This window comes from Lampetra fluviatilis, chromosome 27 (assembly GCF_964198595.1).
Source record: "Lampetra fluviatilis chromosome 27, kcLamFluv1.1, whole genome shotgun sequence".
Classification (NCBI taxonomy): domain Eukaryota; kingdom Metazoa; phylum Chordata; class Hyperoartia; order Petromyzontiformes; family Petromyzontidae; genus Lampetra; species Lampetra fluviatilis.
This window is the reverse complement of record NC_136301.1, coordinates 9,538,988-9,648,994: the sequence shown is the minus strand read 5'-3', so window position 1 is coordinate 9,648,994 and position 110,007 is coordinate 9,538,988. Positions and strand designations below refer to the sequence as shown.

Below are 110,007 nucleotides of genomic sequence, written 5' to 3'. Positions count from 1 at the left end.
CACACCCACCCACTCACCCATCCACTGGCCCACTCACCCACTCACCACACTGCAGGTCACAACAAGACACACACCCACCCACTCACTCACCCACTCGCCACACTGCAGGTCACAAAAACACACGCACACTCACCCACCAATCCACTCGCCCACTCACCCACTCACTCGCCACACTGCAGGTCACAACAACACACGATCTCACCCACCCATCCACTCGCCCACTCACCCACCCACTCGCCACACTGCAGGTCACAACAACACATTCACTCACCCACCCATCCACTCCCCCACTCACCCACCCACCCACTCGCCACACTGCAGGTCACAACAACACATTCACTCACCCACCCATCCACTCGCCCACTCACCCACCCACTCGCCACACTGCAGGTCACAACAACACATTCACTCACCCACCCATCCACTCGCCCACTCACCCACCCACTCGCCACACTGCAGGTCACAACAACACATTCACTCACCCACCCATCCACTCGCCCACTCACCCACCGACTCACCACACTGCAGGTCACAACAACTCACCCATCCACTCACTCACCCACCCATTCGCCACAATGCAGGTCACAACACACCCATCCACTCACTCGCCCAATCACCCATCCACTCGCCCACTCACCCACCCACTCGCCCACTGACCCACTCACTCACCACACTGCAGGTCCCCCTCACCTCGCTTTCTACGCCTCTCGTACTGCTCCACTTGAGAATTCTCTCCTCCCACCACCGTCTCTGTAACCCAAGTTAATAACCTCGCTTAATTACAGAAACATTGCTACACTCGTTATCTATTACCACTCCGATAGTGCTGTTTGTTGCTGGCCCTTGGCGTATCAGGCCTATGGGGCCCGTGCTCGGCAACTTTGTTTTAAAAATAATATTCAGTGAACTGCAGCTGAAGATTTCTAGATTTGAAGTTTTCGTGACTGTTTTTTTCGCTAAAGTCACGTAGGTGAAAACAAAATAAAAATAAAACAACTAAATTAAATCACAGTGATTTAATTTAGTTGTTTTATTTATTTTGTTTTCACATCCGTGACTTTACCGAAAAAACCAAAGAGCATGAAGGACCATTTCCCGAAACGTTACCACCTATTACACGTTATTTTCCTTTTAAGTCCCTTCAAGGGTTCACGTTCAGAATCAAAGTCTTTATTTCGACAGCAGGAGGAATCCGATTAGCTATGAAGCTCATTTTTCACAGATCTCCAGTAGGGGTGGGTCAGAATGTGAGAACAAACGATACAAGTGTCGGAAAGGTAAACAAATAAAATCTTACTATTTTGTTTAATCAGGTAAAGGCCACGGAGTATTTGAGCTTTTTCAGAAGTGACCTGGCCACAAATGATAGCTCAACGACATGGCGTATGTACACATTTATAGCAGTCAAATCATCTCAATATTGTCATCCAAACGCACGTTTCTAAATCTAGGGGGAAAAATCGGAGGACCCGGATGAAAAAAAAATCCACGGGACCACAGGGAGAACATGCAAACTCCAGTGTTGGGATCGAACCCACGACCTCCTGCATACCAGTCGATGAATTTAACATCACACCACCATGGCGCCTCTTAAATAAAAAAAAATTGGTTCAATTTGCATTAGTACATCAATTTCCACGCTTAAAAAAGGCAGTAAAACAACAGCAAAAAAAACAGTCCTAGACCACACCAAGACAACACACAGTCCCTCAATAAAATCGCACGTTAACACATTGTCTTGCGGAGGGAGCTGGTAGGAACGTTGGGTTGCTCGGTCAATGGCCAGGGTCAACGGCGGCGTGGTGTATTCCGCAAATATGCCCGACTGTGAGGGCGGGCACAAGCCGGCGTGAGTAGGTTAAAGGTTGAGTTTTATAAGGGCACCAAGGGGTGACCAGCCCCTCCCCACCCAGCCCCTTCCCACCCCTCCCACCCCCCACCCAGCCCCACCCTCCCCACCCAGCCCCTCCCCACCCAGCCCCTCCCCACCCTCCCCACCCAGCCCCTCCCCACCCTCCCCTCCCCACCCAGCCCCTCCCCACCCTCCCCTCCCCACCCAGCCCCTCCCCATCCTCCCCACCCAGCCTCTCCCCACCCTCCCCTCTCCACCCAGCCCCACCCCTCCCATTGTTGGATTCACGACGGACGGACGGACACAATAATCCCCTGTGGGCTGGTGGAACCAGGTGGTTCCTACCAGTATAAAAAATAGGTTCAATTTGTATTAGTACATCAATTTCCACGCTTGAAAAAGACAGTAAAACAACGGCAAAAAACCAGTCCCAGACCACACCAAGACAACACACAGTCCCTCAATAAAATCGCACTTTAAAACTGAACTATCGAGTTGATTCTATGTGACCTGCAGATGAGAGCTTGGAGAGACCAGGATAGAGGAGTCTCTTTCGCAAAAGTGACTCTGGGTCACCAAAATGACAAAAAACAATAAAACATAAAACAAAGTACGTACGTATGTACGTTGACCTTCTTTTGCACCGTACGTAGCCAACCGTGCTAATCGGAGGTGCGAGAATTAATCTCCATATATATAAAAGTCAAAGTTGTGATTATGTGTGTCTGTTCAAAATGTTTAGCGTACTTCCCGACATGCAACAAACTGGAAATTTGCCATGTGGGTACTTTCCAGACTGTACACCATGCAAACATTATAAAAATACACTTTTTGGGGGGGGGGGGAGCTCAATAATGCATAATGTTTTTGCACGGCCAGTGAGCTGTGACGTCACATCTGTCACGTGACCCGCGCACGTGGAAGCGTAACGCATTGTAGTGTCGTGGTTAGCGCGCTGCGCTACGAACCCGGCGACCTGAGTTCGATTCCCGTTCACGGCCACTACCGGTGACGATTATTTCAACCGCTCCTGGGCCTCCCCTAAGTCGACTCAGCCTCAAACGAGTAACTGGTGTGGTGTGTGAACATCGCCACTGGGGAGACAAAGGCGGCCGGATGTGGTGGATCCAAGTCCCGGGCGAAGCCGGGTAGTACAGCTATAGCTAAAAATAAATCAGAACAAAAAAACAACTGTGTGATGAGAAATCAATAATTCTGCATGAACGTAAATGAATGTTATGTCACAAATTCACCCTTCGAAATGTAAGCATTGACACAGTGCAAGGCCATGCTCCAGGGCTGGTTGGGGTGTAGATTAACCTGACCCTGTCATGATAATGTGGAATCTTCCCACCGTAAGCAAACAAAATTATTGTAATTTTTATTTCGATTTAAAGCTTTAGTGACTGCAGGGATTCATATTCTTGGTTCTTTCGGTAAAGTCGCGTAGACGGGAAATAATAAAATAAGAAAAAGAAAACGTCGTGAGAATTGTATTGCTTTCTTTTTTTTCTTTTTTTCTTTCCCTTCTACGTGACTTTACCGAAAGAACCAAGAATATTAAAGACTTGTAATATATTTTTTTTTACTCGTAGGCTTTCGCGACCAATTACACCTAGCACCATCAAGCTGTCTCCTGATGATGCTGGTTGTAGTTACTGGCGAAACCTCGGACTCGAATTGTAAATGCTGTGGGTTTACTCTCCAACACACCAGTGTGCTGTTCAAGTTTCATGTATTAGGTATAGTCCTGTGAGCCATTCGGCTCTTGAATCGGGTGCAACCGCAACAAACAAAAAACAAAAACACGAACAAGAAAACATCTTAAAGTGACTAAGTGACTATGTACAAACAGAAAATCCAAGAAAAGACAGCAAAATATTGCAGAAAAAGCACCGTACACCAACGCTGTGTGCACAAATCCCAGTGGGATGGAAGTCAAACAACAACAACCACAAGGCAACTTAGATTAAGGCCATCAGTCTAACTCCGTACTACAACAAACAAACATGGCAAACCAAAACACTTTTCGAAATCACCAAAATAAAGCCATGAAAGCAATGAAACAGTGATCATAGGAACAATGATGGAATTCATCTTCTTGGTTCTTTCGGTAAAAGTCACGTAGAAGGGAAGTAATAAAATAATAAAAATAAAACATAATAAAATAATTCTCACGACTTTTCGGCCACAACGCAAGCAGCCGTCCTCAGGTGAAACCAATTTTCACAATAAACGACATAAACAACATGTACTACCAAAACCCTGCAGCAGAGTAACGAATTGGCATGTTTTGTTTACGTAACAAACCTTACTAATTGTCTGTGTCGGGTGGTGGCGGCTCTAACGACACATTTATATATTTACGTGATCTAACCCCTAAAAAAAAACTCTAATATGGATATTTGCTTTACTTCTAGATTTGAAGCTTTCGTGACTGCAAGGATTCATATTCTTAGGTTTTTTTCGGTAAAATCACTTGATACAGCTATCGTGCTGTGACGGTTCCACCTGAAGACGGAAGCTTGTGTTGCCTCCGAAACGTCGTGATTTTTATTTTTTATTTTATTTTTATTACTTTACTTTGATTAATTTTAATTTTTTACCTACGTGACTTTACCGAAAAAACCTAAGAATATTTGCTTTACCGTTGGGCGTCGAGTTTGGATAGACCGCGTGGCGCACGTGGTGGCGTCACGTGATCAGACTCGAGAACAATAGGGGTGGGGGGGGTCCAGGGGGGTGGGAGGGGGAGGTTGCAGCCTGGGCGGGGGGTAGGGCGTGGCCGGAAGCTGGGACCACGCCCACTGCGGAGGGAGAGAGACAGCTGAGGCCACACACACACAGAGCGAGAGAGCGAGAATATTAACAATCGCATTGCACTCGTTGCTATTATAACAGTCGAGATTTAAACAAACCGTACCATCGTCAAAAAATAATTATCACAATAATATTCGTATTGCAGAAGGAGTGCGCATCGCCAACAATTAGATTGTTGTTGTTGTCGTCGTTGTGAAATTGGTTGATAATCTCCGGGCGACTGAGGAGGGGCGGTGGGTCGTGCTGGGAGCGGAGACTGCCCGAATACGAGCGAGAGTAAGCAACATCATTATCAGCAACATCGTCATCAGCAACATCGTCATCAGCAACATCGTCATCAGCAACATCGTCATCAGCAACATCGTCATCAGCAACATCATCATCAGCATCATCAACATCATCAACATCATCATCAACATCATCCTCAGCAACATCATCAGCAACATCACCATCAGCAACATCACCATCAGCAACATCATCATCAGCAACATCATCAACAACATCATCATCAGCAACATCATCAACATCATCCTCAGCAACATCATCAGCAACATCACCATCAGCAACATCATCAGCAGCAACGTCATCCTAATCAACATCATCAGCAACATCACCATCAGAAACATCATCATCATCAGCAACATCATCAGCAACATCATCAACATCATCATCAGCAACATCTTCCTCAGCAACATCATCAGCAACATCCCCAGCAACATCATTAGCAACATCATCATCAACATCAGCATCATCAGCAACATCATCATCAGCAACATCAGCAGCAACATCCTTCTCAGCAACATCATCATCAGCAACATCATCATCAGCCGCAACATCATCAGCAACATCATCAGCAACATCATCCTCATCAGTCGCAACATCATCATCAGCAACATCCTCCTCAGCAACAACATCAGCAACATCCTCCTCAGCAACATCATCAGCAACATCATCCTCATCAGTCGCAACATCATCATCAGCAACATCATCATCAACATCATCATCAGCAACATCATCCTCATCAACATCATAACGTCGCATTACAATAACAGCGTATATCACCACCATTAACAGCAGCATCATCATCATACGCATAGCAGCATTTAAACAAAAGGATTAGAAACATCAGCAGCATCGAATAACAATATCATCGGCCGCATCATCAGCCGCATCATCAGCAGCATCACCATCATCATCGGTAATGGCAGCAGTAGCAGCAGCAATAACAAAGGATACTAGCATCAGCGGTACCATTACCTATAATAACATCATCATCAGCAACAATAACATCATTATTATCATCAGCAGCAGCAATATAATTGCCAGCAGCTGTAGCATCATCAGCAATATGATCAGCAACATCATTACCTCTAACAGCGTCATCAGCAATAGCAGCGTCATCAGCTGAAGAATTAACAGCAGTAGCATCAATAAATGGCAACAGCCGGAGATACATTATCATCATCAGCAGCTGTGGCATCATTATAAATACTATCATCAGCCTTATCAGCAATGGCAACACGTAAATAATGTTATCAGCACCGCCGATGTGTATGTTATTGCTGCTGCTGCTGCTGATGATGATGTTGATTGATCATGACGATGTGTATGTTGCTGCTGCTGATGATGGGGGTGTTGTTGCTGATGTTAATATTGCTGATTCATTAGCAGCACCTTTTGAGCACAATCACCAATATCATCGTGATGTAAAATCATCACCGTATATGTATTACCATGTATGATCAGCAGCAGCAGCAGCATCGTCATCATCTAGAATTGCATCAGCAGCAGCATCAACTGAGTCAACACCAGCACGGGCATCCGCATCATCAATACATATTTACTGTATCATCAAATAATTGATCATTACAGCATCAGCATAATCGGCGCCATCGCTGTCGTCACATCGTTTTGTTTGCATTCGGGATAGGTTCGACCTCATCACCACGATCATCATCACCACCACGATCACCATCATCAACACCACGATCACCATCATCACCACCACGATCACCATCATCAACACCACGATCATCATCACCACCACGATCACCATCATCAACACCACGATCACCATCAACACCACGATCACCATCATCAACACCACGATCACCATCATCAACACCACGATCACCATCATCAACACCACGATCACCATCATCACCACCACGATCACCATCATCACCACCACGATCACCATCATCAACACCACGATCACCATCATCACCACCACGATCACCATCATCAACACCACGATCACCATCGTCAACACCACGATCACCATCATCACCACCACGATCACCATCAACACCACGATCACCATCATCAACACCACGATCACCATCATCAACACCACGATCACCATCATCACGATCACCATCATCACCACCACGATCACCATCATCAACACCACGATCACCATCAACACCACGATCACCATCATCACCACCACGATCACCATCAACACCACGATCACCATCATCACCACCACGATCACCATCATCAACACCACGATCACCATCACCACCACGATCACCATCATCACCACCACGATCACCATCAACACCACAATCACCATCATCACCACCACGATCACCATCAACACCACGATCACCATCATCAACACCACGATCACCATCACCACCACGATCACCATCAACACCACGATCACCATCATCAACACCACGATCACCATCATCAACACCACAATCACCATCAACACCACGATCACCATCATCAACACCACGATCACCATCATCAACACCACGATCACCATCATCACCACGATCACCATCATCACCACCACGATCGCCATCAACACCACGATCACCATCATCACCACCACGATCACCATCAACACCACGATCACCATCATCAACACCACGATCACCACCACGATCACCATCATCAACACCACGATCATCATCACCACCACGATCACCATCATCAACACCACGATCACCATCAACACCACGATCACCATCATCAACACCACGATCACCATCATCACCACCACGATCACCATCATCAACACCACGATCACCATCATCACCACCACGATCACCATCATCACCACCACGATCACCATCATCAACACCACGATCACCATCATCACCACCACGATCACCATCATCAACACCACGATCACCATCGTCAACACCACGATCACCATCATCACCACCACGATCACCATCAACACCACGATCACCATCATCAACACCACGATCACCATCATCACCACCACGATCACCATCATCAACACCACGATCACCATCATCAACACCACGATCACCATCATCACGATCACCATCATCACCACCACGATCACCATCATCAACACCACGATCACCATCACCACCACGATCACCATCATCACCACCACGATCACCATCAACACCACGATCACCATCATCAACACCACGATCACCATCATCACCACCACGATCACCATCAACACCACGATCACCATCATCAACACCACGATCACCATCATCAACACCACAATCACCATCAACACCACGATCACCATCATCAACACCACGATCACCATCATCAACACCACGATCACCATCATCACCACGATCACCATCATCACCACCACGATCACCATCAACACCACGATCACCATCATCACCACCACGATCACCATCAACACCACGATCACCATCATCAACACCACGATCACCATCACCACCACGATCACCATCATCAACACCACGATCACCATCACCACCACGATCACCATCATCACCACCACGATCACCATCAACACCACGATCACCATCATCAACACCACGATCACCATCATCACCACCACGATCACCATCAACACCACGATCACCATCATCAACACCACGATCACCATCATCAACACCACAATCACCATCAACACCACGATCACCATCATCAACACCACGATCACCATCATCAACACCACGATCACCATCATCACCACGATCACCATCATCACCACCACGATCGCCATCAACACCACGATCACCATCATCACCACCACGATCACCATCAACACCACGATCACCATCATCAACACCACGATCACCACCACGATCACCATCATCAACACCACGATCATCATCACCACCACGATCACCATCATCAACACCACGATCACCATCAACACCACGATCACCATCATCAACACCACGATCACCATCATCACCACCACGATCACCATCATCAACACCACGATCACCATCATCACCACCACGATCACCATCATCACCACCACGATCACCATCATCAACACCACGATCACCATCATCACCACCACGATCACCATCATCAACACCACGATCACCATCGTCAACACCACGATCACCATCATCACCACCACGATCACCATCAACACCACGATCACCATCATCAACACCACGATCACCATCATCACCACCACGATCACCATCATCAACACCACGATCACCATCATCACGATCACCATCATCACCACCACGATCACCATCATCAACACCACGATCACCATCACCACCACGATCACCATCATCACCACCACGATCACCATCAACACCACGATCACCATCATCAACACCACGATCACCATCATCACCACCACGATCACCATCAACACCACGATCACCATCATCAACACCACGATCACCATCATCAACACCACAATCACCATCAACACCACAATCACCATCATCAACACCACGATCACCATCATCAACACCACGATCACCATCATCACCACGATCACCATCATCACCACCACGATCACCATCAACACCACGATCACCATCATCACCACCACGATCACCATCAACACCACGATCACCATCATCAACACCACGATCACCATCACCACCACGATCACCATCATCAACACCACGATCACCATCACCACCACGATCACCATCATCACCACCACGATCACCATCAACACCACGATCACCATCATCAACACCACGATCACCATCATCACCACCACGATCACCATCAACACCACGATCACCATCATCAACACCACGATCACCATCATCAACACCACGATCACCATCATCACCACCACGATCACCATCAACACCACGATCACCATCATCAACACCACGATCACCATCATCAACACCACGATCACCATCAACACCACGATCACCATCATCAACACCACGATCACCATCATCAACACCACGATCACCATCATCACCACGATCACCATCATCACCACCACGATCACCATCAACACCACGATCACCATCATCACCACCACGATCACCATCAACACCACGATCACCATCATCAACACCACGATCACCATCACCACCACGATCACCATCATCAACACCACGATCACCATCACCACCACGATCACCATCATCACCATCACGATCACCATCAACACCACGATCACCATCATCAACACCACGATCACCATCATCACCACCACGATCACCATCATCAACACCACGATCACCATCACCACCACGATCACCATCATCACCACCACGATCACCATCAACACCACGATCACCATCATCACCACCACGATCACCATCATCAACACCACGATCACCATCATCACCATCACGATCACCATCATCACCACCACGATCACCATCATCAACACCACGATCACCATCACCACCACGATCACCATCATCACCACCACGATCACCATCAACACCACGATCACCATCATCAACACCACGATCACCATCATCACCACCACGATCACCATCAACACCACGATCACCATCATCAACACCACGATCACCATCATCAACACCACGATCACCATCAACACCACGATCACCATCATCAACACCACGATCACCATCATCAACACCACGATCACCATCATCACCACGATCACCATCATCACCACCACGATCACCATCAACACCACGATCACCATCATCACCACCACGATCACCATCAACACCACGATCACCATCATCAACACCACGATCACCATCACCACCACGATCACCATCATCAACACCACGATCACCATCACCACCACGATCACCATCATCACCACCACGATCACCATCAACACCACGATCACCATCATCAACACCACAATCACCATCATCACCACCACGATCACCATCAACACCACGATCACCATCATCAACACCACGATCACCATCATCAACACCACGATCACCATCAACACCACGATCACCATCATCAACACCACGATCACCATCATCAACACCACGATCACCATCAACACCACGATCACCATCATCAACACCACGATCACCATCATCAACACCACGATCACCATCATCACCACGATCACCATCATCAACACCACGATCACCATCAACACCACGATCACCATCATCATCACCACGATCACCATCATCAACACCACGATCACCATCATCAACACCACGATCACCATCATCAACACCACGATCATCATCATCACCACCACGATCACCATCATCAACACCACGATCATCATCATCACCACCACGATCACCATCAACACCACGGTCATCATCAACACCACGATCATCATCATCATCACCACGATCATCATCATCACCACCACGGTCACCATCATCAACACCACAATCATCATCATCATCACCACGATCACCATCATCAACACCACGATCATCATCATCAACACCACGATCATCATCATCATCAACACCACGATCATCATCATCAACACCACGATCACCATCATCAACACCACGATCATCATCATCAACACCACGATCATCATCATCATCATCATCACGATCATCATCATCAACACCACGATCATCATCATCAACACCACGATCATCATCATCAACACCACGATCATCATCATCAACACCACGATCACCATCATCACCACCACGATCACCATCAACACCACGATCACCATCATCAACACCACGATCACCATCATCAACACCACGATCACCATCAACACCACGATCACCATCATCAACACCACGATCACCATCATCAACACCACGATCACCATCAACACCACGATCACCATCATCAACACCACGATCACCATCATCAACACCACGATCACCATCATCACCACGATCACCATCATCACCACGATCACCATCATCAACACCACGATCACCATCAACACCACGATCACCATCATCATCACCACGATCACCATCATCAACACCACGATCACCATCATCAACACCACGATCACCATCATCAACACCACGATCATCATCATCACCACCACGATCACCATCATCAACACCACGATCATCATCATCACCACCACGATCACCATCATCAACACCACGGTCATCATCAACACCACGATCATCATCATCATCACCACGATCATCATCATCACCACCACGATCACCATCATCAACACCACAATCATCATCATCACCACGATCACCATCATCAACACCACGATCATCATCATCAACACCACGATCACCATCATCAACACCACGATCATCATCATCAACACCACGATCATCATCATCAACACCACGATCATCATCATCAACACCACGATCACCATCATCAACACCACGATCATCATCATCAACACCACGATCATCATCATCATCACCACGATCATCATCATCAACACCACGATCATCATCATCAACACCACGATCATCATCATCAACACCACGATCATCATCATCAACACCACGATCATCATCATAAACACCACGATCATCATCATCAACACCACGATCATCATCATCAACACCACGATCATCATCATCAACACCACGATCATCATCATCAACACCACGATCACCATCATCAACACCACGATCATCATCATCAACACCACGATCACCATCATCAACACCACGATCATCATCATCAACACCACGATCATCATCATCATCACCACGAGCACCATCATCAACACCACGATCATCATCATCAACACCACTATCATCATCATCAACACCACGATCATCATCATCAACACCACGATCATCATCATCAACACCACGATCATCATCATCATCACCACGATCATCATCATCACCACCACGATCACCATCATCAACACCACGATCATCATCACCACCACGATCACCATCATCAACACCACGATCATCATCATCAACACCACGATAATCATCATCATCACCACGATCATCATCATCAACATCACGATCATCATCATCACCACGATCATCATCATCAACACCACGATCATCATCATCATCACCACGATCATCATCATCAACACCACGATCATCATCATCAACACCACGATCATCACCAACACAACGATCATCATCATCAACACCACGATCATCATCATCATCACCACGATCATCATCATCAACACCACGATCATCATCATCAACACCACGATCATCATCATCAACACCACGATCATCATCATCATCACCACGATCATCATCATCAACACCACGATCATCATCATCATCACCACGATCATCATCATCAACACCACGATCACCATCATCAACACCACGATCATCATCACCACCACGATCACCATCATCAACACCACGATCATTATCATCAACACCACGATCATCACCAACACGAGCATCATCATCACCACGATCATCATCATCACCACGATCATCATCATCACCACGATCATCATCATCACCACGATCATCATCATCACCACCACGATCATCACCAACACGATCATCATCATCACCAGGATCATCAGCACCACGATCATCAACACCACGATCACCATCACCATCACCACCACGATCATCGTCACCACGATCATCATCATCACCACGATCACCATCATCAACACCACGATCACCATCATCAACACCACGATCATCATCAACAACACCACGATCACCATCATCACCACCACGATCACCATCATCACCACCACGATCACCATCATCAACACCACGATCACCATCATCACCACCACGATCACCATCATCAACACCACGATCATCATCATCACCACCACGATCACCATCATCAACACCACGATCATCATCATCAACACCACGATCATCATCATCAACACCACGATCATCATCATCACCACGATCATCATCATCAACACCACGATCATCATCATCACCACGATCATCATCATCAACACCACGATCATCATCATCAACACCACGATCATCATCATCAACACCATGATCATCATCATCATCACCACGATCATCATCATCATCATCACCACGATCATCATCATCAACACCACGATCATCATCATCATCACCACGATCATCATCATCACCACGATCATCATCAACACCACGATCATCATCACCACCACGATCACCATCATCAACACCACGATCACCACCACGATCACCACCACGATCACCATCATCAACACCACGATCACCATCACCACGATCACCATCACCACCACGATCATCATCACCACGATCATCATCATCACCACCACGATCATCATCACCACGATCATCGTCACCACGATCATCATCATCATCATCACCACGATCACCATCACCACCACGATCATCATCACCACGATCATCATCATCACCACGATCATCATCATCATCACCACGATCACCATCACCACCACGATCATCACCACCACGATCATCATCACCACGATCATCATCATCACCACGATCACCATCACCACCACGATCATCACCACCACGATCATCATCATCACCACGATCACCATCACCACCACGATCATCATCATCACCACCACGATCATCATCACCACGATCATCATCACCAAGATCATCATCAACACCACGATCATCATCAACACCACGATCATCATCATCAACACCACGATCATCATCAACGCCACGATCATCATCAACGCCACGATCATCATCAACGCCACGATCATCATCATCAACACCACGATCATCATCAACGCCACGATCATCATCAACGCCACGATCATCATCAACGCCACGATCATCATCATCAACACCACGATCATCATCAACACCACGATCATCATCACCACCACGATCATCATCAACAACACCACGATCATTATCATCATCAACACCACGATCATCATCATCAACGCCACGATCATCATCAACACGATCATCATAACCACTATTGTCATCAACACCACGACCATCATCACCAGGATCAACACCACCACCACGATTAACAACACCACTATCGTCATCAACACCACGATCATCATTATCATCATCACGATCATCATCACGATCATCATCAACGCCACGTTCCTCATCACCACGATCATCATCAACGACACGAGCATCATCGTCACCATCATCAACAACACGATCATCAACACCACGATCATCATTAATGGCACGAGCATCATTAGTACCACCACGAGCATCATCAACACCACGATCATCATCATCATCATCACCACCACCATCATCACCACGATCATCACCAACACCACGATCATCATCACCACCACGATCATCATCACCACGATCATCATCATCACCACCACGATCATCATCACCACGATCATCGTCACCACGATCATCATCATCATCATCACCACGATCACCATCACCACCACGATCATCATCACCACGATCATCATCATCACCACGATCATCATCATCATCACCACGATCACCATCACCACCACGATCATCACCACCACGATCATCATCACCACGATCATCATCATCACCACGATCACCATCACCACCACGATCATCACCACCACGATCATCATCATCACCACGATCACCATCACCACCACGATCATCATCATCACCACCACGATCATCATCACCACGATCATCATCACCAAGATCATCATCAACACCACGATCATCGTCATCAACACCACGATCATCATCATCAACATCACGATCATCATCAACGCCACGATCATCATCAACGCCACGATCATCATCAACGCCACGATCATCATCATCAACACCACGATCATCATCAACGCCACGATCATCATCAACGCCACGATCATCATCAACGCCACGATCATCATCATCAACACCACGATCATCATCAACACCACGATCATCATCACCACCACGATCATCATCAACAACACCACGATCATTATCATCATCAACACCACGATCATCATCATCAACGCCACGATCATCATCAACACGATCATCATAACCACTATTGTCATCAACACCACGACCATCATCACCAGGATCAACACCACCACCACGATTAACAACACCACTATCGTCATCAACACCACGATCATCATTATCATCATCACGATCATCATCACGATCATCATCAACGCCACGTTCCTCATCACCACGATCATCATCAACGACACGAGCATCATCGTCACCATCATCAACAACACGATCATCAACACCACGATCATCATTAATGGCACGAGCATCATTAGTACCACCACGAGCATCATCAACACCACGATCATCATCATCATCATCACCACCACCATCATCACCACGATCATCACCACCACCACGATCATCATCAAGGCCAGACTGGGATCCGCAACCGAATTCCCTCCCTCACCTCCATCACTCCACTCCCTCCCATCCCCTTCTAACCCCATCACTCCCTCCCTCCCATCACTCCCATCACCTCCTTCACTCTCTTCCTCAATCACCCCCCTCCCTCCATCACCTCTTCACTCCTCCCCTGCCTCCTTCTCTCCTTACCTCCATCACCTCTTCACTCGCAGCCATCACTTCCTTCACTCCCTCCATCACCTTTATTCCATCACTTCAGCTTCACTCCATCCATCACCATCACGTTCACTCCCTCCATCACCATCACTGCGTGGTGATGGGGAGCTGTAGTGTAGTGGTTAGCGCGATGCCTTACGAACCCGGCGACCCGAGTTCGATTCCTGCTCACCACTGACACCAGTGACGATTATCTGAACCGGTTTCTGGGCCTCCCCTAGGTCGACTCAGCTTCAAATGAGTTTCTGGTGCGGTGTGTAAACATCGCCACTGGGGATGTTAAAGCGGCCGGGCGTGGTGCTGGCCTCCCACCCCCTCGTGTGCCGTGCCGGCTAACAGCACTTGCCCCAACAATCTGTTAAGGCTATACGGGGGAACTTCGTCTTTGGTGCTTATGATGATGTTGATGATGATGTTGATGGTGGTGGTGACGATGGTGATGACGATGATGTTGTTGGTGATGAATGTAATGGTGTTGATGATGTTACTGATGTTGATAGTGTTGATGGTGTTGATGGTGAAGCTGGTGGTGATGGTGATGGTGAAGGTGAAGCTGGTATTGATGGTATTGATGCTGTTGACGGTGAAGATGGTGTTGATGGTGAAGCTGGTGGTGATGGTGAAGCTGGTGGTGATGGTGATGGTGAAGCTGGTATTGATGATGTTGATGGTGTTGATGATGTTGATGGTGAAGATGGTGAAGATGGTGTTGATGGTGAAGCTGGTGGTGATGGTGATGGTGAAGCTGGTATTGGTGATGTTGATGGTGTTGATGGTGAAGATGATGTTGATGGTGAAGATGGTGTTGATGGTGAAGATGATGTTGATGGTGAAGATGGTGTTGATGGTGAAGATGGTATTGATGGTATTGATGGTGAAGATGGTGTCGATGGTGAAGTTGGTGGTGATGGTGATGGTGAAGCTGGTATTGATGATGTTGATGGTGTTGATGGTGTTGATGGTGAAGATGGTGTTGATGGTGAAGATAATGTTGATGGTGAAGATGGTGTTGATGGTGTTGATGGTGTTGATGGTGTTGATGGTGTTGATGGTTAAGCTGGTATTGATGATGTTGATGGTGTTGATGGTGAAGATGATGGTGAAGATGATGTTGATGGTGAAGATGGTGTTGATAGTGTTGATGGTGAAGATGGTGTCGATGGTGAAGTTGGTGGTGATGGTGATGGTGAAGCTGGTATTGATGGTGTTGATGGTGAAATTGGTGTTGATGGTGAAGCTGGTGGTGATGGTGAAGATGGTGTTGATGATGAGGCTGGTGTTGATGTTGATGATGTTGTTGACGATGATGGTGATGGTGAAGCTGGTCTTGAAGATGATAATGGTGATGATGTTGACGATGATTTTGATGATGACGACGATGATGATGATGGCGTCGATGGTGATGATGTCAATGGCGTTGAAGATGCAGCTGAGCGTGATGGTGATGCTCATGTTGATGATGATGGCGACGATGTTGACGGCGGTGATGGTGCGGCAGGCGTGATGGCGATGCTCATGTTGATGTTGATGATGTTGACGGCGGTGATGGTGCGGCAGGAGTGATGGCAATGCTCATGTTGATTATGTTGATGGCGGTGATGGTGCGGCAGGCGTGATGGCGATGTTGATGTTGATGATGTTGACGGCGGTGATGGTGCGGCAGGCGTGATGGCGATGCTCATGTTGATGTTGATGATGTTGACGGCGGTGATGGTGCGGCAGGCGTGATGGCGATGCTCATGTTGATGATGATGATGATGTTGACGGCGGTGATGGTGCGGCAGGAGTGATGGCAATGCTCATGTTGATTATGTTGATGGCGGTGATGGTGCGGCAGGAGTGATGGCAATGCTCATGTTGATGATGTTGACGGCGGTGATGGTGCGGCAGGCGTGATGGCGATGCTCATGTTGATGTTGACGATGATGATGACGATGTTGACGGCGGTGATGGTGTGGCAGGCGTGAATGCGATGCTCATGTTGATGTTGACGGCGGCGATGGTGCGGCAGGCGTGATGGCGATGCTCATGTTGATGTTGATGATGATGATGTTGACGGCGGTGATGGTGCGGCAGGAGTGATGGCGATGCTCATGATGTTGATGACGATGTTGACGGCGGTGATGGTGCGGCAGGCGTGATGGCAATGCTCATGTTGATATTGATGATGTTGATGGCGGTGATGGTGCGGCAGGCGTGATGACGATGCTCATGTTGATGTTGACGATGATGGCGGTGATGGTGCGGCAGGCGTGATGGCGATGCTCATGTTGATGTTGATGACGATGTTGACGGTGGTGATGGTGCGGCAGGCGTGATGGCGAGCGGCGCGTCTCCCCCGCCCCCCGGCTCCGAGCTGCCCACGCCGCTGCAGGACAAGATGGCCGCGTCGGCGCGCGAGACCATCTACCTGTGCAACTTCCGCGTGTCGGTGGACGGCGAGTGGCTCTGCCTGCGCGAGCTGAACGACATCTCGCTGGCGCCCGACGGCGCCAGGACCCCCTCCGCCGCGGGGGCCGGGGGCACCGGCGCTGGGGGGGCCATCACCGGGGCAACGGGGGGGACTGCCGGCGGCCCAGGTGGGTGAGGGGAGTGGAGCGACCTCGGCCGCTGCCCCCCTCCCTCCCTGTCGCTCCGGGGGGGGGGCGGCACCTGCCCAGCTGCCCGCCAACGCCCCCCCCCCCTGCCCCCCACTATAGCCCCTCCCCCCTCCCCCGCCGATATCTCCTCTCCAATTTTTAATGAATGTATATCCTTCCTTTCATCTATCTTATTCAGCTCGGCTGCATTCACATGTACCGCTCTGAATTCTATGTCGAGCGCGTTGGTCAAGGCGCTGTCTAAATTGCGTTGAACTTCTTTCGCACCGTACATAGCCGACCATGATGCTAATCCCAGGTGCGGGTGAAGGACAACAAACCAAACACAGAAACGCAGTTCTAAAGAAATTCCTTTGTCCATGTAGATGATGATTTAAAAGTGCACAGCCCCAGTGGCTTCTGAACATCGGAAGGAAGAGCTTTCCAGAATGCCGCAGAAGCCAAAAGCCGCTGCTGCGAGGATGACCGGAGTTTGTGTGATGGTTTATGCTCAGAGGTCGCAATCGGGTACCAGATACCCGTACCCTACCCGATACCCGGCTACCCGTATCCGGGTACCCGTTTGCGACCCTGGTGCGGCCGGGTACGGGTACGGGTAGGCCATGAGTCACTGGGGAGTAACCGTTTGTCACTCATTTCCCAACGTCTTGTCTCTTCTCACAATTCAAGTTCCTAGAATCAACCCACCCGCGCCTGCAACATGGCTTCATCCCAGACGTCGCAATCGGGTGCCCGTACCCTACCCGATACCCGGCCGGGTACGGGTAGCCGGGTATCGAGTAGGGTACGGGTACGGGTACCCGATTGCGACCCTGATGCGGCCGCGTATGGGTAAGGAATCAAAACCCGTTTGCGACCTCTGTTTATGCTCCTTGGCGCGGTGAGCGAGGTGCTGTGGTTCCTTTGTGGCAAGCGCTTTGCGTGTAATGAGTGCGACCTCCATCAGGTAAGCGCCCAGTAAGCTACGTAGCTCTTTTGAAAAAGCGACCGACTACAAATGGTAGCTAAACGAAGTGGCTTGTCATCGCGTTGAAAATTATTGCAGCCTAACACTCTGAACGCGCGGTGTTGATTCTAAACGTCGAGGGGGGAAACGGGAGGAGCCGCAAAAAAATCTACGTGACCACCACGGGGAAGGAGACACCCCAAACTTTATAAATACAGCAGCAGGCGTCAGGGTCGGTGATCGAACCCACGACCTCCTGCATACCAGGCGAGGGAGTTAACATCTCGCTACTGCAATGCCCCTCTCTCTCCTCCTCCTCCTGTCCCGCTCTCCTCGCCGCTCTCCCCTGCTCTGCCACGCGTGTGTGTGGGGAGCGGTGGCGCAGTGGTTAGCACTGCGTTACGAACGAGAGACCCGAGTTCGATTCCTGCTCACGACCACCACTACCACTAGTGGCAGCGATTATTTTAACCGGTCCTGGGCCTCCCCTAGGTCGACTGGCAGATCTACCAGCATTGGCTTACTGAACGAGACCCATAAACTACTCGCACAGAGACCCGTAGACTCATATAGAGACCTATATACTCACACAGAAACCCATAGACTCACACAGAGACCCGTAGATTCATACAGAGACCCAAAGACTCCCGCAGAGACCCACAGACTCACACACAGACCCATATACTCACACAGAGACCCACAGGCTCACACAGAGACCCACAGGCTCACACAGAGACCCATAGACTGACACAGTGACCCACAGACTCATACAGAGACCCACAGACTCACACAGTGACCCACAGACTCACACAGAGACCCACAGACTCACACAGAGACCCACAGACTCATACAGAGACCCACAGACTCACACAGAGACCCACAGACCCACACAGAGGCCCATAGACTCACACAGTGACCTACAGACTCGCACAGTGACCTACAGACTCGCACAGAGACCCACAGATTCACACAGAGACCCACATACTCACACAGAGGTCCACAGACCCACACAGAGACCCATAGACTCACACAGTGACCTACAGACTCGCACAGAGACCCACAGATTCACACAGTGACCTACAGACTCACACAGAGACCCATAGATTCACACAGTGACCTACAAACTCACACAGAGACCCACAGATTCACACAGTGACCTACAGACTCGCACAGAGACCCACAGATTCACACAGTGACCTACAGACTCACACAGAGACCCATAGATTCACACAGAGACCCGTAGATTCATACAGAGACCTATATACTCACACAGAGACCCATAGACTCACACAGTGACCTACAGACTCGCACAGTGACCTACAGACTCGCACAGAGACCCACAGATTCACACAGAGACCCACAGGCTCACACAGAGACCCACATACTCACACAGAGGTCCACAGACCCACACAGAGACCCATAGACTCACACAGAGACCTACAGACTCGCACAGAGACCCACAGATTCACACAGTGACCTACAGACTCACACAGAGACCCATAGATTCACACAGTGACCTACAAACTTACACAGAGACCCACAGATTCACACAGAGACCTACAGACTCACATAGAGACCCACAGACTCACACAGAGACCCACAGACTCACACAGAGACCCACAGATTTACACAGAGACCCACAGACTCACACAGAGACCCACAGACCCACACAGAGACCCATAGACTCACACAGAGACCCACAGACTCACACATAGACCCATAGACTGACACAGTGACCTACAGACTCGCACATAGACCCACAGACTCACACTGACCTACAGACTCGCACAGTGACCTACAGACTCACACAGTGACCCACAGGCTCGCACAGAGACCCATAGACTCCAGTGGCAGCTCGTGACATTGCCACTAGGTGGGGCTGTTGTGAGTGGTGTTATTATTAAGACAAACCTCGTCATGCTATTGGCCTTCCCGTGAAAGTGATATCACTGTCTTATCTACCAACATTAGGCATTCATAAACAATACAAAACAAAACAACAAAGCACTCAAATGCTAAATTCCTCTTGATATGCAAATTCCTTTGTCAACGCGCCCCTCCCCCCTCCAACCCAGCTTAAATATACGCTGCCAAGCATGGTGGTGCTCATTCAGACGCTGTCTTTCCGACAGACCTGTTCTTCACCTGAGGACGGCTGCTTGCGTTGTGGCCGAAACGTCGTGAGAATTATTTTATTATGTTTTATTTTTATTATTTTATTATTTCCCTTCTACGTGACTTTACCGAAAGAACCAAGAAGACACTCAAATGCTATCCCCATGACCCTCAAGTCCACACTACACAAATCCTTTGACACTGCAAAAATCCCAGAGCGTGTAGGCTGTGACCTGCTATTTTTGCACAGTGCCACCTCGCGTTGGGACAACGTCTCATTACAGCCACGGGCCCCTTTTTCACCGCCCTGAATGGTTCTCAAATGACGTGGCTAAATGCTAGAAGCTGATCACAACGAATGAAGGAAAATCTCTCACTTGGACGCCTTCGCAGCCGTCCCTAGACCTCCTAGAGGCACAAATCAGCGGTTTCTAATACGACCAACTTAAAATATTATCTTCATTAGGCAATTCACGTTGAAGTAATCTTTTTTTTCAAACAGGATAAAAAATGTATAGAAAAGTATTTTTTCATGAGAAAAATCATTTTTCATCTCCAGCTGCTTGGTGTGGCAGCCCCCAACGCCCTTAGTGGACGAACCGCGCCTGATGGACTCACACAGAGTCGCACAGACTCACACAGAGACCCATAGACTCACACAGAGACGCACAGACTCACAGAGACCCACAGACTCACACAGAGACCCAAAGACTCACACAGAGACGCACAGACTCACACAGAGACCCTTAGACTCACACAGAGACCCAAAGACTCACACAGAGACGCACAGACTCACACACAGACCCATATACTCACACAGAGACCCACAGGCTCACACAGAGACCCACAGGCTCACACAGAGACGCACAGACTCACACAGAGACACACAGACTCACACAGAGACCCACAGACTCACACAGACTGAACTAGAGGGACAGCACAGGGGCGGCTGGGTACGCGTGGTGCTGGCCTTACTCCCCCATCGCAGCTGCTGTGCCGGCCCTCATAGGTGCTGCTCGGTAACAGCACTTTCCCTAACGATCTGTGTGGACTACACGGGGGAACTTTGTCTGTGTGTGTGTGTGTCTGTGTGTGTGTGTCTGTGTGTGTGTCTGTGTGTGTGTCTGTGTAAGTGTGTGTGTGTCTATGTGTGTGTCTGTGTGTGTGTCTGTGTGTGTGTGTGTGTCTGTGTGTGTGTGTGTCTGTGTGTGTGTATGTCTGTGTGTGTGTGTATGTGTGTGCCCTCAGACCCAGAGGAGCCGAATGCTTCGGGATCACGATACCGCTACTGTGACGGTGAGGCCCCGCCTCCGCTCACCCTCACTCACCCTCACTCACCCTCACTCACCCTCGCTCACCCTCACTCACCCTCGCTCACCCTCACTCACCCTCACTCATCCTCGCTCACCCCCCCCCACTCACCCTCACTCATCCTCGGTCACCGCCCCCCACTCACCCTCGCTCACTATTACACTCGCTCACCCTAGCTCACCCCCCCCACTCACCCTCACTCACCCTCGGTCACTGCCCCCCACTCACTCTAGCTCACCCACCCCCACTCACCCTAACTCACCCTTGCTCACTCTTACTGAAACTTGCTCACCCTAGCTCACCCCCCCCCACTCACCCTAGTTCACACTCGCTCACTGCCCCCCCCACTCTAGCTCACCCACCCCCACTCACCCTCACTCACACTCGCCCACCCTTGCTCACCCCGCGCACCTTCACACTCGCTCACCCGCAGGTGCGGCTACCGCTACGCAGGGCGACTACTCAGGGTGACTTTCGTTACGCAGCGCCACTATCGTTACTTAGGGGCGACTAGCGCGCCCGTGTGCGTGTGAACGGGCGAGCGGGCAAGCGAGCGGGCGGGCGAGCGGGTGAGCGAGCACCGGGGTTGACGCGGGTGGTGGTGGCGGCGCCGCCTCCTCCGCTGCTGCTGCTGCTTGTCCCAGAGCCGCGCGACGCCGTGAGCCAGGAGCGCGTGAGCCTCATGGACATGGCCAAGCTGAGCATCAAGGGGCTCATCGAGTCGGCGCTCAACCTGGGCCGCAGCCTCGACTCGGACTACGCGCCCCTGCAGCAGTTCTTCGTCATCATGGAGCACTGCCTCAAGCACGGCCTCAAGGGTGAGGGGCGGGGGGGAGGTGGGAGAAGGTGAGGGGCGGGGGGGGAGAGGTGGAGGGGGGAGAGGGCGAGGGGCGGGGGGGGAGTGGTGGAGGGGGGAGAGGGCGAGGGGCGGGGGGGGAGTGGTGGAGGGGGGAGAGGGTGAGGGGCGGGGGGGGGGGAGGTGGAGGGGGGAGAGGGCGAGGGGCGGGGGGGGAGTGGTGGAGGGGGGAGAGGGTGAGGGGCGGGGGAGGTGGAGGGGGGAGAGGGCGAGGGGCGGGGGGGGAGTGGTGGAGGGGGGAGAGAGTGAGGGGCGGGGGGGGGAGGTGGAGGGGGGAGAGGGTGAGGGGCGGGGGGGGTGGAGGGGGGAGAGGGTGAGGGGCGGGGCGGGGGGGTTGGAGGGGGGAGAGGGTGAGGCTCGAAATTAGTCACTCGTTTGAGTGTCACGTGCGTGCGTCTTGAGCATGTGTGTGTGTGTGCCACGTGTGTGTGCCACGTGTGTGTGTGTGCCACGTGTGTGTGCCACGTGTGTGTATCACGTTTGTGCCACGTGTGTAGGTGTGTGTGCCGTGCGTGTGTGTGTGCCACGTGTATGTGCCACGTGTGTGTGCGCCACGTGTGTGTGCCACGTGTGTGTATCACGTTTGTGCCACGTGTGTAGGTGTGTGTGCCGTGCGTGTGTGTGTGTGTGCCACGTGTATGTGCCACGTGTGTGTGCCACGTGTGTGTGCCACGTGTGTGTATCACGTTTGTGCCACGTGTGTAGGTGTGTGTGCCGTGCGTGTGTGTGTGTGTGCCACGTGTATGTGCCACGTGTGTGTGCCACGTGTGTGTGTCACGTGTGTGTGCCACGTGTGTGCCACGTGTGTAGGTGTGTGTGCCGTGCGTGTGTGTGTGTGTGCCACGTGTGTGTGCCACGTGTGTGTGCCACGTGTGTGTGCCACGTGTGTGCCACGTGTGTAGGTGTGTGTGCCGTGCGTGTGTGTGTGCCACGTGTGTGTGCCACGTGTGTGTGCCACGTGTGTGTGCCACGTGTGTGTGCCACGTGTGTGTGCCACGTGTGTGTGCCACGTGTGTGTGCCACGTGTGTGTGCCACGTGTGTGTACCACGTGTGTGTGTGTGTGCCGTGCGTGTGTGGGACACATGTGTGTACCACGTGTGTGTGTGTACCACGTGTGTGTGTGTGCCACGTGTGTGTGTGTGTGCCACGTGTGTGTATCACGTGTGTGTCACGTGTGTGTGTGTGTGCCACGTGTGTGTGTGCCACGTGTGTGTACCACGTGTGTGTGTGTGTGCCGTGCGTGTGTGGGACACATGTGTGTACCACGTGTGTGTGTGTACCACGTGTGTGTGTGTGCCGTGCGTGTGTGGGACACATGTGTGTACCACGTGTGTGTGTGTACCACGTGTGTGTGTGTGCCACGTGTGTGTGTGTGTGCCACGTGTGTGTATCACGTGTGTGTGTCACGTGTGTGTGTGTGTGCCACGTGTGTGTGTGCCACGTGAGTGCCACGTGTGTGTGTGAGTGCCACGTGTATCACGCACGTGTGTGTGTGTGCCGCAGTTCGCAAGTCGTTCCTGGGGCAGGCCAAGTCGTTCTGGGCTCCGCTGGAGCTGGTGGAGCGCCTGTGCCCCGAGTCCAGCGAGATCACAGCCAGCGTGCGGGACCTGCCGGGACTCAAGTACAGCCACCACCACCACAACCACCACAACCACCACCATCACAACCACCACCACCACAACCACCACAACCACCACAACCACCACCACCACAGCCAGCGTGCGCGACCTGCCGGAACTCAAGTACACCCACCACCACAACCACAACCACCACCACCACCACCACAACCACCACCACAACCACCACCACCACAGCCAGCGTGCGGGACCTCCCGGGACTCAAGTACACCCACCACCACCACCACAACCACCACAACCACCACAACCACCACCACCACCACAACTACCACCACCATAACCACCACCACCAAAACCACCACCACCAAAACCACCACCACCATAACCACCACCACCATAACCACCACCACCATAACCACCACCACCATAATCACCACCACAACCACCACCACCATAACCACCACCATAACCACCACCACAACCACCACAACCACCACCACCACAACCACCACAACCACCACCACCATAATCACCACCACCATAACCACCACCACCATAACCACCACCACCACAACCACCATAACCATCACCACCATAACCACCACCACCATAATCACCACCACAACCACCACCACCATAACCATCGCCACTATAATCACCACAACTACCACCACCACAACCACTACCGCCACTATAACCGCAACAACCGCCACTACAACCACCACAATCACCACCATAACCAACACCACCATTGCCACCACCACCACCATAACCATCACCACCATAACCATCACCACCATAATCACCACCACCACCACAACCGCTACTGCCACTATAACCGCAACCACCGCCACTACAACCACCACAATCACAATCACCAACACCACCATTGCCACCAACACAACCACCAACCACCACAACCACCACAACCACCACCACCACCATAACCATCACCACCATAATTACCACCACTACCATCACCACAACTGCTACCGCCACTATAACCGCAACTACCGCAACTACAACCACCACAATCACCACCATAACCATCACCACCATTGCCACCATCACCACCACAACCACCACCACCATAATCACCACCACTACTACAACCACTACCGCCACTATAACCACAACCACCGCCACTACAACCACCACAATCACCACCATAACCAACACCACCATAACCATCACCACCACAACCACCACCACCATAATCACCACCACTAACACCACCACAACCACTACTGCCACTATAACCGCAACCACCACCACTATAACCACCACAATCACCACCATAACCATCACCACTATAATCACCACCACTACCACCACCACAACCACTACTGCCACTATAACTGCAACCACCGCCACTACAACCACCACAATCACCACCACAACCACCACCATTGCCACTACCACCACAACCACCACCACCATAACCATCACCACCATAATCACCACCACTACCACCACCACAACCACTACTGCCACTATAACCGCAACCGCCCGCCACTACAACCACCACAATCACCACCATAACCAACACCACCATAACCAACACCACTATAATCACCACCACTACAACCACCACAATCACCACCACCATAACCAATACCACCATAGCCAACACCACCATAGCCACCACCACTACCACCACCACCGCCACTACAAGCGCAACCACCACCACCTCCACTGCAACCACCATCACAACCACCATCACCACCGCAGTGTGACACGGTGCGTTGTGACACGGTGCGGTGTGACACGGTGCGGTGTGACTCTGTGCGGAGTGACACGGTGCGGTGTGACTCTGTGCGGTGTGACTCTGTACGGTGTGACTCTGTGCGGTGTGACATGGTGCGGTGTGACACTGTGTGGTGTGACACTGTGTGGTGTGACACGGTGCGGTGTGACTCTGTGCGGTGTGACTCGGTGCGGTGTGACACGGTGCGTTGTGACACGGTGCGGTGTGACTCTGTGCGGTGTGACTCTGTGCGGTGTGACTCGGTGCGGTGTGACACGGTGCGTTGTGACACGGTGCGGTGTGACACGGTGCGGCGTGACACGGTGCGGTGTGACTCTGTGCGGTGTGACTCTGTACGGTGTGACTCGGTGCGGTGTGACACGGTGCGTTGTGACACGGTGCGGTGTGACACGGTGCGTTGTGACACGGTGCGTTGTGACACGGTGCGGTGTGACACGATGCGGTGTGACACGGTGCGGTGTGACTCTGTGCGGTGTGACACTGTGCGGTGTGACACTGTGCGGTGTGTCTCTGTGCGGTGTGACACGGTGCGGTGTGACTCTGTGCGGTGTGACACGGTGCGGTGTGACACGGTGCGTTGTGACACGGTGCGGTGTGACTCTGTGCGGTGTGACACTGTGCGGTGTGACACTGTGCGGTGTGACTCTGTGCGGTGTGACACTGTGCGGTGTGACTCTGTGCGGTGTGACACGGTGCGGTGTGACACGGTGCGTTGTGACACGGTGCGGTGTGACTCTGTGCGGTGTGACACTGTGCGGTGTGACACTGTGCGGTGTGACTCTGTGCGGTGTGACACTGTGCGGTGTGACTCGGTGCGGTGTGACTCTGTGCGGTGTGACACTGTGCGGTGTGACACTGTGCGGTGTGACACTGTGCGGTGTGACTCTGTGCGGTGTGACACTGTGCGGTGTGACTCTGTGCGGTGTGACACGGTGTGGTGTGACTCTGTGCGGTGTGACTCTGTGCGGTGTGACTCTGTGCGGTGTGACACGGTGTGACTCAGGACGCCCCAGGGACGTGCCCGGGCCTGGCTGCGCCTGGCTCTGATGCAGAAGAAGCTCTCCGACTACATGAAGGCCCTGATCGCCAGGAAAGACCTGCTGAGGTAACAACACCATCAACTTCACCTCCACCGTCAACATCACCATCAACATCACCTCCATCATCATCAACATCACCTCCACCGTCAACATCACCATCAACATCACCATCAACATCGCTATCAACATCACCTCCATCATCATCACCATCACCACCATCATCATCACCATCACCACCATCATCATCTACATCACCACCATCACCATCAACATCACCATCAACATCACCATCAACATCACCTCCATCGTCATCAACATCACCATCAACATCACCGTCAACATCACCATCAACATCACCATCAACATCACCATCAACATCACCTCCATCATCATCAACATCACCATCAACATCACCATCATCATCACCATCATCACCACCAACATCACCATCAACATCACCATCAACATCACCTCCATCATCATCAACATCACCACCAACATGAACACCATCATCAGAAACATCACCACCCTCACCACCCTCACCACTGGTGGTGTAGCGATTGGCGCTGCGCTACGAACCCGGCGACCCGAGTTACATTCCCCCTCAAGGGCACCAACACGAATGAGGATTATCTGAACCGGTCCTGGGCCTGCCCTAGGTCGACTCAGTCTGAAATGAGTACCTGGTGCGATGTGTAAACACGGCCACTAAGGGAGACAAAGGCGGCCGGGCGTGGTGCTGGCCAACCACCCCCTCGTGTGCCGTGCCGGCCTTCATAGGTGCCCCTACAGTCTGTGAAGGCTACACGGGGGGGTCTTTGTCTTCGTTTGAGATGATCAGATAAAGAGGTGTGGGTGATGGTGGAGAGAAAGAGATCATGAGGTGCGGTGGTGGTGGTGGTGGCAATGTGTGGGTGGTGGAAAAGATGAAGATGTATGGGTGGTGGTGATGATGACGAGGTGGTGGTGGTGCAGTGAGTTTTACGAGGTGTGGGTGGTGGTGGTGGTGGTGCAGTGAGTTTTACGAGGTGGGTGGTGGTGGTGGTGGTGCAGTGAGTTTTACGAGGTGGGTGGTGGTGGTGGTGGTGGTGCAGTGAGTTTTACGAGGTGTGGGTGGTGGTGGTGGTGGTGCAGTGAGTTTTACGAGGTGTGGGTGGTGGTGGTGGTGGTGCAGTGAGTTTTACGAGGTGGGTGGTGGTGGTGGTGGTGCAGTGAGTTTTACGAGGTGGGTGGTGGTGGTGGTGGTGCAGTGAGTTTTACGAGGTGGGTGGTGGTGGTGGTGCAGTGAGTTTTACGAGGTGGGTGGTGGTGGTGGTGGTGCAGTGAGTTTTACGAGGTGGTGGTGGTGGTGCAGTGAGTTTTACGAGGTGGGTGGTGGTGGTGGTGGTGCAGTGAGTTTTACGAGGTGTGGGTGGTGGTGGTGGTGGTGGTGCAGTGAGTTTTACGAGGTGGGTGGTGGTGGTGGTGGTGCAGTGAGTTTTACGAGGTGGTGGTGGTGCAGTGAGTTTTACGAGGTGTGGGTGGTGGTGGTGGTGGTGGTGCAGTGAGTTTTACGAGGTGTGGGTGGTGGTGGTGGTGGTGCAGTGAGTTTTACGAGGTGGGTGGTGGTGGTGGTGCAGTGAGTTTTACGAGGTGGGTGGTGGTGGTGGTGGTGGTGCAGTGAGTTTTACGAGGTGTGGGTGGTGGTGGTGGTGCAGTGAGTTTTACGAGGTGGGTGGTGGTGGTGGTGCAGTGAGTTTTACGAGGTGGGTGGTGGTGGTGGTGGTGCAGTGAGTTTTACGAGGTGGGTGGTGGTGGTGGTGCAGTGAGTTTTACGAGGTGGGTGGTGGTGGTGGTGCAGCAGTGAGTTTTACGAGGTGGGTGGTGGTGGTGCAGTGAGTTTTACGAGGTGTGGGTGGTGGTGGTGGTGGTGCAGTGAGTTTTACGAGGTGTGTGGGTGGTGGTGGTGGTGGTGCAGTGAGTTTTACGAGGTGGGTGGTGGTGGTGGTGCAGTGAGTTTTACGAGGTGGGTGGTGGTGGTAGTGGTGGTGGTGCAGTGAGTTTTACGAGGTGGGTGGTGGTGGTGGTGGTGCAGTGAGTTTTACGAGGTGGGAGCGCTCATGCTGGAGGAGGAGGGCCTCCTCATCGCCGGGCTCCTCGTCGGCCTCAACGTCATTGACGCCAACCTCTGCATCAAGGGGGAGGACCTCGACTCCCAGGTGAGTCACGGCAGCCTCAGCATCGTCAACATCATCACTACCACTACCGCCATCATCGTCAACATCATCACCACCATCCACATCATCACCACCGCCATCATCGTCAAGATGATCACAACCAATGTCATCATCACCACCATCATCATCGTCAACATTATCATCATCACCACCATCATCGTCAATATTATCACAACCAGTGTCATCATCAACACCAGCATTGCCATCGGCACCAAACAAAACATCATTATCATCATCGTTGACATCATCAACATCGTCGTCATCGTTAACCCCCCCCCCCCCGACTGCCCTCCCCCACCCCGCCCCAGGTCGGGGTGATTGACTTCTCGCTCTACCTGAAGGAGGGGCAGTCGAGCAAACCGGAGGACAGGTGAGTTCACTCACCACTCACTCACTCACCATCCACCACTCACCAACCACTCACTCACCCACTCACCACTCACCCACTCACGCACTCACTCACTCACCACTCACTCACCCACTCACCCACCAACCACTCACCCACCCACTCACCCACTCACCCACCCACTCACTCACCCACTTACTCACCCACTCACTCACCCACTCACTCACCCACTCACTCACCCACTCACTCACCACTCACTCACCCACTCACTCACTCACCCACCTACTCACCCACACACCCACCCACCCACTCAGCCACCCACTCAGCCACCCACTCACCCACTCACTCACCCACCCACTCACCTACTCACCCACTCACCACTCACCCACTCACCACTCACCCACTCACCACTCACCTACTCACCCACCCACTCACCCACCCACTCACCACCCACTCACCCACCCACTCACCCACCCACTCACTCACCACTCACCAAAACACTCACCACCCACCCACTCACCACCAACCGCTCACCACCACCCACTCACCCACCCACTCACCCCCCACTCACCCACTGATTCACTCACCAACCTTCTCCCTCACCTACTCACTCACTGGCACATGTACGCTGCTGATGCTGCTGCTGATGCTGCTGATGCTGATGCTGCTGATGCTGCTGATGATGATGCTGCTGCTGCTGCTGATGATGATGATGATGCTGCTGCTGCTGCTGATGATGATGATGATGCTGCTGATGATGCTGCTGCTGCTGATGATGCTGATGCTGCTGTTGCTGAGGATGATGCTGATGATGATGCTGCTGCTGTTGCTGATGCTGCTGCTGCTGATGATGCTGATGATGATGATGCTGCTGATGCTGCTGCTGATGTTGTGGCCGACTCCTTCACAGTGGAGCAAACCTCACGGCCATCCTGGACCAGAAGAACTACGTGGAGGAGCTCAACAGGAACCTCACGTAAGGCCCCGGGGACCCCACCGGGACCCCCTAGAGACCCCCTAGAGACCCCTACTGGCCCCACAGGGACTCCCAGGACCCCTAGAGACCCCTGGGACCCGACATGAAGCCCACAGAGACCCTTGAGGGCCCCTTGGACCCTGAGATACCCCCGGGACCCCTCGGGACCCCTTGAGACCTCTGGGAACCCTTGGACCCATGGGGATCCCATTGGATCCATTCTACATTGTAGTGCACGTGCGTGCGTAGGGAGCGGTGGCGCAGTGGTTAGCGCACTGCATTAGGAAATCCGGCGTTCCGAGTTCGAGTCCCGCTCACGGCCGCCAACATCAGTGATGATTATCTAAACCGGCCCTGCGCCTCCCCTAGGTCGACTCGGCCTCGAATGAGTACCTGGTGCGGTGCGTATAAAACATCGCCACCGGGGGGAGACAAAGGCGGCCGGGCGTGGGGCTGGTCACCCACCCCCTCGTGTGCTGTGCCGGCCTTCATAGGTGCTTCTCGCTAACAGCACTTGCCCCTACAGTCTGTTGAGGCTACACGGGGGATCTTTATATGTGTGTGTGTGTGCGTGGTGGTGTAGGCTCACGGTCAACAATCTGCAGTTGAAGGTGGACGCATTGGAGAAACAGAACGCACGGATTTCTGAGGAGGTGAGTGACACTGCTCACCACAAACACTCACCACCCACACATTCACCACGCACTCACCACACACACTCACCACACACACACACCACACACACACATTCACCACGCACTCACCACACCACACACTCACCACACGCACTCACCACACACACATTCACCACGCACTCACCACACACACCATACACTCACCACACACTACACACACTTACCACACACACACAACACACACACTCACCACACACACTCACCACACACACACCACTCACACACATTCAGCACACATACTCACCACACACACACCACTCGCACACATTCACCACGCACTCACCACACACACTCACCACACACACTAACCACACACACACTCACCACACATACTCACCACACACACTCACCACACACACTCACCACACACACACATTCACCACGCATTCACCACACACACCATAGACTCACCACACATCACACACACTCACCACACACACACACCACACATACTCACCCACACACTCCCCACATAGTCTCCATATACACTCACCACACACTCACCACACATACTCACCCACACACTTACCACACACACTCACCACACACTCACCACACATACTCACCCACACACTTACCACACACACTCACCACACACACACTCTCCATATACACACACCACACACACACTCACCCACACACTCACCACACACACTCACCCACACACTCACCACACACTCACCATACACACTCACACCACACACACTCACCACACACACACAGCACACACACACACTACACACACACCACACACACTCACCACACACACTCACCACACACACACACCACACACACTCACCAAACACACTCACCACACACACACACCACACACACACACCACACACACACACCACACACACTCACCCACACACTCACCACACACTCACCACACACTCACCACACACACTCACCACACACACTTACCCACACACTCACCACACACTCACCATACACACTCACCGCACACACTCACCACACACACTCACCACACACAAACTTACCACACACACTCACCACACACCACACACTCACTTACTACACACACTGACCCACACACAGGCACACACACACCACACACTTACCACACACTCACCACAGACACACCACACACTAACCACACACACAACAGACACTAACCCACGCACTCACCACTCACTCACCACACACACTCATCACACACTTACCACACACTCACCACAGACACACCACACATTCACCACACACACAACAGACACTAACCCATGCACTCACCACACACTCCCCACACACACTCACCCACACACTCACCACCTACACCACACGTGTACATACTCAACCAGATGTGTACATGTACGTGTGTACCTGTGTGTGTATATAGTATATACACAGACACACACACACACGTGTCTAAACATGTGTGTGTATGTACATGCGTGTGTGATAAAGGCCCCCTCGTGTGCCATGCTGGCCTTCATAGGTGTTCGCCAACCGCACTTGCTCCAAATGTCTGTTAAGGCTACAGGGGGATCTTTGTCTTTGTGTGTGTTTGTGGGGAGTGGTGGTGAATCAATTAGTGCGCTCCGCTACAAAGCCAGCGACACGAGTTCGATTCCAGCTCACGGTCAACACCAGTGACGATTATCTGAACCAGTCTTGGGCCTCTCCAAGGTCGACTCAGCCTCAAATTAGTACCTGGGGTGTTGCAACAAACAAGAGCAGTAGGCAGACAAAGGTGGCGAGGCGTGGTATTGGCCACCACCCCCTGGAGTGCTATGCCAGTCTTCATCGGGGCTGTTTCTCATCGCACTTGCCCCACCAGCCAGTGAAGGCTACACGGGGGGTATTTGTCTTTGTGTGCGTGCAGCTCTGCTCAGAGAAGATTCGCTCGATTGCTCTGGAGGAAGAGAATGAAGCCATGCGGGCGGAGATCACACAGCACACACAGGCACGCACACACACACACCGCACACACACATAGCACACACACACACAGCACACACACACACAGCACACACACACAGCACACACACACAGCACACACACACAGCACACACACACACAGCACACACACACACCGCACACACACATAGCACACACACACACAGCACACACACACACAGCACACACACACAGCACACACACACAGCACACACACACACAGCACACACACACACAGCACACACACACAGCACACACACACACAGCACACACACACCGCACACACACATAGCACACACACACACAGCACACACACACACAGCACACACACACCGCACACACACACAGCACACACACACACAGCACACACACACACAGCACACACACACAGCACACACACACACAGCACACATACACACAGCATACACACACACAGCACACACACACACACAGGCACGCACACACACAGCGCACACAGGCACGCACACATACACATAGCACACACACACACAGCATACACACAGCACACACACACAGCACACACAGGCACGCACACACACACAGCACACACACAGGCACGCACACACACACAGCACACACAGGCACGCACGCACACACACACAGCACACACACACAGCACACACACACAGCGCACACACAGGCACGCACACACAGCGCACACAGGCACGCACACACAGCGCACACACACAGCACGCACACACACACAGCACACACACAGCACACACACAGCGCACACACACACACAGGCACGCACACACACAGCACACACACACACAGCACACACACAGCACACACACACACAGGCACGCACACACACACACACAGGCACACACACACAGCACACACACAGGCACGCACACACACACAGCACACACACACAGGCACGCACACATACACACAGCACACACACACGGCATACACACACAGCACACACAGCACAGCATACACACACAGCACACACACACACACAGCATACACACACAGGCACGCACACACACAGCACACACAGGCACGCACACAGCACACACAGCACACACAGGCACGCACACACACACACAGCACACATACACACAGCATACACACACAGCACACACAGGCACGCACACAGCTCACACACACACAGGCACGCACACACAGCACACACACACACACAGCACACACAGGCAAACACACACACACACAGCGCATACACAGGCATGCACACACAGCACACACACACAGCACACACACAGGCACGCACACACACACAGGCACGCACACACAGCACACACACAGCACACACAGGCAAGCACACATACACACAGCATACACACAGCACACACACACGCACGCACACACAGCACACACACACGCACACACAGCACACACACACAGGCACGCACACACAGCACACACACACAGGCACGCACACACAGCACACACACAGGTACGCACACACACAGGCATGCACACACAGGCACGCAAAGACAAAGACACAGGAATGCACACACAGACACACGGGCACGCACAGGCACGCACACACACACAGACACGCGCACACAAACACACACACACAGCACACACACAGTACACACACAGGCACGCACACACACAGGCACGCACACACACAGGCACGCACACACACAGGCACGTACACACGGGCACCCACGCACACACACAAACACACGCACGCACGCGCACAGGCACACACGCACACATATTTTATGTATGGTGGTCTTAATGGTGATGGTGATGGTAGTGGTGGTGATGAGAGTGTTGACGATGTGATGTTGATGATGGTTATGATGATGTTGGTGATGGTGGTAATGATGATGATGATGTTGGTGATGATTGGTAATGATCTTGGTGATGGTGGTAATGATGATGATGTTGGTGATGGTAATGATGATTTTGGTGATGGTTGTAATAATGTTGCTGATGGTGGTAATTGTGATGTTGCTGATGGTGGTAATTGTGATGTTGTTGATGGTGGTAATGATGATCTCGATCATGGTGTTGATTCTAGACTGGGAAGTCTGATTCTGATGGGGAACATCGGAAGCACGGGGTGAGGACACGCACAACCCACCTACACACACACGCGCACACATACACAGACGCACACCTCCAGATACACACACACACTCCCACCTACACACACGCGCGCGCACATACACAGACGCACACCTACAGATACACACACGCCCCCACCTACACACACACACACACAAAAGGTAAAAGAGAGAGACCGCCCATATAGCATTAACAGGCTGTTGGGGCAAGTTCTGTTTGGAAGCAGCACCTATGAAAGCTGGCAAAGCTCACGAGCGGGTGGGGGGCCAGCACCACGCCCGGCCGCCTTTGTTTCCCCAGTGTTGATGTTTACACACCGCTACACCAGGTACTCATTTGAGTCGAGCTAGGGGAGGCCCAAGACCTGGTCAAACATTCGCCACTGATGTTGGTCGTGAGCGGGAATCGACCTTGGGTCACCGGGTTCTTAGAGCGGTTCGCTAACCACTGCGCTACCGCTCCCCACACGCACACACAGGCACAAAGACAAAGATCCCCCGTATAGCCTTAACAGACTGTAGGGGCAAGTGCTGTTAGCGATCACCTATGAAGGCCGCAACGGTACACGAGGGGGTGGGTGGCCAGCACCACGCCCGACCGCCTTTTGTCTCCCTAGTGGCGATGTTTACACACCGCACCAGATACTCATTTGAGGCTGAGTCGACCTAGGGGAGGCCCAGGACCGGTTCAGATAATCGTCACTGGTGTTGGCCGTGAGCGGGAATCGAACCCGGGTCGCCAGGTTCGTAGCGCAGCGCGCTAACCGCTACACTACCGCTCCCCCCCTACACACAGGCACACACACACACAGGCACGCATCTAAACACACACCCCTACAAACACAAAGATCCCATCTCTTTGGTTCTTTCGGTAAAGTCCAGTAGGTAGAAAAATAAAATAAAAAATATCACGACGTTTCGATCGCAACACAAGTGGTCGTCCTCAGACGGAAAAAATAACCCAGCCTGAGGACGGCCGCTTGTGCCGCGCTCGAAACGTCGTGATATTTTTTATTTTAAATTTAATTTTCTACCTACTTGACTTTACCGAAAGAACCACAGAGTGTGGATTCCTGCAGTCACGAAAGCTTCAAATCCTTCAAAGATTCCTCTTATGGTCTTGTAATGCGGGCGTAAACGACCTCCCGGAAGTGACGTCATGGGGGGAGGAGTTACGTCACGTGGGGGAGAGGGTAGAGGTCTATAAGGGGGGTAACCGGAAGCAGTGGGGAGTGATCGGAGACTGGGAAAGTGTGAGGCCACGCAGGGCGAAGGGTGAGAGAGAGAGTGGCGAGATCGCCACACACCCGGGCCACGAGGATCGGCACCGTCGGCCAACGGTGACCGACCCCCGGGCAGCAGGAGCAGCGAGGAGGCTGCAGAGAGCAGCGGGTCTGCAAGGGAGGAGTTGGGCAGCAGGGGTCTGCGCGACGAGACAGCAGCAGGTCTGCTAGGAGGGAGTTGGGCTACGTGAGCGACAGCAGCCTGGGGCTGCAGAGCAGAGAGTATATAGGGGAGTGCCGTGAGGGAAATGAGATCGAACCCAAATAAAGGACACAGGACAGAGAGAAGCGTCCAAGTCTTTTATTACACTGGTGTCAAAAGTGTAACGGCATGGCTAAACAACTGAGAAAAAAGAATATTCCGTCTCCGGCATCGGCTTCATCTTCCGACGACGATGACCTTCCTCCTGCGGTGGACCAGACTCTGGCAGAGGAGGAGATCCGTGCTGGGACGAGTGCGGGTCCGGGGGTCCAAGATGTCGCCGCGTCGGCGGACCAGTCTGCACCAAAAGACGCGGATTTAAGATGGAGTCAGATGGCGGAGCAACTTGAAACTCTCAAGAACGTACTTGCACAGTTGTGTGAGCTCGTCACGCCGAGGGCGACGTCGGAAGGAGATGTTGGTGGTCCGCAGGAGCCCGGGTTGTCTTCGATGTCGACGCCATCAGCCACGCGGCACGAAGACGCCATCTTGGGCGTGGCGCACGACGAAAGGCGGGAAGCCGCCATTTTGGGCCCTTCGCGACGGAAGGCCGCCATCTTGTCGACACCACGCTGCGACGCCATGTTGAACATGCCACCGGATGAGTCAGCGGCTGGAGGGAGCGCGCCAAGGAGTCGCAGTCGTCACCTAACGACTGTCAAGGAATTCTCCATCGGGGGCGATTGGAGTGCGTTCGCCTGCAGATTTTTGGCAGCGGTACGCTCGGCGAGGTGGACTGACGCCGAGGCATTAGAAGTTCTTCCGACTCTCCTTGATGACGACTCCGTTAGATTATTTCGCTCTATAAAAGCCGCGAACAAGAAAACATTGCGTGGTGTGTTCGACGAAATGGCAGACGCTTACGAGCCGCCGGATGATGCTCATCGCCGGTTTGTGCAACGACAACGCGCACCCGAGGAGTCTCCGGTGGCGTATAGGGGCGCGGTACTGGAGCTGGCAATGGCCGCATACCCGGAGATGGAGCCTGACCTGTTGGAACCTCTCATCCTGGGGAAGATGCTGGAGTTGTCCCGGGATCTCGGCATTCCCATGCCGGTGTGCGGTCACGAGAAGCTCACATCCCGGGCTGCGGCTAAGTGTCTGGACGCCCAGTTCAACCTGCGCCGGTGGAAGCAAGTTACGGCGTAGACGGGGGGGCCCATCGTCGAAGGGGGAGCCGTGGGTTGGGACCCCAAGAAGGCAGTTTATGTGCCGGACGACAGGAGCCCGCAGGAGCTGTCGGCTGCCGCTGCTCCGTGGCCGGGGCCGCGGGCTGCGCCGCCGACACGGCCGCGTCGGGACGGGGCGCCCGCAGCAAGGCGCAACAACATCGACTGTTTCCGCTGCGGGCGTAAGGGCCATTATGCCAGGGACTGCTGGGCCCGCGTCCCGGGTCCGCCCCAGCAGGAGGCCTCGACAGCGGCCGCTCCAAGAAAGGATTCGCCAGCACAGGCAAGTCGGTGCGCACCAGACACCCGGCAAGGCTTGACACCTCACTCATCACCGTTGTCATGCGATCCGGGTGTTGTTAATAACGGGAGGCCATTGACTGCGCCTTGTCGTTCGGTAATGCAGTGGCGTAAGTTGGCTCGGCGGGTCGTCGCGGCCGCTACCGGTTCGTCCACCGTACCTGGGTCGATACAAGGGGTGGACGTACGGATTTTGGTAGATTCCAGAGCGTCCGCGACCATTATTTCGGATGTAATATTCCATCTCTTGAACATCCCACCAGAGGCCGTGAGTCCGGCTTACGCTTCCTGCGTCGCCGCAAACGGGGGTAGCATGGGCATTGTGGGCCAGGTGTACGCTACAATCGCTATCGGGGGAGTGTCGGCCTCGGGAATTGTGTTAATTTCGAGGTCTCTTGCGGTTCCTTGTTTATTAGGGACCGATTTTCTGGCCAAAATGCCCATTCTAATTAGAATTAATGAGAACTGCATTGAATTACCGGAAGGCCGTAAAATTGCGTTTTTGCCGTCGCCCTGGGGGCGACCTGCTCCTGTCGCCCAGGTGCAGGTGTTGTCCGAAGTGTCTGTTGATATTCCACCTGGCTCACAGATTCTCATTCCTTTGCGTTATCGGAAGCCTGTACCTGGTCGTCAAGGAGCGATTGGGGTTTTGTTGTCGCCGTCCGCCACCATCACGGGTGGATCGGCGCTGGTTGGGGCACAAACTATTGTTCGGCCAGACCAGCAGCCGTTTTTGCAGGTGCTTAACGCGAGTGCCGAAAGCGTGTGTGTGCCGGCGGGTACCGTTGTGGCACATGCCACTACTGCGTTTACAGCTCATGATGATCTGTCCGGCCGGGGGTTTGTTGGAGGTGTTTCGGGCCCCGGAGCTGCAGATGACCGCTGGATTGCTGAATTGTGTGGGGAGAATTCAGCTCTTTCCGGGGAACAACGTTGTGCGATTCGTAAATTATTATCGAGCTATTCTGATGTGTTTAGCTCCGACGATTTGGACTTAGGACGCACCTCGTTGCTTTACCATCATATTGACACAGGGGACGCTGCCCCTATTCGGTTGAACTCGCATCGGATGAGTCCGGCTGAGCGAGAGCATGTTCGAGGGGCAGTGGATGACATGTTGGCTGCGGACATAATATCTCCGTCTAACAGCCCATGGGGCGCACCTGTTGTTTTGGTCAAGAAGAAAGATGGCAAATTGCGATTTTGTGTAGACTTTCGTAAATTAACTAAAGTGTCGGTGGCAGATGCGTATCCCCTGCCGCGTATGGACGACTCTCTCGATGCCTTGTCGGGGGCGAAGTTCTTTTCAACGCTAGATCTCTCTTCGGGCTTCTGGCAGCTTCCCCTTGACGAGTCCTCGCGAGAAAAGACTGCTTTCCGTACGCCGCAGGGGTTATTCCAATTTAACTGTCTTCCGATGGGGCTGAATGCGGCCCCTGCCACTTTTCAGAGGTTGATGGAGTTGGTATTAACGGGGTTGCAGTGGGAGACATGTCTTATATATTTGGACGATATTATCGTCTTCAGCCGCACATTTGACGAGCATTTATCGCGGTTGGAGGCTGTGTTCATCAGGATGCGTTCTGCTAATTTGAAATTGAAGCCTAAGAAATGTCACCTACTGCAACACTCCGTGCGTTATTTGGGGCACATCGTCAGTGCGGACGGGGTGGCCACAGATCCCGACAAAACTGCGTGCGTCCGTGACTGGCCAACCCCTGCCACGGTGGGGGATGTGCGTCGGTTTTTGGGGTTCGCCTCATATTATCGGAGGTTTGTTCCAAATTTTGATACGATCGCGAGGCCTTTGCATTTCCTGACGGGTAAAGGACACAAATTTGCTTGGGGACCGCCAGAGGAGGCGGCGTTTCGAGGCCTACGCGATCTATTGGCTACGGCATCGACGTTGAATTATCCGGATTTTGCACATCCCTTCATTCTGGATACGGACGCGAGTGACACGGGCATTGGGGCGGTGTTATCTCAGTCCAAAGGTGGTGTGGAACGCGTGGTGGCGTATGGTAGCCGGGTTTTGTCTCCCGCTGAAACCCGCTACTGCGTCACTCGCAGGGAACTTTTGGCTATTGTTTTTTTTCTCCGCCAATTTCGACCGTATCTGTACGGTCGTTCGTTTATTGTTCGCACGGATCATGCGGCCTTGCAGTATGCTCTTAAAATGGACCAACCATCCGGCCAGCTGGCGCGGTGGTTGGACACGCTGCAAGAATTTTCCTTCCAAATTCACCATCGGAAGGGAGTGCGTCACGCTAATGCGGACGCACTTTCCAGGCTGCCGCAGCGATCCCCTTGCGCGTGTGCGTCGGGGACGCATAGGTGTGGCCCGATTCAGCACCCCCCTCAGCCTGTCGCGCTGGCAGTCGAAGTGCCTGAAGCTCCGCTTGAGCCGGGGCCGGCTGATGCGGGGCCGGCTGATGGGGGACCGGCTGATGGCATTCTACATCTCCCGAGGTCTGTGTGGATTCGGAAACAAATGTTGGTTGATTCTTTGGTAACGTTACGTAAGCGGCCTGTGAAGGGGAGTGGGAGACTGTGCGGGAGGCGTGCCGGAAACCGCTCTCCGTGATGGCTTGCTGATGTGGAGGGAAGGGATGCAGGAACGCTGGCGTCTTGTTGTACCGGCATCATTGCGGTACGAATTGATTAGGACTCGCTTTTACATCTGGGGGTGCAGAAGACCCTATTGACGCTGCAGCGAGACTACTATTGGCACGGCATGACGACGGATGTCGTCGGGCACGTTCGCGCGTGTCCCGATTGTGCCCGCCGTAAGCCACCTAAACATCCATATGTGCCGCCGATACAATCTATTCAGGTGTCTCGAGTTAATGAGTTGGTGGCGTTAGATATTTTGGGACCCTTTCCGTCATCCGCTAGGGGAAATAAATATTTGCTGGTAGGGGTGGAGTACCTCTCCCGCTGGCCGATGGCCTGGCCTTTGCCTGACCAGTCAGCGGCGTCTATCACAGACGCCTTTCTATTTGGGTATGTTATGGACAAAGGGGCGCCGGAGAGGCTCCTTACAGACCAAGGCCGGAATTTTTCCTCTAAATTGTTGGGGGAGGTGTGTGCGGCTCTGGGTACAAAAAAATACGGACATCTCCCTACCACCCACAAACGGATGGTATGGTGGAACGGCTTAATCGGACCCTGTCCGCCATGTTGTGCCATACGGTTAGTGAAAAACAATCGGATTGGGATTTGCATATCCCTGGGGTGCTTTCAGCGTACCGGATGACGCCGCATGCGGCTACAGGATATTCGCCGTTTTTTCTAATGTACGGTCGTGAAAACGTACCGCCGATTAATGAACAGTTGGGAACCGGAGCGAGGGGACCTGTCAAGCCTCTTCCTGATTATATTCAGGACACCGTTCGCCGAGTCACTGAGGCGCGGGTAGGGGCTCGCATGGCTACGGCCAAAGCCCAGGCTCGGAACGAGCGGTGTGCGCGACGTTCAAAAGGGGAATGCCCCTGGAAAACGGGGGACCTGGCCTGGCTCCATTGTCCACAGGTGCGGCCAAGTACCTCTCCTAAGTTACATAAGCCATGGCAAGGGCCGGTTCGCCTCATCGAGGTTCCCAACCCACAGTCGGCGCGTGTTCGGTTTGGTTCTCGGCTTTGGTTCGTCCATACATCTCGGTTGAAACCATACGTGGCCCCTCGACCGGATGCGTCATCTCCTGAGGTTGCCTTGCCGGGGTCTGTTGCTGCCGACTCGCCCTTGCCTGTGCCTGCTGACTTTGCTAGAGCGCCTGTCGTGCCTTTCACAGACGAGCCGGCCGTGACGCGGCAGGGGAAAGAAGACTCAGCTCGGGGTGCGCCTACCACGGCTGCGGAACCTTTGAGGCCCGCAGCCCTTCCAACCCCGCCGCGGACACGATTGCGGGACGCCTCTGATGCTGCGCCTTCGAGAATAGGGGACCGGGACGTTGCCAGGCCTCCAATAGCGACAGACGAACTTCAGCCTGTCGCTCTTAAAACCCTGCCACGTTCCCGCTCGGCGGGAGGGCCACCAACCGTCCGGGACGGCCCGGCGACCCGCACCCGCTCGAAATCCCTCACATTTCGTTAATTATTGTGTTGTGTTCTTGTTCTTTCCGTATATTATCGTGTGTTCTGTGTCCTTTTTCGTATTCGGTCGTGTTCGCTCGCATTGCTTATTGGAGTTGTGTTCAGCCGAGGTCGGCTGGATTTTCTCTACGGGGAAGGGTGGTGTAATGCGGGCGTAAACGACCTCCCGGAAGTGACGTCATGGGGGGAGGAGTTACGTCACGTGGGGGAGAGGGTAGAGGTCTATAAGGGGGGTAACCGGAAGCAGTGGGGAGTGATCGGAGACTGTGAAAGTGTGAGGCCACGCAGGGCGAAGAGTGAGAGAGTGGCGAGATCGCCACACACCCGGGCCACGAGGATCGGCACCGTCGGCCAACGGTGACCGACCCCCGGGCAGCAGGAGCAGCGAGGAGGCTGCAGAGAGCAGCGGGTCTGCAAGGGAGGAGTTGGGCAGCAGGGGTCTGCGCGACGAGACAGCAGCGGGTCTGCTAGGAGGGAGTTGGGCTACGTGAGCGACAGCAGCCTGGGGCTGCAGAGCAGAGAGTATATAGGGCAGTGCCGTGAGGGAAAAGAGATCGAACCCAAATAAAGGACACAGGACAGAGAGAAGCGTCCGAGTCTTTTATTACAGTCTTAACAGACTTTAGGGGCAGGTGCAGTTAGCGAGCACCAAGGTGATGTGATGATGCTCGCGATTATAATGACGGTGACGGTGATGATGACGACCATAACGATGGTGACGACGACGATGGCGGCGATAGTGATGGTCACCATGGTGACGGTGACCATGGTGACGGTGACCTTGGTGATGGTGACCATGGTGATGGTGACGGTGACCATTAAACGGTGACCATGATGACAATGATGGTGACGGTGATGATAGTGCCGAAGGTGACAATGATGGTGATGATAATGACAATGATGTTGATGATGTTGATGATGTTGACGATGATGTTGATGATGATGTTGATGATGATGTTGATGATGATGTTGATGATGATGTTGATGATGTTGATGACGATGATGATGACGATGACGTTGATAATGATGTTGACGATGATGTTGATGATGATGTTGACGATGATGTTGATGATGTTGACGATGATGATGTTGATGGTGATGATGTTGACGATGATGTTGACGATGATGTTGATGATGATGTTGATGATGTTGAGGATGATGTTGACGATGTTGACGATGATTTTGATGATGATGTTGATGATGATGTTGACGATGATGTGCGTCTGCAGGAGCGCGCCGAGTCGCGCACGCTCGACGGTGCGGACGCCATCGCCTCCCTGAGGGCGCACGTGGGGGACATGCGCAGCGCACTGGGGGTGAGTGACGGGGCGAGCGTGAGTCGGGGAGCGAGAGAGCTAGGGTGAGTGAGAGCGGGTGAGCGTGGTGAGCGAGTGAGCGTGGTGTGTGCGTAGCGGTTAGTGCTGCACTGCCCTACCAACACATCAACCAGCGTTCGAATCCCGTTGATGGCCACCAACACCTGTGACGATAATCTGAACCCGTGTGGGGCCTCCCCAATGAGTACCTGGTGCGATGGGTATGGAACATCGGCATTGGGGAGACAAAGGTGGCCGGGCAGGCGTGGTGGTGGCCACACCGCCCCTTCATAAGTGCTGCTCGCTTCAAGCACTTGCCCCAACAACCTGCGTGGGCTACATGGGAGAGCTTTGTCTGTGTGTGTGTAGGAGGTGGGAGGCAGGAAGTCGGAGTTGATGATGAAGTTGGAGGAGACGACCAATCGGATGTCAGCGACTCTGAAACAGCTGGAGACCAGGTGACTCTCCCCTTCCCCTCCCTGTGTGTGTTGTGTGTACCTTACAGGTCCACTCAGCCTCAAATGAGTACCTGGTGCGGTCTGGTAAAGATCTCCACTGGGGAGACAAAGGCAGTTTGGTGTGGTGCTGGCCAAACACCCCCCTCTTGTGCCTTGCCGGCCTTCATAGGTCTTCGCCAAGAGTCTGTTTAGGCTACACGGGGGTCTTTGTCTTTGTACCGTAAATGACGTCATGCACCTGGGTGGGGGGGGGTCAGACATTTGTGACGATGTGTGACGAGTGGGGGGGGGGGTTGAGAAATGTGACGTCACATCAAAATGCGCAACTTGAAATAAATATAGACAACACGTTCTACTTAATTAAATAGACTTTTTAATAAATGTTTTCTCCTACAACATCAGAGTGCAGCGGCACATTAAATACGCACTACAATGACAATAGTTTAAAGCGATTTGAAGCATGTTTTATTTTGGGGGGGGCAGAGCTTTTTGACGTCATATTTGAGGGGGGGGGGTCTGACTTTTTGTGACGCCGTGTGACGATGGGGGGGTGGGGAGGGGGTCAACAATCGTCCAAAATCCCGTGACGTCATTTATGGACGGCCCCTTACTTCATCCGGGGAGCAGCGGTGCAGTGGTTTGCGCACTCGAATCGACCCGAGTTCCATTCCCACTCACCGACATCGGTGACAAACATCTGAACCACTCTTGGTGCAATGTGTAAACATCGCCGTTGGGGAGACAAAGGCGGCCGAAAGGGTGCGGTGTTGACCACACTACTCCCCCCATCGGTGCTGCTTGCCAACAGCACTTGCCCCGACAGCCATGCTGGGCTACCTGCGGGACCTTTATCTTTGTTGTTGTTGTCGTCGTTGTCTCTTGCAGTGAGGAGGCCTCGGGCAGAGGCTCCAAGAGCCAGGCTCGCAAGTCTGCACACAGACGCTCCTAGCGCGCGCACGTGTACACGCGCGTGTACGTGTGTACGTGAGTGTGCCACGCGCACACACACACACACACGCGTGTGTACGTGTGTGTGTGTGTGCTTGCGTTTGTACGAGGCTACATGCGCACACACACGTACACGCGTATACACCTGTGTGTGTGTGTACACACACGTACACGCGTATACCCGTAAGAGTGTGCACGCACGCACACAGGTGTACACGCGTTTACACCTGTGTGTGTGTGTGTGTACACGTGCACACACGTGCACACGTATACACCTGTGTGTGTGTGTGTGTGTACACGTGCACACACGTACACGCGTATACCCGTAAGAGTGTGCACTCACGCACGCAGGTGTACACCTGTGTGCGTGCTTGTGTGCGTGCTTGTGTGCGAGTGTACACACGTGCGCAGAGAAGCACAGGACGCGCGCACGCGCTCCCCCATGGGGGGGGGGGGCGGCACACATGCGCTGCTCCCCCCGCCCCCTCCGCTGATCCCCGTGCCTTCTCCTCAGCCCCCCCCCAGCCCTCCCAGCTCCTGTGCCCCCCCTCCCCCATCTTCCACTGGGCAGGAGCCCCCCCCCCTCCTGAGCCTCATTGTGGACGTCTGTGTGTGTGTGTCCGTCTGGGTGGCGGTGCGGTGCTCAGGCTGTAGGGCAGGCAAGTGGTAGCTGTAGGGCAGGCAGTGATAGCTGTAGGCGAGGCTGTGAGGCTGTAGTTGAGGCTGTAGGTGAGGCTGTGAGGCTGTAGGGCAAGCTGAGACTTGGTCAGGCCGTAACGATGTAGCGCAGGCTGTAGTTCAGAATGCGATGCTGTAGCTCAGACTGTGCAATTCCTGGTCAAGATGTGAGGCAGTAGGTCAGACTGTAAGACTGTAGGTCAGACCGCATGTAGTTCAGACGATAGTTAAGCCCGACTGTAGTTCAGGCTGCAGACCGTAGGTCAGGCTGGGACTGTAGGTCAGGCTGGGTCTGTAGGTCAGGCTGGGTCTGTAGGTCAGGCTGGGACTGTAGGTCAGGCTGGGTCTGTAGGTCAGGCTGGGTCTGTAGGTCAGGCTGGGTCTGTAGGTCAGGCTGGGTCTGTAGGTCAGGCTGGGACTGTAGGTCAGGCTGGGACTGTAGGTCAGGCTGGGTCTGTAGGTCAGGCTGGGTCTGTAGGTCAGGCTGGGTCTGTAGGTCAGGCTGGGTCTGTAGGTCAGGCTGGGTCTGTAGGTCAGGCTGGGACTGTAGGTCAGGCTGGGACTGTAGGTCAGGCTGGGTCTGTAGGTCAGGCTGGGACTGTAGGTCAGGCTGGGACTGTAGGTCAGGCTGGGACTGTAGCTCGGCCCGACTGGAAGAGGAGATTTCGAGGCTTTAGGTGACGCGCTGTGCCCCGTCGTTGGCCCCATGAAGTCGTGGTTCAGAGACTGTGAATGCGGGTGAGGCTGTCGTTGAGAGTCGGTGTCGGCCTGTACGGCTGTGAGGTCACTCGGACGATGATTTTAAAATTGACGTCGTCCGGCGAACTCGGACGCGATTCTCCGCAGGCCCCCATGCCCACGGTGTCGCCTCCATCATCATCGTCGTCGTCGTCGTCATCATCATCTCCAAAGTTCCTGGTTTTGATCTTCCACGAAGCTCATTCAATGTCCACCCTCGACCGCATCCGTACAAACCAAACCGTAGCAGATGCGGATGCCTGATGCACAATTGGACAATTAAAAACGCCCCAGTAGTGTGCCACTTTGTTCATCCTGAACAGAACGTTCAACGTATAACGACGCAGCCCAATCCACAAATATGACGGAGACATCGCAGCGACGCGATACGGTGCTCCTGACGTGTCTATCTGGCTTGACCACCTGGATATGAGATTGTAGTTGTCGCTCTGCGTCTACATCAGCAGCCGTACGTCACCATCACCCACTCTCACCGACAGCCTCTCTCTCTCTCTGTGTGCGATGAAGGGAAGGGCCAACGTCCAAAACGTCGCCTGCTATTTAAGTTTCGTTTTAAGGCCATGCACGCGCACGCACACACGGTGGCGGCGGCGTTGTTGTTATTGTAGACAAGAGCCGAGTTGTGGTCTGTGCTTGTGCACCGCTGATAGCGTATGCTGATGGAGCTGTGCGGGCGTGCGCTCTGTTCGCCGGCAGCGCCGTCGACAGCCAACGTGCAGCGACACCCGTTACGATTCGTCGTCCACTGGACGAGGAGTCGTGACGGGGGCTGAGAGCGAACCCTGCGGCCGGCGTGAGATTTCTGCGGGCCTCGGCCTCGCGAGCGATGCGACATTTACCGCGTGTACGGAATTCCCTCGTTATTCGCGAGCTCGCTGTACGCGCTTTTGGCTATCCGCGAATCGCATCTGGAACTCTACACGACTGCTGCATAGAGAGAGACATAAAGTGATTGGATTCATGTATTTATTTAAGGTCATTTATTTTAAAAAAAATTCCTAGGCCAATTTCATTCTCCGCGAAATGTGCTGTTCGCGTGCATCCCCTCCTCACCGTGCACAGCGTTCACCGGTTGTGGAGCCGCCTCCGTTATCTCTGTTGTTGTTTACAGGCAGCAGCAGGAGACGGTCACCCTCTTACAGGGGGGGGGGGCGCTGCAATTGTGAAACCAGAAGGGGGCCTCGGGGGGGGGGGTGGTGAGGCAGCCCTGCATTTATCTGCGTGATGGGAGTTGTGGGAGGGGACCTTCTATTGCTTTGGGCGGGGTGGGGGCGGTCGTCTTGTAGCCTGTGCGTCATTTCTCACCAAACAGTTTGCAGGCGAGCACTCGACCGAGTTGCGGGGGGGGGGGAGGCGGGGGTTCGTGGTGAGCCGTACGTAGCCACAGGCCGAGGGAGGGATACTTGATGCGGTGTGCCGGGTAGGCAGATGTATTCTGGGTCGCAGGCTTAAGACTGGAGGTTGGCAACGTGGCTTAGTGGGCACAGGCCCGTAGCGGGGGTAGGTTCGTCCTGGATGTGGTGGGCAAGAGGTGGGCGGGGGAAACGGACGGAGTCACAATGAACACCATGGGGGGGGGGGGGGGTGTGACGATTGTCCCTTTGGGAGCATCACACTCCGCAAGGCCCTGCCGCCATTTCACAGACACAGCCCGCGGTAGTGGTGGTCGAGGGTAGGGGGTGGTGCGGGTGGTGGGCCATGCTGCTGCTTTGCAAGCTCCTCGGGCACAAGGTGGCCCGAGGAGCTTTCACATCACATCACGGGATGTTTCACGGGATGTTTCACGGTCATCGCGAGTGCGGTGGATGACGCGGAGTGGTAGTATTTTAATGGATAATACCTAGCACCACCGCAGTATTAACCAGGGTGGCCTGCCGGGTTCGAACCTCGAGTCCCCGCAACTTGCAGTGAAGGCGCTACTACTACAGCTGGGCCAGCGCCCCGAATATCAACAACGCTTGCACGTACACGCACGCGCACGCACGTACCCAATCGCGGTGTTTATGAGCAGGAATATTCAGACTGTTGGGGCCTCGTGTACTGAACCTGTGTGTGTGTGTGTGCCACTCAAGAAGCCTCTAGGGCAAATAAACCCGTGATGCCGTAACGGGCCCGTGTCCGCTCTCCTCTTCAATGCCACCGATGCAGCTGCTGCTGCAGAGAGCGAGCGACGTGAACGGTGATGCGTCTCGCAGCGAGAAGTCCCTGGGTTCGATTCCCAACCTGGGCATCTCTCTGTGTGGAGTTTGTTTGTTCTCCCCCTGTTCTGCAGTGAGAGTCGGGAGGGGTGGTGACGTTGTTGGTGCGCTGCGCGACAAACCAGGCAACCAGTTGGATAGTTGAACCAGAGCTGAACCTCCCCTAAGTCGACTAAGCTTCCAAAGGGTGTCTGGTGCGGTGTGTAAACATGAACATTGGAGTCAAAAGGGGCATGGTGCTGGCCATCCACCCCCTCGTGTGCCGTGGCAGACTTCATAGGTGCTGCTACCTGCTAACAGCACTTGTCCCATGTCTGCATAAAGCTCAAAGTGTTGGCTTCAGATTTTCCATCTTCTCCCCCTGTTCTGAATCGGTTTCCTCCGGGTTCTGCTTCCTCCCATAGCTAAACCCACACACAGTGGAACCGGCATCGGCCAAACCACATCCCCAACGTTGACATTCCCTGCAAAACTCTTCAACTGGATCACACAGCAGCAGCATCGCCCCCTATCGCTGCGACAAACCTGGCAGGACCCTCCTGAACATGAGCCTTGAGACTCGATGAGGCTCTCCTGGGTACTGTATGTTTTTATAGGAACCGGAGAACCCAGATGTAGTGACCAACTCGGAGACACGAAGATTTGAGGGCACTTTTATTTAGCCGAGCACCCTTTGCACAATACACACCCTACGCTGGTCCACGCTCTTCTGTCGCTCGCTTTATACACAACTCTACGTGGTAATAGGTTTTTACCCTTTCAACTGGTACAAAAACTGACACCTTTATACAAGGCATCATGTTTGCAATAACCACAACACAAAGCAGTCAAAATGCAAACAAAAAGAAACAACTCTGATGATGATAATAATATGCACTGTCCTTGAAGTCGATTGGTCCACACCCGAGACAGCTTTTCTTAGAGCCTTGTCTCCATTGGTGTTGGACCAGATGATGCATTTTGACTGATTGTGTTGTGGTTATTGCAAACATGATGCCTTGTATAAAGGTGTCAGTTTTTGTACCAGTTGAAAGGGTAAAAACCTACTACTATATTTTGCCACTGGTAAAGGAGGTCTCAGTGTAAACTCTACCTGGGTCGCGAGCCTAAACACAACGTGAGCCGTCTAACACCGACGGCGCTGAACCGAGACAGCCAACTACCGTCTAGCAGCGCAATATCGAGTGAAGACAGCGACGATCTTGAACAGCACGACGGAGATCCCACTCCAAACGACAGCCCCGAGCTCTCGTTCAGGGCCCCCTTTTATGCTCCCAGCGTGGCCTTGCTCCTGGCCACGCCCCTTGTCTAGAACCTACCAGCGGGTTCCGGGGGCTCCCCCCACGTGCTCCTTCTGTAACCTTTACTCCAGATATCCCCTCTGGTGTGTCACGTGGCCTGCTGACGTCAGGGCTGCTGCAAGCTGCAGATCCCCTTCCCTGCCAGCAGCCAGCGCTACGCTGCTACATTACTTATTCTATGTCACTAAACAGAGAAAACCCATGCACAACAAGGGGAGAACAAACTTTTCTCGCACCTACCGATTCGCACGGTTGGCTACGTATGGTGCGAAAGAAGTTCAACATACATACATACAAACTCGCCAGAGAGGGGTAGCGACCCAGTCGGGAATCGAACCCAGGGGCCCCCTTCTACCCAGGAGACCCGAGCGCTCGCTCATGCGGCCACGTTCCCAGCCCTCCGTCGCGTCGGCGATCGCTTCGAATGTACGGTCACGCGTCCCCACTCTGGAGCTGGTGGTCTAGGCAAGGTTGGAGACATATTGGCAGACGTGGGTCACCATCGGGTCATTTGAGTTTATTTGTTTATATTTTTTCAAGCAATCGCGAACGTGCAGAGGGGAGAGGAGGGGGTAGAGAGGGAGCTCTGTAACAGTCTTAAGTATGCACTGGGACTGGCAGATCGCCACAAGCATCACGGAGAGCAGAGGGCGCTGGGTCAGAGTGCAGGGCGCTGGGTCACAGTGCAGGGTCGTGGGTCACAGTGCAGGGCCGTGGGTCAAGTGTTCAAGGATCATAGTTGAGGGGGGGGGGCGATGGGTTAGGGGCGGAAGTGCATAAGCGAGGTCACGTGACGCTGCCTGAGTGACCCCTGCTCCGGGTCAGAGGTCGCAAGGAGGGGGGGCGTCACCCTCTTCCGTGTCGTCGGTGGCGACGACGGCAGTGGCCTCCTCCGTGGTCCCCACGGCAACTGGAGGAGGTGGGAGTGGGGGCGGGGTTAGCGGGTGGGGGGGTCGGGAGGGATCGGCTAACGGGACGTCGCTAATCACCCTCATGGCCACCACCACCACCACTACCACCACCACCACCACTACCACCACCACCACCACTACCACTACCACCACCACTACCACCACCACCGCCGCTGGCGTAACCTCGAGCGAGCGGACAGAGACGAGTGACTCCCAGCGTCTCCAGCACGGCCCCACCACCACCACCACCAGCATCACTATCACCGCGACCATCACTATCACTGCCACCACCATCACCATGACGACCACTGCAACCACCACCACCGCCACCACCCACCACCCACCGCCCCGCCACCACCAGCATCACTATCACCGCGACCATCACTATCGCCGCTGCCGCCACCACCATCACGACCACTGCAACCACCACCACCGCCATCACCACCACCGCCGCCATCACCACCACCCCCATCACAACCACCGCCATCACCACCATCACCACCATCACCACTATCACCAGTGTTACCTCTAACGAGCGGCAGAGGCGAGCGAACTCCCAGCGTCTCCAGCACGGCACCACCACCACCGCCATCACCACCACCGCCACCATCACCGCCACTATCACCACTACCATCACCACGACCACCACGGCCTGTGAAAACATCACGATTCTCATTAATAATTGATTATTTGGAGAGAATTGCTCTCCAACTCACCAGGCGAGTGAGAATTTCTTGTGAACTCACCGGGTGATAAAATCTCTCTAACTCACAGCAGGTGACTTGAGAATCACTCTCAATCTCGCCTGGTGTGTGAGAATCACTCCCTTACCCGCCACCGGGGTGAGTTGAACCGACACGATCACAAGCGGCGCGCCGTTAAACGCCTGTGCACCACGTGACGCTTTGATTTGTTTGGCCGTGTCGGGTGGTGGAGGGCCTTATGAGACAATCACGGCCAGATCGGTACATGGCCTAACCCAATAATTAATCATGAACAATGACGTTGGCTGTCAACAACCATAAAGGTAAAAAAATGGCCATCACCAGCAAGAGGAGGAGGAGGTAGCAAGAGGAGGAGGAGGTGAGGAGGAGGGGAGGGGGTGAGGAGGAAGAGGGGGTGGAGGAAGAGGGGGTGGAGGAAGAGGGGGAGGAGGAGGGGAGGGGGTGAGGAGGAAGAGGGGTGGAGGAGGGGGGGAGGAGGAGGGGGGTGGAGGAAGAGGGGGGAGGAGGAGGGGGGAGGAGGAGGGGAGGGGGTGGAGGAAGAGGGGGAGGAGGAGGGGGGTGGAGGAAGAGGGGGTGGAGGAGGGGGTGAGGAGGAAGAGGGGGTGGAGGAAGAGGGGGTGGAGGAAGAGGGGGTGGAGGAAGAGGGGAGGAGGAGGGGAGGGGGTGAGGAGGAAGAGGGGGGTGGAGGAAGAGGGGGAGGAGGAGGGGGGGAGGAGGAGGGGGGGTGGAGGAAGAGGGGAGGAGGAGGGGGAGGAGGAGGGGAGGGGGTGGAGGAAGAGGGGAGGAGGAGGGGGAGGAGGAGGGGGGAGGAGAGGGGGGTGGAGGAAGAGGGGGAGGAGGAGGGGGAGGAGGAGGGGGAGGGGTGGAGGAAGAGGGGGAGGAGGAGGGGGGAGGAGGAGGGGAGGGGGTGGAGGAAGAGGGGAGGAGGAGGGGGGGTAGCCCCAAGTGACCCCGCGTGTGTCACCTGTTCCTGCCGGCATCAGCAGCGTTTGTCCAGCAGTCAGTTCTACGCACACAGGTACAGACGCAGGTACAAAGACACAATCAGATACACACATACGCGGGTACACGACAATAACAACCGCCATTCGCCAACACAGCCTTGCCTGCCAGAGGAGCTCACTGATGTGACTGTGTCCAGATCTTTCAAGGATCTGTGAGCTCCTCACACATTTCAGCCTGGTTGAACCCAGGATGGATCGTAGGCAGGCCAGCGTGAATGTTTCTAACCAGCGCAGAGCCATCCCTCGACCGCACCCGGTCATCGATCAGCCTCCCATTGTATCTAGACCAGACGGAAATTCCTCCGGTACAGCCATGAAAGGCTTCCCGAACTATGTGGTCAACATTTTTTTAATGATTTAGGAGTCAGAGGACATCCCTGTCACACCCCAAGGTGAACAGGGAATGGCTCTGAAGCCCGGCCACGTTGCTTTACCCGGGCCTGGCCACCATCATGAAGGCCCTTAATGATTGTGAGCAGAGAGTCCAGGACTCCAAAAGCACGAAGAACAACTGAAAGCCCTGGCCTGCTGATGGTATAAATAAGCCTTGACCAGGTCAATAAAGCAGAGATGTTGGTCTTGTTGGAATCACCTACACCTCTGCTGTAGCAGACAGACAGAAAATATGGCAACTGTGCAGGACCGCCCTGGTCTGAAACCACATTGGGGCTCCACAAGCCTCTCCTCGGCGTACCTGGAAAGGTAATCTTCTATATATATAGAAGTCAAATTGTTTGTGGGTTTGTGTGTGTGGTCGCGCGCTTGGCTCTCCAACGGTGGGGTTTACGTTAAAAAAAATAGCCACGCACCACGCCGTAAGCCCCACGGTCAGCAAGCGCTATTCCTTTTTCACACCCGTCAACTTTAAATTGGTTTAATTAGCGATTTAGTGCGCGCTTCCATTTTATTTATTTATTTATGACGCCTGCACGACCGTACCAACTCACGCGCCTTTGGTGGGGGGAACGGCCCATGCCAAGTCGCACGCCTTTGGTGGGAGTGAGGGGGACATTTTCTTCGCGTAAAAATGCTATAAAAATACACTAAACGCTCACGTCAGTTCTTCACTGTGTGATGTCCCCCCCACCCCGATGCGTGTAGTTATCACTACTATACAGTAGCTAGATGCTACCACTATAGGTCCTAGATATTACTGCAGAGCGGCCGGGGAGATCATGGCTGGGGGGGGGGGGCAGGGGTAGCAGCCCAGCCCCAGACTGCCAAGGTGCCACCTCGGCCGGCTGGACAATCTAGGCGAGGCCGGAGGCTCTGCACGGGACTAGGCCTCACCACGTCACTCTGTCAGGTGAGTACGTTGTGCTATACAGTCGATAAATACTGCTATAGAGTCAGCATGTACTACTGTAGTGATAGCAGGTACCATCACAGTCGGTATGCACTGCTGTAATCATAGGTACCATGTCAGTATGCACGGCTGTAATCATAGCAAGTACCACCATAGTATGCACTGCTGTAATCATAGCAGGTACCACCACAATCAGTACGCACTGCTGTTACATTTTTAATAGTAGTTTTGAAATATTTTTAAGACCCGGGCAACGCCGGGTACTTCCTGCTAGTGTTGAATAATCCTTGCCAGGACCTTTCCTGGCAGACTGAGGAGAGGGAGATGCCCCTGTAGTTGTTAGTCTGTGCAGTCCCCCTTCTTGAAGGGTGGACCACCAGGGCATCCTTCCAATCCTGCGGAACCTGTCCAATGGTCCAGACTGTTGTTATGATGTCGACACACAAATGCCACCCTCCATCAGCAGTTCGCTTGGGAGATCATCTCTGCCCGGCGCTTTTCCTGTTCTCAGACTCTGGATCACGTTCCATACTTCCCCAACTGATGGCACTTCAGCCAGCCACTCACATGGCGTGACTACTTCTTCCAATATTTAAGGCACAGCAGCTTCAGTGGGGTCATCCCGACCTTGCCCATGATGTTTTCTGGGCTGAGGGATTTCCCCTCCCCCAAGATCTCACAGAAATGCTCAGCAAACCTGCAAACCTCTTCTTGGGGGTCAGAGATCAGATCACCGGTCTTTCCCCAAAGGATGGTGATAGGTGTTGTGCTAATGGAATTAAAGAGTGATTTATGATCGAGGGCTACCGAGACAGATCCCATCTCAACAACAACCAGCAACCACCACTTCTCATTCTCAGACGTGGTATGCTATAGATGGTGGGAGTTGGCCTGCTACTTTTTCTCAGCTAGCTGGAACACCTCCTCCGTCAGGGTTTGGACCGCGTACCCAAAGCAGCCATTGCAGCTGCATAAGCCACAGTACTAAACCTTGCCCATTTCCCCTCAGCATCAAGAGGAGTGGGGGTGGGGGGAGGATGCCAACTGCAACTCGAAGCGATGATGACATTCTCACTTGCAACTTTCATCAGCTGAGAACAGGCCACTGTTGGTAGATCCTGGTGTCAAGAACATGGGCCCGCATCTGCTGTTCCGTCAATATATAGTCCAGCAGATGTTCTTACTTGGACCTGGCGTGCATCCATGATATGTGGATGTGCCGATGCTGGAACAGCGTGTTGGTAATTTCAAGCCCATGGGCTGCACAGAAGTCTAGCAGCCTCCTACCAGGGTTATTTCGCTGATGTGGACCATGCCCAGGTGCCTGCGTCATGACAAACTCGGGCATTAAAGGCACCCAACAAGATGACTCTATCCCAAGGGGCCATTTTAGCTAGCACCTGTGACAGGAGGTCATAGAAGGCATCGGACTAATCGGCCTTGCCTGCATTCCTCCACTGATGTTGATCTTCGGTGGGGGCATAAATAACCACGACCACCACTCCTCGCCTCTGGTTGATGGGAAGGCGAGCCCACAGTACTCTGGGACTCACAGCCTCTCACACCTCACTGCCACGCTTGTTCAGAGGAAGAGCCACTCCCTGTTGGTTGCTAGTTTTCTGCCTCGAGTAGAGGACTGTCAAAACCTCATAGTGACCAGAGATAGAATCAGTCCACCAGACCTCCTGAATACCACGAGTTCCAGGCGGTACTGGTCCAGCTCGCGACAGAGGAGTGGCAGCCTCTCCTCCACACTGAGTCTTTGCACATTCCATGTGGCCACTCACAGTGGCCTTTTGCCATTTCTAGAGGAACCCCAAGGTTCAGTCTCCTGACTGCCAGGAGACGCCGTAGATGCCCATCTCCCGGGACCTCCGGCACAAGCTTAATTTGCGATTTATACCGTGGCCTCGTGGTAATTTAGTTGAAGGTGGATTGGTCACCTGCCCGTCGCACCGTCCAGAGCCCCCGTTTGTCGCTGTGTTGGCTATGAGCACCATGATGGGAAAAAGCCGATTGGAATCGGCCTTCCCCCCCCATGGTATTGTTCACAGTCACGACACTGTTACCGCCCGGCACCAGCGAGGAGGTAGGGGGTTATATTTCGATTTAAAGCTTCTTTCGTGACTGCAGGGATTCATCTTCTTGGTTCTTTCGGTAAAGTCACGTAGAATGGAAATAATAAAATAATAAAATAAAACATAATAAAATAATATTATTATATTATTTTAGTATGTTTTATTTTTATTATTTTATTATTTCCATAATGTTTTATTTTTATTATTTTATTATTTCCATTCTACGTGACTTTACCGAAAGAACCAAGAAGATGAGGTAGGGGGTTGTTTTTGCCGGGACAAAGACAAAGATACACACACAAGTACACACAACAATAGTCACCATTCGCCACGAAGCGGTAGTGATATCATCACGGCGGTACACACACACACACGCAAGTACACACCCATGCAGGTATACACTTATGAACACACAGGTACACAAATATGCACAGAGGTTAACACACATGCACAAATGCATACTTGCTCACCCTCTCACCCCATCACTATTTCCACGCTCTCTTTAACGTCTCTCTCACTCTCACCATCTCTCTCTCACTCACACGATCTCTCACTCTCACCATCTCTCTCTCACTCTCACCATCTCTCTCTCACTCTCACCATCTCTCTCTCACTCTCACCATCTCTCTCTCACTCTCACCATCTCTCTCTCACTCACACGATCTCTCTCTCACTCACACGATCTCTCTCTCACTCTCACCATCTCTCTCTCACTCACACGATCTCTCTCTCGCTCTCTCACCGTCTCTCCGCTGTCTCAGCGCGTCTCGCCGTTGCCTCAGAGTCGTCCCTGGGGTTGAGGTAGTTACGGGGGTCACTCCCTCCCTGAAGTCCACCTGCGGTGAGGGATGCCATCACCACCGTCAATACGATCACCACCATCAATCATTCCTGTGAATCATTTCACTCCCATCACTCTGCCCCCTCCCTGTGTCCCCCACCCCCGGTGCCCCCCAAGCCCCCGGACCCCCCCCCCCCCCCACCGTGCCCCCCCCCATGCCCCCCTTACCTGCACGCGGATGTTGTCGGGGGGCCTGCCCCCCCCCCACTGGAGGTAGGAGAGCAGCGCGGCCACGAGCAGGAACGAGAAGTTACTCACAACTCCGACAAGTGCGCACGTCACGGGGAAGTAATACATCAGGTACCTACGGCAAAACACGCGGCGACCACAATCACACACGGGAACCACACACAAGCACACACAAGCACGAGTCGTCAACCAGACAAGTTGAACCAGAGGGACAGGGCCATCATCAACATGAGTGCACAAGTTGGCGACGGCACCGCTCATCATGGTGGTGGTGGTGGCGATGGTGGTAATAGGTGGTGATGGTGGTGGTGATGGTGGTGGTGATGGTGGTGGTGTTGATGGTGGTGGTGTTGATGGTGGTGGTGTTGATGGTGGTGGTGTTGGTGGTGGTGTTGGTGGTGGTGGTATTGATGGTCGTGATGGTGGTGGTGTTGATGGTGGTGTTGATGGTGGTGCTGGTGATGGTGGTGGTGGTGATGGTGGTGTTGATGATGTTGATGGTGATGATGGTGGTGATGGTGGCGTCACCTGAGCCCCGTGAATCGTGCGTGGATGATGGTAATGATGATGATGGTATTGATGGTAGTGGTGGTGGGGATGATGGTGATGATGGTGATGATGGTGATGATGGTGGCGTCACCTGAGCCCTGTGAATCGTGCGTGGATGATGGTGATGATGATGGTGTTGATGGTAGTGGTGGTGGGGATGATGGTGATAATGGTGATGATGGTGATGATGGTGATGATGGTGGTGGTGGTGGCGTCACCTGAGGCCTGTGAATCGTGCGTGGTGATGGTGATGATGGTGATGATGGTGATGATGGTGATGATGGTGATGATGGTGTTGATGGTGATGATGGTGATGATGGTGTTGATGGTGGTGGTGGTGGTGATGGTGGTGGTGGTGGTGGTGGTGGTGTTGATAGTGGTGGTGTTTATAGTGGTGATGGTGGTGGTGTTGATGGTGGCGTCACCTGAGCCCTGTGAAGCATGCGTGGATGATGGTGATGATGGTGATGAAGGTGGTGTTGATGGTAGTGGTGGTGGGGATGATGGTGATGATGGTGGTGATGGTGGCGTCACCTGAGCCCTGTGAATCGTGCGTGGATGATGGTGATGATGGTGATGATGGTGATGATGGTGATGATGGTGGTGGTAGTGATGATCGTGGTGATGGTGGCATGTTGATAGTGGTGGTGATGGTGGCGTCACCTGAGCCCTGTGAATCGTGCGTGGATGATGGTGTTGATGGTGATGATGATGGTGTTGATGGTAGTGGTGGTGGGGATGATGGTGATGATGGTGGCGTCACCTGAGCCCTGTGAATCGTGCGTGGATGCGCACGATTGCCGAGTAGATCTCCACTCTGCGCGCGCGAATCTCAACCAGAGCCCCCCACGTGGGGCGGTACTACACACACAAAGACAAAGATCCCCCATGTAGCACACACAGGCAGTTGGGGCAAGTGCTGTTAGCGAGTAGCGCCTATGAAGGCTGGCACGGCACACCTATGCAGGGGTGGTTGTGTGTGGGTGTATTGTGGCTGTGGGTGGCTGTGCGTGGTGGTTGTGTGTGATTGTGTGTAGTGGTTGTGTTCGATTGTGTGTGGGTGTATTGTGCTGTGGGTGGCTGTGCGTGGTGGTTGTGTGTGATTGTGTGTAGTGGTTGTGTTCGATTGTGTGTGGGTGTATTGTGGCTGTAGGTGGCTGTGCGTGGTGGTTGTGTGTGATTGTGTGTAGTGGTTGTGTTCGATTGTGTGTGGGTGTATTGTGCTGTGGGTGGCTGTGCGTGGTGGTTGTGTGATTGTGTGTAGTGGTTGTGTTCGATTGTGTGTGGGTGTATTGTGGCTGTAGGTGGCTGTGCGTGGTGGTTGTGTGTGATTGTGTGTAGTGGTTGTGTTCGATTGTGTGTGGGTGTATTGTGGCTGTGGGTGGCTGTGCGTTGTGGTTGTGTGTGATTGTGTGTAGTGGTTGTGTTCGATTGTGTGTGGGTGTATTGTGGCTGTAGGTGGCTGTGCGTGGTGGTTGTGTGTGATTGTGTGTAGTGGTTGTGTTCGATTGTGTGTGAGTGTATTGTGCTGTGGGTGGCTGTGCGTGGTGGTTGTGTGTGATTGTATGCAATTGTTTGTATTGTGGCTGCGTGTGGTGGTTGTGGTTGCTCACCGCGTTTTCTCGGTAGTCCGAGTAGAAGTTTACGTCAAGCGTCTGCTTCTGCTCGGTCCAACCGCCTAGCAGCAGCGGTGCGTTCACCACAGTCTCCATCAACCGCAACAACCACGAGCGGTATCGCAACATCACCTGCACCACCGCAAACACCACGGACAGTACCGCTACATCACCTGCACCAGTACCACGGGTGGCATCGCTGCATCACGTGCACAACCACCACCATGAACACAACATCGGTAATGTGTGTGTATGCCAATACTGTGGGGAGAGGTAGTGCAGCGGTTAGCACTTTGCACTCCAAACGCAGTGACTCGAGTTCGATTCGCGCTCACGGCCAATACCGGTGACGATTATCTGAACCGGTGATAGGCCTCCCCTAGGTCGACTTCGCCTCAAATGAGTACCTGGTGCTAGGTATACATGTCGCCACTAGGTCGACAAAGGCGGCCGGGCGTGGTGCTGGCCACACATGCCCTCGTGTGCCGTACCGGCTTTCATAGGTGCTCGTAAAGAGCACTTGCCCCAACAGTCTGTTAAGGCTATACGGGGGATTTTTGGCTTTGTTTTGCATGCCTCTACCGACAGTAAATACTGTCCCGTGTAGCGAAGTGTATGGTAAGATCTCGCTTAACAAGTGGCGTTCACACTGCAACGCGGTTCTTCCATTAGAGAACGCTTTTCGCGAAATGCGTTCTCTAATGGAACGCGCGCCATTGTAAGGCAGAATGCTCACCGTTATAACGTGGAGCGTACCCCGTTATAATGCGGGACACGCCCGTCATAACGCGGGTTTCGGGGCAGCCGATGAAGAACTACTTTCTTCAGTTGCGCGGCCGAGCGGAGCGGTGATACTGCTAATCCTGCATAATGCACGGGCATAATGACTTTAAACCCCTCGCCAAACCTCCTACGCATTTCACAAGTAGTACTAATCGCATATCTGCATTTCCCATAAATATGCAAAATTCCTCTTTATATGCAAATTATTTTGTCAAGACGCTCTACGCCCCTCCATCCCATCATAAATAGTCGCTCCAAGCCTGGGGCGTGCCATTCAGACTCTGCCTTCTCGACAGACCTGTTCTCCACCTGAAGACGGCTGCTTGCGTTGTGGCCGAAACGTCGTGAGAATTATTTTATTATGTTTTATTTTTATTATTTTCCTTCTACGTGACTTTACCGAAAGAACCAAGAAGATGATCTCACTGTGTATGCGTAGTTCATCGCATCCGGTCAAACTTTCTCGTTACATTATTCATGGGGGAATTGTTTTTGCTCAACGCGTTTTTCTCTCAACGCGGCACTTTCCAGGAACGCATCTCCCGTGTTAAAGGAGGACTTGCTGTGTTGTAGCAAGTGCTGTCAATGTGTGAGTACCGCGCGCTCTGCTGTTTGCAGACTCTCGCCTCCGCGCCCGTACGTCTCCATGACGACCATGAACATCCCCAGCCGCTGATTGGTCGGAGACTCGGGGAGGACCAACTCCAGGGAGATGTGGTACGGGGTCCCGAACATCATCGCCTACATCATCACCACCACCATCATCAGCATCTACAGCATCAGCATCTACAGCATCAACATCATTACCATCTACATCATAGTCAACATCATCATCAACATCACCACCAACTCCAGAGATGTGTGATACAGGGTCCCGAACATCATCGCCTACATCATTACCACCACCACCACCACCATCATCAGCATCTACAGCATCACCGTCAATATCATTACCATCGACATCATAATCAACATCATCACCAACATCACCACCAACTCCAGGGAGATGTGGTACGGGGTCCCGAACATCATCGCCTACATCATCACCACCACCACCACCATCAACATCATCAGCATCTACATCATAATCACCACCACCATCAACATCATCAGAATCTACAGCATCACCGTCAACATCATTACCATCTACATCATAGTCAACATCATCACCAACATCACCACCAACTCCAGAGATGTGTGATACAGGGTCCCGAACATCGTCATCATCAACTGGTCCCGGTCCTCCTCAAAATTGGGGAGACAAAGGCGGCCGGGCGTGTTTCTCACCACACCACCCCCTCGTAGGTGTCCGCCTCTATTAGTGCTCGCTAACAGCACTTGCCCCGACAGTCTGTGCAGGCTACACGGGGGGTCTTTGTCTCTGTGTGCGAGTGACCTGGTCACGCCCGTGGTTGGTGGTGAGCGAGACGTTAGCCACGGGGAATGAGCACAACTCCTCCCCGAGACGGGGGCAGTCGGACCTGGGGGCAACACACAGGGGGTGACACAACAACAACAACAGCTCGTGCCTGGCTAGGTGCACTGCGAGGTTGCCGTCGCGTTACGTGTGGGAGGCTCGCTGCTGGCAGGTCGCGGGACAGGTCAACACACAAACACACAATGCATCTGCACCCCCCACCACCACCACCGGTAGTGTCTCCTCGGTCCCGTGTCCCCCTTGTTACCCCTGTGTGCTCCGCCCCCCACGACTCCCTCGTTTCTCCTGCGCCTTGGCTGTGTCCCCCGGTGTCTCCTCGCCGCGTCTCCCCCCTCGTGTTCCCTGCGAGCCCCCTCAGGTCTCCGTGTCCCCGGCGTCTCCCCCGCTCACGTCCCGCACATGGCCGCGTGTCTCCACGTGTCTCTTGCCTCTCCCGCGTACAGCACATTCCGCCTGCGTCTCCACGTCCCCGCTCCCCGCGTCTGCTCTAAACTCTAATCCCGTCTCGGTCCCCTCGTGTCTCCCCCTCAGTCCCCTTCCACCCGTGCGTCTCCACGTCCCCCCGGTCTCGTCCCCCCCCGCCTCGCATGCGTCTCCCTCCATCCGGACCTCTCCTTGACGAGCCCAGGCGGCCAGGGCCCCGCTACCTGAAGTGGTAGTGCGCGGGCGCCTCGAAGCTCACGGCCGGCATGTACGAGTAGTAGAAGGAGCCGTAGAGGAAGAGCGACACCCAGAGCAGTAGCAGCAGCACGGAGCCCGCGAGCGCGGCGCGCAGCAGCGAGCGACGCGCCCGAACCAACCCCAGCACCAGCGCCTCGTGGCCCCACGCCGCCAGCAGCAGCAGCGGCCGCGCCGACAGCGACGGCGCCGCCAGGGGACCACCTCCCGCGCCGCCTCCCCGGCCCCGCGGCGGAGGCGGCGGAGGCGGCGCGGTGGGGACCCGGGGACCCCGCATCACCGCGCCGCCCGGAGCTCTCGCGCGCCGGCGGCGAACCCTGGCAAACGCCGGCACGGCTCGAGGCAGCGCTAGGCCGCAGCTGCCGCGAATGCTGTGGATGGTGAAGACGGGGGGGGGGGGCTGGTAGGGAGGGAGAGAGACGGGGGGGGGGGTTGTGGGTCACTTAGGGTCAGATCAGGGTGGCCGTAGAGGTCAGAGTCACGCGGGAGGTCACCCCGCCGCTGCCGCAGAGCCGCACACGTGCGCTCTAATTTGAATCAGCTGTTTACAGGATGCACTTCCGGGATACGTCACCGCTGGACACGCCCCCCTTCACCCCGCGGGATGACGTCACTTCCTAACCGGCCTCCGAGTTGTCAAGGGGGACCTGGGGTCGAGATTAAACCCGGCGACGTGGGGGTCCGAGGCGGCGAGATCAAGGGGACCCGGGGGGTCACGGGGTGTACGGACCCAGGCGGCGAGATCAAGGGGACCCGGGGGGACACGGGGGGTACGGACCGAGGCATTCGAAGTTTGCCGGTGGGACTCAAACCCCCTCGGCGATCGAACCCCGGGACCCGTGGGGGTCTGTGACTCAACCCCCCTGGGACTCGGGGGTCGACCCAAGGCATCATTCGACTCAGGAACCAGGAACCCCCAGGGAACGGAGTCAAACCTGGGACTCGGTGAGGGGGTGGAGGAGCGGGGGAGATTTTCAGCGGTCAAACTCAAGGCCTTGAGACGAAGTCGACCGGCGTCTGCGGGTGGCGCTCAGGGCGCTCAGGGGACCGCAGCTGCCCTTGAACCTCGCCTCGAACTCGCCCTCCTCGCGACTCGGGGCTACCGGTCAGTGCACGCCATGTTCTCATGCCGGGGCCGAGTCACGCCGGGTCCGTGGCACCCGGGCCTGAGGCGTCTCCGCACGGGTGCCAATTCCGCTGTTCCCCGTGGCCCGGCTGTTCCCGGGGGCCCGGCTGTTCCCGGGGGGCCAGCTGTTCCTGTGGGACCAGCTGTTCCTGGGGGGGCAGCTGTTCCCGGGGGACCAGCTGTTCCCGGGGGGGCAGCTGTTCCCGGGGGGCCAGCTGTTCCCGGGGGACCAGCTGTTCCCGGGGGACCAGCTGTTCCCGGGGGCCCGGATCTCGTGTCCGACCTGGTGGCCACTTTGAGTGCGGGGCTCCGCGTGGCCACGCAGCGTGCGGCCCGCGCCGGGCGCCAGTGGTGGAACCGCTACGAGGAGGTGGTGGGCCTCACGGAGCTACGAGACGCGCAGAGCAAAGTGACGCAGGTACCCACGACACCTGGAGGAGTCAACAAGGGTGGGGACCACGGGGGCTTGTGTACTAGAGGACCATGGGACCACGGATACTGGAGTGTCAGAGTGCTGTGGGACCACGTCGTGTGCTTGTGTACTAGAGGACCATGGTACCACAGGATACTGCAGTGCCAGAGTACTGTGAGACCACGTGTGCTGGAGTTCTAGAGGACCATGGTACCGCAGGATACTGGAGTGCCAGAGTACTGTGGGACCACGTGTGCTGGAGTTCTAGAGGACCATGGTACCGCAGGATACTGGAGTGCCAGAGTACTGTGGGACCACGTGTGCTGGAGTTCTAGAGGACCATGGTACCGCAGGATACTGGAGTGCCAGAGTACTGTGGGACCACGTGTGCTGGAGTTCTAGAGGACCATGGTACCGCAGGATACTGGAGTGCCAGACTGCTGTGGGACCACGTGTGCTGGAGTTCTAGAGGACTATGGTCCCGCAGGATACTGGAGTGTCAGAGTACTGTGGGACCACGTGTGCTGGAGTTCTAGAGGACTATAGTACCGCAGGATACTGCAGTGCCAGAGTACTGTGGGACCACGTGTGCTGGAGTTCAAGAGGACTATGGTACCGCAGGATACTGCAGTGCCAGAGTACTGTGGGACCACGTGTGTTGGAGTTCTAGAGGACCATGGTACCACGGATACTGGAGTGTCAGAGTACTTTGGGACCACGTGTGCTGGAGTTCTAGAGAAATGGTACCACGGATGCTGCAGTGCCAGAATACTTTGGGACCACGTGTGCTGGAGTTCTAGAGGACCATGGTACCACAGGATACTGCAATGCCAGAGTGCTGTGGGACCACGGGGGCTTGTGTACTAGAGGACCATGGTACCACAAGATACTGCAATGCCAGAGTACTGTGGGACCACGTGTGCTGGAGTTTTAGAGGACCATGGGTGCTGAAGCACTGTGATGGTATTGTGTCGTGGAACCAACACTCGCAGGTCATTGCTGCTGCACAGGAGGTGGTGGTATTGTGGTGGTTGTAGCAGTGGCGGTGATGGTGATAGAAGTTCTGGTGGCGGTGGTAGCAATTTTGGTGATAGTGGTGGTGGTGGTGGTCGCAGTTTTAGTGGTGGTGGTGGTCGTGGCGGTGGTAGCAGTTCTGGTGGTGATGGTCGCAGTTCTGGTGGTGGTGGTAGCAGTGGTGGTGGTGGCAGTTGTGGTGGTGGTGATGGTGGTGGTCGCAGTTGTGGTGGTGGTGGTCGCAGTTCTGGTGGTAGTGGTGGTGGAAGCAGTTTTGGTGGTGGCAGTTCTGGTGGTGGTAGCAGTTTTGGTGGTGGTGGTGGTGGTGGTGGCAGTTGTGGTGGTGATGGTGGTGGTCGCAGTGGTGGTGGTGGTAGCAGTTGTGGTGGTGGTGGTAGCAGTTGTGGTGGTGGTGGGAGCAGTTCTGGTGGTGGTGGTGGTGGTGGTTGGTGGTGGTGGTCGCAGTTCTGGTGGTAGTGGTGGTAGCAGTTTTGGTGGTGGTAGTGTTTCTAGTGGTGGTGGAAGCAGTTCTGGTTGTGGTTGGTGGTGGTGGTGGGAGCAGTTCTGGTGATGGTGGTAGTAGCAATTGTGGTGGTAGTGGTGGTAGCAGTTGTGGTGGTGGTGGGAGCAGTTCTGGTTGTGGTGGTTGGTGGTGGCAGTTCTGGAGGTGGTGGTAGCAGTTCTGGAGGTGGTGGTTTCCCAACGGAGCCATGGGAAACGAGACAAGTGCTTGGGAGAAGGCGCTCAGAACCGGCGCCAACAATTTGCCCAAGCTCTGTGATCCTATGTTGTGATGTCGTGGCTGTGGCCATCCCCCAGGCGGAGGGGGTGTTCCTAGCGGCACGTGGGGCCGTGCGCCAGGCCCAGGCCCAGGTGGACGCGCTCCAGGTTCAGCTGCGCCAGGCCAGGGACCGGCTGGAGCGAGTGGAGAGAGACGACGCCAGGTACCTGGAGCTCGCTACTGAGGAGCACCGCCTCCTGCAGGTGAGACACGGGGACACGGGACAGGGGAGGACAGGGACTGGGGTCAGGGGGTCAAGGGACAGGGGTCAGGGGGTCAAGGGACAGGGGGACACGGGGCAAGGGGGAGACGGGGACAGGGGGTCAGGGGACGGGGGACAGGGGGTCAAGGGACAGGGGGAGATGGGGAATGGGGGAGACGGAGACACGGGGATATGGAGACACGGGGATGGGGGGGGGGGCACGGGGACAGGGGGATGACAGAGACACGGAGACACGTGTGGGACATGTGCGGTGTCTACTTAATCATCAGCTTGTGTCCCGTATGTCTATTAAACCTTGGTCCCGTGCGTTCCGTGTGTGTTTGTCGCGTATGACTGCGTGCCATTTGCTGCGTCTCATATCTTCCTTGTGTCTCCCCATGTCTCCCCATCCCCACCGCCCATGTCTCCCTATGCCCCTACCGTGTCTCACTGTGTCTCCACGTCTCTCCCCATGCCCCCCCTCTGTATTCCCCATGTCTGCGCGTAGGCTACATGCACTGCGTGTTTTTGCTTTTCTCCCCGTGTCTCTCCGTGTCTCCCTCCTTGTCTCCCCCGTGTCTCCGCAGGAGGAGCGCATGGTGTGAGCGTGCTACATGCACTGCATGTCCCCCGTTTGTCTCCCTGTGTCTCCCCGTCTCCAGTTGTCTCACCATGCCCCCCCCCGTGTTTTCTCCGCAGGAGGAGCGCGTGGTGTGAGTACTACATGCACTCCGTGTCCCCCGTTTGTCTCCCTGTGTCTCCCTGTGTCTCCCCGTCTCCAGTTGTCTCACCATGCCCCCCCCCGTGTTTTCTCCGCAGGAGGAGCGCGTGGTGCGCGCCAACCACGTGCGCAGCGCCCACGCGGAGCGCGACGCGTTCTCGGCGTTCTCGGCGGGCGTGCGCGAGAGCCACGAGAAGGAGCGCGCTCGCACCGAGCGCACCAAGAACTGGTCGCTCATCGGCTCCATCGTGGGGGCCCTGGTCGGCGTCGCGGGCTCCACGTACATCAACCGGGCAAGCGGCGGGGGGCGGGCACGAGGGGGGGGAGGGCACGGGGGACATGTGGGGGTTTGCTTTGCTGTGTCAACTTGTGTCCCGTGTGTCCTCAATCCCACGAGTCCCATCATGGTCATCGTCATTGTTGTCCCCATGTCACACATGAATCCTACGTGTCCTGTGGGAATCCCATCACTTCTCCCGTACGACCTTCGTCATTACCATCATCATTACCATCGTCATTACCATCGTCATTACCATCGTCGTCGTCGTTGTCGTGATCCCCTTCGTGCGTCCTGTGTGCGAGTCCCATGCACCCCACACGCGGCTCCGTCATCTTCGTCGCCGCCGCCATGGTAACGGTGCTCTCGCCCTCTCTCCGCGCCTCCCCGCCCACACCAAAGACAAAGATCCCCCATATAGCCTGAACGGACGAGGCAGCGGGTGGCCTACACTACGCCCAGCCGCCTTTGTCTCCCTCATGGCGATGTTTACACATCACACCGGGTACCCATTTGAGGCTCAGTCAGCCCAGGGGAGGTCCGGTTCAGATAATTAGGACTGGTGTTGGCCGTGAGCGGGAGTCGAACTCGGGTCGCCGGATTCTATAGCGCAGCGCTCTAACCACCCCCTCCCCCCCCCGTGCGTGTCCCGTAGGTCCGCCTGGCCGAGCTGCGCCAGCTGGTGGGGGAGGCGCGGGGCGGCCCCGAGTCGCTGCAGGACGCGCTCCGGGAGCAGGCGGCGGCGCACGCGCAGCAGCAGGCGCAGCTTGCGGGCGCCGTGACGCAGCTCCGCACGCTGCTGCTCGGTGCGCCCCACACACGCGTGTCGCTCTCCCCCGTGTGCGCGTGTGTGTCACTCTCCCCCATGGTGTGTGTGTGTGTCACTCTCCCCCGTGGTGTGTGTGTGTCACTCTCCCCCGTGGTGTGTGTGTGTGTGTCACTCTCCCCCGTGGTGTGTGTGTGTGTCACTCTCCCCCGTGGTGTGTGTGTCACTCTCCCCCGTGGTGTGCGTGTCACTCTCCCCCGTGGTGTGTGTGTGTCACTCTCCCCCGTGGTGTGTGTGTGTGTCACTCTCCCCCGTGTGCGCGTGTGTGTCACTCTCCCCCATGGTGTGTGTGTGTGTCACTCTCCCCCGTGGTGTGTGTGTGTCACTCTCCCCCGTGGTGTGTGTGTGTGTGTCACTCTCCCCCGTGGTGTGTGTGTGTCACTCTCCCCCGTGGTGTGTGTGTCACTCTCCCCCGTGGTGTGTGTGTGTCACTCTCCCCCGTGGTGTGTGTGTGTGTGTCACTCTCCCCCGTGGTGTGTGTGTGTCACTCTCCCCCGTGGTGTGTGTGTCACTCTCCCCCGTGGTGTGTGTGTGTCACTCTCCCCCGTGGTGTGTGTGCGTGTCGCTCTCCCCCGTGGTGTGTGTGTGTCACTCTCCCCCGTGGTGTGTGTGTCGCTCTCCCCCGTGGTGTGTGTGTGTGTGTCACTCTCCCCCGTGGTGTGTGTGTGTGTCACTCTCCCCCGTGGTGTGTGTGTCACTCTCCCCCGTGGTGTGCGTGTCACTCTCCCCCGTGGTGTGTGTGTGTCACTCTCCCCCGTGGTGTGTGTGTGTGTCACTCTCCCCCGTGTGCGCGTGTGTGTCACTCTCCCCCATGGTGTGTGTGTGTCACTCTCCCCCGTGGTGTGTGTGTGTCACTCTCCCCCGTGGTGTGTGTGTGTGTGTCACTCTCCCCCGTGGTGTGTGTGTGTCACTCTCCCCCGTGGTGTGTCACTCTCCCCCGTGGTGTGTGTGTCACTCTCCCCCGTGGTGTGTGTGTGTGTGTCACTCTCCCCCGTGGTGTGTGTGTGTCACTCTCCCCCGTGGTGTGTGTGTCACTCTCCCCCGTGGTGTGTGTGTCACTCTCCCCCGTGGTGTGTGTGCGTGTCGCTCTCCCCCGTGGTGTGTGTGTGTCACTCTCCCCCGTGGTGTGTGTGTCACTCTCCCCCGTGGTATGTGTGTGTGTCATTCTCTCCGTGTGTGCGTGTCAGTGAAATAGTCTTGGGCCTTCCCCTGGTGTGGCGTATCAAGAGTAGTGGGGAAACAGGCAAATGGGCGTGGTTCTGGCCACACCACCTCCTCTTGTGTCACCTCAACCTTCATCGGTGCTACTAACAGCACTTGCCCCAACAGTCTGTTAAGGCTACACGGGGATCTTTGTCTTTCTCCCTGTCTCATGTCTCACGTCTATCTCTCATGCGTCTCACACTAGCGCAAGCCGCCCTTTCTCCCTGCACTGGCGCCACGTCTCACGTCTCCCGTCTTTTCCCAGCCGCCAGCACCACCAGGACCCAGCAGCAGCAGCCGCAGCTGCTGGCACCGACCCCCGGATCCGCGGAGCTGGCGCCGAGCATTGGCGTTGGCGGCGGCGACGACGGTGGGGCCGCCGGTGTGGCCGCCGGGATGCCCGCGTGGCTGGCGCCGCTGCGGGAGGCGGCGGAGCGCTCGGACCGGCGGCTCTCGGAGCTGGCGGGTGGGGTGCGCGAGCTGCGCCGGCTCGCCCGCGGCGCCGCCGCCGCCGCCGGCCACGCGGGGCCCACGGCGCAAGTCGAGGGGAGCGGCGAGAGCGACCAAACGGCGGCGGAGCCGGCGGGGACGGAGTGCGGCCCGGAACCGGCGGACGGCGGCGCTTGGCCGGAAGGGACCGGCGCTTTGCTGGGGGGGACCGCCGAGGAGGAGGAGGAGGAGGAGATTGAGCGCGACGTGGCGGTGCTGGGCGCCCTGTGGGACACGGAGGAGCGGCTGGCGCGCCGCGTCGACCGGCTGGCATGGGCCGGGGTGGCGCTGGCGGTGGGGGCGGCTGCTGTGGCCGCGGTGGTCGCGCGGGGTGGGTGATTGCGCCCGGCGGGGGGCAAGGGAGTATGCGCAACACACAATTGTTGCACACGGCAGCAAACGTTCATCGTTAATTGGCGGTGAATTTACCATGGCGCTTGTGCCAGGCTAGGTGTACCTCGAGGCCGTCACGTGAAGTGTGAAAGGCTCGCTGCTGGTAAGTCATAGGACAGACCCAAGTGCCACGGGTTGTGCTGAGATGACTGGTAGATGCATCAACTGTGCTCCCTACTGTGCCACCTCGCATACACAGACACACATGTAACACGCATACATACACATGCTCGCAAGGTTGGGACATGCATCGTTGAGTGCGAGAAGCAACTTTAATGGATGAATCATCGCTCGTGCCAGTCACTCACTCGCTCCCTCCCGGTTGTGCCTCCGTCCGCTTGTGCCGCCTTGCTGCTGCCGCGATTGGTTGCGTTGTGATTTAGCGATATGATATGCGATGATTAAAGTGAAGAGGCAGCTGCTGCAGTTGCGAGTTATCGAGGAGACCCACGTGGGAAACCCTGGAAACTACTGACAAACCTTCCCCGTGCTGGAGCTGTCAATAAATAAACCACGTCACGTGGTGGTGGTGATGTTGGTGGTGCGATGGTGTTTCTGATAATTGGTGGTGGCGGCGGTCGTGATGAGTGGTGGTGGTGTAGTGGTTGTGGTGACCCAATCGGTAACCAGGCTCAAACCTGCTTAGCTTCTCTGTTCTGTTGCGATTGGACACATTGCGGAAGATTTGGTCATGGGCAAAATGATCGTGGTGGTGATGGGGGCCGGTGTGGGCTGGTGTATGCAGGAGTGAGGAGATGTGGGCAGCTGGGCGAGGGATCTTGAGTGCGCGACATTGAGAGACACTTCTATTAGTTTATTATGATGCTAGTTTGTGCATCAGTGAGGAACCTGCGTCTAGATTAGTGGTTCTCAGGGTGCGGTCCCCATGACCCCCCCGGTGGTCCGTGACAGTCCTCCAGGTAGTCCGCGGGACTCTGATGCAAACGAAGGTTGAGCCTCGAGTAACGACTAAGTTTTTATACCTTTAGTTTAAGACGTTAATTTAGATTTAACTTGTGATATTTAATTTATAAAATTAAGTTAGGTAAATTGTCCTGATCAAGCTACCCTAACCTTAAGATCTAAATGCCACCCCTTAAAAAAAAAAACTTTTCGCTGCGTTGAAATTTTTTTTTATGTTCCGGTAATACTGTATGAATCATTTTGTATCACAGGGACTCCTCTACTTAGGAACATTCGACTTAGGAACTTTCAGAGAAACGAACAAACCTGTCCGTATGTCCAGTTGCCTGTTCCGATCGAGAGTCGCAAGTTCAACCGCCGCGCAATCGATGGCGGTGATGGCATCTACATCTGCAGAACATGAAAAACCAGTAGCATCTACATCTACAGATTATAATAATAGGGTTTTCCCCTTTTTTCTGGCAACAAAACGGAAACCTTTTTACGAGGATTTATGTTACTGCATTAACCACAATACTTGCAGACCCAATTGGGTCGAGGCTCATAAGAAAGCCGTCCCTTGGTGTGGACCATTCAGTTTCAAGGACAATGCATATATTATCATCGTGTGTTTTTTGTTTGCATTTGACTGCAAGTATTGTGGTTAATGCAGACATGAATCCTTGTAAAAAGGTTTCGGCTTTGTTGCCAGAAAAAAGGGGGAAAACCCCTATTATTATATGTTGGTACTGGCAAAGGAGGTCCAATGAGGATCTACAGATTATTCAACTTTTGCAGCTATTCCCCGTGTTTAGTGTACATGCCGTTTAGGATTTTTGGAATCGACAAGAGTAATGTTGTTGAACTTAAGAACAAATCGACTTACGAACAGACCTCTAGAACCCAACTCGTTCGTAAGTAGAGGAATCCCTTCTTCTTGGTTCTTTCGGTAAAGTCACGTAGAAGGGAAATAATAAAATAATTAAAATAAAACATAAAATAATTCTCACGACGTTTCGGCCACAACGCAAGCAGCCGTCCTCAGGCGAAGAACAGGTCTGTCGGAAAGACAGCGTCTGAATGAGGAGTCCTTGTACTGGTACTTAGAGACAAGTGAATGCGTTTTGTCACCAGGGGTGGGGAGCTGGGTGACCCGTGGAAATGTTTGCATTAGGCTGAGTGGCCCACGGGCTAAATAAAGTTTGCATAACACTGCTGTACAAGTCTTTGGCTGCTATAAATTCCCACGCAATGATATAAGCCGCTTCGTAGAGCTATCATTTGTGGGCCTCACCTGGTAGGATAAAAATAGTAAATAGAAAAGCCCCACTGAGTCTCAAGACCTGGGGGAGGGGGTGGGCACGATGCAGCTGCTGCTGCTGCTGCTGTGTGATCCCAATTGAGTGATGTGCAGGTGATATTCCAGCATTGGGTTGTGATTCTATTTTACCAATGCTAGTTTATCCGCACCTAGTTTACACAACAAAGGCTCATTCCTAACAGCGTGCTTCAGCCGCACCGAACCTGACAAAAATAATATTCAGGGCCTACCTTGGCTCCTCCCACCCTCAACCAGTATATATACAAATACTGTGTTCTTGGAATTTCTCTCACTTGATACAGCAATCGTGCTGTGACGGTTCCACCTGAAGACGGAAGCTTGTGTTGCCTCCGAAACGTCGTGATTTTTATTTTATTTTACTTTTTTTTACCTACGTGACTTTACCGGAAAAAACCTAAGAATATGAATACTAGTTCCACTTGTGTGTGTGGGGGGGGTTATCTATGGGAGAAAACTGGAGAACCCGAAAGAAGCCCATGCAGGACAGGGGGAGAACACACAAACTCCACGCAGGGGTGTGCTGGCCCTCTCAGTCCAGCTCAAACAGCAGGTCGTTCTGGAATTGGATTGGACAGCGAGTCACATGGTCGCCGGGGTCGCTGCTCAGTATCTCGAACCCATGGGCACTACCGTTGTCACCCCCTCGCTCATCTGGTGGAGTCTGCGGTTGTCCATCTGGTTGAGTGGGGAGTTGTTTTGGTTGAGTGCCCGGTTGTCCATGTGGTTGAGTGTCCATTTGTTTTTTTGGTTGAGTGTCTAGTTCTTCTTGAGTGTCTGGGTGTTCTGACTTTGTGTCTGGTTGTTGTTCATCTGGTTGAGTGTCTGGTGGTTGCTCATCTGGCTTGGAATCTGCTTGTTCTGGTTGAGTGTCCGTTTGTTTCTCTGATTGCTCACGTGGTTGAGTGTCCAATTGTTGTTCGTCTAGTGCAGTGGCCAGTTGCTCTGGTTGAGTATCTCGTTGTTTTGCTTGAGTGTCGGATTGTTGTCCGTCTGCTTGAGTGTCCGGTTGTTGTTCGTCTGCTTGAGTGTCCGGTTGTTGTTCGTCTGCTTGAGTGTCCGGTTGTTGTTCGTCTGCTTGAGTGTCCGGTTGTTGTCCGTCTGCTTGATTGTCCGGTTGTTGTCCGTCTGCCAGAGTGTCCAGTTGTTGTCCGTCTGCTTGAGTGTCCAGTTGTTGTCCGTCTGCTTGAGTGTCCGGTTGTTGCCCGTCTGCTTGAGTGTCCGGTTGTTGTTCGTCTGCTTGAGTGTCCGGTTGTTGTCCGTCTGCTTGAGTGTCCGGTTGTTGTCCGTCTGCTTGATTGTCCGGTTGTTGTCCGTCTGCTTGAGTGTCCGGTTGTTGTCCGTCTGCTTGAGTATCCGGTTGTTGTTCGTCTGCTTGATTGTCCGGTTGTTGTCCGTCTGCTTGAGTGTCCGGTTGTTGTCCGTCTGCTTGAGTGTCCGGTTGTTGTCCGTCTGATTGAGTGTCTGGTTGTTGTCTGTCTGATTGAGTGTCCGGTTGTTGTCCGTCTGCTTGAGTGTCCGGTTGTTGCTCGTCTGCTTGAGTGTCCGGTTGTTGTCCGTCTGCTTGAGTGTCCGGTTGTTGTCCGTCTGCTTGAGTGTCCGGTTGTTGTCCGTCTGCTTGAGTATCCGGTTGTTGTTCGTCTGCTTGATTGTCCGGTTGTTGTCCGTCTGCTTGAGTGTCCGGTTGTTGTCCGTCTGCTTGAGTGTCCGGTTGTTGTCCGTCTGATTGAGTGTCTGGTTGTTGTCTGTCTGATTGAGTGTCCGGTTGTTGTCCGTCTGCTTGAGTGTCCGGTTGTTGTCCGTCTGATTGAGTGTCTGGTTGTTGTCTGTCTGATTGAGTGTCCGGTTGTTGTCCGTCTGATTCAGTGTCTGGTTGTTGTCTGTCTGCTTGAGTGTCCGGTTGTTGCCCGTCTGCTTGACTGCCCTGTGCGTCCACCTGCCCCACCTCTCGCACGAGCGGTGCGCCACTACGCTCGCGCCGCCCGGCCGACAGGGCGTTTTTCCTTGCGAGCGTCTCCACGGTGACGGTCAGGGTGTTGGCGTCGCGGTTGAGTTTGGCGTGCCCCCCGCCGGCCACAACCGGCAGCGGCAGCGGCACGATCAGGTGTGCGCACGGCTCATGCTCTTGCTGCCGAGGGTGCTTGGCATGCGACAGCGTGAGCTCCATGGCCGTGTGGCCGACCTCGAGACGCATGGCGGCGCCGGGCTGTGCCAGGCAGCGTGCGCACGCCCCGGCCAGGTCGATGCGCACCACCAGCTCGTGCGGGGCAGCTGCGCTCCGCGGGGCGGCATCCACCGCAAAGTCCTGTACACGCCAGACGCACCACGTGCAAAGGTCACCCGCGTAGCCCACGCGGACTGTTGGGGCAAGGTACTGTGAGCGAGCAACAGCTACGGAGGCGGGCGTGGAGCACCCGCGATGTGGTGCGTGGCTCGCACCACGCCCGGCCGCCTTTGTCTCCCCAGTGCTGATGTTCACTACTCAGCAGCAGGCACCCGTTTACGTCCGAGTCGACCTTTATGGAGACCCGGGATCGGTTGAGATATCGGTCGCCCACGTAGGCTGTGAACTGGAATTGAACTCGCGTCGCCGGGTTCGTAGTACAGGACGCTAACAACTGTACCACGGCTCCCACACACACGCACACACACAGGCAGGCACACACGTAGACGCCATATACACCCCCACATACAGACGGACCCACACCCCTTACGCACGCACCTGCATGTCGGAGTACGTTCTGCGCGTCACGGTGTACTGCAGCCCCCCTGCAGCTTTCCCAGAATCCTTTGCGGCGGGCTGCCCCTCCGTAACGGCAGGGGACTCGCTGGCACACGAACTCGAGTCCGGGACTCCGCCTCCCGCTCCACCACCTCCACCTCCGTCGCGTCTCCTGGGTGGAAAACAAAACTCTCCGTTGCGTTCGCTGTCTCCGCGCCCCTCCGACGCCGTCCCCCGTCGTTTCAAGGCGACATCAGCAGGAAGTGCAGCTCCGACTACTCCACTTGCCACTTATTTCCTAGATTCGAACCGTGAACTTCTGCAACGAGCTGCGAACACGCCACCCATGTGCCCCGATGCGTCACTACCCATACCTGTTGCGGTTGCCGTGAATCTTGGTTGTGCCGGTGCCGAGGACGGTGTTGGTGGTGTTGGTGGTGGTGGCGCCTGAGTACGGGTACGGCATCTGTAGGAGTGAGGGTGGTAGAGAGGTCAGCGGGGGGGGGGGGAGTGTGACCCAAACTCTCAGGGTCTCTTGCCACCAAAGACACGAGACTTGATGACAACGCTTGGGTTTTGATGGCGTTAACCGAGCCGGCAGAGAGATGAATGAACCGTCACGACGCTCGTTGCTTCCATCGTGAGCTGCGCCTCACTCGCCGAGGGTCGCTCACTCGGCGCCCCTACGTCACCGCTAACACGGCTTGTACGATTACTTTGAGAAGCAAATTGAATGGACGCATTCTACGCCTCCGCCCACATCCTCCGCAGGGCATCAACCACGGATCTGGGTCATATTTGTGTCATGGAACCCTCCACCGCCCGACACGGCCAAACAAATGATATGTTGACGTTTAACGACTTGGCCAGTTATGATCGTTTCAGCTCACTGAGCGGTGAGTCCAAAAACAATTCTTCCCACGGCCAGATTTAGCAAAATAGATACGCAGCGTTTCGATGAAACTGCGTCAAGCAGCTTCACGTCAAAAGACGTGGATCCTGGGTCGTTATTCTGACTCTCCGGCTCCTGTCCTGATGATGTTTGACACAGTTTCAAGCGAAACATCGCGAATCTGATTGCTACACTTGGTTCAGAAAGAAGACACGAGGAGGGAGCGAGGGAGGAGTGGAGGGAGTGGGTGGAGGAGAAGGAGGAACAGGAGAAGAGAGAGTAGAGCAGGAGGACTGGAGTGCGCACACAGACGACGACCTAGGACAGGCCCGCAGAACAGCAGCAGGAAGCGCAGACCCACGACCTCCACGACGAAGCAAAATAAGAACGCGGTGGCTGCGGCGGCGGCACCTCGAGTCCTGGCGGGAAGGGAAAGCCGCCGTCCGTCTCCGCCGCCTCTCCAGCTCCGGCCCTTGGTTTACGCAGCACCGGGGAGCGCAGCGGCGGCGTTCCCTTGTACGTCGCCTTGATGCGCCGCACCGCGCCGGTCCTCGCTGCGGCGTCACCGCCGCGGCCCTCACCGCCGCGGCCGTGCCGGCTCACGAACCGCACCCCGAGCGCGTCCTCCACGGCAGTGGCCGCGGTGTCGTCCAGCAGCGCGCGCAGCCGCGGGTCGGGGCCCGTGGCGAGGGCGGCGGCGTCGCGGTGGAAGGCCACGTCGTGCACGGCGCACGGCGCGCCGCGCCCGTCCACGTCGCGCCGCGCCGGCGGCAGCACCGCGTGCGGCAGCCGCCACGTGACGCCGCCGGGCCGGGCCGGCGAGTGCTCCGCGGAGGGCGGCTCCAGCCCAGTGTCCACCCAGCACACGTTGATGAAGGCCTTGGTGGTGGCGGTGGTGGCGGTGGTGGCGGTGGTGGCGGTGCCAGTGCCGATGCCATCGTGGCTCCCCCCTGATGCTGCTGCACCATCCCCTGTGAAGGACAGCAAGAGCACAATCACGAACCACGAGTGAGCTCCCGGTTTGAGCGAAGATTTCGGCCGCACGTCGCTCGCACTTTTCTGATGTTGAGTTCCCCGTGAGGAGTTTCCAGCCACCTCCACCGCCGGCGAGGAAGAGGAGCTGTGCTGGTCAGAATCTGATCGATACATTGATCACGCGTGTAGATAATCATAATATTTGTGTGACCGTGACGACGTCGTCGGGTGGTGGAGGGTGAACGACACGAGGATGTTGCCACGAAGCTCGTACCAACACGGGGCCTGACCCAAAAACAACCGCATCTCAAGACCACATTTATTTAACTTAGTTAATAGCGGTAGTCATGGAGTCACTATGTGAGTCTGTGAGGCTATGGGTCTCTATACGAGTATGTGTCTCTATGCAAGCAGATATATTATGTGTGTATCTATGGGTACTGTACAGTATTGGAGTCTCTGTGAATATTTGAGTCTTGGGTCTCTCTGTGGATTATATATGGATCTCTGTGTGAGTCTATGTGTCTCGGTGTCAGTCAATGGGTCCCGATGTGAGTCTATGGGTCTCAGTGAGTTTATGGGTCTAGATGTATAAGTCTCGGTGTGAGTTTATAGGTCTCAGTGAGTCTATGGGTCTCAGTGAGTCTATGGGTCTCAGTGAGTTTATGGGTCTCGGTGTATGGGTCTCTCTGTGAGTATGGGTCTCTCTGTGAGTCTATGTGTCTCGGTGTTAATCTATAGGTCTCTGCGAGTCTATGGGTCTCGGTGTGAGTTTATAGGTCTCGGTGAGTCTATGGGTCTCTCTGTAAGTATGGGTCTCCATGTCAGTCTGTGAGTCTCGGTGTGAGTTGGTGGGTCTCTGTGTGAGTCTGTGGGTCTCGGTGTGAGTCTATGGGTCTCGGTGAGTCTGTGGGTCTCAGTGTGAGTTTATAGGTCTCGGTGAGTCTGTGGGTCTCGGTGTGAGTTTATAGGTGCTGGTTAGTCTATGGGTCTCGGTGTGAGTACCCGGGTGCGTGTGGGGGGGGGGGGCGGTGGGTTGCGGGGGGCACCTCGTATGAAGCCCTTGAGGACGTAGCCTGGGGAGATGTGCAGGAAGGTGACGTCCACCCCCCTCTCTCTCTCCAGCTCGGCCATCTCCTGCTCGTAGCTACAGAGACACCGCACGCAGCCCACAATGTCACACACCACGAGGCGCACACACCACAAGTACACACCACATGCACACACCACATGCACACACCATATGCACACACCGTGAGTGAGTACACACCACATGCACACACCACATGCACACACCACATGCACACACCGTGAGTGAGTACACACCACACGCACACACCACATGCACACACCGTGAGTGAGTACACACCACACGCACACACCACATGCACACACCACATGCACACACCACATGCACACACCACATGCACACACCGTGAGTGAGTACACACCACATGTACACACCATATGCACACACCACATGCACACACCACATGCACACACCACATGCACACACCGTGAGTGAGTACACACCACATGTACACACCACATGCACACACCGTGAGTGAGTACACACCACATGCACACACCGTGAGTGAGTACACACCACACGCACACACCACATGCACACACCGTGAGTGAGTACACACCACATGCACACACCACATGCACACACCACATGCACACACCGTGAGTGAGTACACACCACATGCACACACCACATGCACACACCGTGAGTACACACCACATGCACACACCACATGCACACACCGTGAGTGAGTACACACCACATGCACACACCGGTCCCGCGCGTGCTTGTTGGAGGCTGATAATGATGATGATGTTGGATATGTCAACGATGATGAAGATGACGATGTGGATGACGACGATAAACACGTCGATGATGTGGATGTTCATGATAATAATGTCGATGATGATGGTGATGATGTTGACGATGATGTTGACGATGATGTTGGTTCTGACCGTGCCCGCGTGGCCGGCTCCTGCAGCTCCCTGGCGTGCTCCATGAGGAGGTCGCGGAACTCGGGGTCCCGCATGGCGCGTCCGAGGCGCGCCGCCTCCTCCCGCGTCACCCCCAGCGCCTCCACGCGGCCCCACGGCCCCGCCGCGTCCCCCATGACCCTCGGTCTCGCCCCCAGGGGGTCCCAGAGTTCTCGCTTGGTCCCCTGAGACTACCCCGGGGTCTACAAGGGTCACCTGATCCTGTCTGAGGGATCGAAGGGGATGCCTCTTCGGGGTATATGGGGGGGGGGGGTTCCTTAGTTTCCCTGCTCCCACCTTGGCAGTTTATCGTTCTCTGGGGGTCTCTCCTGGTCCCTGATCCCGTGGTGGGGGTCTCTGGGGGTCTCTCCTGGTCCCTTGTCCACGTGGTGGGGGTCTGTGGGGGTCTCTGGGGGTCTCTCCTGGTCCCTTGTCCACGTGGTGGGGGTCTCTGGGGGTCTCTGGGGGTCTCGTCTCGTGGTCTCTCCACCACCCCAGGCCGCGCGTCCCGTTGCCCCGGTAACCGCAGGCGTCGCGACGCGTCACCAGGTGGCGGTGCAGAGCGGGGTCCCCCCCCATCCCCCTCGCCCCCCCCCATACCCAATCCCCCCTCCGCCCCCCCCCATCCCCCTCCGCCCCCCCCATCCCCTGTGCCCCCCTCCACCCCCCCCCCAATCCCCCTCCGCCCCCCCCATCCCCCTCCGCCCCCCCCATCCCCTGTGCCCCCCTCCACCCCCCCCATCCCCTTCGCCCCCACATCCCCCTCGCCCCCCCCCATCCCCAATCCCCCTCCGCCCCCCCCATCCCCTGTGCCCCCCTCCACCCCCCCCAATCCCCCTCCGCCCCCCCCCCATCCCCCTCCGCCCCCCCCCCCATCCCCTGTGCCCCCCCCATCCCCTGTGCCCCCCTCCACCCCCCCCATCCCCTTCGCCCCCCCATCCCCCTCGCCCCCCCCATCCCCAATCCCCCTCCGCCCCCCCCCCATCCCCTGTGCCCCCCTCGACCCCCCCCATCCCCAATCCCCCTCCGCCCCCCCCCCATCCCCTGTGCCCCCCTCCACCCCCCCAATCCCCAATCCCCCTCCGCCCCCCCCCCATCCCCTGTGCCCCCCTCCACCCCCCCAATCCCCCCCGCCCCCCCCCATCCCCCTCGCCCCCCCCCCATCCCCCTCGCCCCCCTCATCCCCCTCCGCCCCCCCATCCCCTGTGCCCCCCTCCACCCCCCCCATCCCCTTCGCCCACCCATCCCCCTCGCCCCCCCCATCCCAAATCCCCCTCCGCCCCCCCATCCCCTGTGCCCCCCTCCACCCCCCCCCCATCCCCTTCGCTCCCCCATCCCCCTCGCACCCCCCCCATCCCCAATCCCCCTCGGCCCCCCCCATCCCCTGTGCCCCCCTCCACCCCCCCCCCATCCCCTTCGCTCCCCCATCCCCCTCGCACCCCCCCCATCCCCAATCCCCCTCGGCCCCCCCCATCCCCTGTGCCCCCCTCCACCCCCCCCCCATCCCCTTCGCTCCCCCATCCCCCTCGCCCCCCCCCATCCCCAATCCCCCTCCGCCCCCCCCCCCCATCCCCTGTGTCCCCCTCCACCCCCCCAATCCCCTCCACCCCCCCCCCCCAGGGTTCCGTTGCGCGGCGGCTGCGCGCGCTCCGGATTCAGTGCAACCCGGAAGTGGCGCGGCCGCTGGCGCCGCGCTAAGATGGCGGACGCGATGGCGCCCAAGCGCAAGTACTGCGTGAACTGCCTGGCGGACGCGACCGCGGTGCGCGTTCGCTGCGCCGACTGCCCCGACATCGAGCTCTGCCTCGAGTGTTTCGCGTCCGGGGCCGAGCTGGGCACGCACCGCCGCGGTCACGCCTTCAGGCTGGAGGACGCGGGCACCTTCCCGCTTTTTGACGGTGAGGCCTGCTCGCACCGCGTCTCCCCCCCTACCCCCCCGTCTTGCCTGAGCGAGTCGGCCGCCTGTTTGGCGAGGGAACCCGGCCCGGGCTCGGGGCGCGGGAGGGTGGGGAGAGTCGCCCAGTGCTGCCAACTTCTTAAAAGCGGCGAGTGGCCAAAAGAACCAAAACAAGTCGCTAGGTGTCGCTGAAGACTTTTCTGATGTCAAAATGTCAGACTTGGATATCGTCACTTAAGCATAGTTCAGTCCTGTACGCTGGTACAGGAGATGCCAATAATCCTGTCATTGGACAATTCACGAGATAATTATAAGTTACCCATGCAGGTCTCAGAAGGGTTCTGTCAATAAAATAATTGCGGCCCGGGGTGTTGATGATTGCTGCTACGTTGCACACAGTAAACTCGTACAATGGTTTTTGGCGTGTATTTGGAATCGAATGATGAGTCTGTGTGCGGTGTTGTGTTGAGCGGGCCCCAAAGTTTACATGCAGCGGCATTTACATTTTTTAGCAGGTAAGGCCCACTTTAGCTATATACAGTAGCTATTTTTCAGAAGCTATCTGGCCACAAATGATAGCCCAATGAAGTGGCTTATCAAGTGGAAATGTATAGCAGCCAAATACTCTAAAGGCGACCACGTGGAGAACATGCACACTCCAAATATACAGCAGGTTTGAGGGTCGGGATCGAACCCACGACATCTTTTACACCAGGCGAGATAGTTAACGTCTCACCGCCTCGGCGCCCTTGTTTGAATTACTCACTGGGATTACACACAGCAGTAATGACAATTCGGCACCACCCTCCTGGAATAGTCTTGGGACTCGGTGAGGTCTTCCCGGGTAAACAAGCACATAATAAAACACAAGCCTTACTGCTGATGAGACCAATGTCTAAACTGGACTTGAAAGCCAATAGGCTGGTGGATTGAAACATTTGTATTTACACGTGGAAACGATGGGGTTTTGCGTATATTTTCTTAAACCTGGTTTCCTGTCAAGACACAATGTTATGTTATTGAACAGTGAACTGATGTAGGGATCCATGTAGGGATCCATAACACACACACGTGGAAACGCTCCTAAATCTTGTGTCCTCTCGTCCGATAAAAGTCGCGAGATTGTTTTCCTTTGACAGCCATTTGTCACTGCATCGTCAGCTATGGTCTACCCACTGCTGGATCAAGGCCTCTCCAATCCGCCGCCTCTCACGATCTCCTATTGCACCCCCCCCCTCCCTCCATGTGCTTAGACCCCGGTGCCCCGGGCCCCCGCGCCCCACCCTGGTCGTGCCTCGAGGAGCAGCAGCTGCTGGAGGCCGTTGAGCAGCACGGGCTGGGCAACTGGGCCGACGTGGGGGCCCACGTCAACGCCGCCTGGTGCTCCGCGATGGGGGGCCCCACCGGCACGGGCGGGGGAGGGGGCCCCGGGCCCGGCGTGGGCGGCGGAGGAGGCAGCGGGGGAGGAGGGACCCCGACGGGGGCCGCGTCGGGTGGAGGGCCCGGCGCCCGCTCGCCCGCGGACGTGGCGCGCCACTTCATGGCGGCCTACGTGTACGGCAGCGTGGGGAGGGCCTGCGTGCCGGAGGTCATCCCCAACCGTGTGACCGACCACACTGCGGTGGGTGGAGCCGCGGCGGCACCGCCTCACACAGGGACTCGCACAGAGACACATAGACTCACACAGGGACCCATAGACTCACACAGAGACCCATAGACTCACACAGGGACCGACACACACACAGTGACCCATAGACTCACACAGAGACCCATAGACTCACACAAAGAGCCATAGACTCACACATAGACCCATAGACTCACACAGAGACCCATAGACTCACACAGGGACCGACACACACACAGTGACCCATAGACTCACACAGAGACACATAGACTCACACAGGGACCCATAGATTCACACAGAGACCCATAGACTCACACAGAGACCCATAGACTCGCACAGAGACCCATAGACTCGCACAGAGACCCATAGACTCACACAGAGACCCATAGACTCACACAGAGACCCATAGACTCACACAGAGACCCTTAGACTCACACAGAGACCCTTAGACTCGCACAGAGACCCATAGACTCACACAGGGACCCATAGACTCACACAGAGACCCATAGACTCACACAAAGAGCCATAGACTCACACATAGACCCTTAGACTCACACAGAGACCCATAGACTCACACAGAGACCCATAGACTCACACAGAGACACATAGACTCACACAGGGACCCATAGACTCACATAGAGACCCATAGACTCACACAGGGACCGACACACACACACAGTGACCCATAGACTCACACAGAGACCCATAGACTCACACAGAGACCCATAGACTCACACAGAGACCCATAGACTCACACAGAGACCCATAGACTCACACAGAGACCCATAGACTCACACAGAGACCCATAGACTCGCACAGAGACCCAAAGACTCACACATAGACCCTTAGACTCACACAGAGACACATAGACTCACACAGGGACCCATAGACTCACACAGGGACCCATAGACTCACACAGGGACCCATAGATTCACACAGGGACCCATAGACACACACAGGTACAACGACAATGACGACGATGTCTCCTTGTGCGTGTCCCCGCAGCCTGAGCCCCCCGTGGACCGTGTGGGCGGTGGCTCGAGCTCCCCTCCGCCGCCGCCGGTGCCCCCCATCTCCGCGGAGGAGCAGCAGACGCTGGGGTACATGCCGCTGCGCGACGACTTTGAGATGGAGTTCCTCCCGCACGCCGAGACGCCCGTGTCCGAGCTGCCCTCCTTTGAGCCTGACGAGGTGGCGCTCGTCACGGAGACGGCCCGCTCCTCCTCATCCTCGTCGTCAGCAGCAGCCCTCGATCACCACGACGGCGCGCAGCTGCTGGAGCTGGAGCTGAAGATGGCGGTGGTGTGTGCCTACGTCCGCGCGCTGCACCAGCGCGAGCTGCGCAAGGCGGCGGCGCGCGAGTACGGCCTGGTGCAGGCCTTCTTCGGGCGGCCGTGCGCGCTGCAGGCCGCCTACGCCGCCACCACCGCCCAAGGCGCCGGCGCCAGCCCTCCCACGGCGGCCTCGGGCGGCGGGACCCAAGCGGCGGCGGCAGCGGCGGCGTCGCAGGAGCCGCCAGCCAAGCGCAAGATGGCCAAGGAGGAGAAGGAGCTGCTGCACAAGCTGCGGCCGCTGTGCCGCCTCGTGCCGGCGCGGGAGTTTGTGGAGCTGCTGGAGGGCGCACGGCGCGAGCGTTGCCTGCGGGAGCGCGTGCGCGAGCTGCAGCGTGCGCGTGCCCGCAGTGGGGTGCGCCGACTCGACGACTTTGCGGCGCTGCGCCGGAACAAGCGCCGCTTCGGACAGGCGCAGCAGCAGCAGCAGCAGCAGGGCGCCGGGTCGGGCACCAGCGGGCACAATGGGCGCGAGCGAGCGGACGCAGCGGCGGCCGACGCGGAGGCGGAGGACGCTTGTGGTTACGCCCGAGCTCTGTCGGAACGCGAGTCGGCGCTGTGCTCCTCTATGAACCTGTCGCCGGCGCGGTATGTCACCGCCAAGACCATCGCCGTGCTGCAGAGCTCCACGCACAGGCACGCGCGCAGGCTGCAGCAGCAGCAGGCGCAGCAGCAGGCGCAGCAGCAGCAGGTGCTGGGTCAGCAGCAGGGCAAGGGCCGCTCACAGGGAGCAGTGCCACTGGGACAAGGAGCGTTGCCGATGCTGCTGGAGAAAGCCGTGAGGAAGAAACTCATGGGGTTCCTCGGCCGCAGCGGCTGGGTCGGAGGGGCGGGGGGCAGGGAGGTGCTGTAAGTGGGGCACGAGGGTTGGGGGGGCGGCGTGAGAAGAGGGTGCACACGACCCCCTCGCTCGCACAGGGATGAAGACGGCGGAGCGAGGGCGTGAGATGGACGCATTTTAAACAATTCTGTCCCAAATTCCTTGCCCCCCCCCTCTACCCAGTGTCCCCCCACATCTCCGCATCCCCCGTGCCCCAACGTCTCAGCCGCGGTGGTCGTCGCGTTCAGGCCACTAGAGGCCTCCTCATCCTCCTGCCGAGTTCTGTTCAACGCGAGTCTCCAAATCTTCCCGCTGGAGACCTCCTCTAGACCCAGAGCGATTTACCGAGACCGATCTCTCATTCATAATTCTTGCTTCTCAGTAACTGACCATGGAGGTCACAGCGCTGGTGGCACAGCAGGATAGGTGAGTGTCATTAGAAATCAGTTGGGGGGGGGGGGGGGGGTTATCTGTTATTAGAAATCAGTGGGGTACTGACAAACTGGTATTAACCGATTACTGTTATGCAGTTACCAGTTGCGCAAAAAACTGTTTACTACCGTTGCTACCCATGGATTTCCCCTTGCGTCCACGTTGCAAATCACAAATTACTCGAGGCGTGTCATCTACTCACAAATTTGTAATCGTTAACTATGTTACACACGTCCCATCATCCCTCCCTGGGGGGGGGGGGGGGCAAAAAATGAGCACCGCTTTGTGTGCATCATAGGAATGTAGAATTTCCGCATATCGTCCGTTTTGCAAAATTGGCGTTGCGTAATGGCGGGTATCATTTCGCTCGTTAACGTTTTGTTGAAACGGTTAATTTCCTGCCAGAATATTTATTTCAATATCGAACTCTGTACATAGATACCCGTGACCCTTAAACCACGACTCCCGTTCACAGTCGGAGACAGCTTGACGATTATCACAAGAGGTGAAAGTTTTATTTTATTTTTTTACCCGTAACCAAATCTCGACTTCTTAGTCACGAACAACCCTATTGTGGCCTTAAATATATCGTAGGTGACGTTCCCGGGAAACGACACTTGATCACAGCACACCGATAAGAGAGGCGAGAGAGCTGGGAGCCTGCACTACGTCCACTACGGGGCCCTGACGCACGTGACCGGTTTTGATTGGCAACGTCCAGGTTACCTTCCCGGCCACCCTCTCATACTCTCTCCGCCACCGACACGGCTATTTGATTGTGCATCGCTTGTGACCTTCGCTCGATTGTTTTTAAAGCAGGTGGGGGATTTGGCTCTGTGTTATTACCGTGTGCGCCAGTACACGAGACAAAGGTCCCCCATGTAGCCCACACAGGCTTCTGGGGTAAGTGCTCTTAGCGAGGAGCACTGGGCAAAGGCATGGTGGTGCGGCACACACGAGGAGTGGGGGTGGTGTGACCAGCACCACGCCCGGGTCTGCCACGTTTGTCTCCTCGGAAATGTTTACTACACACCACACTCGGGTACTACTTTCAAGGCTGAGTCGACCTCGGGGGTAGATTGGTTCTGATGTCACCGGGTATTGAACTCTCGCAAACCTTGATTGGAGCGCAGTGCGCTAACGACTGCGCCGTTCCCCACTGCTTATACAAAGATCGACACACGTGCACACTTAGACGCAGAGAAATAACACGTTATGTAAAATAAGAGGTTTTTGTACAGTTAATAAGAATAAAGGATGATTTAGATGTTTCAGCAGACTCTTCTTCTGGTTAGATATTGTCGACTGTTCAATGTCAACACGCCGACACAATATTCAACTGCAGTTCTCCACTGGCGGCAATTCCACCACAGCACGTGTGTCCGGCTAGTTGCACCATCATCTGTATCCACGCGTGAACACATGCACAAGACATCTACACATATACAAACCTTAACCCAACACTGAGTAGCGGGTGTTGCAAGGCCTGGCTGAAGATTTATTAGAAAATTGTATCACAAATTGAGTGGGCTCAAAAAGGGGCCCAAACATCAAACTGCCAGGAACAAACAGCACTCTCACGAGTTGTAACACGTTTCTTGAACAGAGCATGGTTATGATTGTAAGAGTTTGGGAAACAGGATGATTGCGAGAGGAATTCCCAAAGTGGCGCAGCTTGAGGAAAACACAGACGGACGTGAACTGCAGTGTGGTGCGTGTGTGCGAGAGTGGATGAGAGCGTGGGTCGAATGAGGTATCCGGCGTAGAATATGAACCGTGTCACGAGGCAAACAAAGGTGGCCGGGTATGGTGTTGGACACCCATAGCCCCCCACCCCCCCCTCATGTTGGCCTTCATAGGTGCTCGCTAACAGCACTTGCCCCAAAAGGCTGCTCAGGCCATTGCTTCCAGATGACGCTTCTTGAGCAGCAGCAGCCGTGGCTCCAGCGAAGCCGAGGGACATCACAAGCGAGGCCGGGGCCGGGCTCCCCGCAGCTCAAGGCGGCTCGCCGATCCGTGAGTGAAGTGATCATACGCGCCGCAGACACGGACATGCTGTAGCAGCAACGCTTCCCCCGGACATGATGGGGCAGCTGCGAGTGGCTGGACGGTCACGCCGCCGTGAGATTCTCGAATATGAAAATATAGATATCCCCCCACCCCCCACCACTACTATTAACAAACATTAACCGCTCCCCACGACCGTAACAAACATTACCGTTCACCCAACCCACTTTACCCTCACAAATTCCGTGCCGTAAACCAAAACTGCATTATGAACCCCAATATCGGCTGGGAACACCAGCAGGCGTTAAGCCGTGGCTGATGAGGCTGCAGTCGACGATGTTGCCACGGTGCGGGAGAGCTCCACCGACCGCCACAGCGCGCGGATGTTCCCCTCGCCGAATCCGCGGTTTCCGTGGCGACTGATGAGCTCCAGAAAGCACGAGTCCGGCCCAAAGAGTGGCAGACAGAATACCTGCAGCAGATACCTGTGCCCGGAGACACAGCACGGGGAGACGGGGTCAAGGTTGATCATCAGCATCATCATCAGCAGCATCAGCAGCATCAGTATCAGTATCAGCAGCAGCATCATCAGCAGCATCATCATCATCATCATCAGCAGCATCATCATCATCAGCAGCAGCAGCATCATCATCATCATCAGCAGCATCATCAGCAGCAGCAGCATCATCATCATCAGCATCATCATCAGCAGCAGCATCATCAGCAGCAGCAGCATCAGCAGCATCATCATCATCATCAGCAGCATCATCAGCAGCATCATCATCGTCATCACTACCCCCACCACCACCACCCCGTACTCACCGGGAGGACAGTGTGGTGGCGGTGTGGTTGTTGTCGTTGTAGGGTTCAGAGGAGTCGATGAGAATGCCGTGAGATTTCAGTGGATCCATGTCCAGGCCCGAGAAGTCCACTCCACTCAGCTGCTCTCACACAAACACAAAGACAAAGGTCCCCCGTATAGCCTGAACAGACTCTTTGGGGAAAGTTCTGTTAGCGAGCGCATTGAAGGGGGGCAACATGGCACATGAGCAGGTGGTATGGGCAGAACCAGGCCTGGCCGCCTTTGTCTCCCCAGTGCCGATGTTTATTTCACAGCACCAGGTGCTCATTTCAGGCACAGTCGTCCCTATGGTGGCCGTAAACAGGAATAGAATTTGGGTCGCTAGATTTATAGCACAGTGGGCTCACCACCGCGCCACCTCGTGTGTGTGTGAAAATATAGCTCGCACAATCCAGCCTGGTTAAACCCAGGATGAATCGTAGGCAAGCCAGCCTGAATGTTTCTAACCAGCGAAGATGTTCCATAAGGGGGGTCCCAACGTTTCACAAGCATAGAGGAGGGCATGGCTGTGGCCTAGAAAACCCGAAGCTTACTGTGGAGCGACAGACCAGGTAGCTTACACACAGCGTTATGCAGCAGATAAAAAGATAGTGCCGCTCGACTGATTCGGAGTGAGACCTCTGCTGTCAAACCGGAGCTAGTCATAAGCACACTGCTCAGGTATGGAAACTTTTCAACTCTTCACAACTACCCCATTACCAATAGGGAGTTGAGGGGGTGGAGTGTTTGATAATGCAAAATACCCAGGCAGGTGCTTCGCACACTCCAGGTCAAGCAGCAGCACCTCCAACTCCTCTTCTGAGTGAGCAGCGAACACCAGATCATCAGCATACATAACATGGTTGACCAATAGGTAGCCATCCCTTGACCGCACCCGGGCATCGGTCAGCCTCTCATTATATCTGTACCAGATGGAGATTCCTCCGGTACAGCCATGGAAGGCTTCTTGAACTCCGTGCTCGAAAAATGTTAAGTAATGTAGGCGTACCAGAAAAAAAATCTCTGTTGCACCCCAACATAAACAGGCAATGGCTTAGACTCTCGGCCACGTACCTGGGCCTGGCCATCATCATGAAGGTCATTAATGATTATGAGCCGAGAGTCAGGGGCTCCGAAAGCACGAAGAACAACCCAGAGCACAGGCCTATTGATGGTTGGCATATTCTTTGGTCTTTTGGTATAGTCACGAATATTAATTCCTGCAGTCACGAAAGCTTTAAGTCAAGATTTGGTGCCATAGGACTTGACCAGGTCAATAAAGCAGAGATGAAAGTCCTTTTGCAATTGCTTCCATCTGAGCTGTCGCAGACGGACAGAGAATATGGCATCTGTGCAGGACTGCCCTGGGCGAAATCACATTGGGCTCCGCAAGCCTCTCCTCAGCATGCCTGGCAAAGCGGTGTTGAATAATCATTTCCAAGACCTGTCCCAGCACGCTGAGGAAGGAGATGCCCCTGTAGTTCTGACAGTCTGTGCACTCCCCATTCTTAAAGAGGGGGACCACCAGGGAGCCCTTCTAATCCTGCATAACCCATCCAGTGGTCCAGACTGTTATGATGATGTCATATAGGGCAATCTGCATACAAATGCCACCCTCCCTCAGCAGTTTGCTTGGGAGATCATCTCTGCCTGGCACTTGTCCTGGTCTCAGACTCTGGATCGCCGACTGTAATTCAACAGATGGCACTTAGGCCAGACACTCACAGGGAGTGACTATTTCTTCCAATATTTGAGGCACGACAGCCTCAGCAGGATCATCCCCACTGTACCCCATGATGTTTTCTGGACTGAGGTATTTCCCCTCCCCCAAGACGTCACAGAAATGCTCACCAAACCTGAAAGCCTGTTCCTGGGGGTCAGATCAGATCAGTAAAGAGTGATTTATGACCACGGGCTACTGAGGCAGATTCCATCTCCGCAGCAACCCATGACCATCACTCATGTTTGCAGCGCCACAAGGCTCTCCAAACCTCCGAGCGAAAGCTGCAGTCAGCCTCATTCTCCGACATGGGAGTGGGCCTGTTGCTTTTCTCAGCCAGCCCGAATACCTCCATCAGCCAGGGTTTCGCAGGAGGTTTGGACCACGTACCCAGAGGAGCCATTGCAGCTGCATGAGCCACAGTCCTAAACCTCCCCCTTGGCATGTTAAGCTTTTGTTCGGCCGCATAGAGGGTGCTAGCTGCATGATGGACACCCACCACCGGAGTGGAAGAATAGCAGGCGCATCTTACAGATGACAAGTCGATGGTCATTGGGTAGATCAGCTCCACGGTAGGTCCTGGTGTCAAATACATGGGCCTGCATCATATAGTCCAGCAGATGTTCTTGCTTGGACCTGGCATGCATCCATAGTCTTTTTGTGGATGCACCAATGCCGGAACAGCGTGTTGCTAACTACAAGCCCATGGGATGCATAGAAGTCTAGCAGCTTCCTACTGTTGTTACTGAGATAATCTGGCCCATTCCTTCCAATCACTAGATGTGAACGATTTGGGGATAATATCTAATTGCGATTTCTTGACAGATATTGCAATTTGATTTTTAAGTCAAGCTTCAGTTCAATATTCACTGTGTAATAGATTTAAAACATGTGATGGAACATTAACACATGATACCATCAAAATATGAACTGCTCTATATATTCTAATGCAAGGATGAGAACTGAAAAAATATTAATTGCTTCTAACATGTATTTATTTAAATGTTTTAATTGAAATAGAACAATCAAAATAGAACAATTGTTAAGTTAAATAAATAAAGTTTAAATAATAAAGAAAGAAAACAACTCCAATAAGAAAGTAACGGGACTTTTCAAATCGCAAAAAAATCGCAGCCTTTGCGATTTGCTAATCGCATTGTTTCAATTTGCGATTTCGATTTGAAATCGATTAATCGTTCAGCCCTCCCAATCACTGCAGCCCAGGTGCAAGTGTCATCACCTACTCAGGCATTAAAGTCACCCAACAGGATGACTATCCCGAGGGGCCATAGAAGGCATCTCACTCATCGGCGATGCCTGCATACCTCCGCTGATCTTAATCGTCGGAGGGGGTGTAAGCAACCACCACCATTCCTTACCTCCCCCATTGATCAGGTCAGCCGACAGCAGCCTGGGGCTTACAGCTCCCCACGCCTCACCACCACGCTCCCATGCCCCCTGCATTATTTTGTTCAGAAAAAGAGCCACTCCCTGTTGTTTGGCTGTCTCCTGTCCCATGTAGAAGACTGTGCTCCCCTCATTGTAACTGGAGCCAGAACCAGTCCACTGGACGTCCCCACATATATATACAGACTAACAACAAAAAAACTAATATCCAACCATATAGCCGGAACAGACTTTTGGGGCAAGTGCTGTTAGCGAGCACCTATGAAGGCCGGCACGGCACACGAGGGGGTGGGCGGCCAGCACCACGCACGGCCGCCTTTGCCTCCCCAGTGGCGATGTTTACACATCGCACCAGGTACTCATTTGAGGCTGAGTCGACCAAAGGGAAGCCCAGGACCGGCTCAGATAATCGTTACTGATGTTGGCCGTGAGCGGCAATCCAACTCGGGTCGCCGGGTTTGTAGTGCAGAGCACGCAGCACGCTAACCGTTGCACATCCACTACGCACATGTATATAATACACGCGCATATACAGTGGCAGTGATGTTACTACAGCACTTGTGCTAAGCCAAGTGTACCTTAACATCAAATAAAGACAAACATCCCCCATATGGCCTTTAACAGACAGTTGTAAAGTGTGCTGTGTAGTAAGTGGTGTCTGTGGGATGGTGCGTATAGCATGGTGTGTATAGTGTGTTGTGTAGTAAGTGGTGCGTGTGGTGTCTGTGAGATCGTGTGTGTGGTGTCTGTAGGATGTTGCGTATTGTGCGGTGTGTATAGTGTGTTGTGTATAGTGTGTTGCGTATAGTGTGGTGTGTATAGTGTGTTGTGTAGCAAGTGGTGCGTGTGGTGTCTGTGGGATGGTGCATATTGTGTGGTGTGTATTGTGCGGTGTGTATTGTGCGGTGTGTATAGTGTGGTGTGTATTGTGCGGTGTGTATAGTGCGGTGTGTAGCGAGTGGCGTGCATAAGATTTGGTGTGCAGCGAATGGTGGCTCGTGAGCGGTTTGGCAAGTATGGTGTCTGTGATGTGTATTGAGTGGTGTGTAGTGAACTTAACTAAACCATTTTTATTTTATGTACCAGGGAAAACCCACGGAGTTATTAGCTCTTTTTCAGAGGTGACCTGGCAGAAAATGAGAGCTCAACGAAGTGGCTTATCATGCGGAAATTTACAGCAACCAAATCATCTAAACGTATGTCGATTCTAAATGTGGAGGGAAAAACCGGAGGACACAGAGAAAAATCCACGCGACCACGGGGAGAGAGAGAGAGAGAGAACACGCCGACTCCAATGATACAGCTGCAGGCGTCAGGGGCGGGATCGAACCCACGACCTCCTGCATAACAGGCGAGCATCTCGCCCTCAGTGTGGTGAGAAGACGGTGTGGGGTGTGGTGTGGATGGAGTGGCGAGGAGTGAACGGTGTGTGGTGTGGCCACGTGTGGCGTGGTGTGGCCGCCCGTACGTGCGAGTAGTAGGCGGGGGGCGGGCTGTAGAAGGCCACGCCGCTGTCGCTGAGCGCGCGTGCGCACCGTGCAATGTCTGCCGTGTGCAGCCCCACGTGCTGCACGCCGGGACCGCCCTGCGTCTCCAAGAACGCGTCCACCTGGTTCGGGCCTGCACACCATACACACCACACCGTACACACCACACCGTACACACCACACCATACACACCACACCATACACACCACACCATACACACCACACCATACACACCACACCATACACATTACACACCACACCATACACATTACACACCACACCATACACACCACACCATACACATTACACACCACACCATACACATTACACACCACACACATTACACACCACATCATACACATTACACACCACACCATACACACCACATCATACACATTACACACCACATCATACACATTACACACCACACCATACACCTCACACCACACACATTACACACCACACCATACACATTACACACCACACCATACACATTACACACCACACCATACACATTACACACCACACCATACACACCACACCATACACATTACACACCACACCATACACACCACACCATACACACCACACACCACACCATACACACCGCACCATACACATTACACACCACACCATACACACCAAACCATACACATTACACACCACACCATACACACCACACCATACACATTACACACCACACCATACACACCACACCATACACATTACACACCACACCATACACACCACACCATACACATTACACACCACACCATACACACCGCACCATACACATTACACACCACACCATACACACCACACCACACACATTACACACCACACCATACACACCACACCATACACATTACACACCACACCATACACACCGCACCATACACACCGCACCATACACATTACACACCACACCATACACACCGCACCATACACATTACACACCACACCATACACACCACACCATACACATTACACACCACACCATACACACCACACCACACACATTACACACCACACCATACACACCACACCATACACATTACACACCACACCATACACACCACACCATACACATTACACACCACACCATACACATTACACACCACACCATACACACCACATCATACACATTACACACCACACCATACACACCACACCATACACATTACACACCACACCATACACACCAAACCATACACATTACACACCACACCATACACATTACACACCACACCATACACATTACACACCACACCATACACACCAAACCATACACATTACACACCACACCATACACACCACACCACACACACCACATCATACACATTACACACCACACCATACACACCAAACCATACACATTACACACCACACCATACACACCACACCATACACATTACACACCACACCATACACACCACACCATACACATTACACACCACACCATACACCTCACACCACACACATTACACACCACACCATACACACCACACCATACACACCACACCATACACATTACACACCACACCATACACATTACACCACACACATTACACACCACACCATACACACCACACCATACACATTACACACCACACCATACACACCGCACCATACACATTACACACCACACCATACACACCGCACCATACACATTACACACCACACCATACACCTCACACCATACACATTACACACCACACCATACACACCGCACCATACACATTACACACCACACCATACACACCACACCATACACATTACACACCACACCATACACACCACACCATACACATTACACACCACACCATACACCTCACACCACACACATTACACACCACACCATACACACCACACCATACACATTACACACCACACCATACACACCACACCATACACATTACACACCACACCATACACATTACACACCACACCATACACACCGCACCATACACATTACACACCACACCATACACACCACACCATACACACCACACCATACACATTACACACCACACCATACACCTCACACCACACACATTACACACCACACCATACACACCACACCATACACATTACACACCACACCATACACATTACACACCACACCATACACACCACACCATACACATTACACACCACACCATACACATTACACACCACACCATACACACCACACCGTACACATTACACACCACACCATACACACCACACCATACACATTACACACCACACCATACACATTACACACCACACCATACACACCACACCATACACACCACACCGTACACATTACACACCACACCATACACATTACACACCACACCATACACACCACACCATACACATTACACACCACACCATACACACCGCACCATACACATTACACACCACACCATACACATTACACACCACACCATACACACCACACCATACACATTACACACCACACCATACACATTACACACCACACCATACACACCGCACCATACACATTACACACCACACATTACACACCACACCATACACATTACACACCACACCATACACACCACACCATACACACCACACCGTACACATTACACACCACACCATACACACCACACCATACACATTACACACCACACCATACACCTCACACCACACACATTACACACCACACCATACACATTACACACCACACCATACACATTACACACCACACCATACACACCACACCATACACATTACACACCACACCATACACACCACACCATACACATTACACACCACACCACACACATTACACACCACACCATACACACCACACCACACCACGCCGTGGTGATGTGGCTATCACCGTGGTGGTGGTGGTGGTGGGGTGGCCAGGAGACCACTGCTCACCGTGTCCAGGCAGCGACTCGCTCAACACCATCTTGAATCCGCGCTCCTGCGCAGCCCCAACTCCGAGGTCGATGGCCCTCAATTTCAACCCGACGCCCCCGCCGTCCAGCACAAACCCGCCGTGCTCCGTGTCCTCTCTGCACGCACGCACAGACGCGCGCGCCACGGACACCACACGTACACGCACATCCACACACACACGCGGATACACATACACCACATACACTCGCTTACCTACTCCACTAATACACACCATGTACACTTTCTAGATTTGAAGCTTTCGTGACTGCAAGGATTCATACTCTTAGGCTTTTTCGGTAAAGTCACGTGGGTAGAAAATAAAATTTATAGAAGTACTTGCAGTCACGAAAGCTTCAAATCTAGAATGAATACCCTCTACGGGAAGGAATTTCACATATCTGTACTTCTATTAATTTAATTTTCATTTTTTACCTACGTGACTTTACCGAAAAAGCCTAAGAGTACCATGTGCACTCTCATACACACCACGTTCACCTCACGCTCACTCTCTCCCACTCGCGCACTCTCACACTCAAACACTGTCACGCACTCGCACAAGACAAAGAACCTCTGTACAGCCTAAACAGACTGTTGGGGCAAGTGCTGTTAGCGAGTACCTACGAAGTACCACACCCATCCACCTTTTCTTTCTAGTGAAGATGTTTTACATATCGCACCAGGTATACACATACCACGGGCATACCACATACACAAAACGTACACCACACACACTCACAAATCACACAAACACACACCGATGCACACTCGCTCTCTCGCACTCTGATACTCGCTCCTCACTTGTTGATGGGCGTTCTCTGGAACCCCAGGTGGGTGGTGTACCAGGCCATGGCATCACGCGATGACCCATGAGCACATGCCAAGGTCACGTGATCCACGTGGCTCAAGTGGTCCTCACCAGCCTGCACCAACACGTTACCAACACGTTAACAACACGTTAACAACACGCTAACAACACGTTAACAACACGCTAAAAAACAAGCGAGTGTCACGTTACCAACACACGACAGACCTGTTATCAACAAGATATCGACACGCTACCAACATCTTAACATGCTAGTGTCACGTTACCAACACATTACCAATACATGTCCCCACGTATCATCCCCACGTGTCCGCCCTCGCATGTCCCCACGCCCCCCCCCCCCCCCCGTGTCCCATCCCCCATGTCCCACCCCCCGTGTCCCATCCCACGTGTCTCCCCCCCCGTGTCTCACCCCCCGTGTCCCACCCCCGCGTGTCCCATCCCACGTGTCTCCCCCCCCGTGTCTCACCCCCCGTGTCCCACCCCCGCGTGTCCCATCCCACGTGTCTCCCCCGCGTGTCCCCCCTGCGTACGTCCCGTACCGGTCGCTGTATGTGGGCCCATTCGGGGGTGGAGGTAAACCCGGGGAGGGCGGCCGTGGGGGGGTGTGGAGGGGGGCGCGAGAGCAGCGTGTGACGCACGCCCCCCACGCACGACGCCACCACGGCGTAGCGCACATCTGCACATCACGGGACACCACAACCCAACATGACACGCCACGTCACATCTCACTCAGATTCAGCCGAGCGGCATTATCTTTTCGTCGGATCTGTAACGCTGTGGGAGCCACGTGGCCTGACACTCTACACGAAGCTTCGGGTCTTCTAAGCCACAGCTATACCCTCCCTTCTCTATGTGTGTTGAACTTCTTTCGAACCGTACGTAACCAACCGTGCTAATCGGAGGTGCGAGGGAAGGACAGCAAATTAAACATAAAAAGCAGTTCTAAAGAAACGAGTTTTAAATTTAGATCTAAAAGTTCAGAGCTCCAGTGACTTCCTAATATCGAGAGAGTGCTCCAGACGGCCACAGAAGCACATCTGAAAGTGCGCGATGCAGTGACCGTCTTTGTTCGACGGTTATCCAAAAGCCACTGAGAGGGTGATGATGGTTTATGCTCCTTGACAAGATCATCAAGGTATTGGGGTTCATTTGCGGCTAGCACTGTGTGTAATGAGTGCGACCGTATAATGTTTTCATTCGGAAAACGGAAGCCAATGCAGCTAAGCAAGCACCGGACGGACATGGTCGGATCTAGCACACAACATACAAGCTCGTGGAGCTGGTCGACTTTCCTGACGTCGACCTAATGCTTCTCGGTCAGCAGTTGGTCCACTTCGGCAGGGAGATAGAGAAGGACGAGCTATTGAAGAATGTGGGCACGCTCCCTGAACTGTCGGTCATGCTGGTGCAGACCGACTGGCCGGCTACCACCTTGTCTACCGATTGCTGCGGCTGATACTGACGTTGTCGGCGGCGACAGCCAGCGTCCTGAAAATCATCAAGACGCGTTTGCGCACCGCAATGGGCTCCGACTACCTCAATGACGCCATGCTGCTGTATGTCGAGAAGGAGACTGCTGCGACGGTGACGAACGATCAAATCACGTCACACTACTTCCAGGCCATGCGCCATCGCCGCACACGCGTCGAATAAAAAGCAAGGGACAAGTCCTTACTTATCGTAATAGGTTTTTACCCTTTCAACTGGTACAAAAACTGACACCTTTATACAAGGCATCATGTTTGAAATAACCACAACACAAGCAGTCAAAATGCAAACAAAAAGAAACAACTCTGATAATGATATGCACTGTCTTTGAAGTTGATTGGTCCACACCCGAGACAGCTTTTCTTGTCTCCATTGTCCTTACTTACTAACAACTCCTATCATTTTTCATTGCTGGAGGGGTTGCCCCCCCACCTGAAAATCCTGGCTCCGCCTCTGCTCGTAGAGGAGGCTCATGAAGGATGCTCCTGGACAGTTGGAGGCAGTCGCCCTCAAGCAGCAACGGAGGGCGGAGGAGCGACGCTCATAATGAGCGGAGCACCAAGCGGCTAAAATACACCAAATTAAGCTGAAACTAAAGTCAACTATTTTTGTATCTTACCAGGTAAGGCCCACTGGGCTATGAAGCTCTTTTTCAGAAGCAACCTGGCCACAAACGATAGCTCAACGAAGTGGCTTATCACGTGGAAATTTATAGAAGGCAAGTAATCTAAAAGCATGTTTCTAAATGTGGAGGGAAAAACCGGGGGAACCACAGAAAAATCCATGTGATTAATGGCAAAACATACAAACTCCAAATATAGAAGCATCAGGGTCGGGATCGACCCCACAACTTACTACATATACGAGGTGATGTAGTTAACATCTCGCCACCGTGGTGCACAGTTAGTGCAGTGGAGAGCACAGCTGGTGCATCTGCCAATCATTCCAGCCAGTCAACCCATAGCACCTGGTACTGGCCCCGTGACCTCCTGCCTGGCACAAGCGCCGTGTTCATGTTCAACACAATTAATTGGTGAACGGCGGGTGCTGTTGTTAGGACACACACCAGAGGTCGCAACCGGGTACCCGATACCCATACCCTACCCGATACCCGGTCGGGTACAGGTAGCCGTTTATGACCCTGGTGCGGCCCGGTACGGGTACGGGTAGGCCGTGAGTCACTGGTGAGTAACCGTTTGTCACTCATTTCGGGTAGGGTACGGGTACCCGTTTGCGACCCTGGTGCGGCCGGGTACGGGTAAGGAATCAAAACCCGTTTGCGACCTCTGACACAAACACACACACAGAGACACACACACAGACACACACACAGAGACACACACAGACACACACAGAGACACACACACGCACACACACAGAGACACACACACACACAGAGACACACACACACAGAGACACACACACACGCGCTGTGAGCGTCACAAACCTGGTTGTGTGGCCGAGGTGGCGCGGGGCTGAACCAGAACCCGAACCCCGGAGTTTTCCAGGGAGCGTACGAGGGAGCATAAATCCACACCTGCACACACCTACAAAGATAAAGGCACCCCGTTTAGCTCACACATGCGGCTGGGCCAAGTACGGATAGCAGGTTGCAACTATGAAGGCTGGCATGGCACACGAGGGGTTGGTGTGGTCAGAACCGCGCCCGCTAGCCTGTCTCCCCAGTGGCGATGTTCACACATCACATGAGGCACTCATTGGAGGCCGAGTCGACCTAGGGGAGGGCTCAGGACCGGTTCAAACAATCGCCGTCACTGTTATTGGTCGTGAGCGGGAATCGAACTCTGGTGACCAGGTTCGTAGTGCAGCACTAACCGCTGCACTACCACTTCCCACACACACAGATATCCCCTGTGTGACCTACATAGGCTGTTGTAATACATAAATGTTTAATGAGTGTGTGTGGGAGCGGTAGTGTAGCGGTTAGCGCGCTGCGCTACGAACCTGGCGACCTGGGTTCGATTCCCGCTCACGGCCAACACCGGTGATGATTATCTGCACTGGTCCTGGGCCTCCCCTAGGTCGACTCAGCCTCAAATACGTACCTGATGCTGTGTGTAAACGTTGCCACTAGGAAGAAAAAAGTTGCCAGGTGTGGCGCTGACCACCCACCCCCCCTTGTGTACCGTGCCGTCCTTCATGGGTGCTCGCTAACAGCACTTGTCCCAACAGTCTGTTAACGTTTCGATTTAAAGCTTTCGTGACTGCAGGGATTCATCTTCTTGGTTCTTTCGGTAAAGTCACGTAGAAGGGAAATAATAAAATAATACACATAAAACATAATAAAATACAATTCTCACGACGTATCGGCCACAACAACAGCGCTCCAATCGACAGCAGCGCTCCAATCGACAGCTTGTGTTGTGGCCGAAACGTCGTGAGAATTTTATTTTATTATGTTTTATTTTTATTATTTTATTATTTCCCTTCTACGTGACTTTACCGAAAGAACCAAGAAGATGAGTCTATAAACGCTATACTTTGTCTTTGATGATGCTGGTGGTGGAAGTGATGATGATAGTGATATTGGTTGTAATGATGATTGTGGTGGTGGTGATATTCTCACCTCCAGGGCGATGTTTGACACAGAGCCGGTGAGCGAGGTGTGTGGGGTGAGCGCGTCGTACAGCAGACCCTCCTCGCCATCCTCGGGGTAAGCGTTCGGCACCGATTCCTGTGCCAGGATAGGTGCACACTCATCTTCAACACAAATACATTGCTGCTGCTGCTGCTGCCATCAGTAATGTTACGATTCATCGTTGACTTTCTGGTGATCTGGTCGGATTTGTGTCGTATGTAACCCTACACCATCCAACACAGGCAAAACACTTAAATTGTCCCGTGCATAAGCATCTACGGTATGTGTGGTGTGTGTGTGTGCACAGTGCATGTGGTATGTATGGCGTTGATAACGTGTATACTGTGCGTGGTGTGTGTGTGGTGTGTGTGTGGTGTGTGTGTGGTGTGTGTGGTGTGTGTGTGGTGTGTGTGTGGTGTGTGTGCACAGTGCATGTGGTATGTATGGCGTTGATAACGTGTATACTGTGTGTGGTGTGTGTGTGGTGTGTGTGTGTGGTGTGTGTGTGGTGTGTGTGTGTGTGGTGTGTGTGTGGTGTGTGTGTGTGGTGTGTGTGTGGTGTGTGTGTGGTGTGTGTGTGGTGTGTGTGTGGTGTGTGTGTGGTGTGTGTGTGGTGTGTGTGTGGTGTGTGTGCACAGTGCATGTGGTATGTATGGCGTTGATAACGTATATACTGTGTGTGGTGTGTGTGTGGTGGGGGGAGCGGTGGTGCAGTGGTTAGTGCGCCCTGCGCGACAAACTCAGCGACCAGATTTCGATTGCCGCTTACAAACAACAACCGGCGAATATTTCAACTGGTCCTGGGCCTCCCCCCTAGGACAACTAAGCCGTAAACGAGTACCTGGTGTGATGTGTAAACATCACCACCAGGGAGACAAAGGCGGCCGGGGGTGGTGCTGGCCACCTACCCCCCTTCGTGTGTCGTACCAGCCTTCATAGGTGCTACTCACCAACAGCATTTGCCCCAACAGTCTATTAAGGCTATCCGTGGCATCTTTATCCTTGGTGTGTATGGTATGGTGTGTGGTGTGTACGTGCTGTGGTGTGGAGTGTGTATGGTGTCGTGTATGGTGTAGTGTATGGTTTGGTCTGTGTGGTGTGTGCGTGTCATGCGAGTTCTCTCACCTCTGAGTTGATATCGCTGATAATAAAGGCAGCATCTCCCTGCCTCAGTGCCCATTGACGACACACTCCCATCCCAGTCCTACAGCGCACAAAGACAAAGATCCCCCGTATAGCCTTAACAGACTGTAGGGGCAAGTGCTGTTTGCGAGCACCTATGAAGGCCGCAACAGTACACGAGGGGGTGGGTGGCCAGCACCACGCCCGACCGCCTTTGTCTCCCCAGTGAGCGATGTTTACACACTGCACCAGGTACTCATTTGAGGCTGAGTCGACCTAGGGGAGGCGCGGAACCGGTTCGGATAACCGTCACTGGTGTTGGCCGTGAGCGGGAATCGAACGCTGTGGTCGCCGGGTTCATAGCGCAGCATAGCGCTAACCGCTACACTACCGCTCCCCAGCGCACCCACACCATGTCACAGCACACACCACATCACAAACACACATACCACGTGATTCCTCAACACAGTTGTTTTCCCCTCTGATTTCTATTTGCTTTGGATTGCTGCACTTGATTTGTTCTGCGTGCACTCGTACAATTAAGACCCTTCTCGTGGCATTCTCGAGTTTTCACCCAGAATCTACCCCGACCCTTGACCCGCCCCACTACCCCATCCCCCCACTACCCTCCCTCTCAGTTATACCACTCAAACCCTCCCCTCTCTATCCCCCCCCCTAAAATAAAATGTTTCGCTCCAGATGATCGCTGCAAAGTATGACCTGTGTTCTGATCTAGTGTGCTGATCTTAAAGGTGCATTGAAAAATGATGATACTCCGATTGATGCTCCTGCTGTTGTGGAGTGACTCATGCAGCCAGCTGTGGCTGCAGGGTTTTGGTAGTACATGTTTATTGTCGTTTATTGTGAAAATTCCGTCACAGTTCCTATGATCACTGTTTCATGGCTTTATTTTGGTGATTTCGAAAAGTTTACTGGTTTGGCCATGTTTGTTTGTTGTAGTACAGAGTAAGACTGATGGCCTTAATCTAAGTTGTCTTGTGGTTGTTGTTGTTGTTGTTTGACTTGCATCCCACCGGGATTTTTGCACACAGCGTTGGTGTACGGTGCTTTTTCTGCAATATTTTTCCGTCTTTTCTTGTATTTTCTGTTTGCACATAGTCACATATTCACTTTAAGATGTTTTCTTGTTCATGTTTTTTGTTTGTTGCGGTTGCACCCGATTCAAGAGCCCAATGGCTCACAGGGCTATACCTAATACATGAACTTAAACTACCCCCACGTCTCCCACGACCCCGCTTGCCTGGCAGCACGTGCTCCGGTCACGTGGAAGCGGTACTTGGTCACGAGGTCCGTGGCCACGGCGCGTGCGTCCCGCGCTCGCACACCCAGATGGCTCACACGCGACACAACGCGGGACGCCACGTTCGAGATCATGATGGCAACCTGCGGGGGGCAGGGCGGGCGGGCGGGGGGGGACAGAATCAGAATAAATATTAATCTCGGAGGAATCTGATGAGCTATGAAGCTCTTTTTCACAGTTATCCGGTAGGGATGGATCAGACAGTTACAACAGCAAACAATACAAAAGCATGATAGGCATGCAAAGTACTGTATAGGAAAGGTAAGCCGGTCACTAAAAATAAATGAATAAAATTACATAAAGTATAATAAGTACAAATTGCAAAAGACGGAGGGGGGGCACCGTGACCACCAACATGGCCACAGAGCAATGACTAAAGATAAAGATCCCCCGTGTAGACTTCAACAGACTGTTGGGGCAAGTGCTGTTAGCGAGTAGCACCTATGAAGGCCAGTAAGGCAGACGAGGGGGCCAGTAGCCAACGCCACACCCGGCCGCCTTCAACTCCAACAGTGCTGATGTTTTACACACCACACCAGGTGCTCGTTTAAGGCTGGGTCGACCTGGGAGAGACTCAGGATCAGTTCGAATATTCACTGCTACTTGTTTTGGTCGCGAGCGGAAAATCGAATTTGGGTCGCTGGGTTTGTGGCGCAGTGCGCCAAACCACTGCACCGCCACTCCCCACTATCGCCACGACCTCCAACAACATCATCACTGACGCACTGGTGTGTGTGATCACCAAGATGGCCACCACGACTAACAACATGTCCAATGATGCCACCACTGAGACCTCTTGCTCTCTTTTAGCCCCCCCCCCCTTCCAATACGTTATCATGCGCACCAACAGGGACTTGCACACAAACACGTCCACGTCGACGTCACACCTCGTGCTCTCTTTCAGCCCCGCCCCCCCCCCTCCCGATACGTTCCATTCATTGGCTACCACATTCTGATAAGCTCCCCCCCCCTCTCCTCCCCCTTAACTTGTATTTAAGAACTTGCATCTTGGAATCCCTGCCTCACTTGATACAGCAAATCTGGCTGTGACGGTCCCACCTGATGACGGAGACTTGTGTTGCCTCCGAAACGTCCGTGATTTTTATTATTTTATTTTTTTACCTACGTGACTTTACCGAAAAAACTAAGAGTAAATACCACTGAGGCCAGTGTGATCACCAAGATGGCCACCATCGCCAGCAATGTCAACTCCCACAACAGCCAACACAGCGACACCGACATGGCCACGAACGTGACCACGATCATGACTGTTGTGAGGGTGTTCAATTAGCGGCGTTCTAACGTCAATGATATGAACAAGCCTAAGATTCCACTGAAAGTCCACGGTCTGCTGTCAACTCGACTGAAGGAAACAAAATACGAACTAAACACCACTACATCAGACCCTACACCATGGATGGAGCTTGCGGGGGGTACGGTGGGGTAACGCCCCTCCCAAACTCCACGTCTTTATTAATTTATTTTCAGTAGTTACAATTAAGATTGAACAGAACTTAATGTGAGGGAACCCCTGCACCCCCGCCAAATATAGAAGTCAAACTCCACCTATGGCCTACACCCTTTGACACTTCTCTCTCCCCTCACGCACCTTACCCCCTCTCTAATCTTACAAAGATCCCACATAAAGCCTTGATATTTACGCGTGTCCTCCCCACGCCCGACGCCTTGAGATTTTGTTGTGCACGAGGTGACTAAATAGTGGAAATTCGAACAAACAGCTCCAATTTCGCCCAGACGCTGGCACGGGTTGTGTCTGATGTGGTGCGCAGACAATTTGTTTTACTATTATTTTTATTTTACCAGGTAAGGCCCACTGAGCTTCATAGATATTTTTCAGAAGCAACCTGGCCACAAATGATAGCTCCTACACAAAAGCAAAGTTTGTGGGGAATAATAGCCATTTTCTATACTTTTGATGCATAAGCAATTAGAAAATAACACTTACTACCCAGGAACAAAAATCGTGTTACATCGTGAAACAAGTAATACATCGTTTAGTTGCATGCCTATTCAGGTTACATGATGTTAATTTAACTTGTAACCAACCCAATCGGTAACATGTATTGCATATTTCAGATTAACATAATCAATTGTAATTTACACGATTACATTTAACCCCCCACACCCTCGAATTTACAATTGTATCTCAATTACAATCCATTGTATCGATAAAAATGTATAAGCATTTAGAAAACAATCGACCCAATCTTTTGCGGTAAACGCTGCGAGAGACCGTGAGAGAGAATCAAACTTTAAGAAACGCACAGCGAGTTGGGGCTGACTCGAGATCAGAACTTTTCGTTAAGGACTTTCAACATAGAGGCCAGGAAAACCACAAAGAATACGAGGAAGATCACGAATCCCCCTCCCACACTCAATGGCCGAATTAATTAGGGCCCAATCTCAGCTCAGAGACGAGGAAAAATCATACACACGGACATGGGATCCATTCCTACACCTTAGATCAGTCTTAAATACCTGAACCTTCGAACAGTTTAAATTTCGATGTAAAGCTTTCGTGACTGCAGGGATTCATCTTCTTGGATCTTTCGGTAAAGTCACGTAGAAGGGAAATAATAAAATAATAACAATAAAACTTACACGAAACGTCGTGAGAATTTTATGTTATATTTTTATTCTTTTATTATTTCCCTTCGACCAGTGTTAAACACCTGAACCTTAGATCGTAGTTTAAATACCTGAACATTTGGCCAGTGTTAAATACCTGAACCTTAGATCGTAGTTTAAATACCTGAACATTTGGCCAGTGTTAAATACCTGAACCTTAGATCGTAGTTTAAATACCTGAACATTTGACCAGTGTTAAACACCTGAATCTTAGATCGTAGTTTAAATACCTGAACATTTGGCCAGTGTTAAATACCTGAACCTTAGATCGATGTTTAAATACCTGAACTTTCGATCAGTGTTAAACACCTCAAACTTTAGATCGATCTTAAACACCTGAACCTTTGACCAGTGTTAAATACCTGAACTTTCGAACAGTGTTAAACACCTAAAACTTTAGATCGATCTTAAACACCGGAACCTTTGACCAGTGTTAAATACCTGAACTTTCGAACAGTGTTAAACACCTACTCTTAGGTTTTTTCGGTAAAGTCACGTAGGTAAAAAATTAAAATAAAATAATTATAAATGAAATAACTAAATTAAATTACGTGATTACATTTAGTGATTTCATTTATTATTATTTAATCTTATTATTATTATTTCACCTACGTGACTTTACCGAAAAAACCTACGAGTATGAATTCTTGCAGTCACGAAAGCTTCAAATCTAGTGTTAAACACCTGAACTTTAGATCGATCTTAAACACCTGAACTTTAGATCGATCTTAAACACGTGAACCTTAGACCACTCTTAGACACCTGAATCTTAGACGATGAGAACCTGGCCAACGCCCCGTGTCCCGCACTTGCTCCGACGACGACTCCGGCGTTATCGATGCGGCCCCCAGAGCGTCTGCGTTGTTGCAATGTGCGATGCAGGTGAGCGTGTGGAGGAATTTAAAAAACAATGTTTGTCGTCGGACAGATGGATAGACGGCACCGCCTTTCTCGCTCTCCCCCTTTTTTTGTTGTTGAGAAGTAAGAGGACGCAGCAACGTGTTACTACACGCGTTGTTGATTTATAGCAACAAGTTGATTATTGATCTTCTTGGTTCTTTCGGTAAAGTCACGTGGAAGGGAAAGAGTAAAATAATAAAAAGAAAACATAATAAAATAAAATTCTCTTCGTGAGAATTTTATTATAATAAAAATATCACATAATAAAAGAAAATTCGCGTTGTGAGAATTGTATTATAATAAAACATAATAAAATAAAATTGTATTCGTGAGAATTTTATTATAATAAAAATAAAAATAATAAAATTAAATTCTCTTTGTGAGAATTTTATTATAATAAAAATAATAAAATTCTCTTCGTGAGAATTTTATTACAATAAAAATAAAACATAATAAAATAAAATTCTCTGTGAGAATTTTATTATAATACAAATAATACATAATAAAATAACATTCTCTTTGTGAGAATTTATTTTAGTTTTATTATTTTATTATTTCCCTTCTACGTGACTTTACCGAAAGAACCAAAGAGTAATTCCTGCAGTCACGAAAGCGCCAAATCAAATGTAAATCCGTCTGACTGCCATGTAGATTACTCACCGGTGATTACTGCACTCCACTGCAGAAATCGTCGCTTCCCCCTGCAGACCAAACGAGATCCCTCTCACCTGGTCCCCCGACTTCTCCACTCGCCTGGTCACGCAACAATGAACCCCAACGATCCTCAACTCGAACACCCTTCAATCGGACGCTTGTGTTGCGACCGAAACGTCGTGCTGCCTTTATTAGTTCTTCTTCTTCTATCTACGCGACTTTACCGAAAGAACCAGAGCGCATCGAACACCATGCATTCATTCGCATCGCTCTTCCCGCACTGACCTCCACCACTACCACACCCCACCAATTGCCCAGCCCCCAGTGCCCCTCCCCCACCCCCCCAGTGTCCCCTCCCCCACCCCCCCAGTGCCCCTCCCCCACCCCCCCAGTGCCCTTCCCCCACCCCCCCAGTGCCCCTCCCCCACCCCCCCAGTGCCCCTCCCCCACCCCCCCAGTGCCCCTCCCCCACCCCCCCAGTGCCCCTCCCCCACCCCCCAGTGCTCCTCCGAACACCCCCACCCATTGCCCCCCACCCCCACCCATTGCCCCCCCCAACCCCCCCAGTGCCCCTCCAACCACCCCCACCCATTGCCCCCCCTCACCCCCAGTGCCCCTCCAACCACCCCCACCCATTGCCCCCCCCCACCCCCAGTGCCCCTCCAACCACCCCCACCCATTGCCCCCCCCCCACCCCCCAGTGCTCCTCCAACCACCCCCACCCATTGCCCCCCCCCACCCCCAGTGCCCCTCCAACCACCCCCACCCATTGCCCCCCCCCCACCCCCAGTGCCCCTCCAACCACCCCCACCCATTGCCCCCCCTCACCCCCAGTGCCCCTCCAACCACCCCCACCCATTGCCCCCCCCCCACCCCCAGTGCCCCTCCAACCACCCCCACCCATTGCCCCCCCCCACCCCCCAGTGCTCCTCCAACCACCCCCACCCATTGCCCCCCCCCACCCCCCAGTGCTCCTCCAACCACCCCCACCCATTGCCCCCCGCACCCCCAGTGCCCCTCCAACCACCCCCACCCATTGCCCCCCCCCACCCCCAGTGCCCCTCCAACCACCCCCACCCATTGCCCCCCCCCCCACCCCCAGTGCCCCTCCAACCACCCCCACCCATTGCCCCCCCCCACCCCCAGTGCCCCTCCAACCACCCCCACCCATTGCCCCCCCCACCCCCAGTGCCCCTCCAACCACCCCCACCCATTGCCCCCCCCCCACCCCCAGTGCCCCTCCAACCACCCCCACCCATTGCCCCCCCCCCCACCCCCAGTGCCCCTCCAACCACCCCCACCCATTGCCCCCCCCCCCACCAGTGCTCCTCCAACCACCCCCACCCATTGCCCCCCCCACCCCCAGTGCCCCTCCAACCACCCCCACCCATTGCCCCCCCCCACCCCCCAGTGCTCCTCCAACTACCCCCACCCATTGCCCCCCCCACCCCCAGTGCCCCTCCAACCACCCCCACCCATTGCCCCCCCCCACCCCCCAGTGCCCCTCCAACCACCCCCACCCATTGCCCCCCCCCACCCCCAGTGCCCCTCCAACCACCCCCACCCATTGCCCCCCCCCACCCCCCAGTGCTCCTCCAACCACCCCCACCCATTGCCCCCCCCCACCCCCCAGTGCCCCTCCAACCACCCCCACCCATTGCCCCCCCCCCCCCACCCCCCAGTGCCCCTCCAACCACCCCCACCCATTGCCCCCCCCCACCCCCAGTGCCCCTCCAACCACCCCCACCCATTGCCCCCCCCCCCACCAGTGCTCCTCCAACCACCCCCACCCATTGCCCCCCCCACCCCCAGTGCCCCTCCAACCACCCCCACCCATTGCCCCCCCCCACCCCCACCCCCCAGTGCTCCTCCAACCACCCCCACCCATTGCCCCCCCCACCCCCAGTGCCCCTCCAACCACCCCCACCCATTGCCCCCCCCCACCCCCCAGTGCCCCTCCAACCACCCCCACCCATTGCCCCCCCCCACCCCCAGTGCCCCTCCAACCACCCCCACCCATTGCCCCCCCCCCACCCCCCAGTGCTCCTCCAACCACCCCCACCCATTGCCCCCCCCCACCCCCCAGTGCCCCTCCAACCACCCCCACCCATTGCCCCCCCCCCACCCCCCAGTGCTCCTC

General features: G+C 54.1%; 6 protein-coding genes across 6 annotated transcripts; 3 read left to right on the top strand and 3 right to left on the bottom strand.

Annotated features, from left to right (window-relative positions):
- Positions 1-4,637: 4,637 nt before the first annotated feature.
- Positions 4,638-48,914, top strand: LOC144942383 (protein RUFY3-like). The gene is made up of 15 exons (XM_078869216.1): positions 4,638-4,948; positions 18,603-18,869; positions 23,200-23,247; positions 23,907-24,080; positions 25,623-25,740; positions 28,468-28,569; positions 30,579-30,702; positions 31,029-31,090; positions 31,977-32,042; positions 32,626-32,695; positions 34,581-34,661; positions 36,681-36,722; positions 45,001-45,087; positions 45,457-45,545; positions 46,431-48,914. Exons 2-15 carry the CDS (start codon positions 18,608-18,610, stop codon positions 46,492-46,494), a joined length of 1,389 nt encoding a protein of 462 aa, XP_078725342.1. The 5' UTR covers positions 4,638-4,948; positions 18,603-18,607; the 3' UTR covers positions 46,495-48,914.
- Positions 48,915-51,146: 2,232 nt separating this feature from the next.
- Positions 51,147-64,141, bottom strand: BSCL2 (BSCL2 lipid droplet biogenesis associated, seipin). The gene is made up of 10 exons (XM_078869201.1): positions 63,517-64,141; positions 62,828-62,912; positions 62,029-62,172; positions 60,646-60,780; positions 59,796-59,893; positions 58,463-58,598; positions 58,196-58,289; positions 54,030-54,071; positions 52,867-52,992; positions 51,147-52,339 (listed from the first exon to the last, which is right to left on the bottom strand). The coding sequence occupies exons 1-10, from the start codon at positions 63,822-63,824 to the stop codon at positions 52,251-52,253; spliced, it is 1,257 nt and encodes a 418-aa protein (XP_078725327.1). The 5' UTR covers positions 63,825-64,141; the 3' UTR covers positions 51,147-52,250.
- Positions 64,142-64,143: 2 nt separating this feature from the next.
- CCDC51 (coiled-coil domain containing 51) lies at positions 64,144-72,104 on the top strand. The gene is made up of 5 exons (XM_078869200.1): positions 64,144-65,091; positions 66,919-67,083; positions 67,902-68,096; positions 68,736-68,886; positions 70,375-72,104. Exons 1-5 carry the CDS (start codon positions 64,666-64,668, stop codon positions 70,935-70,937), a joined length of 1,500 nt encoding a protein of 499 aa, XP_078725326.1. The 5' UTR covers positions 64,144-64,665; the 3' UTR covers positions 70,938-72,104.
- A 2,053-nt stretch (positions 72,105-74,157) lies between these two features.
- Positions 74,158-80,412, bottom strand: DNAAF2 (dynein axonemal assembly factor 2). The gene is made up of 7 exons (XM_078869339.1): positions 79,806-80,412; positions 78,872-78,969; positions 77,259-77,818; positions 76,330-76,421; positions 75,956-76,127; positions 74,582-75,538; positions 74,158-74,550 (listed from the first exon to the last, which is right to left on the bottom strand). The coding sequence occupies exons 1-7, from the start codon at positions 79,958-79,960 to the stop codon at positions 74,158-74,160; spliced, it is 2,427 nt and encodes an 808-aa protein (XP_078725465.1). The 5' UTR covers positions 79,961-80,412.
- Positions 80,413-81,465: 1,053 nt separating this feature from the next.
- Positions 81,466-85,946, top strand: LOC144942374 (transcriptional adapter 2-beta-like). Its single transcript, XM_078869199.1, has 3 exons — positions 81,466-81,721; positions 82,974-83,341; positions 84,350-85,946. The coding sequence occupies exons 1-3, from the start codon at positions 81,523-81,525 to the stop codon at positions 85,526-85,528; spliced, it is 1,746 nt and encodes a 581-aa protein (XP_078725325.1). The 5' UTR covers positions 81,466-81,522; the 3' UTR covers positions 85,529-85,946.
- A 2,233-nt stretch (positions 85,947-88,179) lies between these two features.
- On the bottom strand, positions 88,180-108,393 carry HPDL (4-hydroxyphenylpyruvate dioxygenase like). Its single transcript, XM_078869338.1, has 13 exons — positions 108,362-108,393; positions 107,874-108,011; positions 107,076-107,169; positions 103,605-103,747; positions 102,347-102,425; positions 101,210-101,317; positions 100,070-100,169; positions 97,674-97,810; positions 97,107-97,228; positions 96,288-96,424; positions 93,371-93,522; positions 88,757-88,875; positions 88,180-88,419 (listed from the first exon to the last, which is right to left on the bottom strand). Exons 1-13 carry the CDS (start codon positions 108,391-108,393, stop codon positions 88,239-88,241), a joined length of 1,542 nt encoding a protein of 513 aa, XP_078725464.1. The 3' UTR covers positions 88,180-88,238.
- Between the last annotated feature and the right edge of the window lie 1,614 nt (positions 108,394-110,007).

What these genes read in the sequence shown, in the direction of transcription:
- LOC144942383 (XM_078869216.1), top strand. Translation starts at nt 18,608, where the DNA reads ATGGCGAGCGGCGCGTCTCCCCCGCCCCCCGGCTCCGAGCTGCCCACG. An exon ending in GCCAGGAAAGACCTGCTGAG is followed by an intron (nt 28,570 to 30,578) that starts GTAACAACACCA and finishes GTGGTGGTGCAG; the next exon opens with TGAGTTTTACGAGGTGGGAG. An exon ending in ACATGCGCAGCGCACTGGGG is followed by an intron (nt 45,088 to 45,456) that starts GTGAGTGACGGG and finishes GTGTGTGTGTAG; the next exon opens with GAGGTGGGAGGCAGGAAGTC.
- BSCL2 (XM_078869201.1), bottom strand. Translation starts at nt 63,824, where the DNA reads ATGCGGGGTCCCCGGGTCCCCACCGCGCCGCCTCCGCCGCCTCCGCCG. An exon ending in GCTGAGACAGCGGAGAGACG is followed by an intron (nt 54,072 to 58,195) that starts GTGAGAGAGCGA and finishes CTGTGTGCGTAG; the next exon opens with AACTGACTGCTGGACAAACG. An exon ending in GCCTCTGCCGCTCGTTAGAG is followed by an intron (nt 52,340 to 52,866) that starts GTAACACTGGTG and finishes CACCTCCTCCAG; the next exon opens with TTGCCGTGGGGACCACGGAG.
- CCDC51 (XM_078869200.1), top strand. Translation starts at nt 64,666, where the DNA reads ATGTTCTCATGCCGGGGCCGAGTCACGCCGGGTCCGTGGCACCCGGGC. An exon ending in AGGAGCACCGCCTCCTGCAG is followed by an intron (nt 67,084 to 67,901) that starts GTGAGACACGGG and finishes TTTTCTCCGCAG; the next exon opens with GAGGAGCGCGTGGTGCGCGC. An exon ending in GCTCCGCACGCTGCTGCTCG is followed by an intron (nt 68,887 to 70,374) that starts GTGCGCCCCACA and finishes GTCTTTTCCCAG; the next exon opens with CCGCCAGCACCACCAGGACC.
- DNAAF2 (XM_078869339.1), bottom strand. Translation starts at nt 79,960, where the DNA reads ATGGGGGACGCGGCGGGGCCGTGGGGCCGCGTGGAGGCGCTGGGGGTG. An exon ending in ATTCACGGCAACCGCAACAG is followed by an intron (nt 76,128 to 76,329) that starts GTATGGGTAGTG and finishes TTTTCCACCCAG; the next exon opens with GAGACGCGACGGAGGTGGAG. An exon ending in AACAACAACCGGATACTCAA is followed by an intron (nt 74,551 to 74,581) that starts GCAGACGGACAA and finishes ACACTCAAGCAG; the next exon opens with ACGGACAACAACCGGACAAT.
- LOC144942374 (XM_078869199.1), top strand. Translation starts at nt 81,523, where the DNA reads ATGGCGGACGCGATGGCGCCCAAGCGCAAGTACTGCGTGAACTGCCTG. An exon ending in CACCTTCCCGCTTTTTGACG is followed by an intron (nt 81,722 to 82,973) that starts GTGAGGCCTGCT and finishes CCATGTGCTTAG; the next exon opens with ACCCCGGTGCCCCGGGCCCC. An exon ending in GTGTGACCGACCACACTGCG is followed by an intron (nt 83,342 to 84,349) that starts GTGGGTGGAGCC and finishes GTGTCCCCGCAG; the next exon opens with CCTGAGCCCCCCGTGGACCG.
- HPDL (XM_078869338.1), bottom strand. Translation starts at nt 108,393, where the DNA reads ATGGGTGGGGGTGTTCGGAGGAGCACTGGGGG. An exon ending in GTGGAGTGCAGTAATCACCG is followed by an intron (nt 107,170 to 107,873) that starts GTGAGTAATCTA and finishes GCAACAACGCAG; the next exon opens with ACGCTCTGGGGGCCGCATCG. An exon ending in CAGAGAACGCCCATCAACAA is followed by an intron (nt 96,425 to 97,106) that starts GTGAGGAGCGAG and finishes GCGTGCGTGCAG; the next exon opens with AGAGGACACGGAGCACGGCG.